Consider the following 144,179-nt stretch of genomic DNA (forward strand, 5'->3'; position numbering starts at 1 on the left):
TGGACCCACACTGGTAGGAGACATGGCCACATATTGCGAGTTTAGTCAGCAACATTAATTTCTTCATCTCACTGGAACCCGGCCTCTAATGTCTCAATGTGCAGAAGATTTCATCCAAAAGTGGGAGCAGTACAGGAAATTTTTCTGTAATGCCTGGCACATCAGTGACATAATTACAGATCATGATATTGCTTCTCACTGGTCTGGAAGTTTTACTTCTATTTCTATTTTTCAGGCACATATCATAGCTATGGAACACATTTTTGTGAAAACTAAAGAAATCAGTATTTTTAACCTGTAAAAGGGTCCACTCTTAGCAGGCTTATGCAAAGTAGGACAAGGTGCTCTTTCAAAGCTGATACAGCCCTGGACAATTTGGCTCAGCAGTTAGAGTGTTGATGTGCGGTCCAGAGAGACCCAGGTTCGGTTCCCACTAAGGACGAGTTGCAGTGTGTCCCCAACCCTGATTGGTCATGTGGGTGGCAGCTACTCAATGTGTCCCATTCACGTCGATGTTTCTCTCTCTCTCTCTCTCTCTCTCTCTCTCTCTCTCTTCCTCTCTCTCTCTCCCACTCTATGTGAACAAAAAATGGAAAAAAAAAATGTCCTCAGGTGAGGATAAACAAACAAACAACAAAAGCAGAGACAGCCCTGATCTTACCCATGTGTGAAGAGAAATGTTCCCTTTCCTTCCCAGTACTCACAGCCCTGTTCCTTCCAGTACTCAGAGCCCTGCACCTGACACAGGGTTTAACCAGTGGATGGTATGTTGGCCCTTTTGTCCTCCTCTGCCTTTGTTTGGTGCAGTGCACAAACCATATGACTGTCCCCAGAAGTCTGCCCTCATCATGAACAACTCCAAGACCTTAGGAATCTTCAACCAGTGTTTCTGTCCTCTTAAACCACTGTGCTCCAGGAGTGAATTTTCTGTGGTCCAACCCAAGAACAAACATTTATTTTTGTCTTAAATGTCAGTGTTTGAAAGCCCAGGCCTGGATAGCTTCACAGGGGAGTTTTACCGAACATTCAAAGTAGATATAACACCCATTCTCCTCAAACTATACCTAAAAATCCAAGAAGACAGAAGACTTCCAAACTTATTTTAAGAGGCCAGCATAATCCTAATTTGAAAACCAGATAAAGACACTATAAAGAAAGAAAACCCTGGCCGGTTTGGCGCAGCGGTTGGAGCGTCGGCCTGCGGTCCGGAGAGACCCGGGTTCGGTTCCCGCTAAGGGCATGTACCTCAGTTGCAGTTTGTCCCCGGCCCTGGTTGGTCGTGCGGGTGGCAGCCACTCGATGTGTCCCTTCACATTGATGTTTCTCTCTCTCTCTCTCTTCCTCTCTCTCCCTTCCACTCTATCTGAACAAAAAAATGGAAAAATGTCCTCGGGTGAGGATAAAAAAAGAAAAAAAGAAAAAAAAGAAAGAAAACTACAGGCCAATATCCCTGGTGAACACAGTTGCCAAAATCTTTAACAAAATATTAGCAAATTGAATCCAGCAATGCATCAAAAAAATTATTCACCATGATCAAGTGGGATTTATTCCAGGGATACAAGGATGGTACCATAATTGCAAATCAATAAATGTGATATGCCACATAAATAAAATGATAGATAAAACCATATGATCATATCAATAGAAGCTGAAAAAGCATTCGACAAAATCCAGCACCTATTTCTGATAAAAACGCTAACCAATGTGGGAATAGAATAATCATATCTCAACAACATAAAGACCACATAGAAAAAACCCACAGTCAACATCATACTGAATGGGCAAAAACTAAAATATTTTCCTTAAAAAGAGGAACAAGATAGGAATGCCCCCTTTCAACACTGTTATTTAACATAGTACTGGAAGCCTTAGCCACAGAAATCAGACATGAAGAAAAAATAAAAGGGATCCAAACTGGAAAGGAGGAAATGAAACTGTCAATATTTTCTGATGACATATTGTCAATAGAAAACCTTAAATACTCCATCAGAATCTATCAGCCATAATAAGTAAATTTGGAAAAGTACCATGATACAATATTAAAGTAAGAAATCAAGGGAATTCCTATACACCAACGATGAACTCACAGAAACAGAAACTAAAAAAACATTCCCATTACCGTCACAGTAAAAAAAAATTTAAATCCCTAGGAATAAACTTAACCAAAGAAGTAAAGAACCTTTCACAGAAAACTACAGGTCATTGAAAAAAGAAATAGAGAGACCAGAAAAATGGCGGCGGAGTGAACGGAAGCTACACAGACCGTCTCCCAGAACCAAACTGGAATTACAACTATAACACAGACAAATCGACGGAAAAAACCAACAGAAAAGCAGCTTGCGAGGACCATACAACGAGGGACACTGACTCCATCCCGGTAGGCTTGGGAAGGCGCGAGGCGGGGGCTGGGAGCCCACGGTCTCGGTCGGCAGCTCAGCAGCGGCCTCAACTGGGAGCGGCGCCCTCGGGTTACACTCCCAGGCGGCTCCATAGCGCAGCTGGGACAGAGGCTGAAACAGCCACAGCCACTCACCTTGGGCTCCGGCAGAGGAAGGGCAGACTGGACTGGAACTGTGTCGGTATACTCGGGATTTGGAGGGCGCTCGGAGCTTTTGCTGAGTTGTTGCCACGCAGGACAGTGTCCATATTGCTCCTTCCCAGGGCTCTGGGAAGAGGCAGCAGCCCCTCCCTTGGAGATCCAACCCCACCCTGTGGGACATTGAAGTGCTAATTGAGGCTCATTAAAAACCAGCATCTGCCCCACCCTCGTGAAATACCTTGTGCTGAGCACCTGAGGGAGTTTTTCAATCAACGGACAACCCAAAACTCATCAAGTAACCTCGACTGCTAGCTTCCAAGCAAAAAGCTAAAGGATAACAGTACCTTTCCTGGGCTAGCAACTTTAACTAGGAAAGTAAGACTTGACAGTGGTGTTTAACGTGGGTCCTCCCTCGCTCATCTAAACACAGGAGAGGGGGCCACAAACAACAGAACACCAACACCCAAGGCAAAACTTGACAGGCTCCAAAGCCCACAGTGATAGCCAAATTGGTGAAACACAGAAACAAAAGCCAAATGAAAGAGCAAGAGACCTCCACCGAAGATGAGATCAATGTAGAGCAATTAGGCATGTTAACAGAGCTAGAATTCAGAGCCATGATCTTGAGGAAGCTGAACAGCATGAGTAAGGACATAGAGACACTGAAAATAAGCCAATTGGAAATTAAGAACCATCAAGAAGAGATAAAAAATGACATATCAGAAATGAAAAACACATTGGAAGGTTTAAAAAGCAGAGTAGAGGAAGCAGAGGACTGGATCAGTGAATTAGAAGACAGAGTAGAAAAAATCAACCAATCAGAAAAACAAAAGGAAAAAACTATTAAAAAACAGGAAGACAGCTTAAGAGAACTGTGGGACAACTGGAAATGTAATAATATTCGCATCATAGGAGTCCCCGAAGAAGAAGAAAATGAGCAAAGGATAGAGAATATATTCAAAAAAATAGTGACAGAAAACTTCCCTAATTTGGTGAAGGAAGAAGGCATTCAAGTTCAAGAAGCACAGAAGTCCCAAGTAAGAAGAACCTAAACAGGCCCACACCAAGACACATAGTAATTAAAATGCCACAAATTAAAGACAAAGAGAGAATCCTAAAAGCAGCAAGAGATAAGCAACAGGTTACCTACAAAGGAAACCCCATAAGGCTCTCAGCTGACTTCTCACAAGAAACACTACAGGCCAGAAGGGAATGGCATGAAGTAATCAAAGTCATGAAAAACAAGGATCTGAATCCAAGACTACTCTACCCAGCAAGGCTATCATTAAAAATAGAAAGTCAAATAAAGAGCTTCCCAGACAAAAAAAAGGCCAAGGGAATACATTAGCACCAAACCAGCACTGCAAGAAATGTTAAAAGGACTGCTGTAATTAGCAGTAGAAATGGGAAGAAAAATAGAACCACACTAAACAAAAATGGCAATAAATAAGTATGTATCAATAATCACCTTAAATGTAAATGGACTGAATGCTCCCATAAAAAGACACAGAGTAGCTGATTGGATAAGAAAGCATGACTCATCTATATGTTGTTTACAAGAGACCCACCTCTCAACAAAAGACTCACATAGGTTGAAAGTGAAGGGATGGAAAAAAATTTTCCAAGCAAATGGAAAGCAAAAAAGAGCTGGGGTAGCAATTCTCATATCTGATAAAATAGATTTCAAAATGAAGACCATAACTAGAGACAAAGAAGCCCACTACATAATATTGAAAGGATCTATCCAACAGGAAGATATAACCTTGGTAAACATATATGCACCCAATATAGGAGCACCAAAATATATTAAAAATCTTCTGGAGGACTTCCAAGGAGAAATCGACAACAATACAATCATAGCAGGGGACTTCAACACCCCGTTGACAGCACTGGATAGATCCTCTAGGCAAAAAATTAGCAAGGAAACAGAGACTCTAAATGAAGCACTAGACCAAATGGATTTAATAGATATCTACAGAAAATTACTCCCCAAAACTACAGAATACACATTCTTCTCAAGTGCACATGGGACATTCTCAAAGATAGACCACATGATAGGACACAAACTAAATCTCTACAAGTTCAAGAAGATTGAAATCATATCAAGCATCTTCTCAGATCACAATGGCATGAAACTAGAAATCAATTGCAACAAGAACATGAAAAGACATTTCAACACATGGAAGCTAAATAGCATGTTATTAAACAATGAATGGGTCACCGAGGAGATCAAGGAAGAAATTAAAAACTTCCTGGAAATCAATGAAAATGAACACACAACAACACAAAATCTATGGGATGCAGCGAAAGCAGTTCTGAGAGGGAAGTTCATAGCACTACAGGCCTACCTCAAGAAATAAGAAAAATTTCTAATTGACTGTCTAACCTCACAACTTAAAGAATTAGAAAGTAAACAAAAAGAAAACCCCAGAGCAAGTAGAAGGAAGTAAATAGTAAAGATCAGAGCAGTAATAAATGACATAGAGACCAAAAAAACAATTCAAAGGATCAATGAAACAAAGAGCTGGTTTTTCGAAAAGATAAACAAGATTGATGGACCCTTAGCTAGACTCACCAAGAAACAAAGAGAGAGAACCCAAATACACAAAATCAGAAATGAAAGAGGAGAAGTAACAACCAACACCACGGAAATACAAATGATCGTTAACAACTACTATGAACAACTATATGGCAACAAATTGGACAATCTAAGCAAAATGGACAAATTTCTAGAAACACACAGTCTCCCAAAACTATTCCCGGAAGAGACAGAAAACTTGAACAGACCAATAACAACTAAGGAAATTGAAGAGGTAATCAAGACTCTCCCAGCAAACAAAAGCCCAGGCCCAGATGGCTTCATGGGGGAGTTTTACCGAACATTCAAAAAAGAACTAACACCCATTCTCCTCAAACTATTTCAAAAAATTCAAGAAGAAGGAACACTTCCGAACACATTCTATGAGGCCAGCATAATTCTAATTCCAAAACCAGAAAAAGACACAACAAAGAAAGAAAACTACAGGCCAATATCCCTGATGAATATAGACGCCAAAATCCTGAACAAAATATTAGCAAATTGGATCCATAAATACATCACAAAAATTATTCACTATGACCAAGTGGGATTCATTCCAGGGATGCAAGGCTGGTACAATATTCGCAAATCAATAAACGTGATACACCACATAAGCAAAATGAAGAATAAAAACCACATGATCATATCAATAGATGCTGAAAAAGCATTCGACAAAATCCAGCATCCATTTCTGATAAAAACGCTCAGCAATGTGGGAATAGAAGGATCATATCTCGATATAATAAAGGCCACATATGAAAGACCTACAGCCAACATCATACTCAATGGACAGAAACTAAAAACATTTCCCTTGAGGACAGGAACAAGACAGGGATGTCCACTTTCACCACTCTTATTTAACATTGTACTGGAAGTCTTAGCCACAGCAATCAGACATGAAGAAAAAATAAAAGGGATCCAAATTGGAAAGGAGGAAGTGAAACTGTCATTATTTGCAGATGATATGATATTATACATAGAAAACCCTAAACACTCCATCAAAACCTACTAGACTGCCCTGGCCTGTTTGGCTCAGCGGTTAGAGCGTCAGCCTGTGGACCGGAGAGTCCTGGGTTGGGTTCCCGCTACGGGCACATTCCAAAAAAAAAAAAAAAAACTACTAGACTTAATAAATGAATTTGGCAAAGTAACAGGATACAAAATTAACGTCAAGAAATCGACGGCATTCTTGTACATCAATGATGAACTCACAGAAAGAGAAACTGAAAAAACAATCCCATTTACCATCGCACCAAAAAAATTAAGATACCTAGGAATAAACTTAACCAAAGAAGTAAAGGACCTATTTGCAGAAAACTACAGGTCATTGAAAAAAAAATAGAGGAAGATATAAAAAAGTGGAAGCACATACCCTTTTCATGGATTGGAAGAATTAACATCATTAAAATGTCCATACTACACAAAGCAATCTATAGATTCAATGCAATCCCCATCAAAATACCAACGACATATATCATAGAACTAGAACAAATACTTCAAAAGTTCATATGGAACCAAAAAAGACCCCGAATAGCCACAGCAATCTTGAAAAAGAAGGACAAAGTAGGTGGGATCACAATACCAGATATCAGGTTATACTACAAAGCGACTGTAACCAAAACAGCCTGGTACTGGCAAGAGAACAGGCATATAGACCAGTGGAGCAGAACTGAAAACCCAGAAATGGACCCAAGGCAATACACTCAATTAATATTTGACAAAGGTGGCAAGAGCATACAGTGGAGTAAAGACAGCCTCTTTAATAAATGGTGTTGGGATAATTGGACAGCTACATGCAAAAAAATGAAACTAGACCATCAACTTACACCATACACAAAAATAAACTCGAAATGGATAAAAGACTTAAATGTGACCCGTGAATCCATAAAAATTCTAGAAGAAAATGTAGGCAACAAAATTTCGGACATCATACGGAGCAGAATTTTCACTGATACATCACCTAAGGCAACAGAAACAAAGGAAAAAATGAACACATGGGACTACATCAAACTCAAAAGCTTCTGCACAGCAAAAGAAACAATCATCAAAATGGAAAGGCAACCCATTGTATGGGAGAACATCATTGCCAACGATGTATCAGATAAGGGGTTAATTTCCAATATATATAGAGTGCTCATACAACTCCACAAAAGGAAGACAAAGAACCCAATTAAAAAATGGGCAGAGGAGCTGAATAGACACCTCTCCAAACAGGACATACAAATGGCCAAGAGACATATGAAGAAATGCTCAACATCACTAATCATCAGAGAGATGCAAATTAAAACAACAATGAGGTATCACCTCACACCTGTCAGAATGGCTGCCATCAACAAATCATCAAACAAGTGTTGGCAAGGGTATGGAGAAAAGGGGACTCTAGTACACTGCTGGTGGGAATGCAGACTGGTGCAGCCACTATGGAAAACAATATGGTGTTTCCTCAAAAAATTAAAAATTGAACTTCCATTTGACCCAGTGATCCCACTGCTGGGAATATACCCTAAGAAGCCTGAAATACCAATCAGGAAGAATATATGTACCCCCATGTTCATAGCAGCACTATTTACAATAGCTAAGATCTGGAAACAGCCCAAGTGTCCATCAATAGATGAATGGATAAAAAAGCAGTGGTACATATACACAATGGAGTACTATGCAGCGGTAAGAAAGAAAGATCTCTTATCCTTTGAGACGACATGGAGGGACCTGGAAAGTATTATCCTAAGTGAAAGAAGCCAAGCAGAAAAAGACAAATACCACATGATCTCACTTATATATGGAATATAATGAACATATCAGTCTTAGGAATACAGTAGACCCAGAAACATGGAAGTAGGGCACAGACTGATATCCCTCAGAAGAGGGGGGGGGGGATGGGAAGAGATAAACCACAGAACTTATATGCATGTATGCATGACCAATGGACATGGACAACTAAGCCAGGGACGGGCGGGGGTGGGGTGGGGAGGGGGGTGCCAATGGGGTAAAAAAGGTGAAATATCTGTAACAAAAAAATAAATAAAAAATTTTTAAAAATAAATAAATAAAAGAAAGAAAAAAGAAATAGCGGAATATATAAAAAAGTGAAAGTGTATACCCTGTTCATGGATTGGAAGAATTAACATCATTAAAATGTCCATATAACTCAAAGCAATCTATAGATTCAATGCAATCCCCATCAAAATACCAATGACATAGTTCACAGGACTAGAACAATTACTCCAAAAGTTTATATGGAACCAAAAAAGACCACAAATAACCACAGCAATTTTGAAAAGAACAAAATACGATGGATCACAATACCAGATATCAGGTTAAACTACAAAGCCGCTGTAATCAATGCAGCCCCGTACTGGCACAAGAACAAGCATATAGATCAATAGAACAGAACAGAAAATCCAGGAATTGACCCAAGATGATATGCTCAATTAATATTTGACAGAGGTGGCAAGAGCATACACTGGAGTCAAGACAGTCTCTTCAATAAATGGTTTGAGGAAAATTAGACAGCTACATGCAAAAAAATGAAACCAGACCACCAACTTAAACCGTACACAATAAACTCAAAATGGATTAAAGAAATGTGACTTGTGAATCCATAAAAATTCTAGAGGAAAATGGAGGTAACAAAATTTCAGACATTGTACCCAGCAGAATTTTAGTGATACAACACCTAAGGCAAGAAAAACAAAGGAAAAATTGAACACATGGGACTACACCTACTCAAAAACTGCACAGCAAAAGAAACCACCATCAAAATGGAAAGGGAACCCACTATATGGGAGAGCATAATTGCAAATGATGCATCAGATAAAGGGTTAATTTCCAAAATATATAGAATACTCATACAACTCAACAAAAGAAAGTCAAGGAACCCAATTAATAAATGGGCAGAGCACCTAAGGAGACACCTCTCTAAAAAGGACATACAAGTAGCCAAGAGACATATGAAGAAATGCTCAACATCACTAATCATCAGAGAGATGCAAATTGAAACAACTATGAGGTATCACCTCACACCTGCCAGAATGGCTGCCATCAACAAATCATCAAACATAAAATGCTGGCAAGGATGTGGAGAAAAGAGAACTCTAGTACACTGCTGGTGGGAATGCAGACTGGTGTAGCCGCTATGGAAATCACTATGGTGTTACCTCAAAAAATTAAAAATTGAACTGCAATTTGACCTAGTGATCCCACTTCTAGGACTATATCCTAAGAAGCCTGAAACACCAATCAGAAAGAATATATGTACCCCTATGTTCATAGCAGCACTATTTGCAGTAGCTAAGATCTGGAAACAGCCCAAGTGTCCATCAGTAGACAAGTGGATAAAAAAGCTGTGGTGAAAAAGATGACGGTGGGCAGGATGGGAGGGAGGGTGAGTGTGTGAGAGAGTGTGAGTGGACGTGAAGGTGGACGACCAAACCCAAGCAGTGCAGAGACGCAGAGCAGAAGGTTCCTGTGCTGTGGACGGTGCAGCCGGCTGCCCCAGTAAGCGGCCCTTCAGGGTGCTTCTCCCTGGGCTGTGGGAGGTCCCACCATTTTGGAAGATCCCGGGTCTTCCCTGGGAGGAGGCGATGGGAGTGGCTAGGGCCCAGCAACCTGAGCCCTCCAGCGCACCTGGCACCATCGGACCAGTGGACACTCTGTGTCAACACAGACCAGTGCACAGTAGTGGAGCTGCCAAGGTGCCGGCTGCAGAAGTCACAGACAGCCCAGAGCCCAGCAACATCCCCCATTGTAGCAGCCTGATCAGAGTCCAGATATATCCCCAGCAACAGAGGCTGGGGAGCAGCATCCATCCCCAGGCAACAGAAGCACAGGCCAGCAAATGAATCCCATCCCCAAAATCTACAGCAAAAGCTGAGAAGGAGTTGAAGCCCACAGGGCAGCAGCAGTCCCCAGCCGCCAGGGGCCTGATCTGCGGCTCCACCGAGGCCTGTGTGGTCCAGTAGCTTACAAGAACAGTGGGAAGCCCGAGCCCAAGAGAGACTGGTGTGATCCAGCTGCCCACCCACGGGAACTGCAGGGTGCAGGGGCACCAGAGACTCCTGTGCCACCCAGCAGGGACTGCACGATCTAGTTACCCACGGGGCCTGTAGGGTGCTGAAGCACCAGAGAGGACTGTACAACCCAGCAGGGACTGTGCCATCCAGTTTCCCGTGGGACCTGCGGGGTGCTGAAATACCAGAGAGGTCTGTTGGACCCAGCAGGACATAACATTGACATACGGCCGGGTCCCCAAAGGGACTGTGCCATCTAGTTACCCATGGGACCTGCAAGGTGCGGGGGCACCAGAAAGGCCTGTGCGACCCAGGTGTGCACAAGATAGGCACAGAGGATGTAAAAAAGGAGGCAGAGTGAATAAAAGCCACTCAGATGATCTCCCAGGACCAAAGAGGAATTACAACTAAAATAAAGACAAATCCCGGAAAACAGCAACAGAAAAGCAGCAGGACAGGACCATATAACCAGGGACACTGGTAGGATCCGAGGAGGTGCGAGAGGGTGGCGGGCTGGGAGCCCACTGACAGCAGCAGTCTTAGCTGTGAACAACGCTCTTGGGGAATAAAGACAAAGCCCGCTTCACATCCCAGAGATCCAGGACAGAGCACTAAAACAGCCACAACCACACACCTGGGGGCTACGGCAGAGGGAGGGCAGACTGGGCTGGAACTCTGTGGGGACACCTGGGATTTGGAGAGCACTCAATGTTTTTGTAGAGTTGCAGTCACAAAGGACAGTGGCCAGTGTGCTCCTTCCCCAAGATGTGGGGAAAAGCAGCAGCCTCCCCCCCACCCCATCCTCAGAGATTCAGCCTTTCCCAGGTGAGGCAAAGAAATAAAAATTGAGGCTCATTAATAACCAGCATTTATCCCACCCTCTGGAAATCCTCTTAGGTAGAATACCAGGGCTACATTCCAAGGCATTGAGTAACTGAGACTACTAGCCACCAGGAAAAAGCTAGAGGATAAAGGAACCTTTCCTGGGCTTGCAAACCTACCCAGGAAAGTAAGACTTGACAGTGGTGTTTAACGTGGGCCCACCCAGGCTCATCCAAACCCAATAGAGGGAGCCACAAACAGCAGAACACCAACAGCCACAGGGAAAATTTGGCAGGCTCCAAAGCCCACTGTGATAGCCAAAATGGTGAAACACAGAAACAAAACCCAAATGAAAGAACAAGAGACCTCTACCGAAGATGAGATAAATGAGGTGCAGTTAAGCAAGTTAACAGAACTAGAATTCAGAGCCATGATCTTGAGGAAGCTCAACAGCATGTGTAAGGACATGAGCACCATGAGTAAAGACAAAGAAATGTTGAAAATCAACCAGTTGGAAATTAAAAACCACCAAGAAGAAATGAAGAATGACATAGCAGAAATAAAGAACACATTGGAAGGATTAAACAGCAGAATAGAGGAAGCAGAGGACCAGATCAGTGAATTAGAAGACAGGGTAAAAAAAATCAACCAATCAGAAAACCAAAAGAAAAAAATGACTAAAAAACAGGAAAATAGCTTAAGAGAACTGTGGGACAACTGGAAACATAATAACATTCGCATCATAGGGGTCCTCGAAGAAGAAGAAAATGGGCAAGGGTTAGAGAATATATATGAAGAAATAATGACAGAAAACTTTCCTAACTTGGTGAAGGAAGAAGGCATTCAAGTTCAAGAAGCACAGAGAGCCCCAGGTAAGAAGAACCCAAACAGGCCCACACCAAGACACATAGTAATTAAAATGCCAAAAGTTAAAGACAAAAATAGAATCCTAAAGGCAGCAAGAGATAAGCAACAGGTGACCTACAAAGGAAACCCCATAAGGCTAAGCTGACTTCTCACAAGAAACACTACAGGCCAGAAGGGAGTGGCATGAAGTAATCAAGGTCATGAAAAACAAGGATCTGAATCCAAGACTACTCTACCCAGCAAGGCTATCATTCAGAATAGAAGGTCAAATAAAGAGCTTTTCAGGCAAAAAAAAAAAAGGCTAAGGGAATATATTAACACCAAACCAGCACTGCAAGATATGCTAAAATGACTGCTGTAATTAGTAAAAGAAATAGGAAGAAAAATAGGACCTAGTTGGCCCAGGGTGTGTCTCCCACAGTCTAACCTACCAGCACCCACACCTTCCCTGAGGGAGGTCCATGTGTCTGGACTCTCTCTGATGGGAGCCATAACTCCTTGCATGTCTCACACCCAGATACAGTTGTGAGCTGTGGACTAAGATGGAGAAAACACAACTGCCCTTAAAGAAGATAGTTCTGATCTGACTCTTACCTGAGCTCCATCTCCTAGTGGAAGGTGGTGAGGAGAAGAAGAAGAGCTCTCCAGGGAGTGTGAATGGCAGAGAATACTTTTCTACCCTGTGGATGGGAGGGGGCTGCTGGAGCAGGAGTGACATCTGATGAGCAGGAGCAGTTTTTCAAGAAGCTGGGCAGCCCCTGTGATTTCCTGCACAGGAGGCCCTGGCAAATGAGATTCTGGAGATGCAAGACAAGGACCTCACGAGATGTTTCTCCTTTGCCCTGACTCAAGTGACTTATCTCTTCCTCTCTTCCTCTTAACCCAATGCGATCCCCTCCCTGTGAGGAATGGCTGGGCTGGAGCCCCAGTGCAGGAAGCCCACCCACCAGGCAAGCTGAGCGTGCATAGCTAAGAAGGGTTTGCTTGGCATTCAGGGCCCTGCATGACCTGGCTCATATGATCTGTTTCCATTTATTCTCACAAGTGATGCATGTACATTCATTTATTTCAGAGAGCTCCAGGGTATATCTAATGAAGTACGAAGACTGGCTTAATCTCTATTCCCAATAGCAACTGATGTTTGTAGTACACTTTAACTCTTTTACCAGTTATTTTATAGCTTTGCATAATGAAACGTCATTTCTACTTTTCATCTGTCAAGAACTACAAGTGTGTATGTTGTGTTCCCTTTCACAAGATAAGAAGTTTAGCATTTCATATAGACTACATGTCACATTTCTCTCTCTACTGGCATTTGTTAGCTAGATTATTTTCACATGATGTGGTGACAACCGCTATTATCAGCCTCAGGTCCTATGACTTCCTTTCACATGCCGAGGCCATAGTCAAATTGAGTTACATGGTATTTCCTTAAAAAACTGAACTATGAAGCATTTAAAACAATCAGAAAAACGTTTCCCCTCATTTCTGCTTTTACACACCTCCGCTGTGTGCCTACGCTGTGCCAGGCCCAGTTCCAGGCAGGGAAGGTGCTGTGATGAATGACAGGACGATGCCCGCACCTTGTAGACGAGCTGGTGAACTCACCCTTGGGTGGGTGTTGATGGAGAAGAGTTTTGAGACTCAGCATTGGGGCCACACCCTCCAGACCCTGAGAGAGAGGAGGGCCCAGACAACACAGTAGGAAGAACAGCTACTGAAGGAGGGGAAAGGCGGGGAGCGCAGTACCCTGAGTTTGAGATGAGAAACTGATTTGAGAAGATGGGAGTGAGCGCTAGCCTCAATCCGACTTAGAGACAGAATAAGATGAAGACTAGGTATCACAGTTGGGAAATGTAATATCGTGTTATTGCAGATCCTGAGAGGCCTGGTTCCAGTGGACAGTGAGGCTGGAAGACTGAAGGAGTGGGTGTAGGAGAGAATGGCAGGACATGTGATAGTCCATCTGGAAAACTCCAGGGAACCAACTGACCATCACCACAGTGAGAGACAGCTCGGAGTGAGGGCTGGCAACAGAATTTCTCTGCAGATTTCAATTGCTTTCGTAGATATTGAAAAAAATGAGAACATAATAAAATGAAACATCAAATACTTCTGGAGCAAATAGAAAGCAATGAGAACCGAGCAGCTCTAACAGGTATTAGAGGCAACAGAGAAGCAGCAGTGAGCACAACAATGTTGTGTTAACACACAAACAGGCAGAGGGAAACTGAGCATGCAGGAATGAAGGGTTGGGCATCTGGTTCTTTGATATCAATAGTATGGGAGCAAGAGGGAAAAAATGAGGGAGATTAGTCTTTCTGACTCTGGAGAAAGAAATCCTGGATTTGAGCCAGGGATACCTGTTAGGAGCAGGGTTCTATTAGCAACATGGATTAGTTATTCTCATGTTTCTAAATACCTCTATACACATTGTGAAGCTGGTTAGGAGAATATTCTAATGCATTTTCAAATCTTTTGTATTCTAATAGATGTTCGCGAATAGGTAGAAGGTCCCTGACCGTGGACCCAACCCTCTGGACTCCCCAACCACTATGACCCTGTAATGAGGACCATGTCTGATAATTTACCAGAAGGCCAGAGCCTGAATTTTGCTGACTCAGCTCATTGCCCTCTGTGGGCAGGTCGCAAATGGAGTGGGCTTCTCCATCTCCATTCTCCACTGACGGCATCCCCTTTTCCTGTATTATGTTCTCCATTTAACCATGAACTCTTGGATGGAAACTATTCTCATGGTGCCACATTTTATCCATACCGCCTTCTCCTTCACTCTGGACCTGAGCAGCCTGCTGTCTATCTGCCGCAAGTGCTGCCTTTCTGTCATCTTCCTGCTCTGGTAGCCACGTCACTCACCCCAGAACTCATTGGCTGCTGAGTGTTATCCCTGCTGGTGACTCTCTTCAGAGGGGCAGCTGAAATCTACACATCTCCTTTGCTTCTGGGCACCCAAAGCCAGAGCATTCTGTGTGCATATGTTTAGGGTATGTGTGTGTGTGTGTGTGTGTCCAGTCTCAGTCTGATCATTGGGGTGTAGCACAGCTCCCAGCGGTGGCCACCGGCCAGCTCTCTATGGTTATCTTGCTCTTTCCTCATTTTATCCCTCTGTGGCCCACCCCTCAGCATGATTAGGCTCCTCATGTGATGGATGGGTATTTAGTCTAGTGAGAACTAGATCCTCTGTCTCAGCACCTTCTGTCCTGTGTGAACAGCAATGCTCCCCTTTCATACTTCCTCACTGGCTCTCTTAGGCCATCAGTCAATCTATTGGGATCCAACTATAGACTATTTGTGAGATATTAATTTAAAACATAAAGATACAAAGAGATTAAAAGTACAGGAATGGTTTTTATATGCTATACACCTGAAAGTAATACAAATGTAATTTCTAATTGAAAAATAAAATTTTAAAAGTTAAATAAAAAGTACAGAAATGGGAAAAGATTCACCATGTACACACTAACCAAAAGAGAGATTAAGTAGTTATATTAAATTATTATGAGAGATGAATATAGAAGTTATTTTTATTATTATAAAACATTAATTATATTTATATATTAGTAGAAAAATATTTAAAACATTACTTAAAAAGCAATTCATTTATAATATTAGAAATGTAATTAAGAATAAATCTATAAAAAAATATATTGAGCCCTGGCCGGTTTGGCTCAGCAGTTGGAGTGTCAGCCCACAGATGAGAGAGTCCTGGGTTCGGTTCCCACTAAGGGCACGTGCCTCAGTTGCAGTTTGTCCCCAGTTGGGATTGTGTGGGTGGGGACCACTCAATGTGTCTCTCTCATGTCGATTTTCTCTCTCTCTCTTTCCCACTCTATCTGAAGATAATAAATTCAGAAAAAAGAAAACATATGTAGAACCCTATGTGTAGATACTTAACAACTTTTTTGAATGACATTGAAGATCCCTAAGTAAATGAAGGGATAGCACATGCATAAGAACTTTTAACATTGCAAAGATATGAATTCTTTTACATTTCTCCATTGTATATTCAATGCAACTCCAATAAAAATCTCAACAGGATTATTTACATCTTTAATAAGCTGATATTCAAATTTTAAAAGAAATGTCAACAACAGATATGTTTTTGGAAAAGAAGCATGTGGAGGAAGGACCTGCACTTTATTATGAGCCTGTAGTATTTAAGACTATATGGTACAGACCTAGGGACAGACAAATAGACCAGTAAATTAGAAAAGATAGCTCAGAAACAGATTGACTTGAATACCAAATTTTGAAATATGGTAGAGCTAGCATGGGAGATAAATGGGTAAAAGAGGAGCATTTTATTAAGTCAAGCCAAGAAAAAATTAGTATTGTGGCAGACTATTTGTCCACTAAAAACTAAAATGTCTAGTCAAGGTCACAGTTTCAGCATATAATGCTCAAGATCCCCACTCTTAATTTCTATGCAGTGTGATATTCAAGAAGCTGCTTAACTCCCCTGGGTCTCCATTGTGTCATTCATATAACAGGAATAGCATTTGCCTGTAGTTATTCATAGGGACACTGAAGCAAAGAGCAAGCTTTTAATGTTTTGGCCTCTGATTATTGAAAAAGATGAAGAAGGGATTAAAAAATGTGACATTCCACATAGTACCACTAGATGGCAGTCAATGATTATTGTGGTGTTCGTGAAACCCTTGACTAGGGAGAAGGGCTCACAACAATGAAGTTTGGGAAGAGGTCCAATTTATAGTAGGGTAGTGAAGGGAACCCATGTTTTTTTTTCTAGACGGTTATTCATGGATGGCAGTGAGGACTATTCCTGCCAGTGTAGGAGCAGAAGAGCGAGACTCTCTGCCAGGTAGGTCCCAGTAGACAGCAGCTCCTCTCTGCATCTTTGTGCCTTCAGGGAGCCCCAGCAACCTCCATGTCACCCTCTTCTCCTGGGTTCCTTAAAGCCTGGCTGATACCTGGTGAGGCTCAACAGTCTGGTTTCCTCCAGCTTCCTCTGCTAGTGTTTGGCCAGGGCGGGGTGGGGAGGGTGTGTGTGAACACCATGGTGGTGGGTCGGACAGCCAAGGAGGAGAGCAGAGGTCCAGAACCAGACCTGGGTTCAGCTCAAACCTGCAGCTTCCTGAGGGCTGGTTGGACTCAGGCCTTGATGTGGTTGCTGGATGGAGGAGACCTGTGGGGTCCAGGAGCTGACAGGTCTCTGTACTAAACCAGCTCCTTGGATGGGGCTGGACTTTAGAAAACCAGTGTTGGAGGGTTGGGCTCATGCCCAATTTACAGGTAACTGTACAGTGTGGAGTTGTGCCTTGGGAGAATGAAGGGCTTACTGGAGCAGAATATGTTCCAGAATGGAAGGACCTGTATGGTGTCAAACTGTCTTCTCCAATGCCTCTCAGATGCTAAACCATCCCCACCTCCAATTCTGTGTGCACTCAGGCTGCATCCTGTGTTCTTCCCTCTTCTCTACCTCTTGGAATCCCCTTTGTCCTTCAGGCCCAGCTGAATTCTCCTTGGAATACAGGCCGGTTACAGGGGTTCTTTCCTCCGTTGTAGCCCCTGTGCTCTGCCCCGTAGGTTTGACACAGCACATGCTGCTCTATCCTGATATTTATGGGTCTGTCTTCCAGGTTGGAAACTCCCTGAGAGCAGGGACCATGTTGTTCATTCATCGGTTCATTCATTCACTTGTTAAACAAACATTCCTTGAGACCCATAGCCTGGCAGGCCCTGTTTTGGGTGCTGGAATTTGTGCAGAGAGCCAGGCCTGAAATCCATCTCCTGACTCCTGGCCCAGTGCTCTTTGTAACAGACCTACTACCTCCTGCGCACCTCACCCAGAGCCCGGCCCCCTGGCTGTATGTCAGGGAATCAGTGCCTGGGGTCCACCTTTTCTCACAGCCCTGACAGATGACACCCTGCACTGTTTGTGGGCAGGTCCGGGGGGGGCGCTGGGAGGCACCTCTCGGCCACCTCTCTTCTCCTAGACAATATCAGGGACACAGACAGTAACAATAGGGACACAAGCTTTCCTCTCCCGCCTCGGCGGCCTCCCATGGGGCTGAAGGGACCAGGCTCACTGGGCCTGGCTGGAGCCCTGGTCAGCCATTCCTGGCCATGTGACCTTGGGCAAGTCTCAAAAGCTGTTTATGCCTTCATATTCTCATTTCTAAAAAGCAGATAGCAAGAGCATCTTCTCCCTAAGGTGTGATGAGAATCCTTTGTGATGCTGCACCTTCGATAAGTTCACCCTGCCCCCACCTCACAGGCCCGGGGGCTGAAGTCAACTCCCATCCATGGCAAGTCAGGCTCCAACTCAGCAGACTCGAAGCTAGGAAGCCTGATTTCCCTCCTCTAGTACCAAGTCCCAGCTAGAGTAATAACGATAATAACAGTATTAATACTGATAATAATAATAGCACCGTCTATCTTTTTTATAGTACTTACTCTGTGCCAGGTACTGTTTGTTATAATTACTTTACATTTATTAAATCATATGATCTTCACTATAACCATGTGAACTAGGTACCATCATCATCCCCCTTTTCTATGTGATGAAATTAAGACACAGAGAGTTTAAGAAATTTGTCCAAACCCGGCCACTGTGGCTTAGTGGATTGAGCGTTGTCCCATGGACTGAGAGGTCCCAATTCGATTCCCGGTCAGGGCACATGCCCAGGTTGTGGGATCAATCCTCAGTGGGGGGCAAGCAGGAGGCAGTGGATCAATGTTTTTCTCTCACATCAGTGTTTCTATCTCTCTCTCCCTCTCCCTTCCTCTCTCTAAAAAATAAAATAAAAAAGAAATTTGTCCGAGGTCACACAACGAATGAGTAGCTGTCAGAAAGCAAGAGATACTCTGTGCAGCTGTCGTGTAGCTGGTTGCCACAGCACGTGGTCAAATGAAATGGTGAGCCGAGGATACAGTGGGACATAAAAGATGTCCAACTCATCTTGGAACCTTCTTCCAGGGCACCCAGACACCCTGTGAGCCAGGCTTCTGCTGACTCACCCTCCTACTAGGGCCCCTAGGCTGTGCTGCCTGGCGTCAGAGGGGACACATCAATGTTCCAGAGGAGGAAAAGGGGGGTGGTCCATGCCCCCTGCTCAGGACACACAGGGCTTCCAGGAATTCTCCCAAATGTCCGGAGCCCATGTGGCACGATCACTCACTGCGCTTTGAAGTGAAAAACACAGAGCTCACACATGGCCCTGCAGTGTATCATCAGGTGTTCGTTTCCTCGTGAGAATTTTCTCCAATGCACTGAACTCAAACCAATTCTTAAAGAGCTTATGACAATTCAAAATGTCATTTTCCATTTTGCCTCTGTTCTGAGGACCAGAGCGGGCCAGCCAGAGAAATGCCAGCAGAGGGGCCCAGCCCAGAGGGCCCTGAGAATCCAGATGGCGGCTGAAGAGTCTACACTGTGAGGGAGAGTGCCCGTCACTGCGGGTGCTAGGTGGCTGTCTCTCAGGGGCCAAAGGCTGGCAGAGGGTGCCTTGTGGGTTTCCTTTGGCTCTGATAGTCTGAGGCACTGTCCTTCTCTTGATCAACCTTGGAAATCTCTGGAGAGGATGACTCAGAGTCAACCATTCTCAGCAGGGTAGTCAGAAGAATACGGTCCTGGTTATCCTAGTTTCTAGGAGGTATTTGGAAAAGCCTGGATTGATGAGCAAATTGATGAGTGGTTCATGACTCGCAGAGAAGCTTCTTTCCTCCTTTCAGTCTTCACCCAGTGGCCAGTCCCAGGGGCTTGGTTTCTTCTACACACACAGAAGAGGAGCACGTGACCCAGAAGGTTCTGATCTTGGGTCTCAGCTGAGAAAAAATTAAAACCTGAAATAAATGGAACCCGTTATGTTTACAATTGAATTTCAAAGGGCCGGTCCTGTACGATGCCCTTTTCCAACCAACTGATCTGAGCTCAGAGGTTTGTACTCGGAGCTATCCTCCGAAGACCAGGAATGCGTATTGTCCTCTGCCAGTCAAGTGTGTCGAGTTAGTCTTGCTGAAGTCCGCCAGCCTGGGACTCCAGCCACCCCCTTGATCACACTGAAAACTTTTCTAAGCAGTAACAGTAACAGTGAGGATTTACATTTGTATAAAAGATTGCAATTGACAAAGTACTTCCGTGGTCATTCCATTTGATCCCCAGAAGACCCCCCATGAGAGGGTAAGTGGGACGTGTCATCCTGTTATACAGACCAGGCACATGAAACTCTGAAGACAGAGAATTTAAGGGACTTGGTTTCTAAGGAGCAGATCCAGGACCTGAATCCAAATTTCTTGATTCCAAATTCAGCTACAGCTACCGACTGCCCTTCTTGGAGGAGATCACTTGACTTCTTGCATCATGTAGCCCCTCAGAGTAAATAGACCTTATAAAAGGAGAAGAGTTTCATTTTCATAACCTTGAAAGCAAAAATGCTTCAGTGGATTGTCTTAGGCTACAACTGGTCTCCGCCCTCCATGACTCCTCTCCTGTGTCATAGCAGGAAATCCTTAGGCAGCTTCGTTGTGGTTACATCAAAGTTCGTGTCTGTTTTCATGAAGGAAGGCAGCCCGCATAGTGGCTGAGAGCATGGGTTCCAGTCTTGCCTCCTTTAAGCTGTGTGGCCTTGGACAAGTTAGCTAACCTTCGTGAACCTAAATTTTGCACGGCTGACCTCAAGGGGATGGGATGCCGAGTAAATGAGCTCAGATACAGGAGAGATTAGCACAGTGTGGGGTACATAATAGGTGCTCATTAAATACAGATCGAATATATCTATATAAAGCAAAGACTGTAGGTCAAGCCCTAGACTGCCAAGACTCATTCAAGCAGTATTGACAGCACATGTGCCCCACGGCAGATGCTCCTGTGTGCATTGCTCACTGGCTCCACCCAGCAACCCTACAAAGCAGGTATTATTGTGTCCATTTTACACACAAGGAATTAAGACTAACTTGCCAGCTACTGTCTTTCATATGTGTCAGAGCTGGGATTTGAATTCAGCTGTCTGACTCTTATTTCAATGTTCTACTGCACCATAGATGGTCACCAATACGTTGAGATTGGAAAAGGTGTGTTATTGATTAGGAGTGGTTATAGGAGTCCCCATATTGAGATGTTCAGGGACTAGATCTCCAGAGTTGTGGTTCTCTCATACTTGCTGTGCGACTTTGAGCCAATCACATCACCTCTCTGGGCCTCACTGGCTTTATCTGCAAACCAAGGAGGTTGGGCAGATCTTCTCAAAAATCGTTTCCCCCTATGGCTTGACGCGATGCTCCTCAGATTTCAGAAGAGACTCCGGTACATGATCTTTGAATGGAAGAAGCATTAACAGTGGCCCGTGAAATCTCAGATCAGCTTTGCTGTTTGAACCCTTGTGTTTCTGCACAAATTCAGAATCTGCCAGAGGAAAACTCTCTAATTATCCTACAGGGACTAGCCCAGCCAGTAATTACCCTATTATTTTTAATTGTATTTTATAAGGTGCCTTTCATCCAAGATCTCAAAGGGTTTCTCAAACATTCATTACTGGAGCCCCGCCCCCTCCTGTGTGGATATGAAAGACAGAGACTGATGTTGATGTCAGAAAGAAGAGGTGGGGAGAGAGGGTAGGGGACTGAGGTCCCGGGAGTAATTTCACCTGTGTTCAAAGGCGAGCCGAGCAGACATATGCAGGGGGAAATGCTTACCTTCAGAAGGAGTTCACATGTAGAGCAGGTGGATCAGGAAACATTCCTCATTTTTAAAAAATCAACTTCTGTCTGTAAGTGCGTAGGAGAGGGCCATTCAGTTTGGCTTCTTTCATTTCACTTTAGACATATTTATATTGTCCTCTGAGCTGGTGTCCAGCACACAGGACTGTGTGAGGGGACGTGAAGGATGTAAGGAAAGCAAGGGTTTCCGCGTACACCCACTGCAGCCTTCGGCCCTCCCAGGAGGGCCCTGATGGGTGCCTTAAACAAATGGCTGAAGCCAAAGCTAAGATGCTCCAGCTTGTGGCCTGTGGCTTCCCCTACCCCTCCCTGGCAGTAGGTGGACAGTGAGTGTTTGGGTCCATATGCTAAGTCCAGGGACATGATTGACAAATGACACAGAAGGAGCATTTTGAGTTGCTATTCATGAGGGCCACTCCTCTCCTGCCCCCCCCCCCACTCCCTTGCACCATAACCAAGCCTCTTGGGGTGCTTGTACCAGGTTCTTTTCATCTCTGCTCCAATGAATGAATAAAAGGGATCACTATGGAACATGAGAAGATTCTCTCCCAGGGCTGGGTAAGGGGCCAGCATCTTTCCTGCTGGTCTGGGAGTGCTTGAAGGACAGGACTCTGCCTGCCTCTTCACCGCTTTCCCCAGCACCTGTTCTGGGTACAGTGCTGAGTGCTCAAAAGATATTCATGGATTAAAGGAGCATATCCCGAAGCCGCTGCTCTGCTTCTGGCCTTGCAAGATGGTTTGATACAAGCCAGAGAAGGATCCTCTTCCTCCTCAGCTTAGAAATGACTAGATCCAAAGGACAGCCAGGGCCCCACAGCTCCCATGACTTTAGAAACCAAAGATGAAAGTCACTGTTAAGCCCGGGGTGAGGGTACTGATGTGGTGGTGATTGGGGGCCTCAGGATGAAATGGTGTGAAAAGCAAGGTGCATGCTGTGAGGCAGCAGAGAAGAGGACTGCTGCAGGGAGCATGGTGGTCCTTTAAGGAGGAAGGTTGGGACTTATGGGGTAAGGCTTCCAACCACTTCTGTGATGGAGCCTCCAAGGGCCCTTGACTGGCACTCTACACACTTGATCTTAGCCAAAAGGCCAAGAAGGGATGAACTGATCCCTCAAGATGAGAGTAGGCTGAGGCATGGCCTTGCCCACAGGGAACAGGTAGTTTGTTTTGGAGATGAGACTTACACACAAAGCAATTAGAGAGGACAACTGAGGTTTTTGCCTGCCCAGAATCCAGTCCCGTGTCTTTGGGAAATGCCTCCCTGTCTTCACTCTCAGTCCATAGGGTTCATTAGCACTGACATCACCTCTGGACTTTGTGGAAGGGCCCAGCCAATCAGACCGCTGCACCCTCCTGGCCACAGATTTGTCCAGCAATGTGTACATGAGCCCAGCTGGGCCAGTGAGAACCCTCTTGAGGATTTTTTCTAGAAATCCTGGGTAAAAGGCACTTTTTCCTTTGGGGTTGCAAAGCTAGATGAATGTAAGCCTGCAGTTGCTGGTTGTGAACCTGGCCACTGGGTAGGGGAAACACTGTCTAAGGATGAAGCTAACACAGAAGAAATCAGAGGTGCAAGATAAGAAGGGACTTTTGTAAGCTCCTGGTAATTTTTAAATATATAAGTCAATACATTTTTTTTATTTCCTCTTAAGCCACTTAGATTTAGATTTTGTCACTTGCAACTGAAAATAACCTGGCTCAGATGTCTATCTGGTAAGTGATATTGGGTCTCCTCATCCATCATCCATCCATATATCCATCCATCCGTCCATCCATTAATTCACCCGTCCAATACACATACACTTAATGTAGATAGCAGTTGCTCAATGCACATTTTTAAATGCATTAATGAATGGCTAATTTGTCATGATGTATTTAATGACAAAAGTACATCCACCTCTCTTTAATCCTACTGGAGATTAGTCAACAAAGGGCAAACAAAGTTCTAAACTCAGAACTTGAAACTCAGTCAAAAACTGAGTCCCCCAAGGTAATGTTGGGTTTCATCAGTGTCATCAGCCCACAGCCAAACATGATCCATCCTTTGCCAAATAAGATTCAGTCCTGCTGGTGCCACAGCCTTAATGGGAGGGTTTAGAATGCCATTGACAAGCATGTGGCTTTTCCTGTTGGGGCAGATGCCAGTATTGTGAGCTCTGCAGTGACATGAGTGTGAATTGCCAAGGCAGACTTACTTGCTTTACCCTTATAGGAACTGTTTTGCCCCTTGTACCACGGTAACCACATTAGTGCAGACCTGCCTAAGAACCACAGAGGCAAGTAACACACAAGAGTCAGAACACGTAGAAGTAAACCAATCACCTACCTCAAAATTGTGTTTGTCCAATGAAAACTGTGACTCCCAGAGCAGAAGGATGTGTGTGTCGTAGGGCACATAGAGATTTACAAGGAGACTAGACCCAGACTCCTGACTCCCAATCTGGTACTTTTCCTACTATGCCACTCTCCTCCGTGGGCCACATTCCAGAACAGGTGGAGTTTGGCTCATTTCCTCTTTCATCAGTTACTGGTGTTGGTAGGTGATGGAATGCTGTGGGCACTAGACTGTATTTCAAAGATGTTCTTTGCATTGTTTGCCATCATTTGTTTGTGGACCACATGGCACAACAAAGATGGATGGACACAGTGGTCATAGACTCAGGGGGAGAGGACCTTAGAAGTTACCTTGCTCAACCCCCTTATGCTGTTCGGATTCCCTCTACAGCACATTGTGGTACAGCTGTCAGATTTGCAGTGGCAGAGTGGAGAAAAGAGAGCTGGGCTCTTGGTGCCCTCTGTCTCTCCTTACTCCTCCAGGACATAAACCCATCAACTCCCTCTTCTCTCGCTCTCTAAAATCACCTGTCTCTTCCTCACTCACTCCTTCCTCTTAGGTAATAAATATTTTGTGTATCCTTCTCTTAAAGCAAACAAACTGATTAACAAACAATGATTTTTCTTTCAATTTTGCCACACAGCTAGTGACCATTTTTTTTTCCAGTTCAAAACTGTTTAATTTATTTTTGTTGTTGAAAGTATTGCAGATGTTCCCCTTTCCCCGCCATTGATCCCCTCTACTCAACTCCCCCGCCCCATGCCTTCACTGAACCATTGTCTGTGTCCATGGGTTATGCATATATGCATATAAGTTCTTTGGTTAATCTCTTCACAACCCCCACCCCTTCCCTCTACTCTCTGAGATTTATCAGTCTGTGCCATGCTTCCATGTCTCTGGATCTATTTTATTTATCAGTTTGCTTTGTTCATTAGATTCTACCTATAAGTGAGATCATGTGATACTTGTACTTCTCTGACTGGCTTATTTTGCCTAGCATGATACTCTTGAGGTCCCTCCATGTCATCTCAAAGGATAAGAGATCTTTCTTTCTTACAGCTGCATAGTATTCCATTGTGTATACGTACCACAGCTTTTTTATCCACTCATCTACTGATGGACACTTGGGCTGCTTCCAGGTCTTAGCAATTATAAACAGTGCTGCTATGAACATAGGGGTGCATATATTCTTTCTGATTAGCATTTCAGACTTCTTAGGGTATATTCCTAGAAGTGGGATCATTGGGTCAAATGGCAGTTGCATTTTTAATTTTTTGAGGAAACTCCATAATGTTTTCTATAGTGGCTGCACCAGTCTGCATTCCCATCAGCAGTGTACAAGGGTTCCCTTTTCTTCACACCCTCGCCAACACTTGTTTGAAGATTTGTTAATAGTAGCCTTTCTGGCAGGTGTGAGGTGATATATCATTGTTGTTTTAATGTGCATCTCTCTGATGCTTAGCGACATTGAGCTTTTTTTTTTTTGTACGTCTCTTGACGATTTGTCTGACCTGTTTGAAGAAGTGTCTATTCAGATCTTTTGCCCATTTTTTAATTGGATTGTTTGTCTTCCTTTTGTTGAGTTGTATGAGTACTCTATATATTATTGAGATTAACCTCTTATCAGACGTATCATTTTGATGCTGGTTTCTTTTGCTGTGAAAAAGATTTGTAGTTTAATGTAGTCCCATTTATTAATTTTTTTCTTTGTTTCTCTTGCCCTAGGTGATGTATTGGTGAATATTCTGCTATATGTGATGTCTGAGATTTTGCTGTCTACATTTTCTTCTAGGGTTTTTATGGTTTTACAACTTACATTTAAGTCTTTTATCTGTTTTGAGTTTATTCTTGTGTATGGTGTAAATTGGTGGTCTAATTTCTTTTTTTTTTTTGCATGTACCTGTTCAATTTTCCCAACACCATTTATTGAAGAGACTGTCTTTACTCCATTATAGTTTTTAGTGACTTTCTTATCTTTCTCTTTTCTTCCACTAAATGTTTTGACCCACTTATGCCTGCTGGCCATATTCCTTCATGATCCACTTTGGTAGCCTGACTCTCCCCACAGGTCACTAATGAGCTCCTAGGAAATCTTTTTTTTAAAAGCCTTCGATTTTCTTGTTTCCTTTGTATTAGTTGAGATGCTGAGCATCCAGTACTCCATCTCCCTTGATATAATGTTTCCCTGGTTCTCTTTCTTCTCCGTGGGATTTCCCTTCTAATTATAGCTCTGTTTTCACTTCCTTGGCTCATTTGTTTTAAGTATCTTCCCCAGACACCTGGTTCATCCATTGATGGCTCTGTCCATCTATCACTTAATTGAGTGCAAGGTGCTGTACTAGGAACTGGAGATTCAGAGATGGATCACATCATTCTTAGTATCAGTGAGCATACTCTCCATTGATAGAACCAAATAAATTCATCTCAATGCCATGTGATGACAAATGCCAGACAAGTTACTTTATATATTCAAGAAAATGCAGAACTGGGAGTTGACAAGGAGCTTGGTGATCACCTTGTCCATGTCTCACAATTTATAGAAGAGGAAACTGAGGCATAGGAAGAGGAAGTCAGGTGCCTACAGAGTGTTGGCAGAATAGCTAAGAGCAGACCTGAAGTCTCTTCAAATACATCCTTGTTAGAGGATAGCCAGAGAGGACTTCTCTAGTGAAGTATAAAGGTTTTAGGATGCAACAGAGTATTTGGAGTTTGCTCTGACATACAAGTGCATTTCACAGGTTCTTTCTGCAACCAAAGACCCATCTTTGGAAGCTGTGTTTTCCTTCAAATACACCATCAAAAGGCTATATAGTAGAGAGTCTAGAATTGGGGCTTTTTAAAATATATATATAGAAAGGAAGAGAGACAATATTTACTGAACATGTAGTATGAGCCATAAAATAAGACCCAGAAGTTAAGTGATTCATATCATTTTTGAAGTAAAACAGGAGAGGAACTCAGACTTCCTGTCCTTAGTTTATTGGTCTTTCCGTGAGGCCAAAGCCATCAGCTGACGGCCTGAGCTGGAATGCTGGGCTGTCACCTGCCGGGGCAGAGAGGGAGTGACTGACTGCCAGCTGCTGCGTGTGGGAGCCCCCTGCAGAACCACTGTGTGCCCTCTCTTCACCCCAAGACAGAGCCAGCCTCATGGATACAGGACTCTGTGCTTGGAAAGGCCCCATGTTTGGTTTAATGTTGCCATGTTGACATTCTTAGTAATATGTGAACAAGGGACCCAAAAAGTATGTAGTCAGTTCTGCTCCCAGATTACAAGTTTTTTTTTTATTAATTAATTTTTGTTACAGTTGTTTCTCCTTTTTCCCCCACTGATTCCTCCCTCCCCCTCCCTCCCTGCCCTTTCCCCAGTTTGTTGTCCATGTCCACTGTTCATGCATACATGCATATAAGCTCTGTGGTTTATCTTTTATTGTTGCTACTCAAAGCACTTTCCAGGCCACTCATTTGAATAGTTTACTCTTCTCCCTGTTCTTATCTCCCTAGGAAGAGATATTGGAAAGATCACCTAAAGGTAAGCTGGAACTAGGCCAGCTGGGTGCTTGTCTAGATTCCCTGGACCACTTCTTCGAAGGGCTTCATCCTCCCTGGACATCATGGATCTCTGTTCTCCTGGGTCACAACAGAGTGTAGGATTCATCTTTCTAGCTTCATTAGACCCAGAAACCAAGCCACTCACCACTTGAATCATCTTCTTCTCTGGTTCAAAAGCCCTTGGGCTTCCTGCCTGGAGCAGAGTCCAGCCTCTATGGCTGGCATCCTAGTATGTTCCACCTCCCTCTGCAGCATGTTCTCTGAATGTTCACATATCAGAGTCTCTGCTCTGACCACAGTATCTTCTTTTCATTTCCTTTGCTGTGCCCACCTTAGATATTCTGACTTCTTCCATCCCAGGGCACCGCCTTATTCTTTTCACCTCTGATATCCCCCACCCTTCAGGCCTCGCTGCAACCCCATCTGCTCTGACCTCCCATTCTCTATCCTCTCTTCTAAAAAGGCTGAATGGTTCCTGAAGATGGAGCTGATGTCCCACCTCTGTTTTCCTCACAAAACTTCCCACCCCACACCGGTCAGTGAACAGTCGCTGGTGTCTTCATTCTCGGCAGGAAATCCATTTCCAGCTGAGGCTGGGCCATGTGCTCCCAGACCCAGTTTGCCTACTGTTGGAGGTGAGTCAGTGGAGACCTTGTCGAACCTGTTTCCCCAGCTGAGGTGCTGGGCCCAGTTCTGTCCCCAGTGCCTAGGGTGACCACAGATCTTACTGGGGGATGTTGGCCCAAATAATCAGGAAAGGAGACAATTTCCCTGACATGGGCAGAAGCCTGGCGGGTACTAGAGGTAGAATGTCCAGGCTCCAGAAAGGGAGGCTCGCTGTTCTCTGGCTGAACAGACTCTCTCCAGGGTTCAGGCACCAGGTGATTAAATTGAAGACAGAAGGTAGAGCACTACCGGAAGAGGAGAGGCTGGGAACCAGGCCAAATGGGAAGTGAGTGTAGGAACTAAGTGTAAGCTGGAGAAAAGAAAGCTTGAGAGAACTTGACCTATGTCTTTAAAATGGTCAAAGGGCTACTGTGAACTAGCAGGGGTGGACTAGTTCTGCATGGTCCCTCAGGGCCAAAGTTGGACCAAGGTAAGGAAGTTACAGGGAAGCAGAGTTCTGCTCAAGCAAGACTGTCAAACATAGAAAGGTCACAAGGGGGAGGAATAAGTTAGCTCCTCCTCAGTAGGAGTGTCCATGTAACTGTTCCAACCGCAACTGATCCCTGAACTCACTTCTGTTTCTCTGCACTCTGTCCCCCATTTCTCAAAGTGATCTTAAAACCTTATCTTCTCCCCTTAAGCCTCAAATCCTACTCCAATGTAAATGCAACAACTATTCTCCACTGTCCCCATTCGGGTCCCATCATCTCTTGCAACAATCTCCTAACGAACACCCTGACCAGTCACCTAGATTCCCATCAATCTGCAGATTTCTAAACTACAAATGTGGGTCTGTTACACTCCTGATCGGAGCCCTCCAGTGGATTCCTGGCATCCTCATGAAATGGCTGAATTCCTTGGCCATGACATCCTTTTGGCCATAAATTCCACAGTGACTTTCAAGGCCCTTCATGGTCTGACCTGGGCAGCCTCACCCATTGCTCTTTTCCCTTGGCCATTACACACCAGCAACACTGGAGGCTTTAGCTCCACACCCTACTACATGCATTTCCACTTCCGGGCCTTTGCACATGCTCTTCCTCCTCTGGAAGACACTTCTTTCTTATTATCCTTCCCACCCACTCCACTCCACCTGGCTCTCTGTTAGTCATTTGCTAGGTCTCAAGTTCTGTGTCACTTCTTCCAGGAAGTATTGCTGGGCTCCCCAAATCTGGGTTATATGTCCTTGCCATATCCTCCTTTAGCATCCTATCACTAGCTTTTGGCAAACAGTATTGTGTGTCCATATTGTTACCTGTACTCCACCCCTCTCCCTCCACCAGAGGGCAGGGACATCTGTTTGTTCACTGCATCTTTCACTGCCTAGCTCCTGACACATAGTAACTACTCAATATATGTTTGTTGAATGACAACAAACAAAAAGGCTGTAGAAGGGTTTCCTGATTTGGACTCTTGTCACCTCTGAAACCATGTTTCTATAAGACAAACCCTTCCTACCCTTAAATGATACATCATGTGCAACAGGAATTTCCGATGTTCACTTCCTGCTCAAACAGAAATTCACTCTAGGCTGTGAAGCAAGGGGCAGCAGGAGTCTCCTCGGTGATCCAGTGTGAACAGTATTTAGTTGCACAATATGATCGCAGAAGGAAGACTCACTGATGAAATGTTTGGTTTTCATGATATCAAGCTTATTCTAGATACACATGTAAGGGTGATTACTTTTCTGCAAGGGACTCTTCAGATATCCTACCTCCCTGAGTATTATCTTACCTCTGTGACTCCTATAGAACCTGGTGCTCTTCTCCTACTTGGCATAAACAAATGGACATCAATAGCCAATAAAAGGAACCTTGACCTATACACCTCACACCTTATACAAAAATAAACTCAAAATGGATCAGAGATCTAAATGTAAAATGAAGGACCATAAAGCTTTTTGAAGAGAACACAGGAGAAAATCTTCATGATCTAAAAGTAGAAGTGCTCTCAGACATGGCCCCAAAGGCACAATCCATACAAGAAAAAATTAACTAATTTGACTTTATTAAATGGCGCAGGAAGGGGAGGAGGGGTATGACACTAAAGGGGCAGCACTAGACAGCTGCTTTGTGATGATGGACAGCTCTGCATCTTGATTGTGGTGGTGGTTATGCACCTCCATACAACTGAAGACATGCAGAAAAAGGGAGTGCATGTGCAGAAACAGACAAAGCTGCGTTGGGCCAATCAATCGGTAATGTATTATAGGCATGTAAAATGTCACCATTGCAGGTAGCTGGGTGATGGGTACAGGGGACTTCTCCATACTATTTTTGTAACTTCTTGTGAGTCTATTCATTATTTCAGAACAAAAAGTTAAAAAAAGAACAGACTAGTTTGTACTAGGTGCCATTAGTTTGCTCATTAATTCAATGCATTTATTGAATGCCTTCTGTATACCAAGCACTGTGCCTGAGAATAGAAAAATAAACAAATGGTTACAGCCTTTGTGATGCTTACAGTTTAGCTCAAAAGGTTACATGACTTGCCCAAGATCGCACACTGGTAAGTGATGAGATTGGATTCAAACCTGGGGCCCCTGACCTCAAAGAAATTGTTCCTCTAGAATTGTTTAAGTGCCATGTAGCCATCCTATGTTTATGCTATTGGTTTGGTCACTTAAAAACAAAACTATCTTCAAAGCAATTATACTGGGAGGTGATTATTAGTTAAATCCCTGGAGGCTGTTTTCCTCTGCTGGAGGACTTGCTACAGGGTTTCTTTTTTTAAAAGGAATTGAGTTATTGAGAAATGAATCAGTGCCTCGTCCTTTTTGTTGTTATGCACTCCATAACAAACAGAGAGAGGAAGAAATAAAGTAAAAACAGGAGAAAATAAAGGTCAATTTTTTTCTTTCTCCCCCCAGAAAGTTCATTCAGGTGTTCAGTTATAAGTTCTGGGCTCCCCTTGACCTGGATGGTTGTGGGGAGGTGACGGCTTCTCTGTTTTAGCTCCATGATGGGGGAGTAAGTTAGATGGGTCCATAAGAGAGCAGTTAGAGGCTTTAGGGGTACAAAAGCCTAGTCTGGGGGCGCTGGGATGACAGGACTGGGATAATGGAGGTTTGAGAAGCCCTGGCACCCACCTCTTTCCACTCCCCTGGAGGTAGCAGGAATTCTGAAAGGGGAGGAGGACTATGGGGCTATATGGTGGACCAAGCACAAAGCACCATGGTTTTGGAGGCACATGAAGGTCCAGCAGCCAAGTATACCTGAGGTGTTATGATCACCACCAGTGGAACCGCCACTGAAATGGATGACATACTGGCTTGGCCATCAGCATCTGCATAGCTATCTGAGGATCTAGGTTTCTTCTCAGAACTTCTGGACTGTGCAAGGTCCAAATTCACATATAATCACAAGGGATGGCAGCCACCCTTAAAATGACCAAGATGGTATCTCCCAACTCTGCCACCAGAGTTGGCAGGTGAGGGCTGAGCAGGATTTGTGTTGGTTTAGAAAAACGATGTGCTTCTTCTATTTGGTTCTAATGGATTACACTGATGTGTGTGTGTGTGTGTGTGTGTGTGTGTGTGTGTGTGTGTAGAGAGAGAGAGAGAGAGAGAGAGAGAGAGAGAATGTGCTATTCATGTATTTAACTTGCACTTGCTTTACATGTCACCTTGCAGTAACTTGTTGACGAATTTTAGCACAAATGCCCTCCAGCATGCCCTCTATTATAAATTGGTTTAAAACTCTGTGTCAAAGAACTCATACATGGTAGAGCGAGGATGTGAATCCAAGTCTAGATGACTCCAAAGCCCATCACTTGGCATTAGAGTGAAGTTAATTCACCAAATACTGCTCAGAATGGGATTGATGGCCCTCGGGGTTCTAATCTCAGAGTGATGCCTGCCATTGATTTCAACAGCAAACTTGAAAGGATGGTGGAATCCAGCCTCATCTCTGCTCCTTTGCAGGTAGGTCCCCATGCTCCAGCCTGACCAATGACGCTGTTCCTTAAGCGGAGTCCCTGTGCCAGTCACACCTAGACTGTGTGTGGTGATGACCACCATTTGCTTTCATAAGTGACCCACACACACACCTTGACTACTCATTCCAGGAAGAGCTCCAAGTCTTTTCTACTTGAACTGCTGCAAATTCCATCTCCCCAGAACATCCTTGCAAATTAATAATCCTATTTCCAGAGTCAGGACTTCAACCTGTCAGGTTTTTTGGTTTTTTTATTTATGTCTGATTGCCCCAGTCTTTCTAGCACTACAGCAGAGTATTGTAGAAAGGTATCGGAATAAGAACAGATTTTTGTTTTCTTTTTTTTTTCACATATGACTTTGAACAACTTTATTATACTTTTAGATTAGTTATTATGGTCAAAAGTTAATTTTCAACAGATATTGCTGTAAGTCAAGAATTATACTTATAAGAAATAAAGAGTGTGGCTGTATTTATACAAGGAAGTTGAGCCCCGTCTTCCTGCAAGGCGACCTTTGTTAGCATGTGACTCTAGCAACTCCTTGTAAACTCTGAATGAAAGTAATCTGAGGAGCTCAGAACTGATCCCCTCCAATTTGCATCCTAATTCTGATCTGGTTTACTCATGGTCCCCTCTGCTTGTATCACCTGGGAATGCCCATCTCTCCTCTCCAAGACCTTCTCTGCCCGAATCCCTGCCTCCCTTCCCATGGTAATTATGTGTGTTGAGATGTCTGGGTGCTGACATTCACCTGACCCTTAGGATGGGGCGGAAGCAAGGAGCAAGACTCGTCATCACTATTAGGATTTATAAAAACATAATCCAAACAGTTCTAGTCGTCATGGGAAGGCAGACAGGATTGTCCCAGGACACCCCACAATTATCAGCCTGTCATTTCCTTAATTCTGAAGTTTCTCTTTCTGTTTTCCTTTCCAAAAACGATGATGACTTTGCAGCATTTTCTGGTTATAAAAGTAACAGACACTCTTATTTTTAAAAGTGTGGAAAGGTAGGAAGAAGAGAATAAAAATGAACCAGAATCTCACCACATCTTTCCAGATATCCTTTCTTTTTCTAGACATGTGTAGCAGAAGTTTTTTTAATGTGATAGTATTAGGGCCAATATTTAGTGGGTTAAGCAAAAAAAAAATTAGTTGAAATAGGAATAATAATAATAAATATGTATTTTAAATCTCAATTTTAATTTAAAATATATGTATGTTTTGACAGTCTTTTCTGTCACTGCATCCGCTGAAGGGAGCTAGTTCTCCTTTGTCTTTTTTACAGAGACACTATCATGTTGTATCTCCAAGTTCTTGTTTTGGCTTCTTTGAAGAAGAAAGAAAACTAAAAAATGTTTGTGAAGCAGTCTCAGAGCAGAATCTTAGGTTTTTTATGAACCTATGTAACCTAGTCCCAATACAATAAAGAGCACTTCAAAGAAACTTAAGAATTTCGCTTAGATTTTTAAGTAGCTTTTTTCTCTTTCGTTAATTTATTTTCAATTTATACAATATTTAACCACAAAATTACAGTAACAAGTAAATTAGAATAGAGGTTAGAGAACTACATAACTGAATCCTGCCAAGCTCATGAGCTATCTGGTGGGAGGAGAAGTGGATGGGTGTGAAGGCCCCAGCCCTCCATCCAGAACCTTCAGTGGGCCTGAGCATCGCCCGGAGGGTATTCCAGGTGGAGGGGAGGACTGCTCAACTGGTGAGTCAGTTAAGTGGGTGGATGTCAATTAGGAGAGTTCACACGGTATAGAAATACACACACACACACACACACAATATGCTATACTTATAAAAAATGAGATCATACTATACATTCTATACATATGGTCTATTTTTTGGTTTATCATGTTTATTTACATCATCACTTTGATTGCAGGGTGTTGCATTGCATGGATATCTTATCTTTACCTAATCTCGTACTAAAACATTTTAGACTTTTTTTGTTTTTTTTGCACTTGGTTGTATTTTTATACATTTGTTTGATTACTACATCAGGATAAGTTTGTTGTAGGAATTGTTGAATCAAAGCATACCCCTTTTAAGACTTTTGCTACACATTGCAACCAACTCTCCAGAAAATGTGTGCCAATTTATATGTCTCCAGAAATGTAACCCCCAAATTTTCCTATTGGCCCCATAGCTGCTCCCTTCTCCCCAGGCTCCTGGTGAGCAATAAGGACTCTCGGGAGGAAAAGGGTGAGATGTGGCTTCCCCACAGAGATGCCAAGTAAGCTGAACAGTGGTACCAAAGTGGTAAGTCCATTAGAGACAGCAGATGCTGGAGGAAGGGCAGAGGGGAATGGGACCACCTCTTCCTTTCTGAAGTCCAGGGCAGCAGTGTGGTGAGAGAGCCAAGGATGACCTGGACACGACAGACAGCTCTGTCACTTACAGGCTCTGTGACCTCTAGGCAAGTCATTCCACCTCTCTGAGGCTCAGTTTTGTCATCTATAAAATAGCATTACTATTCAGTCTGCTCTGCATTACAATCAGCTAGACATGTTGCAGCCTGACTTTCAGCAGGAATTGCTGCCTCCGCAGGGAAGGAGCTGATCTTAAACTACCGGGCTTATAACCTGGGTCTTGTTAATGTCTACGAACAAGCTCTTGTTTCTACACAGTTGGGGTACTTGATAACCACATTGCTCATATTCTCAATTCCTATCAGGCTGGGTCCAGAGGCAGCTGGAGTCTAGAGTGGAGGGTGAAGGGAACAGGAAGAGAGATAGATGCTCCCTGAATACAAAGGCACTGATTTGACATAATGGTTGTTTAAAATGTGATGGGAAGGCATTGAAGGAAACCATGTGACACTGTGCAGAGGGTGGAGCCTTTTAAAATGGGTTTTTCTGTCACAAACTATAACATCTTTGACAGTGCAGCCTCAATTTACACTCATGCCTTGGATGCAAGCTGACTCTTTGCTGCATCAGTGATGGTCTCTAATGAGCCTGAACCCCAATCCCACCTATCCTCTTTGGACCCTGACCCCGAGGCCCTGGGAATGTGTGGGAGTCATTTTCTTCATCTCTCAATAATCCAGAAGTCCAGGGAGCAGTCCCTACCGCCTTTCTGCCTGCCCAGCTATCTACAGTGTCCTTCTGTCCAAATTTGATGGCACTGGGGTAGGCAAGCAAGACTGGGACCTGGCAAGTGTCCAGTCAGGGAATGGAACGTGAGCATCCCCTTTTTGTAGACACCAAAGTTGCTATTAATTCTCTTGAGGTGGAGCAGACACTCTCCATTGCCTGCCCAGTAGCCTTTCCACCTCCCTTTTACTTCCCACAGGTAGTGGACAGAGAGCCCATGTTATCAGGAGGGTAGACCCTAACCCCAACTCTAAGAGATGAATTTTGATTCATCAAAGCCAGTCATAGTACTCTCTTGCCCCTTGGCAAATGATGGATTTTAGAGCAAGCACATGACCAAGTTCTGGCCAATGAAGGATACAATATATGTGTAGGGAGCAAGGGCAGAAGGCCAAGCCTGCAAGGAGAGTGTCCTTTGCCCTTCCCCCTTCTTCCAGCCTTTGACACTAGAAAGCCTGAAAGTGAGAAAACTATGAAGTGACAGGCTAGAGGATGAAAGCCAACACATGAGTGGTAGAACAAAACGAGACAGCCTGTGTCCTCGATGGAATGGTTGAGCATGTCCAGCATGAACTAATACAGCAACCACCAGCTCAAGCACTTCAGGTCATATTTTCTGTTACTTGCACCCAAATGCATTCCCAGCCAACACATGGGGCCTCTGCTGCAGAGAGAAAACTCAGTCAGAAGTCCTGTCCACTTCTCCAGGAGAGGTGAGCAAAGGGGATAACCTCTATTTTCAAATACTGTGTTCTCCAAAAGCCAACCCTATTCTATTCCCAAGCTTCCTCTTATCTTGCTCAAGCTAGGGGACAATGATGGCAGGGTAGGGGATGAAGCTGGTTCTGCTTGCCTGGTCCCTCTCAATCAACCCAGGTGGGAAAGGGTTGGCTTTAAACTTAAAATATGGAACACTTGGAGGTTTTTATTCTCAGTAAGGGTTTTTAAATGTAGCTAATTCCAGTCAAATTCGAATGGCTTCACTTTGTATTTCCCCTCTTGCTCAAAGATAGTCAAAGGATCATACTTTCAAAATGTTCACTTCTGTCCATCCTGGGAAACATCCATCTCCCCAGGGTTCTCCTCCTGAGGCGAGTACGCAGCTTTGCTCAGGGTGGTACCAGCAATGCCCTTGCTCTTCCCCCAAGGACAGAGAAGTAATGTGTCAAACTCCTGTTGTGTGCTCAGCACGGCACTAGGCATCTTACACATGCCATTTTTACCTTGCAGTTAAGAGCAAAAGCTATGACAACACATGGACCTGGGTTTGAAGCTCTGATCTTTTATGTGACCTTGGCAAGTCCTTGACATCTTTGAGCCTCTTTTTCCTCATCTATGAAAGGAAGATAATAGTACCTTACCGATAGAATTGCTTAGGAGTTAAATAATTTTGCTGTGGACAATTCCATTGTGTCTGTTGATTATTATTGTTAGGATTATTTCAACACAACCTGCCTGATCTTGAACTTCAAGACCACCCTTCCTGGTCATGCCTACTCCTGGGCTCCCTGTCTGGTCCCAGCTGCCTCTGTCCTGCCTAACTGTACCTCCCCTAGTGTGACAATTCCATTTCTTTCAACTAAAGCTCTTCCTTTAGAATAACAACTCATGCTAACATGTATTGAGCACTTATTAGATATCAGGCTTCTGTGCTAAGCAATGTACACATATTACTCCTATTGACAGTCCTAGAAGGTCAACATTAGTATTCTTATTTTACAGGTGAAAATACTGGTTGAGCAAGGTTTAGCAGTTTTCCCAAGGTCACACAGCTAGAATGTGAATGAGCTGGGGATTGAACCAGTCTATACACAATAAAATCTGTCTTTTTAGTCATTGCCAACCACCCTGAGAGGCAGGGAGCGCAGGTGTTCAATTCCCTTCCCATTTTATAGAGGAATAGCTGAGTCACAGAGATGTCAAGGTCACACAGCTGGTCTGTAGCAGAACCAAGCCTAGAACCAGATCCCAGTAAAAGCAGCCCAGCTGGAGTTGTCACCCAAAGAAGCACTGCAATGTTGAGGATACCCCCAGTAAGTATTAATTTTCTCTCTCTTCACAATCTTTCTGAGCTCTGGAAAATGTATATATACATTTGCACATGTATATGTAACAAATAATATATATTTCCATATATATTACATAATTGCCAATAAGAAAGCCCTCCATCATGAATAGAAGTGTTTAAAGCAGAATCTACTGCCTATTAAGACCACGTTTAGATGTTGACTATACAAAGATGTTTATTCTACACGGTAGCTAATTAAGAGTTAATCAGTCTGCTCCATTTTCTACCAGAGCAGTTATTTGTCCGACATTTTCTTCAGTCCATCTTCAGTATCCCATGGATGGGATAACAGCATTTTGAACAAATGTGACCCTTTTATTCTAAGGAAATGTTTGCCTCTACATTCTGGGTTTTGTTTGTTTGTTTTTTGGTTGGTTGGTTGGTTTTGAAGGTGTTAGGGTTGCAGATTTTCCTCCTTTGGGAAGAAGCTGATAAAGGAGCAGAAGTTCAGCCTTCCATGAAATTAGTATACAGGTAGAATTAGTATCCAAACCCAGCTACCTGGAAGCAATAAATCATGTCATCTCAGCACATTGCTCATGGAGCCTAAATTAGAAAAAAACATCCATTATGAGAAATGAAATTCTTAATAATGAAATCTTATTCATGGATGGATGTGTGTTGGGGCGCTTATGAAATATGACTTGGGAGAGGTTTGGAATGTTAACATCTGAGGATTCAGAAGACTGCTATCGTAGATCATCACAATGCAAATATTAAATTGTGAGTCTCCGTGCCACTTTAAAAAAATTCTGTGCACACCACACTCAGGAGAAGACACCTGCTGCAAGAAGATCTAGAAAACATGGAGCAATCGGAAACATCATTGGCAAAAGATTTTCACAGGGCTGGACATTGCTGGTGGCTGGCCACTAGTTCTGGGTGCTCTACTTGGGCTGAAGGCATTGAACTCAGCCCCTCCCCATTCCATTTCACGGATGAGGAGCCTGAGGCCTGGAGAACCTAAGTTCAGAGGTCTATAGCCAGTAAATGCGTGGTAGAAACCTTACTCCTAGGCCTCTGCCCCTTCCCATTGACCATACTGCCTCCCTGGACACCTACTGTTACCTTGTCGTAGCCAGGGCCTCGCCTCCAGCCTTCCAAAGCGCTTGCTGAGTCAAGGTAATCTTTAACAAGCATTTATTGAGAGGGATTAAGAACCAGGCCGTTTCATACTTGGCTGGGTAAGAAAAAAAAAGTACTGTTTAGAGTGTGTTGATCTGGCTTTTCAGGCCCTACACCAGTTATGTTGGGGACTTCAGTCTGGGAGGACTTGCTCAGTATGGCCAGTTATTTTCTTCCTCTTCCTCCTCCTAACTTCCCCAGCCTCTTTTTCCTCCTTCCTTTCTCTCTCCCTTTCTCACTAAAATCTCCTGAGTACCTATTATACACCAGACACTGCCTTAGGTGTTATGGGGAGTTGGGTCTGGAGGCCGGTGACCCCTCTTTCACTGGGTCCTGGGCTATGGTTTGTGAAATAAGAAGTCTATCTTTTCTCATTTCCTGACGCTTTCTTTTCCCAACCACCCGGTAACACAGTTCCCTTCACTGTCTCCTGATTGTTCAGAGATCCTCATTATCCTACCCTACCCTAGCCTCTCCCTCCAGGAAGTACCTGTAGTCTCAGAATTATCTCAAGTTCATGTCTGCCTACTCCCAAATCGAGACTGTCTTCTCAGGACCCGTCAGAGAGATGCACTGGGATTAAACTAGTTCTCATTCTCCTTACACTCTTCTGTGGGTTGAATTGTGTGTCCCAAAAAGATATGTTGAAGTCTTAACCCCAGGCACCTGTGAAAATGACCTTATTTGGAAATAAGTTATTTGAAGATGTAATCAACTTAATATGAGAGCATTTTGGATCAGGGTGGGCTGTAATTCAATGACTGTCTTTATAAAAAGAGGAAGATTGGACGTGGAGAGAGACGCACAGGGAGAATGCCATGAAGGAGGCAGAGGTTGGAGTGATGTGCTCACAAACCAAGGAACAAGGATTGCCCTCAACCACCAGAAACTAGGAGGCAAGGAAGATCCTCCCCAAGAGCATTCAGAGAGAGCACGGCCCTGCCAACACCTCGATTTTGGACCTGATCTGCAGAACTGCAAGAGAATAAGGTTCTGTTTTTTTAAGTCACCTGGCTTGGTATTTTATTACAGCAGTCCTAGAAAACTAACACCTCCTGCTGAATGTGTTTACATGAATCTCTGATTCATGGCATTTCAGGGTGGTGTAGGTCCCCTTCTCTGTGAATTGTCCCCACCTATTCAGTTCTTGCTAAATCTCTTGGTGATCACGGCAAAATCAAGCTACTCCATCACAAATAACTGGTCAGGGTAGATAAGTGACTGAGGGCCTTCTAAGCCATTAATTAATAACAACCAAGTGGATTCTCTCTTGCCATAGTCGGAATGGAGAGGCACAGAAACAGCGACAAGTAGGTAGTGAGTGCTGGGCCTGTAAGACCTTACGGAGTCAAGGCTGGAGTCAATGCCATGTGGAGGCAGAACTTGTGGGGAAGCAGAAGGCCCCACATTACAGAGAGAACAGGACAGATGGCAAGAGGCACAGAGACAAGAGAGGGAAAATAGAGACCACACTACCTTGGCTTGTGAAGGTGTTTTAGCACTCAGCTCCAGTCCCACAAAGGACTTTACAGCAGGCAATAGGGAGCCACAGAAGGTTCAAAGGAGTGGCAAAACCTCACTCTATCATTTTATTCAGTGTTCTGCCACTCCTGCCACCTCACCTACTGCCATTGCTGACAATCCACACCTCCAGGGGTCAGATTCATTAGAAACTCAGTGGCCTTGGGAATGACCTCAAGGCCTTCAGCTTGGGAAATCCAGATGTTGTCTGTTTTCACCATCTACCCAAAGTGCAGTGTGAGTTTCTTTCATTTAGAAACTGAGATGACAGTTAACCAGTCTGGCCTCCCATGGTCCTTTCGTCTAAATTCTTGAACAACTTGCACCACAGCAAGCCAGCTTGGCCGGTTACCATGGACACCACTCTCTTGCTATCACTTGAGCCTGACAGGCAGTAGATAATGGCAGATTTAACTGGTGTCCTGCCCTCTGGTGATGGCAGCTTTCCTCGTCAACACAGATAGTTTCGTGTGCAGGGCAGGGTGGTGGTACAGAGAGAACAGTAATTCCTATTAAATGTCACAAACCAATGTTCTTGTTGAAACTTGGAATAACTTTTGGCTAGAAGAACCTTGGTTATTCTATTTTCTATAAAGTCATGAATATTCCAGAGTTGGGTCCTGATCAACATTAAGGCCAAGTTTCTCCTAATATTTCAGTTTTTCCCAGTTGCCTTTGTACCTAACAGCCGACATTTATACGGCACTTATTATATGAACATTACATGCGTTTTTTTCATTTTACTCCTTATAACTCCTTTATGAAGTAGGTTCTATTACTAACCCCATTTTACAGATAAGAGCCTGGAGGCTCAAAGTGGTAAGGTCTCTTGCTAAAAGTACACAGAAAGTAAGCTTCTAAAACTCATGTTCCACCTTGAATCCCTCAAGTAGGTAGGAATCTGAAAACACCTTTGAAAAAATACCACTATGAAGTTTTGAAAGGCCCTGACCTAGGCCCTGAATTTAATTCTTGTCAGTGACTGAACTGGTAGGCCACAGTCCTGTCACATAGGAGACAGTCCTGCCCTTGTCATTAGCTACTCTGGGCCGGAGCTTTTCCACTCTCTAGCCTGATGCCCCAGGGCAACTTCGGAAGCTTCCCTGAACCACAGACTATAAAGTGAGATGCCAATCCATGCTCTGCGTACTCCACAGGGATGGTATGCGTCTCAATCTGAAGCGAGAGTGTTTTGAAAACTGTGTACAACCATAAACGGGATTCTTTAACTCAAGTTGACCTTTCTTGAGCAATTACCCTTGGCTGGGAAATGTGCTAGACACTAGGGATATAAATAAAAATTAATAACATAGGCTTTTTTATTCATTCAACAAATGAATATTGAGTGGCTCCTTGGGCCAGGTACTGGCTATGCATTGGGAATTAATCTGTGTCTGAGACAGGGCCAGGTTCATGCTCACAGAACTGCTTATGATATAGAGAAAAGATAGATATTCAAAATGTGAATTCAGTGATGCTTTATGGTGCTGTTAGAATTACAGGCGCCAGGGGGACACTTACTAGGGGGCCCTAACCTGGTCTAGGAGTCTAGGAAGGCTTTCCTGAGGAAATGATATTTGTGTCTATGGGAGCACAGACGCCAGGGGAGATGAGTATGTAAAGCAAAAAATACAGAGCTGTGAGAGATGGATACAGAAGACAGAGAGAAGAGTCTTTCGACACTTATATTAGAATCAAGGTAGATTTATTATCTAGTCTGGAGAGTTGCTGTCGCAATTGGGACACATTCAGAAAATTTTCCGTAGGAGTTGGTATTTAAATGTGTGACTGCAAGCAGGTGACTAAGACTCAAAATAGCAACCAGCAAAATATAGTAGGAATACTTCCTGCTTTTCCATCCTTCTCCCTCTGCCTCTCCCTTCTCACACCACACACACCCATATGAATCTGGCTAATCTGGCAGATAAAATATAAAATAAAATATAGGAGGTGCACACCATGATCTCCACACCCAGACCACATGAACTGTAGTTCTTAGAGTATCTCATTACCAGATCTTGGTAATTTATGTATAAAATGAAGGGAATGACTCACTTTTCCTTTTTAACTGTGAAGCTTTATTTTGCAGATAGAAGATAAGAGAGGGCGCAAGACTTCTAAGCAATGTCTGACCTGTCCTGCAACCCCCAGCCATGAGAGTCTGTGAGGTTGGTTATAGTTAGAGATCTGAGGCTACTTGAGGGCTGGTGATAGCCACAGAGCAGGTCAGAAGAATTGTCCTAATCTTATCTTCACCACTAACTTGCAGGGTGATCTTGGACAAGTCACTTCCCTCCTCAAGTCTGTTTTCCCCATTTATAAACAGAGGGAATTGGAAAATCCTTTTATGCTAGTGTTATGAATTATGAAAAGGTCCCTCTACCCTATAGTATCCCCCCAGGCTAATGTGGGTCCTTGTGTTATATTCTTGGTACTTTTCCTTGTTAGCACTTATCATCATCTCTACTTCTTCTTCTTCTTCTTTTTAAATCTATCTCTATCAGTATTTGCCTTCTCCAAAAGACTTGAGCTGCAGAAAATGCACAAGAACAGACTATATATATGTTTTAGCCTGTGCCTGACACACAGTAGGAGCTCAATAAATATTTGTTGCCTGAAGTGTTCCCAGTGAGCATGCGTCCCCACCCCAGCCATGCAGGCCGGGTACCAGGGAACAGAGGGGTTTCCTAACTGGTGTCTGTGAGAAGCTCTGTGCTGACAGATGTGTGGGTTTTTCTTTTTCTTTTTTTACATTTCAAATGGTCGTTTTGGTGCCAATGTTGAAATAATTATAACCAAAGCCTGTTTTTTTGTTTTGTTTTTTTAAAAAAACGCCCCTGTCCTTTCCAGGGCCATGGATGAAACAAGACCAGAATCAAAAGTTCTGTCAAAATGAAGTCAGTTGCTACCATAGTATGATAATTAGGATCAGCAAACCCTAAAGTGGAATTTTTTTCAAAGCCAAGGATTGTTAAACATTGTGAAGTCAGTACTTCTTAGAGTAATTTACAGAGCTGAACCGCCTTTGATGTCCTTTTGTAAACCATTACTTTAACTGTATTCATTCATTTGTTCATTTGTTTGGACAGCACTTCTTTTAGGCTTTAGCACATGCCAGATCCTGTGCAAAGCATGGTGAGGGACCTCCAGATGGATGTGCACCATGAGCCCATGACCAAGTAGAGGAAAGAGGGTCTACCCAAGAATGGCAAGACTGACTTGAAGGGGTCAGTATTTGTGGGCCTGTAGTCTGTCCCCTGCTGCTAGACAGTAACCCCCAAGAAGGCAGGGAATAGATGTTTTTGTCTTGCTCAGTACTGAATCCTCAGTGTTGAATGGTGCTTGGTACACAGTAGATACTCAGTACTATACATTTGTAGAATGAGGGAAATAGTGTCATTGAAAGGAGATTTTTAAAAAATAGTGCTACGGGGATTGGAGAGGTAGAGCTTAGTCTCAGCTGGGGAAATTACATGATCGAAGCTGAGAGGGACCATCCACATTAGTATTTTTACTGCTACTCTCAGCCCCATTTTACAAATGAGGAAACTGTCACAGAGAGGGAAAGTGATTTGCTCAGGGTCACACAATGTTATGGGCTGAATTTTATACCCCCAAAGTCATATATTGAAACCTTGACACCCAGTACCTCAGAATATGACTATATTTGGAAGTAGGCTCTTGAAAGAGGTAAGTTAAAATGAGGTCATCTGGGAGGGCACTAATCCATTATGACTTGTGTTCTTGCAAGAAGAGGAGTTAGGACATAGATACATACATGCATAGAGGGAAGACCATGTGAAGACACCGGGAAAAGATGGACATCTACAAGCTGAGGAGAGAGGCCTCAGAAGAAACCACCCTGTGGAACACCATGATCTTAGACTTTTAGATTCCAGAATTGTGAGAAAATAAATTTCTTCTGTAAGCCACCCACTCTGTGGTACTTGGTTATGGCAGCCCTAGCAGACTAATATATACAGTAAGTGAAGGCAAAGTTAGGACAAGAAGCCAGGTCTGCTGAATCTCTATCCTAAGCTCTTTGCATGACACCACTCAGCTGGTCCATTCAGTGTTCTCTCCAACATCCACTCCTGATGGGGATGATGGCGATGATTATAAGAGCTAACCTGTATATAGTGCCTATCATATACCAGGCACTCTTCTAAGCACTGATGAGGAAAATAAAGCACAAAGAGACTGAGCAACTTGCCCAAGAGCATGCAGCTACTCAGTGCTGGAGCGGGATTCAGGCCTACACAGTCTTCTCCAGGAGCATGCTCCCACGTATCATGCTATTTTACTGTGGTATGTCTACAAGCCAGAGAGAGGCATTTTCAAAGATGAGAGGTAATGATGGCACTTCAGGCCTCACTGGGTTTGCTTTCATACAGCCATTAGATATGTACATACTTACCATAAGCTCAGTGGAGGTATAAAACCAGCAGAGGGAAGTGTTAGGACTTATTTGTTCCAGATCTTCTCATGTGTTAGGATATCAATTCAGAAACATTGAAATAGCAGATTTCAAGCCTCCCCCAAGTTAAAAAAAAAATCTAATTCTGTCCTTGAAAGTGAAATAACCAAACCACTTCAGTCAAACCACTTTGCAGTAAGAGAACTGGGTTTGAGTCATCTCTCCACCACTTACCAGCTGAGTGACTCAGGGTTTATGATATCAATCTGAACCTCAGTTTTTTTGTTGTTGTTGTTGTTTTTCCTTCTGGGAGATGGGAAAAACGATACTCATCTTACAGATTTGACGTAATGTATGTAAAAACACTGTCACTGGTGTCAATGCATAAAAAATGATTAATAAACAGTGTTCTTATTAGCTAAGCAAACTGGCCATACCCAAAGGCTCTCTCCTCTGTGAAGCCTTGCCCTATGTCTCATCCTAGCCTGTCCAAATTAATTGATTCCTCCTCTGGCTCCCCCAGAAAGTTGCTTGCACTTCCAGTTGTCACGCAATTTGTCCTTTCTTGTATCACAGAAGTTGATGACACACTACCCATGCACCTATCCACTCAGTACAATTGTACTGAGCATTTTCCATGTCCCTGTGCTGCGATGGGCACTAGAAATTCAGAGATGAATACCACATGGTTCCCCCTCTCAAAGGGCATAATGATGGGCTTTTGGGGCAACTCATGGCTGGTGTGCCCAAAAGGCAGGGGTGCTATAATAATAATAATAATAATAATAATAATAAATTTTAACAATTTTATCGTATTATAGTATATATTATGGGGAAAACGCACTTTGTTAGATTTCTAGACACTTATATTATTATTTAGTATTACTTTTATAGAATAAGGGAGTCATAATATTTTCAGTTCTTTTCCAATTTAACTTCTTAAAGTCTTAATCTGGTTCAGCTTGGCAACAGATACATTAAGGAATTACAGAGACTGTATTAGTGCTGGGCTAGAAAAGCTCCCGTTTTCTGGGGACTATGTAGGGGAGCCCCACTACACCACTGGAGCTCCCCAGGGCCAGGGACCAAGGCTTAGCCTATCATAGCTATCCTTTGAGTTTAACATACTTTAGATACCAATTCCTTCAGTGTAGAATTTAAGGGAGCGTGGGGAGTGCAAGTGGGTTCTCTTGCCCAATCCTCCTCTAGCCTGAACTGTGGAACTCATCTATTTTACGTTTTGTATGAAGAAAACAGAACCCCAGATAGTGGAAGTGACTTGCAGAAGATGGCAAAAATGGAGAGCGGCAAACGTTTTAATAGTTCACATTTGTTGATTCTTTAGTAGACGTCAAACATTGACTGAGGGGATGGGGATGGTGCTTATAGCATGGGGCAGGAAGGTGACGGGGACGCCTACCTGGGCGAGCCTTGCAGAGCCTACCCAGGACTGGAACTTCAACGCGGCGGAGGACTGGGGGCGGGGCCTCCGATTCATGGTTCCCTGTTAGCCTCCCTGGTGGCAAGAAAGTCCCGCCCCCTAGCCGAGGGGAGAGCAGGGATTGGTTTCCCCGAGACCGATGGACGATGTAGGCGAGAGCGTGGGATGCGGTGGAGGCGGGGCCGCAAGCAGGAAGTGGATACGAGAGGCTCGAGGCTGGCTGGCGAGCGGGTTGCACCCGCCACTTTGCTGAGTCGCTCCAGCCACCGGGGAGATGGAGGGGCCGGGTCTGGGTTCGCAGGTGAGTGCGGCCGGCGCTGGCTGTCTTGGGTGCCTGGATAGACGCGGCGACTGTGGGGAGACGAGGGCGTGGGTTGAGGGAGCTCCCGGGGGCGGAGGGGCCTGGGCCAGGTCGGGGGAAGCCTGGATACACCGAGAATGATGCTGGGAATTCTCTCTGTGGAGACCGGGAAGAGGCCTGGATGGAGGATGGCGTGCTCTCGCCCTCCCTGCAGCCTCCTTCCGCGGGCCAGGGCACCCCAGGGACCGTACCCCTGTGCCTGGCAGGGACCGCTGTGGGGGTCTGGCAGGGGTGGATGGCCGTTCCTGGGAGAGGTGTCAGGTGACACACCTGAGTTGCACCAGCCGGTCTTGACCTTGGGCTGGAGGTTCTGTTGATTTCTTTTCTGACAGAGGCCGCTGGGGGAACTCGCCTTCGCCCCACCCAGCCCTGTTTTAGCTCTTGTTTCCACATCCTTGCTTGCTCCTTGAAAGAATTAAGGCTGTTTGTTTAGCCTGGAGAAAGGGGGGTGGGAAGGGAGGTGCCGTGATAACTATCTGCACAATACCGAAGGACTATTCTGTGGAGGAGGTGTTACCGGAAGCCAGATGTGGTTCCAGAGAACAGAATGGGCTAATGGGGGAAGTTACAGGAGGTACATGTTAGCTCCAAGAGAACAAGGTTTTTGTCCTTTTTTTTTTTTTTTAACGGCCTTTTCCCAATGCCTAGAGTGGCACATTGTAGCTGTTCACTTAATATTTGTTGAATAAGTGAAGAATATCCAGATTCAGCCAACTTTTAGTGTTTAGCATGTGCCAGATGCTTTTATATACATTATTTTATTCCAGAATTAACACATCTTTAAGAAGATGACATTATCTCTATATAAAGTGAGAAAACTGAATCTGTCTCCAGTTGGAGTGAGCTAGGTAGTGGATTTTCTGTTGCTAGCAGGATTGAAGCAGTTTGAGATGATTGAATTAATTGGCCTCTAAAAAAAGTCTTTCCAATCTTGAGAGTGTTTCTCATGCGCCTTTCCCTGCCTTCTTTCAACAGTCTGATGTAGCTTTAAGTGAGGAACAAGACATGTGGGGTGTTATCAAGGCATTCTTATTAGGTCTTCTTGGATTTTGACAGAAAAATAAAGGTCTGCAAGCATACTGGATTTTACAAAAGGGTGTAGAATCTTCACATGGGAACTATATCTCATTTTTTTCCCCCTCAGTTTCAAGGAAAAGTTGGTGGGAATAACTATCATATCTTAATTACTGCCACTCATTTACAAAAAGCCTTTAAGTGCTAAAAGTTCACTCCCTCGTGCTGAAGAGAATGATTCAGAGGTTGAAATTAGCGGGGCAAGGTAGAGACATCATTGTTGTTAATAATAATTGCTACTAAGATGATCAATAATCGTGTAAAGATCTTACCTACATGTGGTGCTCTACAGTTTGCAAAATATTCCCACATTCTTTTTGTTTATTTTTTATTGATTTTTTAGAGAGAGAGGAAGGGAGAGGGAGAGAGAGATAGAAACAACCAATGAAAGAGAAGCATCAATATTGATGGGCTGCCTCCTGCACACCCCCTACCAGTGACTGAGCCTAAAACCTGGGCATGTACTCTGGGAATTGAATCAGCAACCTCTGTGGTGCATAGGTTGATGCTCAGCCACTGAGCCACACCAGCTGGGCTATTCCCCTATTCTTGATTCTCACTGTGACCCTGTGAGGTGGGGAGGGATATTATTCTAGTTTTAGAGATTAGGCCTGAGGCTCAAAAAACTGAAATCATTTGTGAAAAGTCTAATAGCTTCTAAGTAACCAAGCCAAGACTTCATTCCTTCTACTAGGTGTTAGGCACTGTTACAGGTGCTGGAGATAAATCAGTGAACAAAACAGACAAAACATTCCTGTTTTGGTTGAATTTGGCTCTCCCGGGTCCAACTTGAGAGCTGATTTGTTTTTGCCAGAATTTGCCAATACAGGGATACCTTGTTTTATTGCACTTTGCTTTATTGTGCTTCGCAGATATTGCGTTTTTACAAATGGAAAGTAAGGCCCTACACCAGCAAAAAGGTCATGACTCACTGAAGGCTCAGATGATGGTTAGCATTTGTTAGCAATAAAGAATTTTTAAGTTAAGGTATGTACATTGTAAGTTAAGGTATGTATTTTTTAGACATAATTCTATTTCACACTTAATAGAATACAGTATAGTGTAAATATTACTTTTATATGCACTGGGAAACCAAAAAATTTGTGTGACTTGCTTTGTTGAGGTACCCACTTTATTGTGGTGGTCTGAAACGGAATCCCCAGTATCTCCAAGGTATGCCTGAACCACCTGGCCCCTAGTTTCCTCTCTGCCCTCATTTTTTAATTACTTTTTGCTTGTTCAATCAACCCCAGCCATACTGGCCTCAAGACCTTGGCGCTTACTATTTGCTCTGTCTGGAATACTCTTTCCTCATATACCCACATAGCTTATTTCCCCATCTCTTTAAGGTCTTGACACAAATGTCACCTCAGTGTAGCAAGCCCTCCTCATTAGAGTCACTGCTGTGTGCCTAGCACTGATGGATACTCTGTAATTAATTGTCCAATGAATAAACTTGGAAAGTGAACTCTGGTGCTTCTGTTAATGTCTTAAGAAATTTTAAAGGTTATCTGTCAGATTTCTCTTTTTGTTTTACTTGATAACCTTGCAGAACAGTGACCCTTATCAGAGTTTGAATATGGTTTTGTAGATTTTAGTGTGTTTTTTATCCTCACCCGAGGACATTTTTCCATATTTTGTTCAAATAGAGTGGGAGGGAGAGAGAGAGAGAGAAACATCGACGTGAAAGGGACACATAGAGTGGTTGCCACCCGCACGACCCAACCAGGGCTGGGGACAGACTGCAACCGAGGTACGTGCCCTTAGCAGAAACCGAACCCAGGTCTCTCTGGGCCGCAGGCCGGTGCTCTAACCACTGAGCCAAGCCGGCCAGGGCAGATTTTAGTTTTTCTTTTAAATATATTTTTATTAATTTTTTTTTTTTTTTTTAGAGAGAGGGGGAAGGGAGAGGGAGAGATAGAAACATCAGTGCAAGAACATTGATTGGCTGCCTCCTGCATGTCCCCTACTAGGGGGTCAAGTTCATAACTGGGGCATGTGCCCTGACTGGGAATCTAACCTGTGACCTCTTGGTGCATGGGACAATGCTCAATCCACTGAACCACACCAGCTGGGCAGATTTTTCTTTTCTCTTTAATGCCCATTGTAACTTTAAAAGTATTTGCTTACTATTTAATAAAATAATTTGGTATTATAAGATCCCTTATGTCTTAAAGATGTTCCTGTTATCTGTTGCTGTGTAACAAGTCACCCTAAAACATAGTGGTGTAAACCCATTACTGCCATGTTCATGAACTCTGTGTGTCAGAAATCTGGACAGGGCATAACAGAAATGGTTTATCTGGTACCTCTGCTAGAAAGACTTGTAAACTGGGATGACTCAGTACCTGGGGCTGGTATCCTCTGGTGTTGTCTTTATTCACATGTCTGGCAGTTGATGCTGACTTTCAGCAAAGTCACCTACATGTGGCCTGTGCCTCTGCACAGCATGGTGGCTGGGTTCCAAGAGTGTGCATCTCTAGATAGAAAAAAGAAGCTGCCAGTTTCTAAAGCCTGGGCCTGCAAATTATCAGAGCATCACTTCTGCAGTATTTAGTAATGAAGCACCATGTAGCTCAGATTTGAGAGGGATCTTGATGGAGATTCTCTTAATGGACAAGTATCAAAGAAGTTGGGGCTTTGTTATAAAAAACACCACGGATGTGTTTATAGCTCTCTTATGTACTTTTTATAATATCTTGTTATCCTCTCTGGAGGAGAGTATTCAGCTAGCTACATGTCTCTTTCTTGGTCCCCCTTAAAATTTTTTTTAATCTTGTCTGTTATATTCTGTGTCTAAAACAGTAAATACCTGATGAATGAATAAATGGATTGTATTAGAAATTGTGTGTTACTCCTCTTTTATCCCTAGTTACCTAGGAGTGTGATTGGTACGTAGTAGGTGTTCTTTACATTTCCCTGAACGAATGATTAATGAAAACTCAGGAGTTTGCTGGCATCCTGAGAATTTGCTTGGTCTACTTTGTTGCCTTAACATTGTAAGCAGCCATGTAGCAGTTAAGCTTCCACTGCCAAAAGAGGTGTTCATTAGTGTGGTGACGTCTTCACCAGTGCACATGTCATTAATGACTCTTGTAACAGTTCCTTTTAGAACCATACAACATGGAGTTGGAATGAACTTTATAGCTACATTGAACTGCTCCTTCCATTTTATAAATGTAGAAACCGAAGCCAAAAATAGGGTAGATAGTTAACCACCATCACACAGCCAACATGAAAGCTGAGACTTTGGCCTTGTTCTCGAGTCTACATTTCAGTGTGGTAAAAAGGAAACAACTAGAGAATTCCATAAAAATAATATTTTGATAACTAGGGAGTAATTTCTAAGAAGGATTTCATATCATGACATTAACTTTGCTGTAATCTTTGTGATGGGAGTGTATGTTGTTTTCCTTAAACATCTTTATGGGTCTGTCTCCAGTCGGAGTTAACCTCCCTGAAAGCAGGTCCTCTCCTTTCTCACCTGTAGCTCTTGTGGAAGAGTCTTTGAAGGAGCTAGAGCAAAGGACATAATTTAGAGCTGTGGTTTCTAAACTGTTTTGATTATGCATTCCTATCAGTAAAACAATTTTGAATTTGTACTCCTAGAGTAAAACCCTACTAGAATGTGGAAAGTAGGGTCCAAAACTTTTATTTTTTGTAAAATATCATGTATGAGGAGCTGAATGGAGTGATGAATGGAGCCTGCACTGCAAGCTGGCGGGGAGCCCAGGGCTCCAGCTGCACAGTCCAAATCATCCAGGTAAAGACTGCAGTTTTTCGTCACTTGTTGGCAGGTGATAAATCTAACCTACACATTGATGGGGATGATTGTCTGTCATGTGATTGGCTGGCACTTAAAAAGTTTAGCATCCCTCTGTGTGATGTACCTGTGAGCTGGGGCACGGGGCATTGTCAATCACCAAATTTATATTGTCACGGGGCATGTTATTATAAGATTTGACAATATTAATAGCTCAATTATAATTAATAGCTCAATATATACTCATGGAAAGGTTTTAGCTTAAAGGGGCATGTTATTATAAGATTTGACAATATTAATAGCTCAATTTAATTAATAGCTCAATATATACTCATGGTAAGGTTTTAGCTTAAAGATGGTAAATATAAATTTGCTTCACATCAGCCTTTTTGATAATTTTGAATATTTTTGGAGAGAAGCTGGCTTTTGGTTAGATCAGATTAGATTGTTTTTTCTTTGTGTGGCTGATGAAGAGTACTTGCTATGAAGAGAAGTGTCAGCTCTGCCACATTCTTGTTTGCATGTACTTACACTATTATTATCTCAATTCGTGGCCTCTTTGTAGTTTGACTCACTTGCTCATTTTGGGAGCGCAACTGAGTTAAAATTAGATGATATAGCTTGAAAATTTCTTAAGCGGATGTATACTGCAATATACTGAAGGTCCGTCCCACTGCCAACCCCGCTGGGTTGTGGAACGTTTGCTTTACCCCAGGTAACCTTGTACACAGACTGCTTGATATATAGATCAAGGGAGACTGCCAGCACTAAAATTAGTAAAGCTTAAAGAAGCCAAATTTATAAATTTTTATGGCTTTCCCTTAAGAAAAGAGAAGAAAAGAAAAGAAAAGAAAAGAAAAGAAAAGAAAAGAAAAGAAAAGAAAAGAAAAGAAAAGATCAAGGGCATTGTAACAGAATAGAAGCTTTACCATTTTTTCTTATTACCTAGTGAGTCACTGCATATACATCCTGAGTACACATGCCTCACTTTGGAGACCACTGACTCTGAAAGCAGTCTTTGATTTTATATAATCATTTTTAGGTTTTACTCTGACTGGATTTAGGCCTCCCAAAAAAATGACGACATGAACAGAAGGTACCTCCTGTTCGCTAGTCTTTACCACCCATTTTTGCCATTTAATCATGGATTGCCTTCCACTATTACTTTACTCTGTCTCTGACCTACCTGCACTAAAGACTGAAACTCCTGCAGGATAGATACCCATCTGTGCTGCTAGCATAATGCTTTGTACATCATAAGAACACAGTAATTAATTGCTGAATAAATAAATGCTCTTAATTTAGCATGTTCTTTACATTGACATGTGTAATCCTAACTTCCTACATGAAAAATGAAGCTGATGTCCTTAATGCCTTAAGGCATTATTAGAGGCAACAAGTTTGTATCTGTAGAGTGTGTCGATTTTCTTTGATGAAAAATTTGTATATAAACGAAGGGTTAATCTTCCTAACATACAAATGGAAAAAGATATACAATCCACTAGAAAATGTAGACTGTGAAAAGGCAGTCCACCAAAGAGAAAATATGAGAGCGAGTCAACATAACAGACAAGCTGACAAACTCCAATTTAGCAAGTAGGGGCATGCAAATGAAAAACAAGATGCCATTTTTTAGCCATCAGTTGGCAAAATTGTAAAAAGACTGATACTATTCAATATGGGAAGGTTTGTAGGGAAAAAGACACATATATTGGCTGTTGGGAGCATGAATTGGGAGAGGTAATTGGTCAGTATCTACTTATATTTAAAATGCACATATTTTTTGACCCAACAGTCCTACTTTGGGGAATCAATCCTATAGAATGTACTGGATTTTAATTATAGGATTATTTGTAGAGGTGAAGACTGAATCAACCTACATCTCCAACAGAAGGGAAATGGTTCAATAAATTATGCTAGATCTGTACAATGGAATAATATTTAGCTATTCCTGACCAGCAGAGCTGTACATGATACATTGTTAGGTGAGACAAGCAAGTTGATGAATGTGATCCCATTGTTTTAAAAAAATAAATATAAGAAGAAAATGTTAAAAAAAAACACGTATATGTATATATACTGCATAATGTTATATATGTTAGAGTATATACACAATGATGAAGGATACCCCAAACTGTTAATATCTCTGGTTATGTAAGATTGGAGTATTTGAAAATCACATATCTAACAGAGGACTTTTGTCTGGAATATATAATATAAAAAACTCAAAACTTTTAGAAAACAAGCTTTTAGAAAAGCCCAATTAAAAAAATGGGTAAAAATCTTAAAATTCACCAAAGATATACAGATGGCAAATAAGCACATGCAAAGATGCTCAACCTCATTAGCCATTGGAGATATGCAAATTAAGACCGACCATACCAAGTGCCAGAGAGAATGCAGAGCAGGTGGAGCTCTCATGTTGCTAGTGACGCAAAGTGGTACTGCCACTATGGAAAATAGTTTGGCAGTTTCTTATAAATTTAACATACACTTACCACATGGCCAAGCAATCTCCCTTTTAGAGTAACAAAAACATATGTTCACACAAAAGCATGTACATGAATATTTATTGCAGCTCTATTTATGATTGCCAAAAGCTGGACACAACCCACCTGGGTTGTTTGAATGGATAAACTGTGATATAATCATGTGATGGAATACTATACAGCAGGGAAGGAACTATTAATAACATGCAACAATTTGGATGAGTCTCAAAAGCATTATGCTGAGTGAAAGAAGCCAGTCTTAGAAGATTATGTATTGTATAATTCCATTAGATGACATTCTAGGAAAAATAAAACTAGTGAAGAAGAATATATCAGTGGTTGCCAGGAGGTATGGAGAGGATGTGGCTACAAAGGATTATCCCAAGAAAGTTTTTTGAGGTATTGGAACTGGTCTGTATCCTGATTGTGGTGGTGGTTACACAACCCTATACATGTGTTAAAATTCATAGAACTATATAACTTATATACTGTAAGTTAACTTTTTTAAAAAAGCATTTGCCTCTTCAGAGTAACCTGTTGAGAGGTAATGGACTTATTTCATCAAACTACCATTTCTTAAACCTTTTTTGGAACTCCTGCAGAATTGACTTAAGCACATTACACCAAATATCTTCAGTTTTCTATTCTTAATGTGTATTTATCCTTTGGGATTTTTTTTTCCTTCTTTTAGTTAAACAGTGAAAGTTGTTCAGAGAGACAGGTTTGGTGCATGAGATCGAAAACTAGGTAATAACTTTACGGTAAAGAACAAGAGGGGATTATAAAATAAGCCAGTTTTGATTTCTAAGAATGGTTTGCTAGATATTTGATATGAACCTCCCCCTGGATATAACTAAAAAAAGTGAGATACAGTATAAAATAATTTTAATATTTAAAATAAACCTCAGAGTAGGGGGGGTGGGAGGAATGGATGAGATGAACCAAAGAACTTACATGCATGTGTGCATAACCAATGGACATAGACAACAGTGCTCAGGGGTGGGAGGGGCAGGGTGGGGAGGAGGGGGGCGGGGGAGGGGAGAAACATCTATAACAAAAATAAATTAATAAAAATTGAAAAAAAATACTTGATGCCATTGTAAATTTTTTGAAAAGATTTCTTAGGCTCTATGTATATGGTTATTTGTTAGCAGGTGAAGATTGATTTGCTTATTTTCTAATCTGTGTGCATTTCATTTCTTTTGTTTACTACTCTAAGACTTCAGTACATTGTTGGCTAGAAGTGGTGATAGGGGGCATCATTGCTTTGTTTTCCGTCTTTAGAGTTAAACCATACAGTCTTTTACCATTAAGTGTGTGGTAGCTGTAGATGCCTTATAAATGCTCTTTCTTTATCAGGTTGAGCAAGTTCCCTTCTTTTCCTAGGGTGCCAAGAGTTATAGATGATGTTGAATTTTGTCAAATGCTTTATTCTACTGAAATGAGTATTTCCCCCCTTTATTCTGTCAATATGGTAAATTGCATTGATTTATTTAAAAATATTACTAGGTTATAATGTATATTATCCTTTTATATATTACTGGATATAATTTGCTATTATTTTGTTTAGGTTCTTTGCATATGCTCATGAGGGATATTGGGTCTATAGTTTTCTTTACCAGTAATATGTGTTGGTTTTAGGGTTGGGATAAAGCTGCTTCCTAAAACGAGCTTCAAAGTATTATTCCATATATTTTCTGAAGGAGTTGGTATCATTTTTTTCCTTAAGTATTGTGATAGAGTTTGCCAGTTAAAAGTTATGTGGGCCTGGAGGTTTTTTTGTTTTGTTTTGTTTTTTCCAAATGGGGAGTTTTAAAATTAAGAATTCAATTTCTTTAATAGACAGGGTGCTACTCATTTCTTTTAAAGTCCTTTAAGATAATGTGTGTCGCCCTGGCCAGTTTGGCTCAGCGGTTAGAGCATCGGCCTGCGGTCCGGAGAGACCCGGGTTCAGTTCCCGCTAAGGGCACGTACTTCGGTTGCAGTTTGTCCCTGGCCCTGGTTGGTCGTGCGGGTGGCAGCCACTCGATGTGTCCCTTCATGTCGATGTTTCTCTCTCTCTCTCCCTTCCTCTCTCTCCCTCCCACTCTATCTGTACAAAAAATGGAAAAATGTCCTCGGGTGAGGATAAAAAAAAAAAAGATAATGTGTGTCTTCTGAGATATTTGTGCATTTCATCTAGGTTGTTGAATTTATTGACATAAAGATATTTACAGCATTCCTTTATTACTCTTTTAATGTTTGTGGAATCTTGTAGTGATATTCCCTTTTTAAAACCTGGCATTTGTCATTAAGATCTTCTTTTTTCTTGATTGTTCTGACTATAGATTTACCAATTTTATTGATTCTTTCTAAAAAACCAGCTTTTGATTTCAGTGATTTTCTGCATTGTTTTTCTTTTTATATTTCATAGATTTCGTCTGTCTTTATTGTTTCCTTTATTCTATCTACTTTGGGTTTATTTTTCTTTCTCTAGATTTCTAAGGTGAAAGCTTAGGTCATTTATTTTAGTCTCTTTTTCCCCCCTATTATAAGCTAAAAATTTACTCCAAACACTGCATAGGTAGCATCCTGCACATTTTGTTATGTTTTCATTTCCATTCAATTTAAAATATTTTCTAATTTTTCTTTGTTTTCTTCTATGACCTATGTGTTAGTAATGTGTCACTTGGTTTCCAAATATTTGAGAATTTTTCATATATCCTTTGATTATTGCTTTCTATTTTAATAACATTGTAGTCAAAGAACATACTCTGAATTCAATTCATTTAGGTTTGTTTTATGGCCCAATGTGTCGTTTATTTTGGTGTGAATTCGATGTGTACTTGAAAAAAGTATCTACTGCTGTTGGTGGAGTTTTATGAAATTGTTAATTAGATCAAGTTGGTAGATAGTGTCCTTTTTTAAAAAATATGTTTTTATTAATTTTTTAGAAAGAGAGGAAGGGAGAGGGAGAGAGAGATAGAAACATGTAATGTATGTCAATCAGCTGCCTCCTGCATGTCACATACTGGGGATTGAGCCTGTCCTGACCGTGAATTGAACTGGTGACCTCCTGGTACATGGGATGATGCTCAGCCACTGAGCCACAATGGCCAGGTGGTAGATGGTGTTCTCTAAGTCTTCTTTATCCTTTTCTGATTCCTATCCTTTTCTCTATACAATATGTTTTCGGCTTACTTGTTCTGTCAGTTACTGAAATAAGTATTGAAGTATCCAACTATAATTGTGAGTCTTTCTGTTTTTCTCAGTTCTATCAGTTTTTGCTTCAGGACTTTTAAAGTTCCTTTGGTGTACACACACATTTATTATGTCTTGACAGATTGACCTCCTTAATATTATAAAATGTCCCGCTTCATCTCTGGTAATATTTATTGTGCTGATATCTATTTTGTCTCATATAATTATAGCTACTGTATTCCTTATGCTTAATGTTTTTGCATCGCATATCTTTTTCTATCCTTTCACTTTTAACATATATATTTATATTTAAAGTGGATTTATTGTAGATAGCATATAGTTGTAGGTTGTTTTTAATCCAATCTAACAATCTCTGTCTTTTTTTTTAAAGATCATTTGCAGGTGTAAAGATATTATCTTGTATGTTTTTCATTTTTGTCTATGGTCTTTGTTAATTTTTTTCTACTTTTCCTACCCCTCTCCTCTTTTTTTGTTTTGAGTGTCTTTTAAGTATTTTATTTTATCTTTGCTATATTTATTTAGAGGTTGCTCTTGGGTTAACACTATACACTGTAACTTATCACTGGCAACCTGCAAATACTATTATAGCATCTCTTACAACAGTATACTTCTGTTTCTCTATAATCAGAAAATCTGAAAATGAGAAAAAGTCTGTTATGTTTACCCATATAATTACACATATTTATCCAGGTAGTCCTGGCACTCTATTCCTGTGTATTGGTTCAGATTTCCATCCGGTATTGTTTTCCTTAAGCTTGAAGGACTGACTTCCTTCATCATTTCTTCTAGTATAAGTTTGCCTGCAGTTTTCTGAACTTTTATTTGTCTGAAAAAGAGTATATTTCACCCCTGTTTTTGCAGAATATTTTTGCTTATGTTTTCAGGTTTATGGTATTTTCCTTTAGCTTTTTAAAACTAATCTGCTTTTGTTTTCTGGCTTGTACTTACTGATGAGAAGTCTGAATTTATTCTTATCTTTGTTTTTTGAACATAATGTGTCTTTTTCCTTGACTGCTCTTAAGATTATCTCTTTATTTATTTATTTTTTAGTGATTTGATTATGATATGCCTTGGGATAAGAGGTTGAGGTTTATCCTGCTTAGTTTTTTGAGCTTCTAGGAGCTGTGGGTTTATTTATAATTTTCACCAAATTTGGAAGATTTTTGTCTATTGCTTAGTCAAATACTTAAAAAATGTCTCTACCTGCTCTCCCGGGACTCAAGTTACACATATTCAAGAACATAATTCATTGGAGGATGTCTTTAGGGTATGTCTACCACAACTCCAAAGCAAAGGCACGGTGACCTTCCTACTTGTAATGTTAAAAACCATGACTTTCCACCTACTACAGATATCAAGATCTAGCTGTGCCTTTGCAGATGACCTTTGTTGTATGACAAAACATACATATAATTTGGAATTTTCTAGTATTAAGCATCTAATCCTAGTGAAGAGAATTAAGACGAAAAGCTTCCCTTAGATACAACTCTAAGACTCAAATATTTTTAATTTAATAACATAGATATTGTTGATAGTAGCAAATTCTTCATTATGTAATTGAATGTGACATTAATTCTCTTACTGTGCTTTGTCAAATTACTCCTACTCTCCAGTGCAGGAATCACAGCCATGGCCCCCACCCTTCAGGATTTGGTCGGCATGGAGTCTGTGCACATGAAAACAAAGAACTTGCCAAGGCGAGAGAAGCTCTTCCTCTTATAGAGGACTCTAGTAACTGTGACATTGTGAAAGCTACTCAGTAAGTCTCCTCCGTTCTTTGTTTTATCCTTATGTTCTGTTGAATTATAATGTATGTGCAGTTTGTGGCATCCTGTGCATACCCAGCTCACTTCCTATTCCAGTGCTAGTATATGTGTCATGCCTGCATCAAGTACTTCACACAGTGCACCTTAGCTGTTTATTACCAGTCTCTCCATTAGATTGTGGGCAGCTGTTTAACAAAAGCATCTTTCTCAGCTTCGTAGCCCCCATGCTTTTGCACAGTTTCTGTCTTGTATTAGGTGCCCAGTAAAATGTTTGGTGAGTCAATGAATGATTTTAAGTGACACTTAAACTAGACTCAGAGTTTGAAACGCACATCTGAGTCTTTAAGATGGAAAATATCAGTTATGACATTTATGGATATTTTAAACATTTATTTATTGATTACTTTCTGTTTACCTATTGTGCTGGGTACTCTAGAAGAAAGTCATTAAAGTAGAAATAGGTTTTCTGACCATTTGAAACATATAGTGGGTTGTTTGGTGGGTTGCACCAAAAATGAAAGTATGTTTTGAAAGTTTCCCCTTAAGGTCTCCAGATGTGGATATTTGTATTAAGTCACTTCCAACATTTTTATCCTCGGGAAGCTCATTGATTATTAACACCTACCCACCTCTTGCCATTGAATATATTTTGAAATACTTTGTCTATCAAGCTACATTGATTTTTAATTCATTTTCTTAATAAGCAAATATAAATTGGACCATAAGAGCTTCTAATCTTTTAAAAGATGAAAAATATAAATATATGTATCATTATCAACAGTTTACTCTTATTAATATTTTCATTTAGCATTGCCAGATAGTTATCTCTATCTTTAAAATTCCAGAAAGACAGACAGACAGATAGGGACACACTCACATTTTGGTGAGGTAAAAGAGATTTAATTTTACTGCAAGAGAAACATATTTCTACAGTTTGGTTTGAATTTTGGTCAGGTAAAGGAGATTTAATTTTACTGCGAGGGAAACATATGTCTACAGTTTGGTTTGATTTTTACCCTTGAGGGCCTATTGAAACTTTTAGGTCTCTAAATAAGTTTCAAAGAAAGTTCTAAATGACTTATTGGGACTTATTGTTTTTATTGAAAAGAGAGATTGCTAATGATTTATTTTTAAAGTTATTATAGCATTAAAAAGAGATATTTCTCTCATGTTTCTCATTCTGATAGTCAATTAAATAACTCTGTTAAATATTCCTCAAGTCCAACTCTCCTTTTCCCTTTCCTATTGCCTCTCTCACTCTAGGCTCTCATTGCCTCTCACCTGTATTTATCTGGTCTCTCAGTCTCTGCTTCATCCTCTTCAAATGAATTTCCATACTGCCACTAATGTGATTATTTCCTAAAACTCAGAGTCTTAGTTAGTACTGTCCTCTTAAAACTTTCAGTGCTTTCCCTTTGATGAGGTATAAACTTCAAAGCATGACATAGAAGACCCATGCAGTCTTTGACTATTCTAGCCTCATCTTTTGCCATTGTCTGTCTTATGCTTTATCCTGCCTCGTTGTTTAATTGCTTATATATCTCTGAACAGCTGTGATTTTTATACATGCTATTCCCTCTGCCTGAAATGCCCTCCCTTCAGCCTACAAAACATAGCTCACATACCATGTTTCAGCCCCTCCAGGACATTTAATCATTTCTTCCTTTGCCTTACCTTATCCTTTGTTTATATTATTTTATTGTTGAATTTATCCCATTCCAAGTTTTAGTCTCTTTCACTAATTGTGCAGTCATTGCATGAGCCGGTTTGATTCAGGATAAGACTATAGCCAGGGATCAGCACCATACATTCCTAGCACATAGTGGAGGATCAAATGAAATTTATTGAAAGAAGGCAAATGTGAATGTTGAAGTGTATTTAAGAAAAGTGAGCTTAACTCCAAATGGATTAATCTGGTCAGTTAGTAAACCAGGTTTGCTTTTGTTGTTTGGCTTTATTATATGACCTCTTTGTTAATGTATTTCTGTGTTGACTGAAAGACTGGATAAACACATGGTAAAGGAAGAAATTTTGGTATTTGAAATTATTTCAATGGTATAAATTATGTCCCCCCCTTTTTTTTTTATTTGAGATACGGGATTTTTGAACGATGTAAAGAGTTGGTAGAAGCAGGATACGATGTCAGGCAACCAGACAAAGAAAATGTGTCTCTTCTTCATTGGGCTGCTATTAACAACAGGCTGGATCTTGTAAAGTAAGATGGGATATATGTGTATTAATTGTGTATTTATAATTCTAGGCCTTTCCTTGTTGTCTTTTTCTTGAAGTGCAGCTATGAATGTTGAACCACCCATAGTCCTTTATCGTAAATGAATACCTGAAACTGTGCCACACACATCAATTATCAAAGGACCTTGGAGATCATCCAGTTCAGGACTATCATTGGCCCAAAAAGGAAAATTTAAGATAAAGCCACAGGGCCCATCATAAAGATCAAGTTCAGGCAATGAAATTGAACACTTTTTTTGAAAAGAAAAAGCATAAGATAAACTTTCATAGGATAGAACAGAAAGTTTCATGTAGTTTAGAAGAAATATTGAAATATTTTACATTGTCATAATGCTAGTAGGAATGAATGGGTAGGGGAATAATTTAACCTTATTTTAAACTATATATGGTGTACATTTTTAAGTAGGCATGTATTGGATTAACGGAAATAGTTTCATAAAGCAGTACTGCCTACCGTTTTATAAAAAATGTTTCATTGATTTTAGAGAGAGAGGAAGGGAAAGATAGAAACATTAAGGAGTGAAAACATCAATTGGCTGGCTCTTGCTCGCCCCCTACTGGGGATCAGGTCTGATCTGGAACAGAACTGGTGACCTCCTGTTGACCTCTTGGTGCATGGGACTGTGCTCAACCAGCTGAGCCACACAAGCTACACCTTCTTTGTTTTATACCTTAGAATGTAAAATATATCTGTATGTGAATGTATATATAATTTGTATTATACATATTTTAAGTCCTTAAGGTTTAAAAAGATAAAGATATACTAAAGTTTAAAGTAAACACATACTCACAAACTTCTTTTCTGTGAAAATAAACTGGTGTGTTGTTTTGATAATATGATATATGAAGTACAACTTTGATAATATGATAATGAGACTAATTCCTGTAAACCACAGAAGAAAATAAATCTCTTTACCATATAGATTTATTTATATAATTTATCATGTCTGTGTCCCCAAATATGGAGCAAAACACTCAAAATGTCTAACTTTTCTGAAAGAATTTCAAATTAATTCTTTACTACTTTTAGAATGCATTCCCATATAATATTAATTTTAAACTGTTTAAAGTGACATAATTTACCTTTTTCCTTGCAAGTTTATATCTGTGTGATCCTAAACCTTTTTAATATAAACCATTTCAAGAGTATTGTGGTAATTAGAATATGCAGAGTGTTTATCAAGTGCTTGGTCTGTAAGTTCTAATGGAATACTTATGACAGCAGGAGTAATTACTTATATGCTATGAATATTTCACTAGGGATCTGTTTGATGCTATTGTGTCAATCTTTCAGACTTCTGTAGATCTGAGTGTCTTTAGGGAGGATTCTTATTATAATGTCTGTTTTCCAATACATTTATTACTAAGAAAATTTAATGTTTTATTTCTCAGTATGAATTTTAAGTTTTAAGTCTTACTTTTATCTATGTCTATTTTTGCAGGTTTTATATTTCAAAAGGTGCTGTGGTAGATCAGTTGGGTGGAGATTTAAATTCAACTCCTCTTCACTGGGCCATCAGGTAAACGTTTCTTGTACACTGACGTTACTATTCAAAGTCAAGTGACATAAGTTTATTTTTTGAACATTAATGATCAGCATTTTCTAATAGAATTTTCTGTGATGATGAAAATGTTCTCTTCTGTGCTATCCAGTATGGTAGACGCCAGCCATATGTGAAATGTGAAATGGGGCTAAAGTAACTAAGGAACTGAATTTTAAATTTCATTTAATTTTGACTAATTTGAATATAAATAGCCACATGCGGCTAGTAGCCACCATATTGGAAACTGCAGTTAGAAACCATTTGAAAGGCTTTCTTTCCCTTCCCCCTTCATTAAATAAACAAACAAACAAATGCAGCTTTAAAGAGTTTCCAAACACAGATGGTTTTTTGTGTTTAAATTAGGGCTCCACTGTGATGCTCAAACTCAAATGTGTGTCTTACACTTTATTTTTTATAATCAAAATAAACATTTTGCCCTGGCCAATTTGGCTTAGCAGTTAGAGCATCGGCCTGCAGTCCAGAGGGACCTGGGTTCGGTTCCCACTAAGGGCATGTACCTTGTTTGCAGTTTGTCCCCGGCCCCACTTGGGGTCTGGGTCGTGTGGGTAGCAACCACACGACCTGTCTTGATACTTAATAGTTTCTTAATTTTTCATTTTACCTCCATTCTCTGTGGTTGGTGGGATTGACCTGAACCTGAAACTAAAGTGGATAATTGTTCATTTATGGCAAGGAATTGAATCTTTTCTCCATAGCCAAGAATTTTGAAGAATCTAGGCTTAACTCATCCCTTTTAAGCTACTGAGGTATAGTGCTTCATGTGGAAAATGAGCCATATTCAAATGTAAAAACATCTAGTTTCTAAGAAAAATATTATTAAAGTACACCTGCAGTCTGAATGTTATATTGCAGTTTACCTGGCTCATGATTATTTTAAAGTAGCAACAGTGACATCTAAGTGGTATTAAAGTTTACATTTTTAGCCTTAGTCATATATTATTATTTATACATGGTAGCAAGATAAGGTTTAAGGTAGATTGGGAAGTTATTAAGATTATTCTTTGCACTCAAGAAAGACTGTCCAGATAGTTCTAAGTTTGGAGTATCTAACTAAAAGACATTTAAAGAATCTCCAGAGTTTGAAAATTCTTACTGTTAGGAAGTACTTTTTATATCTAACTAAAATTTCTCATGTCTTAGGGATATCAATTTCTCCCTGAATTTTTTATTTTTCTACATGCTACAGAGTACAGTATAATTTTTATTCTCTATTTACAGACAAGGGCACTTACCTATGGTCATATTATTACTACAGTATGGTGCAGACCCCACTCTCATCGATGGAGAAGGATTCAGCAGCATCCACCTGGCAGTATTATTTCAACACATGTCCATCATAGCTTATCTCATCTCAAAGGGACAGGTATATTTTGAAATGTATCTTATTATATAGCTACTACAAATTTGAAGAGATTGGGAAGGTGATTAGTAGTCTATTCTCATTTTTAAAGTAGAAGTTATAGATATCCAGATATTTAGATATTAACCTCAGTAAGTCTAGCTATTGAATACTCCTTTCTAACTTCATTGGAGCATAGAGGACAGGTCATTTAGCTCAGTAACATATAATAGCTGTTTCTGAAACTTGTAAGCCATTAATAGTTTTCCCTATGACCCTTACAAAGATTTTCAAAAACATGATTTCAAAGCCTGTATTTTTCTTCTGGTTGAATGTAGAAATGGTAGTGAGATCACTGAATTAACCCATCATTGCTTTCATTGTTTGAGTCTAAATGGGAGACCAATTTGAATGTATGCTTGTTATTGTTCTCTAAAGTGAAATCATGGAAACTGATTTGCCTTAAGAGGCATCCATTTATGGCATAGGTTCAATTATAAGTTATTGGCAGTGGGAGTTTCACTGTCAGCTATATTTGTCTGGGATATACTTTCTCTTAGCAAAGTAGTTTATATATTAGCAGACTCACCTATAACACGCATGGAAACACGTTTGCACAGATGCTGTTGGAATGAGTTGTTCTCTCTAAATAAGTACTTTCTCTCAGACTTAGCCAGTTGAAGTACAATAATTATAACCTCCTTGGGCTCACTTTGGAAAGATGTTTGAGGAGGAGTTCTTCCTGCTTCTCTTTGGGTTCCTTCCCACACTGTGTTCCTCCAAGGCCCATAAGAATCTTCAATAATTGAAACTCTTTGTTTGGCTTGGTTGGAACCATTATTGTTTACCTTGAATCTGGGCCCATTTTATTAAAAGGATATATGATTTTTTTTTATTCTAGAAAAATAGAAAAGAATTTTTTATGTTACCTTTTAAAACATAATATGATAAATCCAAAAAATACCAGTGAGTTACCTCAGAAGATAGAGTGTTCACTATTAATGGAAGTGTTTAAGTAGATACTAATTTGAATATATAACTTTGTGTAAGAGATGATAGTATAAATTAATGTGTCAATTAAGGTCTAAAATAGATGACTTCTAAGGTCTTTACTTCTAAAGTCTCTTATATTTGATGTGATTATCATTATTTTCTTTCTCTTAGTTCTTTTCCATTCACATTATACAACACTTTGAATCATATAGTCAGATATTCCCTTTAAAAACATATGTATGCGTGTGCGTGCGCGCACACACACACACACACACACAATCTTCAGAATGAGTTTGCGGGAGAGAAACATCCATGTGGGAGAGACACATCGATTGGTTGCCTCCTGCACGACCCCGACCAGGGCTAGGCACCGAATCACAACTGAGGCACATACCCTTGAACAGAATCGAACCTGAGACTCTGGTCTGCGGGCCAACACTCGAATCACTGAGCAAAACCAGCCAGGGCTTAAAAGTACTTTATATAAATCAATGGATTTTTATCCTATGGCTTGAAGCAGAACATTCTTTTATTCAAACGATATTTGAAACCTTCTTGTAGACACAATGGTAGTGTTAATATATTAAAGAGATACTTCTATTAAGAGAAGAAAGAGACTTTTGACTGTGTCTACAGTTAAGCTGATTGATTTCTTTTTGAACAGAGTGTGAACATGACAGATTTAAATGGGCAGACACCTCTCATGTTATCAGCTCACAAAGTACTTGGGTAAGTGGGTTTAATTGAATTACTTCATTCTGATTCTTGGTTCTGACCATTTCTTTTTTGTGTATATAATTTTAAGTATCTTGATCTATCTAAAATGATACTACATTCTGAAGAGTAAAATAAGATTTTCCACCCTGAGACTATGATATGGACTTTTTATGTAGTTGTATTTAGAAAAGCACCATTGAAATAAATTTTCTCTGTTCTGATACCCTAGGGGAAAAGTTTGAAAGCCACTATAAGAAAATAATCTCTTTATAAAACAGGTTGAGATTCCATAGCATATACCACTTATTAACATGACTTACATTTCTTAGTTTGTATTTTTAAAAAATGGCGACAAGTTTAAATGCCCTCATAATTTGAAATCTAGATGATAGATTTCCGGAAAACAGTAAATGTTGAGGTTCTCTGACATTGTTGATTGCTCTGAAAATATTAATTGTAACTGATCAATGAAAATAGTGTTTATGTTCTCATCAAGTACTTACATATTTTAATATTTCTGTATATTTCTTTAATAACACACGTGATTAATAACTACCATATAGTCCAACTTCTGTTTTTCTTCTCTCAAATATATGCTATAGTTGTCCCTTTGTCAGTTTGTTTCTAGTGTTATGCTCAGTTTCTGATTCTGATTTTACTTTGGACTTCTCCCCTAGGAACTGAGTTAGTTCTGATGCCATTTCCTTTTCATTCATGGGGTGGTGGGACTCAGGGTAGAATTTTATTAGAAAGCATTTTGTTGTCTTTGCCGATAACTCTGAAGTCAGGTATAGTGTTTAAAGATCTTGATAGAATAAGTAAAGTAGAATATTATTTTATTAAAAGAATCTCAAGTAGTCATGAAGGAGGGGAATGTATTAATGATAAAGCAAAAATATTTTATTGGATTCTGCCTTCTAGTCCATAAGTTTCTAAGATAAACACATATTTTAGGACATTATTTATACCTGCTTTATTTAATAATAGGTTAGAAGGAGAATGCAAAGTTAGCTTTTAGTTTATCTCTTCAAATATAATATTGTACATTTAGTTTTTAATTAGGTAAATAACATAGGATTTAGTATTGGCCAAAGTTAAATGTACACTTTAATTTTTTTTTTTTTTAATCCTCACCCGAGGACATTTTTCCATTTTTTGTTCAGGTAGAGTGGGAGGGAGAGAGAGGAAGGGAGAGAGAGAGAGAAACATCGACGTGAAGAGACACATCGAGTGGCTGCCACCCGCACGACCGACCAGGGCCGGGGACAAACTGCAACCGAGGTACATGCCCTTAGCGGGAACTGAACCCGGGTCTCTCTGGACCGCAGGCCGACACTCTAACCGCTGAGCCAAACCGGCCAGGGCTAAATGTACACTTTAAAAGAAAAACATTAGCCAGTAGAACAACAACATGAAAGGAAAAGTTTGAAAAACAAAAGCAGTTATTTCACTGCCCTGATGTGAAAATTAAATTATCTATATAGTAGACTGTCACCTAATAGAGATCTTTTTGGGGCAAGTGTGCATCCGTCCTGTTAGCATCTACAGTAGAAATGTGCACAAAGTTCCTCAGTTTTCAGAATGCTGATTTGTTAATTGATATATTTGCTTAAAAGATTGGTTATTTGCATTTACTCAAGTCATTCATCTCTCTATCGCTTGTTATTTTATTGTTTTGAAACAGGCCAGAACCAACTGGATTTCTTTTAAAGTTTAATCCTTCTCTCAATGTGGTTGATAAAATACACCAAAACACCCCACTTCACTGGGCAGTGGCAGCAGGAAATGTGACTGCAGTTGATAAACTTTTAGAAGCTGGTTCTAGCCTGGATATCCGAAATGTTAAGGTATGACCAGGTATTTATCTTCCTTAGTTTCTTATATCTTCAGTAAGAGGATTGATACATTAACATAAAAGTAAGCTATACATATGACCAGTTACCACAGGATATAAGTAAACAATAATAGCTGGCTACCCTCAGGATAAATATGTTCAGTGTATGATTCTGGTGAGTTTAAAAAAAAAATACTCAGCGTCACTAATTATCAGAGATGCAAATTAAAACTACAATGAGATATCACCTCACACCTGCCAGAATGGCTATCATCAATAAATCAACAAACAAGGGCTGGTAAGGATGTGGAGAAAAGGGAACCCTCATGCACTGTTGATGAGAATACAGACTGTTTCAGCCACTGTGGAAAACAGTATGGAGTTTCCTTAAAAAATTAAAAATGGAACTACTTTTTGACCCAGCAGTCCCACTTCTGGGAATATATCCTAAGAACGCAAAACACTAATTTGAAGGAATATATGCACCCCTATGCTCATTGCAGCGTTATTTACAATAGCCAAGATCTGGAAACAGCCCAAGTGTTCATCAGTAGATGTGTGGAAAAAAGCTGTGGTGCATTTATACAATGGAATACTATGTGCCCATAAAAAAGATGGAACACTTATCTTTTGCAACAGCATGGATGGACCTGGAGTTGATTATGCTAAGCGAAGTAAGCTAGTCAGAGAAAGACAAATACCATATGATTTCACTTATATGTGGAATCTAAAGAACAAAATACACTGACAAACAAAATAGAAACAAAGGCATAGATATGCATGGAACATACTGACAGCTGTTAGATGGATAGCCAGAGAGGAAAGGGTGTTGGGGTGGGGGTGAAGGGGCCAGGTAGAGATGGGCAAAGAGGATGAAAATGGGGACAGAAAGAGATTTTGCTTGGGGTGATAGGCACACAATGCAGTGTGCTGATGATGTTTTATTGAGTTGTACACTTGAAACCTATATGGTTTTGTGAACCGATGTCACCCCAATAAGTTCAATTTTTAAAAAATGGAATCAGCCCTGGCCGGTTTGGCTCAGCGGTTAGAGCATCGGCCTGCGGTCCGGAGAGACCTGGGTTCCCGCTAAGGGCATGTACCTCGGTTGCAGTTTGTCCCCGGCCCTGGCTGGTCGTGAGGGTGGCAGCCACTCAATTGTCCCTTTCACGTCGATGTTTCTCTCTCTCTCTCTCTTCCTCTCTCTCCCTCCTACTCTATCTGTGCAAAAAATGGAAAAATGTCCTCGGGTGAGGATTAAAAAAAAAAAAAGGAATCATACAATAAAAAAATGTCGAATACCCATACTTGATCAAAAACGTGATTGAGTTTTTTCTCTTTTTCTCTTTTTAGGGAGAAACACCTCTTGAGATGGCTCTACAAAATAAAAATCGGCTCATTATTCACATGCTAAAAACAGAAGCCAAAATGAGAGCCAACAAAAAGTTCAGGCTTTGGAGGTGGCTGCAGAAATGCGAGGTAACTATACTTCCAGAATGATTCTAGATTAACAGACACCAGATTTCTATGGAGAGGGTCATCATGCATACTACACCTCTTTTGCATTTAGGTATTTAGAGGGAGAGAGAAAGAAATAATGCTTACTCCTCAGGCTTCTTTGCCAAAGCCTTTGCTTCTCCCCCGCCCCGTATGATAGGGTGCCCCAGGACTTTGTCCTTGGACTTCTTTTGCATGTACTCATTCATTCCCTTAGTGATTTCATACACTTCCATGGCTTTAAATGCTATATATGTATTGATAACTCCCAAAGTTTTCACCAGTTCAGACCTTTCCAGATTTGTATCTATCTCCCAGTAACCTGCATGACTTATCCAGCTCAGTGTCTGAAAGGCATCTCCAATATAACATATCCAAAACTGAACTCCCGATCTTCTCCCCACCCTCCCTAACTCTTTCATCCACAGCCTTCCACATCTAAGTACATGGCAACCTCAGCTTTCAAGTCATCCGTGTCTTTTCTCAGTCATACCGTGTATCTAGGCCATTAGAAAAACATATTGGCTAGTTTTGCCCTTAGTATATATCCAGTACTAGCCCCTATTCACCACTCCACCAATGGCTTTTTGGTCCAGCAACCATCATCTTTCATGTGAATTACTGCGGTTGTCCGACATCTTCCTGTCCCCACTCACCTCTAGTCTATTCTCAACAGAGCAGCCAGATGAATCTTTTAAAATGTAGGTCAGATTCTGTCATTCATTTGCACAGAATCCTATATTTCCCCCATTCTCTCAGAATATAAGCCAAAGTCCTTACAATGGCTAACAAGGCCCCATGTGGTCCAGCTTTTTATATACTATAAAATTTACTTAGTACATATTTGTTTGTCTTCCCCTGCTGGAATTTAAGCTTCATGACAGAAAGACCTTCAATTTATTGATGTGTTCCAGGTGCCTAGAATAGTGTCTGCATAATACAGGGTAGGGCAAAAGTAGGTTTACAGTTATGAGTACAAAAAACAGAGTTTATTCTTGTATTATTATTTATTAATTATTGTATGTTCCATACGAACACTTTAAACCTCCTTTTGCCCAACCTGTAAATGCACTGGCATAATTGTTGAATGAATGAGTAAATGGTGTGGCTCATCTATGAGTGTTATATCTGGGGTTAAAATTATGAGATCTATATTTAATTCTTATTTCTGTTCTGAAAGTACATTGCTTGTAGATTCTGTATACCTTTTTTAAAAAAAACTAAACTTGCTCATTTTGTGTTATGCAATCTAATTTGAAATCATTTTAAAGATTTGATATTTGAAATTATCCATTCTTAGAATATGGCTCAGGGAAGTAAAATTGAGGAAGATAGAGCAGAATGTGTTCTCCCTTTGCTTCCAAGGGCGCGTATGTTGCAGTTAAGGAGCTGCACTGTAAAAATGTGGTGCCCAGCTTCAGTGCCGATAGTCACACTTTTGATTCAGAGACTCATTCTTTTAACTTTGCCAGGATGTGTTTAAGTCTTTGGCCTCTATGATACTGACGCTGAGAATGACTCCCGTCTTGAATCTCCTCCCTAGCTTCTGTGGAACCCTACTTTTTCCTGGTTCTCATCCTGCCTTTCTGGTCACACTGGTCACTCTTTCTTAGTTACCTCTGAAGACTTAGCTTTTTCTCCTTAAATGTTTATACTGGCCAAGATTCTGCCCCTTTGCACCTGCATGCAGTCCTTGGGATGTTGTCCATTCATGGCTTTACCACTTATATGCTGGTGAATTCCAGGTGTTCACCTGCTTTTCTGACTGCCTCCTGGATACATATCCTCTAGATATCCACAGGCATCTAAAGTTCTACATGTGCTAAACTAAACTCATCTTTCCTGAAAATTTATTCTTTTTAACCCTCTTTATTAGGGAATGGTACCATCTGGTGCCCAGGTTGGAATTCTCATGCTCTCCTCATTAAATCTTGGGTGTATTGATTTTTGTGTGGCCTGTTTGTCTTGCTTTATGCTTTATGGTATCTAATACTTTTTGAAAGAAATTATTATTTTTTTAAATGTCAGCTATCATTAACTCTTTTCTAAACAACCATCATTTCTTGGAGGGGAGGAAAGCAAAACAAAGTATGTGTAAGCAACATTTTACAAAATGTAAGGCTTTTTACAAGATTGTCTTCAAGATTTGTCATTTGTCAAACTTCAAATTTATCAATCAGCATTTTGAAGGAAAACTCTGTGTTCTGCTGTTGTGTTACTTGTTATTATATCTAATTATTATTAGATACTTAGGAATTAAAACCCATAAAGTTCTAAAATTCTGAATCTCTTAATAGCTCTTCCTGCTGCTGATGCTTTCTGTGATTACCATGTGGGCTGTTGGATACATACTGGACTTCAATTCAGATTCTTGGCTATTAAAAGGATGTCTTCTAATAACATTGTTTTTTCTGACATCTTTGTTTCCAAGGTGTGTATATTAGTCTTTGCAAGGCTGATTATTGCATTCTGATTTGATTGCTTATTTCTATTGTTGATTAGCTGGACTCACAGATTTTTATTGAGCTGTGTTACTTATCACATAGAAACATTCTCAGTTGCTGGGAGGAAAGGGCTTTGGTAGCATATGATTGGACTGAAGGCTAATTGGTTAACCCAATAATTTAATTGAATTGACAACTGGTTGAAAATGAATATCCTAGCTCACTTTTTGAAATGTTAATTTTGCTGAATAATGGGGAGATTTTTGTAACTAATTTGCATCTTGAAGCATTTTTGTGCATTTTTTCAGAAATTTTGCTTTTTTTTTTTTCTAAATCTAAATTCATTTTAAGCTAGTTATTTTTGTTCTTACTGTTATTTAGTTGAAACAACCTAATTAAATCATGGGAGGTTATAAAATAGTAACTATGGTGTGGTTCTGTTTTAGGAAAATATTTATACATGATTATAGTCATTAAGAGTTATAGTGCCTGGATTCATATAGCAGGCCAACGTTGAACAAATTGCTTTTCCTTTCTGTGCCTCATTTTCTTCGTGTATAAAATGAGGATAATAATTCTGACAATGCCTACCTCAAGGCCAATACACATACAATGGTTAGAACCATGGCTGACACACAATATTCAATAATTTTGTCACACCCTCATCTCTCTTTCCTTTCCAGTTTCTCACATGATAATGGGTGTCATCCTCGACTTTTCCCTTCTCTTTGCTTCCTACATCCAGCTCATTACCAGGTCCTTCTTGGTCAGCCTCCAGTGGGTCTGCTCTCTCCATCTCCACATCTGGCACCCTGGACCAAACCTCCTAACTGGCCTCCTGACTTCAATGCTTATCCCCCTGTAATTCATCCCCACTTAGTAATCACTGTGGTCTTTTAAAACAGCAAATCAGTTTCTGTCTTTTTCTCTGCTTAAAGCCCTCCAGTAGATTTTCCTTGTACTCAGAATAAAATCCAAACTCCTTGCCTAGGAGGTGTTATGTGATTCATTTCCTCCCCTCTGACTTTATCTCCTTCCTTCATTGTTCTCCAGTCTTCTTTCTGTTTTTAGAACACACAAAGCTCATTCTACCCAGGGCCTTGGCTTTTGCTGTGTCTTTGACATATTCTGATTGTTGAATAGCTGGAGATGTCTCATTCAGGCCTGAGTTCCAATACCACTTCCTTAGAGAGGCCTTCCCTGACACCCCACTTCGTTTTCTTTGTAGCACTCACTGCTTCCTGGAATGTAAGGCCTGCACAAACAGGAAACCTCTCTCCTGAATTAAAGAAAACTGTAATGATGATCCATGGAAAAAGACCTAAAGGGAGATTGTGTTGCTCTCTTCAGAGTGTGATTATGAGACTCCTGTGCCCTTATACTTGCTAGCATTTTTCAGAAGAAGCATGTGCTCCTTTTGTCATAAGGAAAAATGAAGTATTAGAGGAATCTTACCATTTGGTCACTCAAGAGCAAGGCAGTTGGCTGGAAATGAATTAGAATTTAAATATAAAGTAAAGCTCAAATTTCTGGAAAATAGCAAAGTGCCTAAATTGTCTGCTATTCAGAAAACTTGTAACTTAGAGATATTCATTTTCCACTAATTGAATTGACTCAGTCTCCAAATAAATTTTAAGCCAAATCACAATCATCACTTTTTTTTTTTCCAGAGAGAAAGTAAGAGCAGTATTGATTGACCTCGGATAGGGGCATTTGAGATTTTGTTTATTTTCGTGAAAACCCACCTTATAAAAAATGTGTATGAAAGCTTGTTTTTGATGACAGTGAGTCGAGGGCTTCATATGCAAGGCTTGGCATATGGACACAAGTCAAATGCGTACGGCAACTTTATCCATACTACTTTTGTTTCTCCCACACTCCTCTGTAGAGTCCCAGTTTTGTGGAGGTAAGCAGCTGCCAACTTCTAGTATTATTAGGCTCCAGGGGCAGTTGTGTATTGATCCAGGCTGCTATGTGACACCTGTCAGAAGTAACATTCTCTTACAAATGAGCTAGTTTACTGTACTCCTTAATTAGTTCAAACATATTTTTGCTGCAAACTCGCAGACAGGTCATACCCTGGAGGTTACATGGGCTCCATATGACCTATTCTGACAGCATATTAAGTTTGGGATTTTAGTTCTCAAATATTTTATTATACTATGCTAATGATCTTGATAGCTTTTTGTTGTTGTTTAATCCTTACCCGAGGATATTTTTCCATTGATTTTTAGAGAGAGTGGATCGGAGGGAGGGAAGAAGAGAGAGAAAAACATTGATATGAGAGAGACATATTGATTGGTTGCCTCCCACAAGACCCCAACTGGGGCTGGGGATCAAACTTGCAACCCAGGTACATGCCCTTGATCAGGAATCGAACCCACAACTCTTCAGTCCACTAACCACTAAGCAAAATCAGCCAGGGTTTGATAGCTTTGTATTTTAATTTTATTTTTTTTATCCTCACCCAAGGACATTTTTGAATTTATCTTGAGATTGAGCAGGAGGGACAGAGGGAGGAAGAGAGAGAGAGAGAGAGAAACATCTATGTGAGAGAGACACGTCAAGTGGTCACCACCCACATGACCCCAACCAGGGCCGGGGACAAACTGCAACTGAGGTACGTGCCCTTAGCGGAAACTGAACCCGGGCCTCTCTGGTCTGCAGACCGATGCTCCAACCACTGAGCCAAACCGGCCAGGGCTTGATAGCTTTTTACAAACCCTTTTCATGCCCATCATCAACTCATGCTTTTCCTGGTATAAATTTAAAAACAGATCCAAGTAAACTATATTCATGCATATAGATTTACTATATTGAGTATTTAATATGAAAGACAGAATATTTTTTCTTTTGAAACTACAATATTAATATTTGAATAAGTTATATGTGGACTTTCAAGCTTCTTGTTACCTAAGTGAGATGGCTGGTATTCTAATGACTAGTGCCACTTTTAATCGTTATGTATCTTTTTATGTCCAATGGCGGCTTCTCATGCTGGTTGTGGAATGAATGGCTTACAGTTACGTGCCTCTGTGTTTCAAAAACGTCCTGCTAGTCTCTAGAAGAACGTTTGTTAGATGTGAAGGTGAATCTCCAAGTATTTAAAATTTTGCACTTTGGAATGTTTGAGCATATGATATGTCCCCCCAAAAGAAATACAAATTTGATGTATCTCAATAGAAATAAAAAAGATTCATTGGAAATATAAAGTGATTGAGCAAGAAGTAAAGTATAAGTCAGCTGTAAGAGCCAGAACATTCACTTCTTGGAAGTCCTTGTGCTTCAGTTTCCTCGTGTGTAGAACAGAGTGATGGTGATGCATAACTCATGGCCAGGTGGCAGGTGGCACATAGGAAGCAGTAAGCGAAAGTGTTGTTGGTGTTTAAGGGAATCATTATTATTACTAATTATTATTGAATGAAATTTAGAACTAAAATGAATATGAATCATACTTGTTTGCACTAACACCTTGTATTTATCCTTTTTTCTTTTAGGTTCTTGTTCGGGTATAAGAGCCTTGTATACTTACCAACAGTCTTTCTGCTAAGCTCCATTTTTTGGATGTTGGTGACGTGGTTCATCTTATTCTTTCCTCATATCCTTCAAGCTTACATTTAAATGCCTATCTCTTTTTGTTTTTAAAAAATAGTAATGCCGTTGTTAGAAATTTAGGTATTAGAAGATATTCAGGCAGTGCAACTCCTATTTGTATTCACTTAATGATTTTTGTTAAAGATGTTTAATGTTGAAAATCTACTCAACTTTGGAAGTAATCTCAGAGCACAGGATGGAAACAGGTGTCTAGAATTTATTACTCATTAGAGGGAAACAATAGAGTGAAATAGTGATACCTCGGTTCTCGAACGCCTCGGTTTTCGACCAAATCGGGATTCGAGAAACTTTTGTCTCGGAATCCGAACAAATATTTGGAACTCGAACTTCCGAGATGAGCCGAGTTGAGCCGAATGGCGTTCATTCGGCCCAGCGCGCCTTGCTTGCGTCATCAGTGTGAGTGCAGAGAGAGAGTCACGCTTTGTGGAGTCCGCTTTCCTATTGGGTTTCATTGCTTCGGTTCTCGAACAATTCGGTTCTCGACCGTCCTCCTGGAACGAATTATGTTCGAGAACCGAGGTATCACTGTATTATTTTACTTGGACCCATAAAAATTTCTTGTATTGGCTTGAGTTTCTCTTCAAAGTCAGATGATTCTTTTAACTTGGTCAGCAGTTAGAGTTGATTAATGCATCTTCTGGGTACCAAGGGAGCCTACATGGGAGGGACTTGGGGGAAACATGCCCTCCTCAGCAATGGTCAGTGCAGTGTTATTATCCTAGGTGGTGATTCTCAGTCTATCGTAAAAATACATTTACACCCTGCCGGTGTGGCTCAGTGGTTGAGAGTCAACCCATGCACCAAGAGGTCACTGGTTCAGTTCCCAGTCAGGGCACATGCCCAAGTTGTGGGTCAGATCCCTGGTGGGGGGCATGCAGGAGGCAGCCAGTCGATGTTCTCTCTCATCGGTATTTCTATCTCTCTCTTTAAAAGTCAATAAAGAAAAAAACAAACAAAAAACTATTTACATTGCCACCCAAAACATAGGTGAAGCAAAAAGTTCAGAACATAATTTTTGTAATGTGTGCTTTTCTCTGAAGTTTTATTTTATCCTAATGTATTTCTTTTTTTAAAAAAAATGCTGGTCATAGCCCACTTAATTCTTTCAGGGCCTACTTACTAAGCCCATGGTTTAAAAAAATACAACTCACCTAAGTAATAAGGTTTATCACTTGAGCAGGGCTCAAGCCAAGTCCATCGTAAGGGTGTTCTGTGCTTTTAGGGTTGACCAAATCTAGTCACCTAGAAGTGGGAATTGGGGTCACTTCTTAGTTTATAGCTATTTATAGCTCCCAGTAGGAGGGAGGCATTTTCTCCAATTTTTCCATCTTTCCACCTCTTTCCAGGATTCTTTTTCCCCTTCCAAGGACTCTAGAAAGCCGTTATAAATTTGTTTTTCTTACAGGAAGGAGAGAAGGAATGTGGTGGACAGAAGTGTACCTTTAAGCATATTCCTTTAACTTCTGTGTTATTTCTATTTGTGGTAATGGTGTTTTGTTTTGTTTTTTTCCTCACCCGAGGACATTTTTCCATTTTTTGTTCAGGTAGAGTGGGAGGGAGAGAGAGGAACAGAGAGAGAGAGAAACATTGATGTGAAAGGAACACATCGAGTGGCTGCCGCCCGCACAACCGACCAGGGCCGGGGACAAACTGCAACCGAGGTACGCGCCCTTAGCGGGAACCGAACCCGGGTCTCTCAGGACCGCAGGCCAACGCTCTAACCGCTGAGCCAAACCAGCCAGGGCTATTTCTGGTAATGGTGTTTTTAAAAGAAAAAATAGTGTTTATGGGAGAGATTCACATACTCAATTCAAAAACATTTTCTTTCTCGTGGGAGTAAATATAAAGTGAGAGGCATATGGGTTCTTTGAATGCATACATCTGCTTTCATGACAGCATGTTTCTACTTTAATGACGCTTTTGATTTCTGAGCATTATCGCTAATAATTTTCAGATTCCTTTAATCTAAATGAATGGCACAGCATACCATGGAGTTCATTTTTCAAAAGATTTTATTACATTTGACTATTGTCTCATAATTACTGATTTGGGGGCAGCTTTTTAAGCACTAGCCTTATTACCAGCATGTAATGAAAGCTTGGATGATACCATTATGTGATATAAAAGTAATTACATTTATGCGTAACTATGAGTGCATAAAATAACGGCACAAGACACATCAAAATTATCTGTGGAGGTCCCAAGCCTGGTAAATTCTAGTGTAACTGACATGATACTGAGAAGGAATGGATGATTTTTTTGTTTGTTTGTTTACCAACCCATGTGGCCATGGAGTAAACATCATAAAATTATGTTTCTTGGTGAATTTTTAAAATGTGAGCAGCTCACAGTATTTCAAGTTTTGCACAAAAATGACATAGTTATTATATTGCATTATGTCAGATTTATAGAATCAATATTAGCAACAATGTAACTCCACTGCAGTTTGAAAGCCTGAACTGCAGAATTTAGTATTCAGCTGAGTTTAATTGCAAACTGTTCATTGTGACAATGCCATTACAGCAGAATAACTGATTTCCTTAGCTAGACAGAATTTTAAGATGTTGACGTTGATGAGATGGGATATTTTACTCTCATGTACAGCATAAAGCCATTTGATCTGGGCGCTGATATGAGCCTGTTACTGATGAGGGATTGTTGGTCAGTAGGTGGCACACTTCGCCAAAGGATCAGTGTTTTTCAGGCAGAATGTTAAAGGGTATCTGAACTGCCCTGGGTATGAACTGAAGTGCTACCCTGTAAAGACCCTTCCTGTGGGAGCTTCTGCTCCTACAGCCGCCTTATGGGAAGAGGGTCTGGGCACTGGAATGAGTACCATCTTTGGAATCATGAGTTTGAATTTGGGCCCTTTTTCTTATTAGTTGTGTACGATTGGGCAAGTTACTTAATTTCACTGAGACTCGGTTTTTCTGTAAATTGGAGATAATTGTACTAGGTTTATGGGGTGGCTGTAAGAATTACTGTGCTGTGATGTATATAAATTGCTGTCCACAGTCCCCATTGCATAATTGGAATTCTATAAATAATGCCTATTACTATTAAATACTCATATGAATAAAATCTATGTAGAAGGCTGCATGTTGAAATTAATTTAAAGAGCAGCTCTAGGTTAACTCCTCAGATGATTACTTTCTTTTGGTGCCTTTTATGTGTTCAGCATATAATGGCTTTTATGAGATGGGATCAAGTGAAAGAGGTAAGATCATACTGATGAGTTTGGAAGTAAGATTAAGACATAGGAAAGAAACAGTGAACCACTGAACATTATATTTGTGATTCTGGCTGTAGCTGAGTTAAGATTAAGAGGGATACACTTATGTGAAGTCCTGTACTGGGTTTCAGAGAATCATCATGTACACGTACATGATGTGGATAAAGTGACATAGCTTCAGGTCTAGTGAAAAAGAACCAGGAGCTTTGACTAAAAGCCTGGTGTGGGTAGTGATGCGGCTGTCAAGGAGGCCAGCGTATTCTTCAGTAGTGTTACAAGGCTTTGAGTGTCCAAGCAAAGGACAGCAGTGATCTCACTGTCCTCTGCACTGGTCAGCACACACCTGAAGTGTGTTTGCTGTGTTTTGAATTCTGTTCTTTTAAAAGAGACAATGACAGGCAGGTGCACAGAGGAACTTGACCAGGAACAATGTTGTTTAGGGAACAGTGTTGTATAAGGAACAATGTTGCTGCTTACCCTGGAGGTGTGAGCACTGCCTTCCAATTTCAAGTGTTTGGAAGTGGGTCATTTGCAAGCCAGTGCATTGTGTAGAATGGGCACTCAGTAAAGATTTATTGAACAAATGAGGAATAAGCTTCTACTAAGGATAGCCATAGTGTCGATCTGTAGTGTAAAGCTGAAGTATCCAAAGAATACCTCGGTAAATAGAGACCAGTTAGTCCAGGTTATAGAAAGGCAAATTTAACTCCATATTAAGAAACTTTTTAACTGCAGGAGTCACCTGCTAACTGCAAAGCCTGAGATCTATAAATAACTATAATTTGATGTCCAAGTCAAATTGAATAAGCATTTTTAGATTCTGATAAGAGAGAGGAGCCTCTGTAGGGAATGACCTACAAAGGGAGGCAGGATATAAGTTAGGTCTTGAAGGTATTTGGAACTTGGATGTGCTAAAATTTTGGTTTTAGAATTAGATGAGGGTGGTTGGGTGGGTGGTGGAGATGGGGGCATTTGAAGTCAGTGAACGACGCAAAGCATGGGCATGGAAGCAAGGAATGTTTGGCTTTTATGTGAGGGGATAGAGTGCAATTCACTTTACTAGGAGGGAGAGGACCCAGGATTCTCCCAGGATTTATTTTGTAAGTTATTCAGAACAGAAATTCAGTCAGCTCAATATGTGGGATCATGATATGATTCATTTGGTGTATTTTTGAGAATGTGTCATATATATTAATCAGGATTTTATGGCAGGTGGGGAAGGATGTGATTCTTTAATAAAAGGTCTGCCCTATGTACTCTTTTTTTTAAATCCTCACCTGAGGATATTTTTTCCATTTATCTTCAGATAGGGAGGGAAGGGGAGAGAGAAACAGAGACAGAGAGATTGACATGAGACAGAGACATTGACTGGCTGTCTCCTGCAGGACCCTGACCAGTACTGGGGACAAACCGCAACTGAAGTACATGCCTTTGATTGGAATCGAACCCGCGACTCATTGGTTCACAGGCCGACACTCTAACTGCTGAGCCAAACCAGCCAGGGCTGTCCTATGTACTCTTTAATAGTGTTTTCAATTAATTCTAAGTTGGCATTATTATTTGTTATTATTTGTTAAAATTCAACTTCATACCACTTTTCTGGACCCTATCTCTTGCCAGGCCCATTTGCAGATTAACTAGTAAACAAAACCAATAAGATTCGGGTGTGCTGGCTTTTGTGGGTTAAAGCAGAGTCTGATTCTGCAGGTCTGGGGTGAGGCCTGGGGTTCTTGCCTCTAACAAGCTCCCAAGTGAAGCCATTGTTGTGGGTCCATTGACCACAATTGGAACAGGAAGGATTTAGGGTCATATTTCATGGCCACCTTTTCTGCCCTGAAGTTTGGCACCAGACATCTTGGCGACATCCTGGAAGGCAAAAAAGAACAAAAAAACACTGTGTCAATAATTATTTAAATTAGACAAGGAAATTGATTTATTGCTGGTATATTGGTTTATTATTGCACACGATTTTACTGGAGCAAATTTTACTTTTTTTTTTTTTTTTTTTTTAATTTTCACCCGAGGACATTTTTCCATTTTTTGTTCAGGTAGAGTGGGGGGGAGAGAGAGGAACAGAGAGAGAGAGAGAAACATCAACGTGAAAGGGACACATCGAGTGGCTGCCACCCGCACGACTGACCAGGGCCGGGGACAAACTGCAACCAAGGTACATGCCCTTAGCGGGAACCGAACCCCGGTCTCTCAGGACCGCAGGCCGACACTCTGACCGCTGAGCCAAACCGGCCAGGGCCAAATTTTACTTTTTATGCAACGAATTTGTACTAGTTCCAAAACATTTCAAAATGGGGACGGTTTATCTTTGAAATACTTTTTTATCTCAATTTATAACATCTGCCTTTCCCAAATAGTATTTGATTTATAATCACTTTGCAAAGAGAGCAGTTTCTTTTGTTTGTAAATTAACTCAGCCTAAATCAATTATGACTAGGTACTAAACTTTGCAGTAGGAAATGTTTGCAAGCATTTATCTAATATATGAAAAAATATTTTTAGTTGGAATCTCTGAACCAAGTAGTTTATTTCTTTGAATTATTTTGTTAGAATGATCAAAAAACATTTTTCTGGATGCTCTCAGGAGAGCCACATTATGTCATTAGAGATGAATTTTTTTGGATCTTGAATGTTTTTCGGTCTTTAGGATGTTCTTCATATATTGCAGCTCTTCCTGTCAATATAACATGTGAGTTCCAACTACTGAGGAGGGATTCATTTGTCAGCTATGACCAAATTCCCATAGGATTATAACAACGGATGGGGCTAGGTTTGAGGGCAGGATGTATTATGTTACATAAGAGAAGATGAGGATAGAATGCAGAGAAAAGAGAGTCTTAGGCACCAGTGATGAAATTGGCTTGTGTCATAATTATGCTACTCTTTAGGGAAGTCTGATATGTTCCTTAACTTGGCTTTAACATCTAGCAGGCACTCCTTTCTATTTTGCTTTTATTTTCAGCATAATAGGCTTCCTGTACTTTTTCTATAAGACATGGGCAACAGATCCAGGCTTCACTAAGGCTTCTGAGGAAGAAAGGAAAACGGTGAGCTTTCTTTGTACTGTCAGTGATTTTTTAAAAATAGGAGGGTGTGTAAACTTCAGAAGATGATAGCCATGTTGGCTTCTGTTGTGACTGTGTCTCTAGTGCCTGGCATCTACTAATATTAAGTATGAAATGAATCAATCAGCAAAATGAGATCTGTCCACTCTCATACTTTTTTACTCATTTATATGAAAATGTTTTCTTTTTAAATATGTTTTTATTGATTTTTTTTCTTAGAGAGACAGGAAGGGAGAGAGAGATAGAAACATTGATGTGAGAGAGAACATCGATTGGCTGCCTCCTGCATGCCCCCTACTGGGGATCAAGCCCACAACCCAGATGTGTACCCCGACAGAGAATCAAACTCGGACCTCTCAGTCCATGGGATGATGCTCAATCCACTGAGCCACACCACCCTGCCTATATGAAAGCTTTAAATATTTTTAATTTCTTTAAAGTAATACCTCACCAAGACTTTTTTAGATGTATTTTCTGTTAGCAGATATGGTCTTCTGCTTTTATATAGGAACATTTAGATAATGGTCATATATCTTAAAATCCCTCATTTATTACATGGAGTAGGCAGGAGCTGGGGGGGGGGCTCCTCTTTGTTGACTGAGATGTGAAGTTGTCAGATGATATGGTGTGTCTTCCATTGCTCATGAATGTTTAGAAATTGGGGAGAGTGTCATCTGCTCTGTTACCTAAAGCCAGTGTTCCTCCAAGACTGAGCCCTTGCTGTTTATAATCAGTTCTGTTGTGTATTGGTAGTTTATGTTCCTTTTCAGGAGTGTCTGTGTTTATTTTTCTCCAGCAGATTATAACTGGGAGATCATTGCCATTGATGGAGAGAAGGGGGTATAATTTTTGTGCATTCTAATTTATTGGCTATGGTTGAAAACGTAGCCTTGAAAAGTCACATTATTTCAGGCACAGAGTGATTTGTTGGCAAGTCTTCCAGATTGCTTTTCTAGCTACCTCAGTTTGGAGAGAGAGCTGTGATTATGGTATATGACCATGCATTATGCATTCCCCAGTAAAACGCAAACATAAGGTTAAATTCCGTGTCTTTCAGAATATCATCACCCTCGCAGAGACTGGCTGTCTGGACTTCAGGACATTTTGTACATCGTGTCTTGTGAGTGAGTCTTTTCTTTATAATTTTTTCCCATAGTAAAAGCAAATTCTTGGTTACATTGCTCATGTTAGCATTTATCAAATCTTCATGGTGTATTTATACAACCTTTGTTTCTACCAGGTTCTAATTATGCATTACTGTCAGGACAATTTTCTGCCTTGAACATATGGGAGAATGATGTTTATGATCTCTTGACATTGCCTATGATTAAAAATCTCTTTGTATGTTTTGTTTGCTTTTTCCTGCCACGAAGCATGTGTTAGAACTAACATGGAGTCAGAGGCTCATAATGACCCTAGAAGCACTTAGTGAAACATCTCATTTTGCAGTTCAGAAATTATGGCCTAAAGGGAGGACATAATTTTCCCCAAATTATTGGCAGAGCCAGAAATATAACTCAGGTTTCCTTCTCAGTCCAGTGCTCACTCTGCTGTACGGTAGGTACTGCCTCATTCCCATGAGTCAGTGTCAGTGGGCTTTGGAATTCAGATCCCCTTTGGCGATGGCTTCAACGAAATAGATATAGAGAAGCAAATACTAATAAGGCACTCCAGAGCCTCTCTGTGAATGGATGATCTAGTATTTAGGCTTATTTGTGTCAGTGTCTTTATGATTTAGGAATAAGATTTTGCTTATGATTTACTACCACGTTGAGGCACTGATTTTTGCTTGGGCCTCTTTTAATTGCCCACTTAGGTAAGGAAACCATTAAGGTCACTCCATTGCCCTGTGTGCAACTCCTGTGTGGCTCGATATGATCAACACTGCCTGTGGACTGCACGGTGCATAGGTGAGAGATCGAATTTTTCAATTACCCCTGGGAAGTTAAGCCTATATTTAGTTATGTGTGTGACTCATAGAAAAAGTGGAAGGGAACCCATTTTGTAGCTCTTCCATGTCAGAGAATCATCTCTATGGTATAATACTTTTGGAAAAGTGATGTTTGATGTTGATAATGGTAATATCATTTTAGCGCTTATAATACACTTTCATATACCATATCCTATTTGATCATCAGATACCGCTCCAATGAGGTTGGTATTATCTCCATATTAGAGCTGAAAAAATGTCAAAAATAAAAAATTATTTGCTTCAAGTCACTTTAGTGTAGTATAAGTCTTCTCCAAACACCATCATTTGTATCTTGTCTCTCTCTCTTGTTCACCTTCTCCACTTGTCTTCTTCAAGGCTCAGGTAGGAGCTAGGACCAGAGATGGCAGTGATCTGGGGATTGCCTTCCAACCAGGGAATATTCCTTGTCCTGTTCTGCAACCCTGGATTTCCTCTGAACCATCACAGTACAAGCCAGGGGTTGTTATGCGGGACTATAGCCATGGGCCTTTAGGAGAAGATATGCTTTCCATGAACTTGATGAATGAAAGGCCGCCTCAGCTCAGTGAGGTTACCATGGTGTATTTTGATATTCTTTACTTTTCTTAGAGAACAGGCAAGGAGAGCATTTCTGGGGTCCCAAGCTTCATGGACCCCATTCCTCCTTAAAGATGCGATGATTGGCATTATAACAGGCAGCGTTGAATGACAGTGGAAAAACAATAGTCCCTAGTCCATATATTTTTGTCACACTGCACTTAACATGGTGTTTTCACATACATCATCCTCTTTGGTTGCCACGGGGCTGTGAAGCAGAAGAGATATTATCCCCATATTACAAGTAAGAACACTGGATCAGGGAAGTTAAATGATATACCTATGGTCACACAACTGGTCATTCATAAACCTAAGTCTCCTAATTTCAGTGGATGTTGCTCCTTTTGCTGGGCTCTGCTGCCCTGGAGAAGGTGGGAATGTGATGCTACCTGAGGAGCTATTGTGTCATTAGCATCCAAATGCTCCCACCTCCAACATCAAGAGGGCAGCACGCAGAAGAGTGAGGCTTGGTTGCCTGGCAGCCTCACCCCTTCTTTGCTTCTGTTAGCCTTTCCCGGGCTGCAGGTTGCTCCTCTTTTGCTGTGTCCAGTCTCCTGTAACATATCTCTTCAGTGCTGCTCCTCAGATTCTTTTCTCTGATCCCTGGTCAAGTCAATCTTTGACATCCGGAAGTTGTCCCTTTATAAACTTATCACATGGAAGGAAGGCCAGACAGGGTATGGCTTTTCCCACATCCTGCCTGCTTTTCTCCCTCCAACACAGTATAGGCCATCCTAGAACTACATATGTTTAGTAAAGTTTGTTCTATTAACAAAACAAAACAAAACGCCTCTATTAAGTAAGTATTGAATAAATATTAGTTCAGTTAACATGGACAATTGACCGTGACATATCAGAGCTTAGTTTTGGTTTAATGGTATTTAAAAGTAAAGCAACAGCTTATTTCTTTACTTTGGTGAAGGTTTTGACAGGAAAGTGGTTAATAAGGTCTTGATCTGTAAAATCATTGTAAGAAAGTATTTATGTTGATTTTCTTTTTGATACAGGTTTCGGCAACCATCGCTATTACATATCCTTCTTATTTTTTCTTTCCGTCGTGTGTAACTGGATTATATATGAATCTTTCATATGTAAGTATACATTTTTCTTACAGCAAGCTCATGCACCCACTTCCACACACACTTTTCCTTATGAACTCTTGTAAAGCACGTTATGACTGGATGACTATAAACTATACCCTTAATAAAAAAGAAACAGATGCCTGTAAGACTCTCAGTTTTAGGAAGCTGCAGGAAATGTTAGAAGAGGTTTGTTGTCAATATCTTTGAAGAGATTTTACTCTAACATGACCTTGATAAATTAGAAAAATGGTTAAAAGTACAAATTTATTTAAGGCAAGTACAGATTTATCCCCCAGTGAGAAGAAGGAAAATCAGCTGCTCAGGTACTAAGCAAGTGAAATGATAAATAAATAAAAGTGTGTGTGTTGGGGTGGGGGACTAGGGTAGAGAGGTTGGGTGACTTGGGAGGGTGTCACAGTAATTAAGGAACAACACTGAAAGCACGTGTCCTTTATTAAACTCAGGTCACAACTTATAACTGATCTGTAACATCATTGAAAGGTTGGAAATAACTTGGAAGAAATATTAGGTCACTTATTCTGCATCCCTGAGAAGGGAAAGTAACTTTTTAGTAGTAGTGTAAAGGCCAACTCTGGGGCTTATATAGGGAGTGACATCCAGCTGTTCCAAGGTGATCAACTAAGAACAGGTTTAAATTGAAGCAAGGATTTTGGTAGCTCCTAAGAATTGCATAACTGTGTTTTTCAAACCTTGGGATAGGTTACCTAACTGGGAAAACCTATAATGCTTGTAGTTTACTGTGATTTTGTTTAACTGTTCATTACTTATTTTGAAAGCTTTGGGAGAATTTGGCTCCAGAGGCAGAGAGGCCTCACTGCTGATATGTTTCTATCCACCTTCCTGTTATATTTATGCTCAAGTCTTGTATTTTGCCAGTAAAATGGTAATTTGTTGCTTGAGCTAAACTCTGGAATGATTCAGGAAGATGCTAAGAAAGTTTTTTTCCTACTTTTTTTCTTTTTCCTTTATCATTCCAAGCTCTATCCCTCTGCCCCTTCCTGTTTAAATTTTGTCTATTGCCCTGGCCAGTGTTGCTCAGTGGTTAGAATTTCGACCCATACCAAAGGGTCACGGGTTTGATCCTGGTCAAGGGCACATACCTGGGTTTCAGGTTCAGTCCCCAGCCCCGTTGGAGCCCGTGCAGGAGGCAACCAATTGGTGTGTCTCTCTCACATCGATGTTTCTCTCTCTTCCCTCCCTTGCACTCTCTCTAAAAAAGCAGTGGAAAAAAATCCTCAAGTGAGGAGTAACAGCAACAACAAAAAATTTGTTTGGTTTTTGGAAGCTAGTTCCTTCTACACTGTCCACCAGCCTCCTAGCTCCCCTCCCCAGAAACATCTAGTATTACAAGTTTTGTTTTGTTTGGGTTTTTATTCTTAGAGATTGTTAATATCTTTGTGAAATGGTTTCCTTTTTGCCCTCCTATAGGCATGGGGAGGACGTCAGTTACCTGGCCAGCCCCTTTCCCACCTGACACCTTGGGTGTCTGATCACTAGGGAATGCTTCTGTGTCTCAGTGTCACTGTCACCATCTCAAATGAACCTGATAGTCAGAAAGTTGTGATCCCTGATCTCAGTTCTTATCAAAGGCAATCAGCAATCCTGAGCATTGGAATTTAAAACCTCTTAGATTATGTCCTGTGGTGTAAGAATAAAAGATTTTTTTCGACAGTGCTTCTTTCTGTTGAAAGAGCTGCCCTTTGAAGGCCTGACATTAAAGCATATTCCTGGAAAACCTTTTTAAGCTGGCCCATGGAGCAACTTGTGCCTTGGACATGATCCTAGGGAAAGGGAGCCAGATTTTACACCGCTCTTGTCTCTCCCCCTCCTCTCTCGCCACTAAAAATAGTTCCCTTTGTTTGGTGTCTATGTCCAGCATAAGACTGTATTGATAAGGACAGAAGTGATTTTCCATCACATTCATTCTTTCCAAGTTGCTTTCTTATGACATGCATCGGTTCTTCCCTCCTCTTTGTCTTTATTCTTTGGCTCTGAACCAATTTTTATACTATGTTTTGTTTCTTAGGAACAGTCCCACCTTTACATTCACTTACGACTGTGTAGACTAGTGAACGTGTTTGTTACTTTTATCCCATTTTTATTTTGACAACATTATTTTTTACACTGATTGAGGACATTGTGTCTTTTATCATTATTTCACAGACAGGAAAAATGAACTTAAAAAAAAAAAGTGCTCCATTTTTCTAATGCATCCTCACTGTCCTCCCACTTCCTTGGTTTTCCGTTACCACTCCTGTGGCTAGAGCCCTGCCGTGCCCCCTCCCTGCCGTGCCCCCTCCCTGCCGTGCCCCCTCCCTCTCGTGCCCCCTCTCTCTCGTGCCACCCCGTTGCAGCGACCTCTGGCTCTGTACAGCTACCACCCACTTCATCTTGTGAGGTCTGTTTTCAGGGTGGGCAATAAGTAACCGAGAGTGTCCGCATCGCACGAGTTGACTTGGAACAATAATACAAGTTCCCTATCGTTAGCCAGTGACCACCTGATAAGAATGTAGTACATATTAAATTGCATGTAAGATAATGTACGTGGTCATTTACAGCCATATCTTTGATGTTAAATCTGAAATCAGTTCTATGGAAACTGTCATGCTGTGTTATCAAAAAAAAAAAAAAATTCCCAGAGGAGAGCAGTAGAAACCCATAAGCTGACAGAAAGTAGATATTCTTCCCACTCAGCTGTTTTCTCTGCCTGCTGGTAGAAATTATATTCTTTTATGTCATACCAGGTGCACGGGATGCGGCTCTCTGCGCTGTCCCAGTGAGCAGCTCTGCGGAGTGCAGTGTGCCTTGTTACCTTTATTGTTGCTGTCTGATGATTGCTGTTAGAATGCTTCTGGCATTTATTCATGAAAGATAGCTGGAAATTAAATGATACTAAAAAAAATAGATGTTTGGGACAAAAATGGACAGTTGATAATAAAGTCATGGACTCCTTCCTGTCCCAGGAGCTCTTAAGTGTTGTTTTGGGAAACCGTCTGAAACCACTTACCAAATCATCAGAGGCATTTATGAAACCTCAAGGTACAAATCTGCAGAATTCTCATTTCAAAAATAGTTTGCCCTTTATTAACAGTCACGGTGCCTGTAAAAGTCATTGGCTTTAATGAGCTTGAAAATCTGTTCCCTTGTTTTTCCTGCTTCCAACCTACATTCCCCTACCGCTGCTCCTAGCTACAGGGGTTAGAGGTCAGTCTCATGAAGGCCATAGTGAAGTCTTCTCTTTTTTAAAACAAAAAATTTTTTTCTTTATTGATTTTAGAGAGAGAGGAAGTGAGAGAAACATCGATGAGAGAGAACATCAATTAGATGCTTCCTGCATGCCCCCCACTGGGGATTGTACACACAACCTGGGCATGTGTCCTAACCGGGAATCAAACCTGTGACCTCTTGGTGCATGGGTTGACATTCAACCATTGAGCCACACCGACCTGGTGAAGTCTTCTCTTTTAATTGGCATAGAAATAGGTTCTCCTTGGGAGAAACTGAGCTGTGATCATATGAATCTTGCTCTCTCCTTTTCCTGGGGGCATCTTTCTCAAGAATTCCCTCACCTGGCCTCTCTCCCTGTGCAGGATGCATTATGGTGCAAATGCAGAAGTACCCCCGGTAGCTGCAGGCTCTTAGCTATCTAGGTGCTTAACGGGTTTCTTGTGCCCACAGCAATGGCCTGTTGATCGGAACCTTAGTAATAGTTTATATTTAGTTTTATGATGGCCCATTTCTTTCTGTAACGTGGATATGATAGAGAATTTTCTAGGACAAATATTTATTAAATATAATCATTCTCAGTTGTCAAGTCCTTGAATAGTTAACTTCTCTGGCCAGCACATTTTATGCTGAATATGCTGATTTTAGTGATGGTGATATAGACATTTTTTGCTTTTTTTCTTTCACTATCAGCTACCAACACCATGTTATCATAGCTTTAATTAACAGTAAGGTACTGTTTTTTTCTTCTTTGTTAGGGAAGCTGGGATTTGGAAGATAAAATCTTAAAGTTGGGTTCTGGTCTGTGCCATCATGTCTTCTTTTGCCTTTTCCCTAAATGGAACTGTAGTGGGTTTATCTTCTTACATAATAATCACTGGTGTGTTGCCTTTTTAAGTAATGGGTGTCTTTTTATGAATTCACAGATTGGTCACATCATTGCACCACAACATTCAGAGAAGACGGACTGTGGACCTACCTCAATCAGATTGTGGCTTGTTCCCCTTGGGTTTTATATATCTTCATGCTGGCAACTTTCCATGTATCATGGTCAACATTTTTATTATTCAATCAACTCTTTCAGGTATTTATTTCTCTTCTTATAATACCTTTGGGTAGAATTTTCAGTAATCTGTACTAAGGTAGTAAGACTATAATTTCAAACCAGAAGACTTCGTTTCTAGTTCCATCTCTGTCACTTTCTCTGTGGGTGTAGGCATGTCATTGGACTCTTGAATTTTAGTTTCCTTGTCTGTAAAGTGAGGATAATAATGCCTATCTACTCTCACAGGAGGGTTTAAAGGTTAGAACAGTAAACGGTTAATGTTGACCCTAGGAGTTATCTAATCTAATCTCTATTTCACCGAGGTACAGAAGTGAATTGAATTATTCAAGGTCATCCAATGAGTGGGAAAATCAGAACATGAAACTTAGATCTTCTGACAGTCCCATTTAAGGTCTTTTTCCATCATGCAATTAAAATACATGGTGTGTGAAAGCATGGTATAAATTGTAAAGCATTATGCAAGTGTGAGGTGATTATTCTCCCTCACTTTTTTCAATCCGTTTGTTATCCTTATTATTGTGCAGTACTCAAGTGGATAGAAGTGGGGAAGAACTGAGACACACACCACTAACCAATGGACATGGTAATAGCACTTCCAGAGAAGGTCAGGACCACTGGAAAGTTCAGGCTCCAGGACCAGTAGTCACCTTCAGCTTTCTGTGACATTTCTATCCCTTCTCTGCTCCCTGCCTTCCCTGTGAGCAGAACCTAACTCACTGTTGCTGTGGCCTGTCATATGGAATGGACAGCCATGCTCCGTCTGTGCCTTTACTGCAAGACTTGAGATAATTAGAGCATTATTCAACAAAAGCAAAATGCATTCCACTTTTATGGGGAAGTAACCAATTCTACAGTAATAATCATAAATTTTAAAATAGGAAAACTGCTAAGGAAAGGAATTAAGGTAATAATACTGACTGAACTGAAGTTTCTGAACATTCATCCTAAATTCCTATCCCTCTGATGTCTACAGACTCAGGCAGCAAGAATGGATATTAGCATCAGTGATTATTAATAGTAATTACTATCCTTTATAATATCTAATATTTACATATGCTTTACATATTCCAAGGCACTTTCCTATCTGTTTCTTCACAAACATTTGAGATGTAGACTGTGCCAAAGTAGTATCTCCTCCATTGTATGGATGAGCAAACTAAGCCTAAGAGATGCTGAGTGCTTTGCTTATGGCCATAGAGCGAGTAAGAGGAGTTAGATGGAGAACCTAAGACTTGAGACATCAGTTCTAATTATCTTCTCCTTTTCTAGACTCTTAGAACAAGTACAAGTATGTGAGGTTATCATATTCTTAATTTTTAAAAGAAAGGTTAATATATTTGTTTATATATTATAAGGCAGGAAAATGGACTCAGTGTTTTAAAGAGCTTTCAAATATAGAAATTCAGAGCAGGATTATTTTCTTTTTTTTTTTATCCTCACCCAAGGACATTTTTGCATTTATCTTCAGATAGACTGGGAGGGAGAGAGGGGGGAAGCGAGAGAGAGAAACATTGATGTGAGAGAGACACATCAACTGGTTGCCACCCACATGACCCCTACCGGGGCCGGGGACAAACCGCAACCGAGGTACGTGCCCCTGACGGGAACCGAACTGGGACTCTGTGGTCCCAAGGCCGATGCTCTAACCACTGGGGCAAACTGGCCAGGGCAAGGTTGTTTTCTTAATAAACAAAACAGCTCAGTTATTTGAAGCCTTTCATTTCTTGAGTGCTCAGATGAGTCGTGGTTTTGACTACGGCCAGTCTAACTGAGTGTGTGGACTATTAGTCAGGACCATGGGCTGTATGTGTCCTCATACCGACTGAGGGGTCCCAGTTCTGCCACTTCTAAGCTGTGTGGCCTTGGACCAGTTACTTCACCTCTGCAAATCTCTGCACTAGGTATTTTAGATATATTATCCCAAATCCTTAAACAAGTGAATGAAGATGATAATGTCTGTTTTAAAGATAAGGAACTTGAAGTTTGAGTTGTTTTGGGGATTAAATGAGATAACTCAGTAAATAGTAGTGTTTTTAATGACATAGGAGTTTTTAAGTTACCTTAATTCTTTCCTTTCCCCAAATATATGGATTTAAGTATTCTTCAGATTATTAACTGTTTCATTTGGCTATTTTCAAAGAGATACTAAGAAGAATACATAAGTTGAGATAATTGCACTGATACTGACCTACTATTGTTTTATTTACCTAAAAGTTGCATGCTGAATTTATTGAGAATCTAAACATGGCCATAAGCCGTGGCTTGAATAACTAAAGCAATTATTTTACGACTCTTATTAAGTCAATGCACTGTGCTTTCTTGAAGGTTAATAAAATAAGACAATTAAAAAAATGCCCAGCTACTAGATTTACATAGGAGAGTCTACTTAAAGCTGCTGACTCTTTGCCTTCACCTTGACCCTTGGCTAGGTGATACTGTTTTGGGGGGAGTATTACATTCCAGTATCCCATGATGCACTGCCAAGAGTTATGGAGCCTTGGTGTGGTATTTTTCATGTACCTGCCAACCTTTTTCAGATTGCTTTTCTGGGCCTGACCTCCCATGAGAGAACCAGCCTGCTGAAGCAGAGCAGGCGTATGAAACAGCCGCTGTCCCTCAGGAGGACACCATACAAGTAAGTGAGATCTGTTCTTTCCACTAAGTCCTATGGAAGGTGCAAGCCTAGCCGGCTGCTGCCCAATCCCGTGCCACCACCCGTGGCCGTGCTCCTGTCCTCTGACTTTGCAATCTGGTAGAGTTGACCCTCTTTTTTCTTGGAGGCCTCAGTGACAGGAGATGAGTGGTAAGGTCATGAGCCCCAAGGTGGTAAGAATTTGGGATTTAGTCTACTGGACTCAGCACAAATAATAAGTGACTTTGAAGTTTTGCCAAGATGGGGAATCTCTCCAGTCAAGCCACATGGTCACAAGGTTGCATATTGCTGGCATGAAGTCAGTGTGAGATAATGAAGCACGTGGCTGAGAAAGCCAGCCACAAGGCTGTCTGTAGAAAGCGTTAGGTTGTTAGTTTTGCCAAGATTTCCAACCTGTTTTTCTGTCACCAGTAATTATTTTAGCTCTGTTTCATGTGCCCACCTGTGTCAGGGAAAAACTAGTTTTTCAGGTTTGGGATGTTCTTCCTAGAGCATTGGTTGTATAAACCTTTCCTTAGTTGACAATGAGTGTTTGTAGGAAAGTCATCATCTTAAGATAGAACCATCAGGCTTTGAAGCTTATCTCCCTGTCATATATATGGGGTCTTGGAGGCTGCGGAGGTGACCCAGAGTCCTCCAGGGAGTTGTGCTCACTGCATATCTCATGAGCAGTCTATTTTAAAGCACATTTGTGGTACGAGATGAAACTGTTAGGCTGTTAGATAAGGAAATCAGAGCCCAGGATGTGACTCTGATGTGTGTTTAGAGAGGAAAGAAAGGGACTTAATTGGGAAGAGGTGGCTAAAGTGATGGAGAGCGGAGAGTAGTGTTAAACTTGTGATGTTGTTTCAGACTGACAGTGATAACAGCCAAGTCCCTTTCTCGGTGGTTTAACCAGAGGAATAAATATTTACTTCACTAAAGTAGGGGCGCCTTTGTGGTGGAGGTGAATTTTAAGCTGAGCCTTGAGAGTTGTGGGGCAGGCATGATGGCGATGGGAGGAAGGGCATGCCACACCCTGGAGCAGAGTCTCACAGAGGGACAGAGGTGAGAGCTGGGTGTGTTTGGGAATTGCTGAGTAACGGCAGCATAAACTGGAGGAGCTAACAGTAAGGCCTTGAAGCCGCTTTGGATCTAGCTTCCAAATCCTGCCCAAACCAGAGGTTTGTCTTGTTTGTCCTCCCCTAAGTGCCTTTACTCACTAACTGGTCCCTCGGAAGTCCCAGCCCGTCTCTTCACGACCACCCCGTCATTCCATGTAGTCAGCCGTCCTCCTGAGAAGCTGCCTGCTGAGTAGCGAAGGTGCTTTCCTGACCACGGTCACTAAACAGCAGCAGCAGCCCAAGCATCTGCACGTACAGATGTGTTTCGATGTGTGTGGGGGTTGGGTTAGGCTTGAAAGATAGGGCATCTGCATAAAGTCAGTTCCTCACAACTGGAGTGGATGGTATTCAGGACTGATGGAGGGAAAGTGATGCTGAAGACTGTTGCAGTCAGCAAGGCTCCAAAGGGGAACTGGCAGGACGTCAGAGGGTGAGGCTCACCTGTGGGAAAGGTGGAGCATGCACGTTCCCAGGTAAAAGAATGGCCCGTGCAGTTATGATCATGGGAAAAATTGAGCCAGAGTAGCTGCAGCAGAAGAGTTATAAAGAGAGTTTGGGAGCTAACACCTGAGGAACCTGGGACTTTACTGTGTGGGGCCTGCAATACACAGATGAGGAATTGGGTTTGAGCTTCTGGGCAGAGGAGTGTCTTTAGAGGGTTTTGATTGGGAGGTGAAGGGCTATGAATTTCTCAGAGTTTTGGGGGACTGGACAATCTCCAGTGTGTAAAATGAATTGGAAGGTATTGAGACAGACATTCTTTAGAGAGCTACACAGAGGGTTTAGAAAAAAACCATCTTGTCGACTGTATTTTTTTCTGGTCTATCTGGCCTTTGACATAATCAAGGTCTGGATTAGGACAGTGGGAATGGAAAGAAACTTATTGATGGCAGTGACCATTCCAGTGAGTGGGAGACCCAAAATGAAGGTTTTCATTGCTGGGCAGAGGCCAGGGACTCTCAAAATTAGGGATTCGGTTCCGGAACTGGAACTGGGCTTCTGTTTTAAGGTCTCATAAGCCCAATAACTGACTTATCTCTAGATTTCTGTAGGATCTTCAAAGGACATTGCATGTTGTAGACTTTCAGTGAATGTTTATGGTATGAATCAATGCTTGTCAAGAGCTACACAGGAAATGTAGTAAGACATGTTCTCTTCCTTTCTTGGCAGCCTTGGGTTCACACAGAACCTCGCAGATTTCTTTCAGTGTGGCTGCTTTGGCTTGGTGAAGCCCTATGCAGTAGATTGGACGTCACAGTACACCATGGTCTTTCACCCAGCTAAGGAGAAAGTTCTTCGCTCAGTCTGAAGCAAAGCAACCCAAAGCTCACTCTGGTTTGTTTGTATTTATGTTCACGCCCTGTGATGTAAAAGTGAAGATGCTGGTTTGTGTTTATGTTCACACCTTATGATGTAAAAGTGAAGATGCAGAGTTCACCTAAGTCCAGAGGAAAACACAGGTGGTTTTAAAAGCCATTTGGTGAAAAGAGAAGTTTCTGATAAAGGCATTATACTTTTTTAGATTTAGAAAGAGCAGTCTTGACAGACATCTGGGAAAAAAAAAAAAACTTTTATATTTTTTACAAATGCAAGTTACTTTTTGGGGGGATAGTATTCACTAATTATGGATAAAATTTGGTATTTTCAGATACTTTATTGGCTGTTTCAAAATAGTCTGTTCTTTAAACTTGTAATTTTTGATAAATTATTTGTCTTTGTTTTATCTATAAATATGTAAAAATATATTTAAATAGATATACTGGTTTGCTTTCACACTTAATAAAAAATTTTTTTGTAGTAGTTTTGTAGTTTCTGGCACAATACTGCTCAAATCTTAAATTGAGAAAAGGTGTGTATGAGACAAACTGATCCATGATTCCAGCCATGAGTTGAGGTCTGTTAACACCAATAAGCAAGATTTAATTTAGTCTTCTGTTTTACTTAGAAAATTGAACATAAAAAGTCTTAAAGATTACTTATGATTTTTACTTAGTACCCTGAAAATGTTAGACTCATGTGATTATAACTGCTAATCTCCCTCGGTCTGGACTTGAGTCTTGGTATTGTATGTATATGCCCTTGGGCATGCCACCACCTTGCTGAAAACCCTTGCATGGGTTCCCATTTGCTCTCCGGGTAAAAGCTAAGCTTCCCAGTAACCTACCAGGCCCTGAATAACAGAACCTTGTTTTGTTTACCAGTTTCACTCTGAACCAAGCCTTGCACTCTAACCAGATTCATTACTTCTTATACAGAGCCTTTGCAGATAAATTAAAATCTAAAGAAGTTTGTATCTTCTCCAAGGTCACGTAGCTGGTAAGTGGGGTAGCCACTCCAGAGCCCCAGTCACCTGGAATACTGCCTGACATGCGTGTGTTCAATAAATATTTGAACATGGATCAATACAGGATGTGATCTGATCAGAACTGAGTTTGAAGACTAATTCTCAGTTGGGGGACAGGATTCTTTCAAGCTATATCCTTTCTCCCTTCCTTTCTCATTTAGATATCTAATATATATCTTAAACTTAACAAGTCCACAATTGAAGCTAGCATCCTGGGTATCCTACCCTCACCCACACAGATAAAAAAGATAGATAAAAATTGAATAAAACATACTATAAATTTAAAAATAAAAGTGAACAACCCTGTTCCCTACCCTTAGTCTTCCCCCTATCAATTGATCGGAAACTCCACCCTTTCAATTACTCAGGCCAAAACCTTAGAATCTTTTCTCATAATGTCCCAGATCCATTTCTTTAAGAAATCCTGTTGGCTCTGTCTCGGCTACGTCCAGCACTGAACACCGTCGGCCGCCATTGCTGCTGTAGGTGCGCACCACCATCACCCCTGGTGTATGCTCCTGCACTTCTCTTATTGGTGTCCTTCCACCCTCACTGGCTCCGAGGAGCCGGAGTGACCCTTGTAAAGGACAAGGTGGCTCATGTCGCTCCTCTGCACAGAACCTGCCAACGGCTCCTCGTTCTACCCGAGGGCGAGCCAAAGCCCTGGCAGTGGCCTGCAGCAGCCTCTGGGATCTGGCTGCTTCTCCTGTGTTCCCCCTTGCTCAGTCCACTCCCCAGGCCTTTGCCAGCCTGTTCTCTCTGCCTGGCATCCTCTTCCCCCTGATTTCCACAGGGCGAGGTGCCTTTCTTTTCAGCTGTATTCAGATATCAGCTTCTCGATGAGGCCTGTGCTCACCAACGTTTTGTAAGTTGTCATGGCCTTCTCTTGCACTCTACCCCTCTTCACCCTACTCTACGTTTGTTTTCTGTAGCACTTACCACCTGCTGACATATAATTTAGTGTGTCTACTGTACACTGTCTCCCTCTCCAATCCGCAGACTATACGGTCCACAGGGAGCTTCGTTTCTTTCACTGATGTATCCTGAGACCTAGAATACTGCATAGCACACAGTATGTGTTCAATAAATATTTTATTTAATCTGTGGAATAAGTCTGTTGAATGAATTGAAGGATTTTTAAGCAGGACATGATGTGATCAAGAGTTGCATTTGAGCCCAGCTGGTGTGGCTCAGTGGACTGAGCAACATCCCAGGGACTGAGAGGTCCTGGTTTGATTCCCAGTCAGGGCACATGACCGGGTTGTGGACTCGATCCCCAGTAGGGGGCGTGCAGGAGGCAGCCAATCGATGTTTCTCTTACATTGATCTTTCTCTCTCTCCCTTTCTTTCCCTCTAAAAAAAAAAAAATATATATATATATATACACATATATTTTTAAAAAGAGTTGTATTTGAAGATTGATTCTCAACTTGAAGAGGACTTCAAATTATATCTTCTCTCCTCTCACCAACCGCCGCCAAGGAGGTCTTCTCAACTCATGGTCCATAGACAGTTTCCATCAGAATCACAGGCTGGGGTGGGGGTGACATCTGGAATCGTGTGTTCAGTTTAAATTCTTCACCTCAGACCTTCCAAATCAGTGTCTGAGAAGCGAGTTCTCCAGGTTCCCCCCGCGATTCCGTGCCCATTCACACTTTGAGAGACATGTCACGTCCTTGCAGGCTATCCAGTGGAAACGTCCAGAAGGCAGCAGCCAGGAGGCCAGAGTCCTCTGCACAAGTGGGTGAGATTGTCACATGAGAGAGGTAGAAAAATGAGATGAAAATGAAAAGGGGAGTTGCCCTCCTAAAATAAGAATATCAATTTGAAAAAGATCCCAAAGGTGACAGTCATTACAAACTATGAAAAGTGTGAGCGAGGAGAAGGGCAGGAACACAACCTTACGGGAGCGGGAGAGGACTGGGAGGGGTCTGGCTAGGAGGATAATCGAGAGTGCTGTCACGGGATTCAAGGAGAAGAATTAATTTCAGAGAGGAATCAGCCAGTGGTCAGGAGCAAAGGAGAGGTGAAAATAACAACTGAAGAAAGACAAGAGAGTTTATGGTTAGGTGGTGGGGTGGAGTGGGGGTGAGGGGGGGCTGGGAAGCCAGGTGTTGAGATACCAAGGACTAAGTGGACTTAGCTTCACCGTTTGACTCTGAGAGACACAGTGAGAAGTGGAGTATCTCACATGGGACACATCCAGTGTTTCAGGTGGGTGTTAGTCAAGAGAGTTAATGCTATAACACACCTACCCTAAATCTCAAGGGCTTAACACAGCATAAGGTGTATTTCTCGCTTGTATGTCAGTCTATTCAGTTGTTAGCAGGTATTCCTCCATGCGGGGACCCAGGCTCCTTCCCAACCTGGGGGCTCCACCATTTCCTAAGGCCTCAGGGTCCACTGGGCCTTCTACATTCACAGGTGTGGAGAGAATGGAGACTTTCCTGGGGGTCTTGGGGGCCAGGCCTCCACCGGCCAATTGAGTCCCGTGTCCCAGTTCCTGGCTGGGGAGCACAGGAGGCGTAGTAGAACAGTTCTCCTGAAGCAGGAGGAACGAAGACCGCTGAACCACAGTCAGGGTCTTTCTTTGTTTTGTTTGTTCTTTTCCAGGGTCCTTCACTCCAGTAGATATAAACTCTTTTTTGAAATTCTCTCAGAACTTGCACTTACTGCTACCTACACTCTCTTCCACTTCACTCACTCAAAGGTTTGTGAGGCGCCTGCTCTGTCGAGCTCGGAAGGCGAGCGCCCCTTTCCCACAGGGGGCAGGTGGGCATTCAACATTTCGATGCAGTGAGACGGTGCAGTCATTAGACGCGGGCTGTGGAAACAGGCGGTTCAGCAGAGATTGCACAGAGGGGATGGCATTTGACCTGTGACGAGCTTGCCCGGCTAAGGAGTTGGGTGAGAGGGTAAAGGTGGAGGGACTTCCATTGCCCTGACACTCCAGGCCAAAGGAGCAGCACTAGCTAAAGCATGGTGGCGTGAGGACTTGGCACCTTTGGAAAGCCTCGGGCCTTTGAGGGTGGGGGGAGCTTACGTGGAAGAGATTGTCTAAAGCTAAGTTGGAGGGGTAAATCCAAGGCCAGTTCATGAAAGTCCTTATATGGCATGCTGTGATGAGCCAAATTGTATCCCTTCCCCCAAATTTGTATGTTGAAGTCCTAACTCCTAGGGCCTCAGAATGGGACTGTGTTTGGGAATAGGGTCTTTACAGAGGTAATTAATTAATGATGTCATTCCAGTGCTCCCTGATGCAACATGATGGGTGTCCTTAGAAAAAGCAACTATTAGGATAAACACACACACACACACACAAGACTATGGGAAGACACAGGGAGAAGGTGGTCATCCACAAGCTAAGAAGAGACCTCAGAAGAAATCAACTGTGCCAACACCTTGACCTCAGACTTCTAGCTGCTGGAACTGTGAAAATGTCATTCCTGTTGTGTAAGTCACTCAATCCATGGTACTTTGTTATGAAAGCCTAGCAGACTGACACACATACCAAAGAGTAGGAATGGAGGGGATGTGTTCTAGAAACATCAGAATCAGAGGCTTGGAATGTGAGGCAAGGGAGCAAGGCTAAGGATGACCAGAGTTTTTAGCTTCAGCCTGAAGTCTCCAGTGTGGGGGCCTTCCTTCCAAAAGGCCAGGGTAGTAGATTGCTTTTAAAGTTGGTTCACGGCCCTGGCGTGAACGCGAGCGTTGGCCTGCGGTCCAGAGAGACCCGGGTTCGGTTCCCGCTAAGGACACGTACCTCGCCTGCAGTTTGTCCCTGGCCTTGGTTGGGACGTGCACGTGGCAACCACTCAATGTGTCCCTTTCACATAGATGTTTCTCTCTCTTTCTCTGTCTCCCACTCTATCTGAACAAAAAATGGAAAAATGTCCTCGGGTGAGGATAAAAAAAATTTTTTTTAATTAAAACAAAAAAAGTCAGTTTACGTTAAAGGGGACTTGGTTTAGTTAGTTCAGTTGATCACTGGTGTTATTAATTATTTGACTGACAATGATGGAATCTCTTATGAAGCTCTGGCAAAAAAATTAACAAATTAAAAATATGGTCCTGTGCTTCCTTCCACAGAGAATGTAAAATATATATCCTCAGGCTGTTTGGGTGGAACTCAGTGGCTGAATTACCCCAGTGAGAGTCTCTGGACGAGTAAAGCATGCATTGCTGTGAGGGAGACACATCGATTGCTCATCTCCCATGCATGACCCAGCCAGGGATGGGATTGAACCCGAAACCTGGGTATGTGCCCTGACCTGGAATCGAACCCATGACCTTTTGGTTTGCAGGATGATGCTCCAACCAACTGAGCCACACCAGCCAGAGCCGCATTTTCTCTTTGAAAGTGGAATGAGCCACAACTTATGCTAGCTCATTTTTCTTTCTGAACCATTCTGTTAATGCCAGTCAAATGTAGAAAGTGATCAGGTGTAATTGCATTTTAAGAATCAAAAAATAAATAGATGAATAAGTAATAAAGTCAGTGCAGGGCTTTGACCATGACAGCATGTAAACATCCCTGAATAAATGCTCATTTTAAAGAAAGCATTCTTTGAACTTGAGCATAGAAAAACCCATGGTTTGCTAGAGTGCTTCATGATTTTTATCATTAGATTTTTTTAACTTACCTTTATTGTTAAATGTATTACAGATGTCTCCCTCCTTTCCCCCCATTGACCACCTCCTCCCCAATCCTGCCCCCTACTGTCTTCCCCACACTATTGTCTGTGTCCATTGGTTATGCCTATATGCACAGAAGTTTTTGGTTTATCTCTTCCCGCCCTCCCTCCCCACTTCCCTTTGAGGTTCATCAGTCTGAGAACCAATTTGTACTTCGAGGGGGCTGGGGGAATGGGTGAAAAAGATGAAGGTATCCATAGATATTTTTTTTCCTTTGGTATGTGCCCCTAGTAGGAACCGAACCCAGGACTCTCTGGTCCGGAGGCCGACGCTCCAACCGCTGAGCCAAACTGGCCAGGGCTCAATAGATTTTTAAAAATATGTTTTTATTGATTTTTAGAGAGAGAAAGGGAGAAGGCAGAGAGAGATAGAAAGGTCAGTGTGAGAGAGGAACATCGATTGGCCGCCTCCTGCACGCCCCCACTGGGGACCTAGTCCACAACCTGGGCATGTGCCCTGACCGGGAATCGAACAGCAACCTCTTGGTTCATGGGACGATGCCCAACCAGTGAGCCACAGTGGCCAGGGCTATCCACAGATTTTGATGTGCTTTCATTTACTCCAAATGGTTCAGAATTGGGTGGTGGTGGGAGAGAAGCTGTGGTGATTAAAAACGGGGGCCGGAGAAAATACACACACACGAGCCATGGAGAACTTGCTGAGGAGGCAGAGAGATGCGTTTAATTGGGTGCGTTTCATTTGCGAGGCTGGCAACTTGATGGAAGGGAAATTCTAAGAAAATTGCTAAACCCTCAGGAATTGTGCCAGAATAAAAGACAATCACCCTCATCTCGTTTATGACACAGAAGACAATGCCACATTCCCTTCCTTTTCTGAGTTTTCACAACATGTGTAACATTGCAACTCCTGTGGTAGGACAAAGGGATCTGCTCCTCAGCAGTTTCGTTCGTTTTGATTTTCCTTTTCAAATCTGCTGCCGAGTTGTCTGTTTCCACGGGGACCCTGTTTTCTTCTCCGTTAGCTGTGACTAGGAGGAAGCTCAGCTGACAGATTCGGGAAGACTGCCTTCCTTTGGCCTTGGGTCCTCGTGCCTTCCCCAGCTGACACCAAAATTTATTTATTTATTTATATTTATTTTTTATCCTCACCCAAGGACATTTTTGCATTTATCTTCAGATAGAGCGGGGGAGGGGGGGAGCGGCGGGGGGGAGGAAGACACGTCGACTGGCTGCCACCCACACGACTCCAACCAGGGCTGGGGACAAACTGCAACCGAGGTAGGTGCCCTTAGCGGGAACTGATCCTGGGACTCTCCAGTCCACGGGCCAACGCTCTAACCACTGAGCAAAACCGGCCAGGGCTGACACCAAAATTTGTTATAACCTAGTTTTGTTTGTTTGTTTTCCAGTCCTCACCGGAGGATAGTTTTCCATTGACTTTTAGAGAGAGTGAAAGGGAGGAAGGGAGGGAGAGAGAGAATCATTGATGTGAGAGACACACACCAACTGGTTGTCTCCTGTATGACCCTGACCAGGGATGGGGATCAAACCTGCAACCCAGGTACATGCCCTTGATGGGAATCGAACCCTAGACCCTTTGGTCCGAGGGCCAACACTCTAACCGCTGAGCCAAACTGGCCAGGGCTATATCCTAATGTTTTGAACTACCTCTCTGTTTTTAAAAATGTCCCTACATTTAAAAGAAAAGATCCAAGACGTACAAGGTGCCGATAAAGCATTTATTACATTACCTCTCCCATCCCAGGTACCGTAAATGATAGAACACTTGTGACAGATTGAACTCTTAATAATTTTCTTCCAAAGGTCTCTCCTAACTCTGGGTAAAGACTGGTCACTCCTGAAGAGAAGCACTGTCCGACGACCGACGAGAGGGTGTTTGGGGAAGGGTGTCCTGGACAGGATCACTTGGGAAATGTTTCAGGCTGCCGGAAGATCTGAGAATGGGGACACTTTTCACTCTTTCTTTTCCACTTGCTGTGTGAGGCCTCCAAACCCAATACCTGTAGGGCCAAAATTTTTGGCATAGCAAACTGTGGAGGCAAACAGGACGGGGAGAGAGAACGGGTTGGTTAGCGCTGTTATTTCAGTTCCTTCTGTTTGGATACAGCCCTTGCACCTGTGAGAAGCATCCTTTTGACAAACATATTTATAAGATAATTTGTAAGTAAATCGAACACTTTACTTTAGGTCTTCTGATAAACATTGTTCCTTGCACTTCACTGTGTTCAGAGAATTTTCTCATTTGAGTTGACAGTCTGGCTCCTGCCTGCCTGCCCAGCCCTGTCCCCGCTGCCTCTTGCCTCTCCAGGCGATAGAAAGACGCCCTGTCTTGGGGGCCTCACACTCTCGGCTCCCTGTTCCTGGACACCCCTTGCCGAACCCACATCCACCCTTCAAGACCCAGAGGAAGCTTGAGCTCTGAGAAGCCTTCCCTACACCCCAGGCTGATCTCTTGCCTCTTCCTATGTGGCTGCATAGTGTACTGTCTGCTCCTAGAACTCTCTCCCCTTGCAAATGCAGTTATGTGTCTACATGTTGACCTCCCTGCTGCTCACAGCAACATTTTAGGGTTCTATGGCTTTCGAATGCTGAGGACACTTTTGTGTCCTCTGCTGCCAGCAGGCAACCATTGTGTCTCATCATGGAAAAAGCTTTGGCAACACACAGCGCTGAGCAGTAATGTCCTCCCTCTGGCCCCCCTCTCAGGGTTCCCCTCGCCCAACTCCAATACACACGCCTAGAGACCTTAGGACACCATCACTAAGTGAAAGAGCAGGAGGACCCCACTGAGAAGGAGCAGGCCTAGGAGAGGCCCTGAGGTTGAGGATGTAGTGCCTTGGCCCTAATGCATCCCTTCCCTTTCGTAGCATCAGCAAAGAGCTCAGCCGCACTACCTCTGCAAGAGACTGGGGCATCAGGGGGGCTGCTAGGGCAAGCCTCAAGGACCAGAAGGAAAACCCGCTGGTCGGTTCTATCTGTTAGTAAAGTGATGTGCAACAGTATGCCAGGAGGGAGGGAGGGAGGGAGGGAGGGAGGGAGGAGATATATGTATTTCTTAATGAACTGAAGAGAATCTAAACTGAGTTCATCCTCCCCAGTCACCCCTCAGGTGCTCGGAGGGCTTTAGGGTTTTCAGAAGAGAATGTGATGCTGTTTGTCCAGGCCTGTGGTCTCTTGCAGAAGCAGAAGCAGGACGCTGCTTCCTCCTCAGGCACCCAGCTTCCCTGAACACTGAGCGTTTGCAAGCATCACCCCCCACGGGCTCTGGTGAAGAGGACCAGAGCTGGCTCAGGCAGGAGACTGCTTTCCCTTCGCTGGTTTTGCTTCCCGTCCTGGCAGACCCTGCTCAGGCTAAGCGCCGTGCCTCCCAGCAGACGCAAGCCTCTAGGTGTGGATACAACTTCTAAGGACCCTCCTCAGGAAAACATCTCAAGAGAGTCTCTGGAACCACTTACCTTTGCAATAAAGTTCCCCGTCTTTGTCAGTGACATTCGTGGACTCTAGACTCTTCCCACAGATGGCGCAGCGAAAACAGGTCTTGTGCCAGGGCTGAGGGGCACAGGAAGGTTACATATTTACTGTGGTGGGTGTCATATTCTGCTGCCATGTTCTCCCCCCCGGCAGCCGCACACAGAGGACTGCCACTGCCCTAGCCATCCCTGCACCCAGTCGGCCCCCAGAATCATTTTCCAGGGGTTCGAAGAAAATGAGATGCTATGGACTTGGCCAGCAATTCTCAGAACCCTTAAAAATCAACACAGCAATGTGATTTCCATATGTATTCCTTCAGAACAGACTAGAAGACCCATGATTAAACTGAAGACGGAAACTGGACTTGGGACAGTAGGTAACATGTACGTGGAATATAAAGTTAAAGGAGAAGACAAGAGAGTAAGGCAGTTGTCCAGGTAGCTCGGCCGTCTTTAACTCTGTGTTTCTGGGAGAAAGCGTGCATGGCTGGGGTCATCCAGAAGACCTCCTGCCCTCTGCACGTCTACACGTCCACCTGGCCCAGCCAGGGGTTCTCAGGTGTCTTCAAATGGCCAGCCTTGGGGTGGACACTGCCCTGGTATTTGAGGTCAATCACCACTCTCCATGGCCCTTCCACCCCTCGTTTAGTGTAAGCAGGATTTTTTTCTCCCATCAGGCCCAAATCTTTTGGTGAACAGCCTGGCTTCAGGCCCAAAATGAGGGAGTGTAGCACGAGTGTGCGTTACTGTGTCAGACATCTGATGCGGAGTTTGCTGTATGCATCAGCGGTGAAGCCAGCAGCAGACGGAGTTACGTCGTGCTGACACCTTTCTGGAAGGACTGCAGACACCGAAGGGCAGGGAGGCTTATGCATCTTTATCTTCAGAGCTTTCCCTGGGTGCCTTACAGCGAGTGGGCTGATGCTTGTTGCATTTAATTCACCAGTCCCAGCTCCCAAGGGCACTGCAGGCGACCGTCAGAGCCGGGACAGTGGGTAGGATGGCTGGCTCCTATAGTGGTCCCTCGGAGCTAACGAGAATGAAGGGTCTGGTTCCCACTCACGGTTCCTAGTTTCTTCTCTCATCCCTCCCAGCTGACCCAGTGCAGAGAACAACTCCCATCTGACTTCCATAGAAGTCCTCACCTTGCCACCTGCCATCACCTTCTCAGCAGCATAGACGGACTTTCCACATCGAGGGCACTTCTCTGACTCTCCGAACTTCGCAGTGAACTTGGAAGGGTTGCTGGTGGTCGCTGGACGTGCTGGCTTTGGGGACCTGAAGGACACAGACAAATGAACAAAACCTATTGACCTCCCTTGGCAGACAGTATGTGCTGTGTGACCTTGAGCAAGTTACTTAACTTCTCTGTGCCTTAGATGCCTCGTCTGGGAAATGGGGATACTCATGGTGCCTTCCTCACAGAGTTGTTGAGGAGGTTAAAGGAGGTGACATGAGAAAAGCATTTAGAACAGTGCCTGCCTGGTGCATAGTAGGAGCTAACACATGTCAGCTATGGTTGGCTTAAACCTTTCCTTTCCACGGCAAAGCACTCGGGACGTGTTCCGTGCATGTTAGCGTGTCTGCTATTATTGTCGTTACTGTGTTGTTATTACTGCTGTGAGTGTTTGGGTTTTTCTGTACCGTCTTGAGGCCCAGTGGTCTGCCTTCCAAAACAAGTTGTGAAAATGTTCTAGGGCAAGATGGGATCTTGGCAGTTGATGCTAAACAAACTATAGTCCAATGAGCTGATGTAGTCCTTGCCCAAGATAGAGGCATATAACAACCCCTCTGCTTCCATATCTTTTGGTGTTTTCTTGTCCATTTATTGCTTGAGTCTCACCATAACCTCCAAAGTAGGCAGGTCTACTTGGAGGAAAGTGAGGGTTGGAGGGGCAACTGCCTGAGGTCAAGCAGCTCATAAGCAGTGGAGCTGGGAGGAAACCGGGGTCTCCAGACCCTTGTCCCTCTGACAGCATCATGAGAAAGCCCTAACACAGAAGACTGAGCCTCGGGTAATGCATGGCAGAGAATGCAGTGGGTATCATCTTCTTTAAACAGAGCATCCAGTTGGGATTGGTATTGGTTACTGGAAAACATTTAAGCGACTAATCACTCATCCTTGCACTTTTCCAGGCTCTCCTGTGGGCTCTTCTCTTTGGAAGGGACCAGGTGACTCTCACTGCTCTGTGGGGCAGGCCCTGCTCCCTGAGACACTGCCTCAGTTGGGCTGGGCCTTTCTGCCCGGGCCCACCACAGAGCTGAGCCCAGCCCCCAGCTGGCCGGCAGCAGCTGCAGGTGCGTGGCTGTCAGTCTATGCTCAGTTCTGGGCTGGAGACTGGCCTGATCATCAAGACTGGTAGAACAGACTGGCAGATGGAGGAGGCGTAGTATGATGTCCCAGCTCCCCTAGGATAACATTGGGAGAAACCTCAGCACTGTGTTGGCAACAGGCAGCCGGGGAGACCCACAGACAGTTATAATTGATTGTTTACTCCTGAGGCACACGGCCCAACCCCACGGAACCACTCCCCCTGTGACATTAGTCATCTTACAACCCAAGGGAATTAATCTTTTAGTGACAAACACAGCAAACAGCCATTGCCTCCCTGCCATATTTATGTGATTTACACAGAAAAGCTCAAAGGGAAGAAAGGAGACTCCATGCAGTTTTGCAAAAGTCAAACAATGGAACATCTGTACTTTCTGGGGTTTCCCTTGACATGCAAACCAAGGGCCATGGTGTAAAAGTAATTGCCCTTTAAAAAGGCAGATCATTTAAAGAGAGTCTTCGGAAAGATGGCACATTGTTAAAACTTGGTCAGACTGAGGATTCCTATTGTTGGCAAGTCGACAATAGAGTTCATTCTCTCATGTCCAGAAAGCGTTGCTATGGGAACAGAATGAACTGTCCTGATAACTGGGGCTGTACGGACCTGGGAGAAGCGGGGCAGTAACTCACTGTTGCAACTGGAGGCCCAGGTGCTCGCCCGTGTCTGTGCTGAGGCAGCCGGCACCTTGTCCGTACCCGATCCCTTTCGGGCCGTACTTGCGCCCATAGCAGACCTTACAGTAGATCTCCGACTCGTGCGCTGCGACCGTGGTGCTGTCCAGAGCCTTCCTGCAGGCCACTGCTCAAGAAAGGAAGGTCAGGGTTGGGGTTAGATTTCTCCCCACTTCCTTGCACCTCTGCTCGGGGCCAAGACACTAAGCAGAGGGGCCCCTGGCCAAGAACACAGCTTTGATTCCTGACCAGGGCATCTGTCCTAAGCTGTAGACTTTTGAGGAAATTGGGGCACAGACAGGGAAATGATGTGCTCAGTGGTACCTACCTGGAAAGACGTGGAATTGGAACCAGGTGTGTGGTCTTGGACCGGCAAAGAATATTGTCCCTGAATTGGAAGCACCTGAGTTCCAGAGTGACTCCCTAAATGACATCAGGGAAGTGTGTGTGTGTGTGTGTGTGTGTGTGTGTGTGTGTATGAATGAGGGGAAGGGGCTGAGACGGGAGAACTTATTTTTTTAATCATATCAGAATCAGGACTGAACAATTTCTCTACTTATCATGGCCTTTGAAGGGCTGTGATATTCAAGGAGATGGTTACCACCCAGGCTGCTTTTGATCCAGTTCTGGAAGCTGGGAGGTGATGAGTGGGTGACCTGCCTCAGAGGCCCTTGGGCTCATATTGGCTCAACCCCCTGATCGCCGTATGTTTCCTAATATAAAGTGTCCCCCATAATGTAAAGTGTGTGAGACAAGACCCCGTTTTACCAAAGAGAAAATGTATAGAAAGATTTCTTCTGCCAGTTTGAAAGAACAAATTTTAAGGATGTAAATGAAAGTGTCCAATCCCTACTTACAGTATTTAATTAACTACTATAAATCCATCCCACATTGATTTGGAGATGTTATTTTTTTCTAATCTCACACAAATTCAGGAAGCAATTGTGTCTGCATTCTTTCCCTGTGCCCTCCGGGTCTGCGGGGGTGGGGGTGGGGGTGGGGGTGGGGGGTTGAGACAGTGGGCCCAGCGCTCGGGCAGCTGTCTCCCTCCCTCTCTGCAGCCCTGTTGGCACCTGATGGGAGGCTGTCACTTGGAAATGTACCTCAACCAGAAGCTCCTATTAACATAACATTAGGGCGGCTTTTTAAAAATACGTAGGATTTCCGCAACTTAATAACTTGCCGACTTGCTTTGTAACAGTGATCCTGCAGGGTTGTTCACAGTGATGTGTGGTGCTTATTCCAGTGAGGTCGTAGCCCCAGGAATAAGAATACATGTGCTTTCAATTTATTTGCCTCCTTTTTTATTTTTTTTTAAAACCAGTTCTATTAGTGACCTCTATAAGCAATTCAGCATTGAATGAGGTGGCTTCGGGCTCATACGCCTTCCTCAAATGGTATTTTATTGAAAAAAATAATTAAATACAAGAGTGTGAGTAGAAGATAAGGATGTAGATGAGGCAGGACTGGCCAGAGGCTGGTGGCTGTGTGTCTGGGGAAACAGGCGTATGGAAGTTCATGTAAAGTCATTGAGAGACTGTCTTATAGCATGGGGGACTTCATAAGGCTTTGAAAACAAGGGAACCTCTTTTTATGAGTAATTTGGGGGGAAAACGCTTTATATTTGGGCACATAAGGTATTCACCTATCTCTGCCCTCCTTGTTGCTCTCAGTTACCCATCTTCAGAACAATTTCTCAAATGTGTATTGATGTTCTTGATTCTGAGTTCCTTAAGGGCAAGACTTTTATCTTAATACCCCCAGAACATAGAATGGAGTCTGGCCCAGAATTAGTCCTTTGTGAACGAGTGGATGGATGGATGGATGGATGGATGGATGGATGGATGGATGGATAAATGAATAAGTGGGTGAATGCATACAGCATGTATGGGTGAAAATCACAATTGTCCATGATTACACAACAGTAAGTGGCAGAGCCATGGCTGGCCTCAGAGCCATTGACTCCTCCAGTGCTCATTCCCATCACGCCAGGACTGCTGTGCCCTGCTGTGCCCTGCCGTGCCCTGGCCACCTCGATAGCCACTCCCGGGCTTCTGACCAGCTCTCATACACAGGCACGGTGGAGCTCACTGCTCAATACCGCAGACACTGGCCTGCCACATGAAGAGCTCTGAATGCAAAATGTGCACCGGATTTCAAACAAAACAAGAATATAAAAACATTTTGTGAATAGTTTGTGTATAGATTACACATTGAAATGATCATTATTAATATGTTAGGTTAAGTAATTGTGAACGAGTGGATGGATAGATGGATGGATGGATGGATGGAGGGAAGAATGAATAAGTGGGTAAATGCATATGTTTTAAAATTAATTTCACCTGTTTCTTTGTACTTTTTAAAAATATGATTATTAGAAAATTTAAATTTGCACCCTGGCTGGTTTAGCTTCATGGTTAGAGCATCGGCCTGTGGACCAAAGGGTCTCAGTTTTGATTCCTGGTCAAGGGTACGTACCTGGGATGCAGGTTTGATCTCTGATCCTGGCAACCAATCAATGTGTTTCCCTCACTCTCACATTGAAGTTTCTCTCTCTCTCTCTCTCTCTCTCTCTCTCTCTCTCTCTCTCTCTCTCTCTTTCTCCCATTCTCTCCCCTCCACTCTATCTAGAAATCAATGGAACAATATCCTTGGGTGAGGATTAACAAAAAAGGAAAATTTAAATTTGCTTATGTGGCTCACATTATATTTCTTTTGGACAGTGCTGGTAAGGCTGGGTTAGGATATGTCTAGAAGTCAGGCAACACTGATGGGTATGAGCTGAGGTAGACTGTGCCCCATTTCTGGCAATTATAGGGTTGCCTGTGGACAGGCAAGTCTTGCGGTGATAATATTAAAAAGTGTGCTTCTCTCTCAGATCTTTCTGTCTACCATTTAGAAACTTATACGACTCAGATCCCCATCCCACCTACGAGTCCTAAGGAAAACATCAAAGGGTGAAGAGGAATATACCACTACCTGCTCACATCCCTTCTACCATGGCCCCACGGAACAGCACCCTCCTGCTGCCTGGGGGAGAAGAGCCCTTTCCATGAAGAACTCCACTGCCATTCTGTTCCTACTCGGGTGTCCAAGTTGATCAACGGAGAATAAAGGCAGAGAAGATCGGATTTCCATATCAAGAACTTCAGTTTTCTTTCTGTAACCACCTGTATGGTAGTATAACCATCTCCATTTTATAGATGGGGAAATTGAGGATCGATGGAGAAATGACTTACCCAGGGTCTCACGACATATGGCAGAACCCAGACTCAAACCCTGTCATGTTTTATTCCAATCCCAGTGTTCTCTCCAAGATTCTTCACTCCCACTCTTTAGAAAGAACAAGAGCTGTTTTGGGACAAAAGCCCAAGGGTTATGGGATAAACTGTCTTGAGCAATGACTTCTGGATAACTGTAATGATAATAATGAATCTGATGGATGTATCCAGTGACTTAAAAATAATTGCCCATTATTAAAACCCAAAGCATTTGTAAGTCTGCTAACCCAGTCACTCAGAACAGCATCTTCCCCTGTTCTTGGATGATATTCATGTTTGCTGTGGGAGGTGAGGGATGATGGAAACGCCTGCAGCCGATGAAACGCTCCTGCTTCTGGCAGCTTAGGGATGGAGTGTCTCCTGCCCTAACAGATGGAGCCCAACCCTTGAAGTTTTGTTTGAAACAGTGTGATGCCTCGTGGTCACTGGGCTGATGCAGGGAGGTGGGGTGGGGCCTGTGGTGGAGGGGATCTGCCAAATGTCCAGTAAAGCTGCCCCTTAAGCCAGATCTACTGGAGGGAAGCAAAGAAGGTAAATGGCCAAAACAGACTGTTTTCCCCAAGCAGGGCTGGCTACTAGGAAATTCCACAATGCACGTGTGTCAAAGAGACCAGAGGGAGTCTGAAGATGCAGGTTCTACTCCTGGCTCTCTGGTGGATGCTTGCGACCCAGGCCCAAAGGTGAGAAATGACTTGTCTAAAGTCCCATGAGTTGGACAAAGCCAGACCACCAGGTGAGCCACAGAGTCTTAAAATTGCCCCAGCTTGAACCTTTGTGTGTGGCAGGTGACGCTGAAGCTTCCCTTCGTCAAGTGACTGGTGCCCAGGCCCTGACCCCTTCCTGTCTGACTCTCAAACAGAACGCACGTGTTTGCTTGTCTGACACAGGTCCTTCTTGGGAAAAGCCAGTTGCAGCTGACTTCAATGACAGCTGACCAGTGGGGAGGACACCTAGAGCAAAGCCACCTCTGCCAAGTCACACTTTGTAAATGTCGCCACCGGGTTCAAGTTTCACCACTGAGAGCGACGGCAGGCCAGCTTGTTCTGACTTTGAGCTGCAGGGAAACGGCTTCTGAGCCAGGCCAGTGGCTGGAGAGCACCATCCCTTTCTAAGGCAGGACCCACAAGTTCCCAGGGGATGCTGATGCAGCTGGTCCTGGGACCATACTCTGAGAACCACTGATATATAAGTATCTGTGGCTAAATGTGAACTTTGAAATGCCCCTTGGATGCTGGGGCGCCCTTGTGGTGTTCACCCAACTCACTGCAGAGGAAACAGGTCTTGTGGAAACTCCTTCCATTGCACTGGATTTCTTCCGCGTGGTAGACTGTCTTTTCGCAGGCTCCGCACTTCGCTCCTCCACCCCAGTTGGGCATCTTGAAGACTTTCTGACCAAGGTCAAGTCTAACAGGATATAAAGCAAATACTCCAAATTTAGATGGCCTCTGGAATAAACCAGTCATTGGTAGTGCAGTGGCCCAAATATCGTGATTCTCTCCCAGTTTGTTTGGTGGGTCGGTTGTTTGTTCATTCATTCATTTGTTCATTCATTCGTTCGTTCATTCCTTCATTCCTTCATTTATGCATTTATTCATTCAGCAAATAGTTACTATGTACAAGTCATTGAATAAGGCTCTGAGCAAGTCACTTTACTACTTTGAGACTGAGTTTCCTCTTCTGTTAAATTTCAAAAGCACCTGCCTCTGTGGACCTCACAGTGTCTTTGGAAGGCATGGATGAGCTAATTTTGCACACATACAATTATATACAAATATTAAGTATTATTATTTTTCCATCCAGAGTTTTAAAAATTATTCCACCAGAAGTGGCAATAGCCTATTAAAATGGTATCATCTCCTTATCTAGTTCAGTGCTTCTCAATTCACCTCGGATGTTGCTAATAACATGCAGGTTCTGGTTTGGTAGATCTGGGAAGAGGCAGAAAATTCTGCCTTTCTAACAGACTCCAGGCGGTGCTGATGCTGCTGGTGGTGGACAACCCCATGAATTACAAAGCCTTAGCCAATCTTGCTGATAAAAGTATATAATATATAAAATACCCTGTTCAGATTTTTTCCTCCTATTCATTAACTCCTTTTTAAAGAAATATCACTGCCCAGGCAATAAGCTATATTGACACTATGCTAGATCAGTGGTCTGGAAACCTTCCTTCTGCTTTCGGGGCTACCCACAACTCGCTGTGTGCATCAAGAGGAACGGCATAGCTTCTCTACATCTGTCTTCCTGGCTATACTGTACAGAGAGTCATTCTTTTCCTTGCTGCTTCACAGTGTTGTTTAGAGGACCAAATGACGTGATGTGCAGGAGGTACTTCCCAGACTCACAGTGCCAGGTGTGGGCGCAGGAGCCAGGTGATGCTGCTGGGTGTCTCTCACACCCTTCGAGCGCACTCTGCCGCAAGCGGCCCGCAGCCACGGGCTATCATTGTCTCCTCACCAGAGAGTTAAGTTTAAGAGATACGAGGCCAGGAGGAGCATTAAAAAAATGTTTTTCTTTCTGTTTCTGTGTGTAAGTGTGAATCCACTTTTCAGTTTCCCCAGAGTAAAACAAAAATAAGTCAACAATACTCAGTGAAATTTCTGAAGTCCTGCCAGCCTCACGGGGGCTAAATTTTCGATGGGATTCTTTGGTTTCTAAGACCTGGTGTGTCATCTTGTCATTGACACCAAACACTGTCCAGTCATTCCAAGTGGCTGCTTCTGACCTTCTCTTTTTCTTCTGGGAAGCTGTTCACCGTCTCATAATAGTTGGTGATTGCCACTAAGCTCTCCTGGTCACTGGTCAGGAATGTGTCTCCCTGCCTCATAACAAAGACAGATTGTACTAAGAAGCAGAAGGTAAATAGCAAACAGACCACTGAACCCGATCCTCCGACCAAAGGGAACATCCCCGCCTAAATGTCCCTGCAAAGAGCTTTTCCCGTGTACGAAAACAGTATGAGGTTGACCAGGAACACCCTACCCTTCCTCTCAGAGAAGCAGGCTATTTTAATTCAGTACGATTTTAGAAAATAACATTTCTCAAAAGGAAACATTTAATGCTCCTATTTCTATAGTTCAAGTTGTTGGGTATAATGGAAAGAGCAATGGTGCTTGAGTCGAAAGGCTTGTGATCAAGCCTGTATTCATTCATTCATCACGCATTTACTACCTATCATGTGTCAAGCACTGCACCGGGTACTGGTAAGGGATCGTGGGAAAGAAACCATAAAAATGAGTGATTTGTGTTCTCCAGAATTGAGAAGCCTACATTCTACTGAGGGAGATAGGCAGGAACAGAATACTCTGCATCAGAGAAGAGTCTTGAGAGAAGTGCAGGCAAACTCAAAGGAGAAAGTGGCTACCCGTGTTCAGATTGGAGATGAAAGCAATGAGTTGCTGGAGGATCACAGCAGGTGGCACATCTGAATGGGGTTTAGAAGGGTGACTAAGAGTTCATCAGATAGAGAAAAGGGGAAGAACACTTCAGGCAGAGAAAAGATCACACAGAAAGGCATAGAGGTCTGAATATCCCCTAAAAGAACCCAAATTATTTATTTTTTTTACTCCACTAAAATTTTTAGGATTTATAGGATTGGAAGAGAGATTTTTAAGATTGACCAACCCCTTTATTTACAAACAAGGTAAGAAATTTGGGAATATTTTATTAGCTAACTCTCTTTTCTAAGAGCCATCTTTCATAGAGATGATATATTCTCTGGAAAAGAACAGAATCACATACTTTTGCTCATGTTCATTTTGATCCAGAGTTTCGGTGTAATATAAAATAGAAGAAAAATGTAATATCCAGGATTGTGACAGTGACACTTGTGAAATTAATGATGTGGAAATTTTCAATGAAAACAACCCTAGGTCAGATTTCTCATTTCAGATCTCCAGTGGAGATTTTATTGGCATGTCCTGCAAGTTAATGGGAGAGAAATATGCCTCTCGGATGTGTGTGTGTGTGTGTGTGTGTGTGTGTGTATTCAGCAATTGCCTACATTATTTTTCAAAGTGAGGACAGGATTATAGATAATAACCTCTTCACAAAGTAATGTATCCTAGCACAGCTTTTTAAAAAGTGATCATAAATATCTGACATACGTATGTCAGGACTTGAAACCCAAAATAGAAATCCATAAGCATTCTACTAAACAGGTGCTCAGTTCCATTTCTAAACATGGAATTGTAGCTATGGAGGCCAAACACCGAAGACAGCTCTGATTTTTTTCTTCCAGTGCTTAAAGGCCAAAAGGCAGAGGGTGTTGTAAAGCATCCTGCATTGGAAGACACGGGTTCTGATCTTGACCTTGTGACCTTGAACTTGGGTGAAAATGGCAATAATGCTCTCTCCTGCACTTTCCTCACAGGACCACTGTGAAGGTCATGGAAATACGATTGGATTTAAAGCAGTACAGTAGCCCTTCCCCCCACTTATCTGCTGGGGATATGTTCTAAGACCCCTCCCCCAGGGGATACTTGAAAGCAGGCATGGTAGTGACCCTATAAATACAGTTTCACTTACAGGAAACACTTCACAGCTTCTCTGTGGCATATCTGAATTGCCAGCATTGCTACTGTTGCACTTTGGGGTCGTTATTAAGTGAAGCAAGGGTGACTTGAACACAGTACTGGGATAGGTCAACAGTTGATCTGAAAACCAACATGGTTACTAAGTGACTGGCGGGGGCGGGCGGGAAGTGGATACAGCGTGAATCCAAGATTCACGTCCTGGGTGACACGTCAAGAGATTTCCAACACACTACTCAGAGCAGCGCACAATTTAAAACGTATGAACTGTTTACTTGTGGAATTTTCCATTTAATAGTTTTGGACCAAGGTTGATTGCTGGCAAACAGAACCATGGTAAGGGGGACTTTATCGAGAAGCAATTCAAAGGCAAGGCATTGTTCTACCCTTTGTGTCGGTATTCAGATAGCGCCAGTCTGCTCAGTAAGTCACTATGATTTGGAAGCAGTGAGGTCCTGGCTTACACACGTAACCTTTTAGCCTCCTGCATTGCTTTGGAATTCCTGTGTCTCAACACTCCCTTAGCCAGGCCCACAGTGTGAGTTTACGCTGGCAAGATACCAAGGGATGGGCCATTTGTTTATCAGTGTTGCCTGGCACAGGCAAGGGTCATTGAAGGTGGGACACCAAATATAGGTTTGCCTGTCACTTAGCCCCATTTGTCCCCTGGGTCACAATCTCCATCACATCTCCTGGGTCAGTCCAGGAGATGCCTGCATGGTCTCAGACCAAGCTGCTCGGAATTGAAATGGAGGACCGTCTGAGATTTACAAGGAGAGTCAGAATGCAGGACACTGCTATGTCAGTTAGGGAGAGGGTGACTCCAGGCTTTTGGATATCCAGGTCCCAGTGAGGGGCGACTTTATAGACTTCTTAACGAATAAAACTGTGGAAGAGAGTATTCTGGGAATGTGCTCTAGTAGGGGCTAGGGAAGCACTTGATGAAATGCAGGAGACCAGAGTCCTAGTCTTGCCTCTTCAAAGCCATGTGATCTGGGAAAACCCTTCAAACTCTCTGAACTTCAACATTCTTCCTAAAACAGGCGTAATAGTCCTGTCTGTTTCACTATTGCTGGTAGGCTAGTAGCAGTTCAAGTACGTCAAATCACTTTGCAAGCTGTAGAGTATTATACAATGTAAGAGCTCATTCGTCTTGCAATAACCCTAAGTGATCATGCATCAGTGTGAACTTTGAAAACAAAAACCAAATGGCCCTGGCCAGTTTTGCTCAGTGGTTAGAGCGTCCACCTGCGGATGGGAGAGTCCCAGGTTTGGTTCCTGCTAAGGGCACGTACCTCGGTTGCAGTTTGTCCCCGGCCCCAGATGGGGTTGTGTGGGTGGCAACTAGTCGATGTATCTCTCTCACATCGATATTTCTCTCTCTCTTCCTCCCTCTTTCACTCCTGCTCTATCTGAAGATGAACACAAATATGTCCTCGGGTAAGGATTAAAAAAACCAAAATTATAAACGAAAAACCAACTGTGTATTTTAGGCACATTCTTCTTAATCCAACACTTTGTTTCTTTTGTTTTTAAACTACCAACTAGGGAGCTGAAAGGTGATACCTTAGGGCAAAGGTGGATGGGCACTGAGTGATTCTGTTTCTTCTTTGTCCATTAAGGATAAAAGCCCTGACCAAGCAGAGACCTCCATTGAAAAAGCCATTTTTAGCTCAGTATTGGTTCATTTAGTCATCCTATCAGATGCCTGATCATCCAAGAGTGACTTAAATTGTCTACACTGGCTGAGACAAAGATTTTGGATCATAGAAACTTTTATCTGAAATCTAAGTGATAATCACAATTTTTGCTAATATACTAATGTTATTATTGAAGCTAATGTGTACCTGGAGACAAGCCCTTGGGCCAGACACTTTGTCATATTTCACTTAATCTTCACTGCAACCCTTCAAGGGTAGGTAATGTTACAAAAGTACTTGAGAGTTGGGGAAGTAGAGTCTGAGGGAAATTACATTGCCCAAGGTCACATGGCACAGACCTCAGAAGGAAGGGCGGTGGGAGTGAGGAGGGAAGAGATAAACCGAAGAACTTATATGCATATATGCACAACCAATGGACACGGACATTAAGTAGGGGAAAGCAGGAGGAGAGTGGGAGCTGGGAGGAGGGGGTTCAATGGGGGGAAAAGGAGGGGGAACATCTGGAATACTTTGAACAACAACCACAAAGCTGTGTTCTTACATTAACATTAACTACCACTTATTGTTAACCATGCACCCATTGCTTTATTTAAACTATCTTTAGTACAACAGCTCTGCAGAGCTAATTTTGTTATCCCCATTTTGCAGATAAGTAAAACTGGGACTCAGAGCTTAAGTGACTTGTCTGCGGTCACACGGCCAGTAAGTGACAGAGCTGCCGTCCAAACCCCAGTCACGCTGGTTCTGTATCCCATGTCCCTGCTCACAACACCCAGGAGAAGGGACAGTTCAGCTTCTCCACTAACTAAACATCCCAGATGATGAGAATTGGGATCTGATGAACCCATTGTCTCTCCATGGGACAGAGCACTACTCATGGGTGGCAGTAACAGGGAGACTGAATTTGATTCAGTAAAATAAAGGACTTTCTAAGAGTCAGTGCTAGATAAACACGGAAAGGGCTCCTTTGGGGCTGAAGAGTTCTCTCACTATTGATTTTACTTCAACTAGGGATGGATGTTCAAGTGCTGCAGTGTTGTGAAGCCCCTTGAAGGATCCTTCAAGCCCTGAGACAGATTTAGGGAGGTGAACAGCAAATGAAGCCTCACCTTACAGAAATACTGAATTGCATCCCCTCTCCAACACTGCCTCTTTTCCATTCTCTTCATCCAGGTAAGGGAGATGAGGTAGCATAGTGGAAAAGCACGGGCTTTGAGAAGAATCAGGCTAGTTTAAAAAACACTATCTGTTTGCTCTGGCCAGTTTGGCTCAGCAGTTAGAGCGTTGGCCTGTGGACCAGAGAGTCCTGGGTTCGGTTCCTGCTAAGGGCACGAACCTCGGTTCCAGTTTTCCCCGGCTTCCTCTTTCTCTCCCTCCCACTCTATCTGAAGATAAATGCAAAAAAAAACCCCACTATCTGTTTGCGTTGGGCAAATTCCTCAAACTCTCTGAGCCCAGGATCCTCGTGAATGTAAAGATAGAATGAGAAGGCTTGTCTTAGAAGGTTGTTTTTAGGTTGAATAAAATAATAATAATAGCCAAGATACTATATATATATAAATCCTTAATGTATAATAGGTATTTAATAATTTGTGCTGCTTTTATTATTATTATTATTATTATTTTAAATCTATTTTATTTTTTAAATATTTATTTATTGATTTGAGAGGGGAGGGAAAAGAGAGAGAGAGAAACATTGATTTGTTGTTCCACTTATTTTGCATTCATTGGTTGTGTCTTGTATGTGTCCTGACTGGGCATCAACCTGCAACCTTGGTGTATCGGGACGACGCTCTAACCAACTGAGCTACCTGGCCGGGCCCTAAATCCATTTTCTTAAAACAAGCAAATTTCTCCTTGCTTCTACTCTGTGGCCCTCCTGGTTTGGACTGGGAGACAGTTCTGTTTCTCAGCCTTCAGAGTGTGCTGCACCCAGGAACAGACGCAGCCAGGCCAGAGAGTCAGCCCCCTTGGGGGGGTCAGGGTGCCTGGTGCCAGGGTGGCATGGCAGGTAAGCTCCTACGCCCGTGTCCCGAGACAGCCACTTCTTTGCTTTGGCAGTTCTGGTGCCTAACACCAGCTGATCTCTTTGGTGACCTGTGCTTTGAAGGGAAGCAGGGAACCCAACTGTCCCTCCCCATGGCTCAGGGGGACAGTGCCCTTCAGCTTCTGCATGTAGGACACTCAAGGTCAATAGCTTCCTCCTAAGCTTCTGAACAGATACATGACGCACCCTGTGAAAAGGCCCTTTGACGAAGCCTGGGAAGCACAGGTCACTTTTTCCCAGCACAGAAATAAACCCAAGTGTTGGCTGTCATCCCTTTAGAAGTCAGACACGGTCGACACGCCTGCCCGTTACAGAGACTAGAACATGTGAGTCACGTTACATCTTTTCTGAAATGATCTCTGAAGTCAGGCCAACCTTCACTCTCAGAAACTCACTTTGTTGTGTTTGTTTGTTTTTTTTGACCTTTGTCATTTGTTTTTAAAGACCACGTTGCACTGTCTCTGCCCCTCTCTAGCCGTGTGACCCTGAGTGATTTGGGTCGCTTCCTTAAACTGTTGTTTCTTCCTCTGCGGAATGACTTCTTACAGGACTCTTTGTGACACTAAGTAAGCTAATATTGCAGTAGACAGGGCGGTCAGCAAACAGTAAATCATGGCCAACCCTCTCCCGTGATGAGGACCTTGTCAAGGCCCAGAAAAGTCTTCATCCTCCGTGGCCCTTACTGCTTTTCTCACTGAGCTCAGTACCGTAGTTTTTCACGTTTGAAGGCATCGCATTTCTCTGGCCGTGCAGCCCCGCCCTGGTACAGTATTCCCAGATATCCGAGCAATACGCTTGTAACTGGAAGTCCGCCTGCTTAGGAGCTGTATTTCCTGTGTATTATGTTCCTAGTCTGGGCCCTTCCTCCTGTAAAACAAATTGATTATCTTCTGACTCCCAGTCAGCTGGTCATCCACGCTGACCTCTGGGCGCTCCTCATCACACGTGTACTTAGCAGGAAGTCCTCCTGCAGCCCGCCGACTGTGGCCTTGTGTCCTTTCTCAGAGGCCTTGCATATTTGTACAGCTTTATTAAACTCTGCAAAGTACTTTCCTATACTTTATCTCGTTTGATTCTAACAAATCCCTTTGGGATTGGTGGCCTTACCTTAATTTTCCTGCTCAGAACATGGAAACTCAGAGAAAGGGGAGCCTGCCTCCCCTTTCTCTAGCGAATGGCTTGTGCGTGTGACTGCTGAGCACCTGTCTACCTGGGCTGGAGAGACACCAAGCCCTAGGGGTCAGCTGTCTTCCCTGCCAACAGTCAGGGCTCATTTTAATGACTGAGTTGATCAGAATGGAACCAAAGCCAAACCAGAAGAATCCTTTACATTTCTGGGTCATAAACAATTTTATATACATTGTGATGTACCCAACACTGAAATTCAGCCCCTAAAGTAAACTGAGGACACAGGCTCTCCCTACTTCCCCGCCCTTCCTGTTCTGGCCCGCCCTGCCCTGCATTGGTGCTACCTCCCCAGCCCCAACAGGGAATGTGGTCAATGCAAACTCATTAAATTGCATTGAACTGTACTGCAGAGAAACAAGGTTTCTCCTAACTGGTTCATCAACTTCTCCTTGGGGGAGTCACCACCCCAGCTCAGGGATGGGAACAGAAATTAGAGGTGGTGGCTTTGTTCTTTGGGTAGTATCTCCCCTCAGACCATCACTTAAAACCACTTCACATTCTCAGTCACAGGCATGCCTGTCATTCACTGACATGTAAAAGAAAAAAGAAAGAAAGGAAGAAAACAAAACTTCTTGACTGAAGCCTAAAGGCAACACTGGGACTTGCCCCTCATCCCTGACTAGGAATTATCCTCCTACTAAATAGAGCTCTTAATGGATTTTCAACATAGCAATGTCTCTTTCCTATACCGTTTTGGTTAATTTACAAATGATTAAAAGCAAGGCTGTTGCTAAACATCCTTGAGATATAAAATCTATTTCAAACCAACGAACATCACGGAGTATTTCCCATATGCAAGACAGGGTGTGGTGAAGGATAAAAATCTCATTCACCTAAATGGAATTCCTTGTATTTGGCGCATTGGAAAGCTGGCTTCTACTGTGCTGTATCTATCACACCACTGTATAACTGTGCAGTACTTTACAGTCTACAAAAACGTCACCACATCCGTATTGATCCTTGCAGGGAGACCAAGACCCTGAGGGCAGGAACTTCTCAAAGTCACATATCCAAACATTATGTGGTTCTAGGACTAGAATTCAGGTCTTTTGACTAAGACAATAGGAAACATTATTCCATCATGAAAATAGTTTAGACCAAAAATAATACCTCAATCATTTTTCTGTCTGCTAGTTTGCCTTATGCCCCTCAGTGTTCATTGTCCTTTCTAGGAATTTTCTCAGCAACTGTTAGGTCTACACAGGTGTCGAGCATAACTCAAGTCTCGCACAGACCCAGAGTGGTTGCTAGTATTTGGGATGTGAAACACATCCTTACTCTGTAGGACATTTCAGAGTCCCAACCAGCGCCGAGCCAGCAGCCCACCCCCAGCCCAAACACTTGCTTTGCTCCACTTACCTGCCTGCTGGGTCTCTGTCAGCTCAACTGACTAAGGAGGGGCTATCGTCCTTTTTAAATATCTGGAGGCCAGTCACCAGCCTTGGCCTGCAGAGGGGAGGGCGGCGGGAGGGAGGCTGAGGGGAGGCATGAGTAACACAACTGCTATCAGAGGCTGAAAATAGCCTGTGACCAAAGCCCTGAGTTTTGTTCCCCCCACACCAGCTGTGGGGCCCTTGGAGAACCATATAGCTTGGGTTCTGTTTTCATGGCCAATTGCCTATGGCACCAAGAGATCCATGTGTGGACTGTGCATTTCCTGATTGGGTAGTTGGAATAGGAACAAGAGCAAGGAAGGATTTTATGTCTAAAATCATTTTTCCAGGCTCCTGCTCCTCTGACCTTTCTGGAAATCAATGCAAGGTACCTGCAAATGAATCATGAGCCATATCTGGGAGCCCTCTTGAATGCCACAGCACAGGTCAGTACCCTCGTGAAGAGAACTCAGAGCTAAAAATAAGAGCGATGGGTGTCTGAAACGTTATTTAGACAAGCTCTTCAAAGAAGCCTGGGGAAGAAGGCTCAGAAATTATCAGAGCTCCATGGCTCCATGGCCCACCATTCTACGAAAACAAGTTTTCTCTTGTGGGTCACTTTGCTCATCATCTTTTTCTATTTTAGAATTTAACGTGACAGAGCATCATATTTATGACCGGTGTCCCTAAGTCCCTGTAAGCCCACATTTTCTTTGGAGGCCTAATTTCTTTTTGCCTGGTGTGCACATGTTTTGGCTTTGATCAGGCACCAAGGACTCACATGAATTTGCAAAAACTGATAGTTGACAAGAGGTTGGGGATTTAATAGACTAATTCTTCATATTGTGACAGGGAACTGAGGGACTGAACTTGCCCAAGGCCAGACAATGAGCCATCAGTAGGTTCTAGATGGAAATTTGGGTCATTTGTCTCTGAGGTGAAGACACTTTCCACTAGTGTTGACTTGGACGTCGAGGTTAGATGTAGGTAGTACCCAACTGAGGGGTGTGTAAAATCCAGCCTTTCAGATCAGCCATAGTAGCCCTTTAGTCACACACACACACACACACACACACACACACACACACACACACACACAAATGGGTTGAGTGATAGAATACTTCACTGTAAAAAGGTTATGTTCATTTCACAAATTTGAACACAGCATAACCTATGAAATATCCTTGGTCTATGTTTCCATGCAAGTCTGTTCGTCATAGACATGGAGAAATGGTGAGTACTCTAGAATGTTAAAGTTATGAGGGACTTTAGAAGTCTCCTAGAAGAGCAGCTTTCACATTTTGTGGGTTTCTTAACAATGATAATACTTTTTCCATAGATAATATTAAATGGAACATCAATATATAAAGCAGATAAAAGAAGAACTTTCCTGCTTAAAATAAGTAGATGGTCTAATAGTCCCACTTCATAGCCTTTTCCTGAACTCCCCCAAATGGCTTATAAAATACTTCTTTGGGACAAAATTTAAAAGTCATAAGTGTGTCCTACCACTTTCATTTTATAGATACATATATTAAGGTCCAAAGAAGGGATTTGACTTGCTTAAGGGGAGAGGCGATGTATATAGTAGAATTATTCCTGCAGCCAGAATATCTGGTTTTGACTGTAATGTTTCTGACTCTTTTTTTAAAAAAGTTTTTAGATTATTCAACACAGTAATGCATTTTTGTTGTGAAAGACTAAACGATAAGGATGTATTTAGAGTAAAATGTAAAAGTTTCCACCCATAATCCTCCTATCCTTTCCAGAGCTAATACCTGATAATATTTTGGATTTGACTAACTTGACTTATCTTTTAAAAGGGAATTTTAGCTCATTCACATTTATTGTGATTTTGGATACATATGGAATTATTCCTTTCATCTTATTTTGTTCTATTTTTTAAATGTTTCTTTTTTCTTTTCTGCTCTTTTAATAATAGTTGTCTTGCCATGTTTTTCTCTTAGGAATTAGAAATTATTTTCTTTCTCTAAATTAAAAACAATTGCTACAACAGATATATATTTTTATTGACACCTAGAATAATTGGTAGCTATATTCTGTTTCTTCCATAAGATGAGAAACTTATAAGAACCTCAGAACACTTTCACCATCACTACGTTGCCCTCTTCCTTCACCTTGACCTTGGAATACACACCTGCCCACCTCCCATGTGTAGATCACCTGGGATTTTAGTTCCAGTTTGTAATTTGTTTTGTTCATTATGCATCAGTGGTTAATTGTAAATTGTGCTGCTTTCTTCATTAAACTACTGTTCCTTGTATATATTTTTTTTGTAGCTTACATTTTAAATATATACAAAGAGAGAATGCATTCTTTTTTTATTTTATTAAATTTACTGGGCGACATTGGTATACATTCTTGATGGATTCATTGAAAGAGTCTGCTGTAAATGAACTAAATTCTCACATTATTGAAAAGGTCTTTTTATTAGTTTGTGAGAACTGCTGAAACAAACACCCTAGACTAAGTGACTTAAACAACAAAAATGTATTTTCTCACAATCGTGGGGGCTAGAAGTCCAAGATCAACGTGTCAGCAGGGTTGGTTTCTTCTGAGGTCTGTCTCCCTGGCTTGCAGATGGCCAGATTCTCCACCTTTTCATGAGGGTCTCCCCCATGCGTGTCTGTCTTAATCACCTCTCCTTGTGTGGACACCAGTCATGTTGGATTGCCGCCCACTTATGTCACCTCACTTTACTTTTAAAGGAACTATCTTCGAATTCAGTCACATTCGAAGGGAGTAGGGATTAAGATTTCAACATACAAATTTGGGGGAGACACAATTCAGCCCATAATAGTCTTAATGTTGCCTTTTACTTGAATGTTAGTTTGACCGTCCCTAGAGTTGTTCCATCCAATCCAGCAGCCAGGAGTAGTCACATGTAGCTATTTCCACTGAAATTATTTAAAATTAAATAAAATTAAAAATTTAGTTCCTCAGTCACAGTAGTCATATTCCAAGTGCTTAGCGCCCACACTTGGCTAGTGCCTACCCACTGAACAGCCCACATATAGCATGTTTTCATATTGCAGAAGTTCCCTGGGACACTACTGCTGAACTTCTTCATCTGAAAAACAAAGCAAATCCTTTCAGGACTCTTTGGAGAGTAGATAACATTAAGCATGTGTCCGACACACAGCAAGGTGCTTGGTCAATACTAGCTGAATACTGACTCAGCAGTAAGAGAATAGTAGTATTAGGACGAGAGCGCACTCTTCCTGTCCCAGGATCATCACAAACGCCACTGAGAAATACAGGACACAAAGAAGATCAGGCGAGGGAGTGAGGCAGGACAACGAGGGCAAGCTTGAACGCATGCCGTGAACATCGCTTTGATACCCCACATCAGAAGAACCATTATTCTGTTGATTTTCATAAAACCTTTGTAAAGACAGTATTATTATAGCCACCGCCTGAAAGAGAAAGGAAATACATGCCGCCCAGGAAGGCTCAGTGACATCTCCAAGGCCACACAGCGAGTCAGCAGTGAGTCAGTGGCAATGTCAGGCCTGAGTCCACTGCTTCCTCTTCATTCCCCTAAAATAGCTAAAAATCGGGTAAGTCGTTTGGAGACACAGATCACTAAGGAGACAGAAAAATTTAAACTCAGATTGAACTTCAAATCCCTCCTACAACACTGGGTCTCAAAATTGTTTGATCATGGTCCCCTCAGTAAACATGTTTGAGCAATATACATACATATATGTATGTATATATATTTATAAATTACAAAAAATTGGTGTAATATTATATGCATTATGAAACATACCTAAAACTCTATACTAAAAATATAAAAATAATTATAATAAAAGTTTCAATTCATTTTTTCATCCTCCAGTATTATCTCACATGCTCCCTCAGGTGCTGGTCCCCTTCACCTTCGGAAACCATGCCATACCTAAGAAATGTGCTGTGGAATTCAGAGGCTGAGAAATCTCAGCTTCTGTCTGCTCATCCAAACCACGCTGAAAAAAAAAACAAAAAACACAAAAAACAAATCATGATTGGATCTTAAGATAGGCAATTTTAGCCACATTCTTAGAGTTACCAGGGCTTTTCAGTATTTCTCTGCACAAATAGTATGACTTTTTTCATTGGTTCTTATTTCAAAGACAGAATTAATTCAAAGGTTGCTCCTAGCCATGTGGCCCATCCATGAAAGGCAGAGAAATGGGCAAAGCAACACTTAAATGTATCAGGAGGGTTCTTTCCCCGCAAGAGATCAAAATAAATATTGTCATCTTCACTAAAATGAAGGTGACGGAACAAATAGTTGACTTACTTGCATCATTCAGATTTTAAAAATCCTTCTCTTTGTTTTCATGGCCATTCATCACTTGCTGATTATAGTGATAACAGTGTTCATTACATAATGGGTGTGATCTCTTTCCTCTCTGTCTCGGTCTCTCTATGTCTGTTTTTGTCTTTCTCTTGAGCAGAGGGAGGATATAAGTATTGTTATCCCCTTTTTACAGATAAAGAACCTGACTTGGGAAGTTTGGTCACACAGCTGGTAAATTGTGAAGTCAGGAGTTGAACTAGTTACTCTGTTCCAGAGCCAATGCTCTGAGGGAAATTCTAATAGATCTGGTCGGCATCATGCAGTTGGGAGAGAGGACGCTGTAGATCCCAGAACCACTGCAGGTCTGAGCACCTCCATAACTAACGTACCAACTCCACTTCGTCTTGCACTGAGAGATCAGCAGCTCTTTACATCAGTGGGTTCAGTAGAGACTGTTACATAGTCAGTACAAGCTCCTGACCTGTGCAAGCCAGCAAATTGACAAGTGCAGTTCACTCAACAGAGGTTCAGAAGTGGATCAATGAGATTATTTTCTTAGAAGATATTTCCATGGATTGAGTGGAATCCATGACTGTTCACTTGTATCAGCAACAGATACTTCACCCATTCTTTGAATCCAACCCTTCTCTTTAGCTCTGCTACTCTTAATGCTCCGGTTCAACGCCTAGGTGTTTCCTGCCGCCTCCCATGCAATGCCCCACCCCTCTCCGTGTCTCATGCTGCTATCAGGGTCCTCTTCCGAAACGCAGATCTGATGATGGCACCCTTCAGCTTGAAGAGCACTGTTGGCACCCATTACCGTGGACTATGTTAAAAATCTTTGACATGGACCCTGGCCCATGTCGCCCTGTTGGTTGGAGCATCATCTGGTACACCTAAAGCTGGCGGTTTGATTCCTGCTCCGCGCACATACCCAGGTTTCGAGTTTGATTCTCCCCTACCGGTCCCCAGTCGGGGTGCATACAAGAGGCAACCAATCAATGTTTCTCTCTCGTATCGATGTTTCTCTCTCTCTCTCTCTAAAATCAATAAAAACATATCCTCAGGTGAGGATTAAAAAAAAAATTAGAAACTTGGACCTGGCATTCAAGTTTCTTCATCTTGCCCCAAATTAACTTTCCAACCTTCTCTCCCACCAACCCACTTTCCCTTATCCTATCTTTCCGCCTCTCCAGTCTAATCACTGTTCTCTAAAAATAGCGAGCAATTTCATGCCTCTCTGCTTTGCTCATAATCCATCCTCTGCCTGGAATGTCCTTTGCCTCCTTAACTTGCACCCTCTGGAGGAATCTTCATTCTTCCATGAGCAGCTCAGATGCTGCCTCTTCCGGGCAGACCTCCACCCCCACCAGGCAGGATGTGTCACTCTCTGTGCCAGTCCCCCAAACACCCCCTTACACTTCTCATCACAAGGAACGGTGGCTGGCGGGTCACATGTTCTTTTGGCTCATGAGATGGTGGACGTTTAGGGAACAGAGAGCACCTTGTTTATCTTTGTGTCCTTGGAGTTGACATTTGAAATTTTGGGGTTGAATTTGTTCTTACAACTGAGTGGTTTTGAGAGGTCTTTAAAGGACTTACTTTCCACCAGATCTGAGATAACCAGCAAGAAAGAAAGTACAAATTTATCAAGAAGAAATTATGTAAGCATAGAGTCACTTCACCTAAACTGTTAAAGTAAGAATTGGATGCATTTTTAGAATAGTTGGAAGACTTACTGGCTTTCCCAGAAGTCTGTGCTGTGGCTAACGTGGAAAGAGCACCACTTGGAATGGACAAATATGCCCTTTTTCTTAGCTCTCTTATTAGCTTGGCTGTGAGCCCCTTGACAAGTCAGGTCCCCTTTCTGATTCTTTATAGATGTTCCTTCCGGGTAAAATGACTTTTAGGTTGTCTTCTAATTCTAAAATTTGATGTTTCTTCTTTTCTAGTTAGAAAAACTAACTCTTTATTTTCTTTTTTTTTTTAATCCTCACCCGAGGATATTTTCCATTTTTTGTACAGATGGAGTGGGAGGGAGAGAGAGGAAGGGAGAGACAGATAGAAACATCGACGTGAAGGGACACATCGAGTGGCCGCCACCCGCACGACCAACCAGGGCCGGGGACAAACTGCAACCGAAGTACGTGCCCTTAGCAGGAACCGAACCCGGGTCTTTCCAGACCGCAGGCCGACGCTCTAACCGCTGAGCCAAACTGGCCAGGGCTCTTTATTTTCTTTTGAGTGTGATGATCCCATAATAACAAGAACAGATATTTTATCTTGTCATAAAAACACCTTTGTCCTACTTTGGCCCCATTACATAAAATTTAGGTATTAAAGAGCACAAAATATTTTATGAAGTAAGAGTTCCTGACACAGGGGGAGAAAACTAGCAAAAAACTTCTTACTACCAAAACATCAGGGCCTGTCCCTTTAAAGTTGAAAGGCTACACATTAGGCTAAAAAAAAAAAAAAAAAAAAATAGTTGCTCTGTTGGATTCATAAAGATGAAGGAGAGAACAAAGTTGTCAGGTCATACATGAAGGTAGTTTGGAGAGGAAGGAGAGATGCTTGGATGTTGAGTTTTAAACTCAGGTCTTTAGGGAAGGCATTCATACAATATGTCACAGGTAAAAAGAAAATTGGAAATCCTCAAGATGGTGAATGAGCCTGTGTCACTAGCTCTTGTTGGGTGCTGTGACAATTTTTTTTTTTTTTTTTGTATAACAATGAACCTACACTGATCCAGTATTATCATCCAAATTTCATAGTTTACATTAGGGTTTACTTTTTATTTTATTGTTGACACTATTACAGATGTCCCCCATTTTTCCCCTTTGCCCACCTCCACCCAACCCCACTTCAGTGCTGCCCCCATCCCCCCACCCCCACGCCGGCCTTTACCACACTGTTGTCTGTGTCCATGGGCTATGCATATATTCCATGAGTTTTGACAAATGTATAATGATATGTATCCACAATAATAGTATCATTTTGAATAGTTTCAATGCCCTAAAAATCCCCTATGCTCTGTCTATGTACCACTCTTTCTCCACTAACCTCTGAAAAACTGATTTTTTTATTGTACCCATAGTTTTGCGTTTTTTAGAATGTCATATTTTTAGAATCACACAGTACATAGCCTTTCCAGACTGGGCTTCTTTCACTGAGTAATAAGCATTTGAGGTTCCTCCATTTCTTTTTATAACTTGATAGTTTAGTTCTTTTTAGTGTTGAATAATATTCCATTGTCTGGATGTACCACAGTTTAGTTAGCCATCTAATTAAGTGAGTCATGAAGGACATCTTGGTTGCGTCCAAGCTGTGGCAGTTAGGAATAAACACAGATAAACACCAGTGTACAGGGTTTTGTGTGAATATAAGTTTTCAGCTCCTTTGAGTAGATACCCAGGACTGTGATTGCTGGATTGTATGGGAAAAGTATGTTTAATTTTGTAAAAACTTTCAAAGTGACTGTACCATTTTACATTTCCACCAGCAATGAATAAGAATTCCTGTTGCTCCACATTCTTGACAGCAAAAGGTGTGTAGTGATGACATATGTATTGAACAACTTTTCATGTACTATTTGCTATCTGTTAATCTTCTTTGGTAAGGTGTCTGTTAAGGACTTTTGCCCATTTTTTAATCGAGTTGTTTGTTTTCTTATTGTTGAGTTTAAGGTTTTTTAAAAATATATTTTGGATAACAGTTCTTTATCAGATGCCTTTTACATATAATTTCTCCTAGACTGTGATTTGCCTTCTCATTCTTTTGTTAGCGTCATTTTGCAGAGCTGTTCTTCTTATTTTTAATAGACCATTGAAACAAAATTCTGCTTTTGAATTGCTTTAGTAGAAATTCCACTTATCCAGAAATTCCTTTCTAGCCTGTAGAAATAGCCTTGTTACATTTGTATTTCCTTCAGTTAGGAACAAATAGAAATAGAAGTTAGAAAAATCATCAGTGGTCAAATCTGAGTTGTAATTTGCAATGTGTATTTCAAATATCCATTAAGGGAATGTCTTGGATTGTCAGACTTCAACCCAATTTCTTAAGCCTACTTTTGCTATATTTTAAGTCATAGACCAAGAGATTCCAACTAATGTTCCATAAACCTACAGGAGATAAAATTTATTTCTTACTGAGTATACACACTATGATGACAGTGTCTGTCTACTGGAATGTGAATTAAGTGGATGGTAAGGTGTTTTGTGATTGAAAAACAATTTCCTGAGAGGATTAGCTGGAACCTAAGAAAGGTCTCCTGTTGCTGGAAGATGGGAGGACCTTGCCTCAGAGTGTTTGAGAGAAAGTGGTCACAGTGTAGTAAGGAGCTCTAGTAACAGAATGCCATAGTGCTAAAGGGTGGCCAGATATATGGTATGACAACTACGGATAGTTGTCTAGATGTGGATCCTTTTATAGATGCTAAAGATGGTACTGGTGGTTGCTTTATAGTTATTGTTGACTTGTTTGGTGATATTTCAAGTATATGAATTCCTTCTAGTGAGTTCTCGCTAAATACTAGGATTTGAAAGTATTACACAAACTCTCAGAGACTATATACAGAGCCAGTATAGTTAGACCATAAAAGTTGATTATCATGAGACCCAGTAATATTTTCAGTCTGCAAAAGAAGATTGCATTATGCATTCTCTGCTGTATGTGTGAAGGAAAATATCATGGGACTGCTTTTAATAAACAAAAATTTTCCTTATAGATCCTATGCTAATTGAAAATTAAATATCATGTTTTATTTGGGAGACTGGGAAGAAATATTGACAATGAAGATCATGTTCTGGGAAATTATGACTCTTAAAGACATGCCATGTAAGCATTAGCCCAGGGAACCAGGCACATTTACTCAGAGAAAAATTGGTAATGGTGGGAATATGAAAACATGTAGCAAATCTCCAGATATCTGATGAACTGTCATATATATAAGAAGGAAGGAAATTGGTTCCAAGAAAGGGAAACTCTAGGACGGATGAGGGCAGACACTGTAGATAGACTGATATTGTTTCAGTATAGAAGAAAAGCTTTGAGCTATCTAATAACATAGCGAATCCTTTTTCACTTTGTGGCAGTAATAGAAAATGACAGAGTTTTTAGAGCTCACTGTGGAAAAGAGTAGTCCAATGACTTCTGACTGACTAAGGGCTGAGATGTTTAATATCTTGGTAACCTGTGACCCATTCACAGCATTGGGAAGTTTTGCATTAATAGGATCAGCGGCCTCTGAAAAGATTAATTCCCCATTACAAAAAAAATCTTCAAGCAGAGTTTGGAAACTACTCAGATGGGGTGTTATAATGGCAATTAATTTTTTTAACTTATCTTTATTGTTGACTGTATTACAGATGTCCCCACTTTCTTCCCCGTTGTCCCCCTCCTTCCGGCTCCCACCCCCCTCCTGCCTTCCCCATACTATTGTCTGTGTCCATTGGTTATGCATATAAGTTCTTTGGTTTATCTCTTCCTGCCCTCCTTCCCCCCTTCCCTTTGAGGTTCATCAGTCTAACAACGAATTTGTACTTCTTAATTCCTTTATCCTTTTCACCCATACCCTAGCCCCCTTCATTCTGGCAACCAACAAAAATTTCTCTGTATTTATGAGTCTGTTTCTGTTCTGCTTGCTCATTTTGTTTGTAGATCCAATTGTTAAAAGATATGTATTTATTATGATTTTATTGTTCACATTTTTGTTCTTTTTCTTCTTCAAGAAGACCCATCAACATTTCATGTAATACTGCTTTGGTGGTGATGAACTTCTTTAGCTTTTTATTATCTGGAAAACTCTTCATATGTCTATCCATTCTCAATGATAGCATTGCAGGATAGAGTAATCTTGGTTGTAGGCTGTTGCTTTTCATCACTTTAAATATCTCTTGCTACTGCTTTCTGGCCTGCAGTTTCTTTTGGGAAATCAACTGACAGTCTTATGGGAGTTCCCTTGTAGGTAACTAACTGTTTTTCTCTTGCTGCTTTTAAGATTCTCTCTTTGGCATCGGCCTGTGGTCCAGAGAGACCCGGGTTCGGTTCCCGCTAAGGGCGCGTACCTCAGTTGCAGTTTGTCCCCGGCCCTGGTTGGTTGTGGGGTGGCAACCACTCAATGTGTCCCTTTCACATCGATGTTTCTCTATGTTTCTCTCTCTCTCTCTCTCTTCCTCTCTCTCCCTCCCACTCTATCTGAACAAAAGAATGGAAAAGTGTCCTCGGGGGAGGATAAAAAAAAAATAATTAAAAAAAAAGATTCTCTCTTTGTCTTGAAACTTTTGTGTTTTGATGATGATGCGTCTTGGGGTGGACCTCTTTGGGTTCATCTTGTTTGGGACTCTCTGTGTTTCTTGGACTTGTATGTCTGTTTCCATCTTCAAATTAGGGAAGTTTTCTGTCATTATTTTTTCAAATAGGTTTTCAAGTTCTTATTCTCTCTTTTCTCCTTCTGGCACTTTCATGATGCGAATGTTGGTACACTTGAAGTTGTCCCAGAGGTTCCTTACACTATCCTCATTTTTTTTGGAGTCTTTGTTCTGATTCTGTGTTTTTTGCTTCATTATATTCCAAATTGATGGTTTACTTCTTAGCTTCACCTACTCTACTATTGATTTCCTGTAAATTATTCTTTATTTTAGTTAGTTCATCTTTTATTTATGACTGGTCCTTTTTCATGTTCTTGAGGTTCTCACTAAGTTCCTAGACATTCTCACTAAGTTTCTTGAAATTCTCACTAAGTTTATTGAGCATCCTTATAACCAATGTTTTGAACTCTGCATCTGTTTTATTGCTTATCTCCATTTTGTTTAGTTCTTTTCCTGAAGTTTTGGTCTGTTCCTTCATTTGGGATGTGTTTCTTCATCTCCTTATTTTCGCTGGCTCCCTGTGTTTGTTTTTATGTATTAGGTAGAGTTGCTATTTCTCCTAAGCTTCCTACAATGGCCTACTGTAGGTGTCCTGTAGGGTCCAATGGCACAGCCTCTCAGGTCACCCCAGCTGTGCCCTCAAAGTGTACCCCTTGTGTGGACTGTCCACCCTTTTGTAATTGAGTCTTGATTTCTGTTGGCATGTAAATGGGAGGGATTTACTAAGGCTGATCAGCTGCAAGAACTGGCTGTGCCCACTGACCACTGGCCTCTGACTACCTTGGAGATCAGCTGTGCAGGGCCCACCACACATAGCAAGACTTACTTCAGCAGGGCTTTGGTGCCCACTGGATCTACTCCTTGAGTGTATCACTTATGGAGGTACTTCAGTGTGGTCTAAAGCTGTCCACCAGGTGTGCTGGCTCTGGGGCCAGGTCAACCTCTGCCTGTGTTCTACCCAGGGCCACCTGGCATAAGCTACAAAGTGATCTGCAGATGGTTGCTTCTTGTGCTGGTCTTGGAGGTGCCCAGGCAAAGTCAAGTCTTGAACCAAGGCTAGCTGCTCTTAGTGCCAGGCGTGGGGCCAGTTAGCTAGAGGTATGGGGCTCGCTGAGGCCAGGTGCTGCTTGTTTGAGAGAATTTAGAAAAATCTGAAGCAGGAGCCAAGACAGGCCAATTCTATGGTAAAGCTACTGGAAATAGCTTGGGTGGGCCTGAAAGTTGAGTGGGGCAGGGCCTCCAGGATTCACCAGGGTGGGACAAACTGTGTGACCCAGGTGGCTGGAGTCCCAGATCTAGCGGCTATCTGCCTGCCCTGTGGGGGAAGGGCTCACCAAAGGAACACCGACCTCCATTAGCATGTCTCTCTGGTAGAAAGCTGCCTCCAGCTCTCACCCCAAAGCCAAACTTCTCAGTTTTTCCCAGTATGTCTCTGGTGCTTTTCAAGTTGCCTCCCCCATGCTGGAGCCTGGAGAGAGCGGTTCTGAGTAAGTCCGTGTGCAGGCCCTTTAAGAGGAGCTGCCAGGGAGTCTGGCAGCCTCAGCCTCCCTCAGCTTCAGTTCCTGCCGGTTTTTACAGCCAGAAGCGATGGGGATTTCTCTTCCTGGCACTGGGACCCTGAGCTGGGGGCCTGGTGTGTGACGGGGACCTCTCACTCCTCAGGGAGGACCTTCACAGCCAAGGTAGCCCTCCTGATTTTATCCTCCACACATGGGTGTGGGACCAGCTGTCTGTGCCCCCATCCCTCCTACCAATCTTGATGTGGCTTCTTTAATTTTGTAGTCATAGGACTTCCATTCAGCTCAATTTCAGACAGTTCTGAATGATAGTTGTTCTGTAGTTTATTTGTAATTTTGATGTGGTTGTGGGAGGAGGTGAGTACTGCATCTATCTACACTGGCCATCTTCAATTTTTTTAAAATTTATGTACTTTTTATGTACAGTTTTATGAATTCTGAAAAATGCATGGACTCATATAACCACCACCACAACTAAGGTAGAAAACAATTCTAGCATCTTCTCCAAATGATTTTGTACTTGCTTTTTGTAGTCAAATCCACCCCAATTCCTAACCACTGTTAACCACTCATCTGTACTCTAACCCTATAGTTTTGCCTTTTCCAGAATGTTATATAAATAGAATCACACAGCATCCAGCCTTTTGAACCACATTTCTTTCACTTAGCATTATGTATTTGAGATTCATCCATGTGGTTGACTCATCCATGGTTTGTTCCTTTTTACTGTTGAATTATGTTCCCCTGTATAGATCTATCACAGTGTCCACTCATTCATCACTTGAAGAATATTTGAAGGTCCATTCTGGCATGTAAGGAGCTTGGAAGTCATTGCTCCATTCTAACAAATGAAAAGCTGAACAAATTGAAAATCAACAACTTTTCTTAGATCCATCAGAAAATTGAGATCACAGGACAGACTGCTGCCTCCACCTCCCCCCAAAATTGGAGAGACAAACAGGTGGATACAGAGAATCACAAATTAGGAGTATAAACCTACAAGTATAAACCTCTGTGGGAACAAAACTGGGTTTCTTTACTCATTCCATCATGTCCAGCTATGGCCAGATTTACATACAGCAAGTATGTTAGAATTATCAGTCCAGGGATTTAAAACAACTATGGTTAATACGCTAAGATTTTTAATGGTAAAAGTAGACAATATGCAATAACACGCAGGTAATGTAAGCAAAGAAATAGGAAGTCTAAAAAAGAATCAAGAAGAAATGCTAGAAATCAAAGACACTGTAATAGAAATGAAGGATAAATTTGATGGGTTCCTTAGACTGGACACAACTGAGGAGAGAATTAGTGAGCATAAGGATATGTCAATAGAAATGTCTAAAACTGAAAAGCAAAAAGAAAACAGACTAAAAGAAAAAAAAAAAAAGGAACAGAATATCCAAGAACTGTGGGACAACTACCAAAGGTGTAACATGCATACTGGGAATACTAGAAGAAGATGAAAGAAACAGAAGAAATATTTGAAGCAATATTGACTGAGAATTTCCCAAAATTCATGTCAGACACCAAACCACAGATCTAGGAAGCCCAGAGAACATCAAGAAAAATAGATGCTAAGAATATTTGGGTTGTTTCTAGTTTAAAGTGAATAGGAGCAAATATGCTATAAACATTCATATACAGGTTTTTGTGTGAACATAACTCTTCATTGTTCAAAGTCAATACTCAGAGTGGGATTTCTGGGTCATAGGTAAGCCATGCTTAAATTTACAAGAAACTGTCACATTGCTTTCCACAGCACATGTACCATTTTTCATTCCCATCAGCAGCCAATGAGAGTTCTGGTTGCTCTGCATCCTCTTCAGCATTTGGTATCATCAATTTTTAAAAATTCATTTTGTTCTAACAGCGGTATTTTAATGTGGTTTAAATTCGCATTTCTTCAGTGAACAATAATGTTGAGAAATTTCTGTGTGCCATCCACATGTCTTCTTTAGTATACTGGCTGTTGACATCTTTTGTGGATTTAAAAAATTAGATTTTCTTATTGTTAAGTGTTGAAAGTTCTTCATATATTCTTACAAGTATTTTTCTAGATATGTGATTTGCAAATATTTTTGCCCAGTTTATGACTGGTCTTTTAAATTATAAAACATATTTTAATACTTTCACAAGTATACATTTTTTATTTTGAAGGAAGCCAGTTTGATAATTTGTCTTTCATGAATCATACTTTTGGGATTGTATCCAAGAACTTTTTGCCTAATCAAAGTAACAAAGATGTTCTTCTATGTTTTCTCTTACATGCTTGATAGGTCTACATTTTATATCTAGGCATATTATCCATGTAGAGCTGAGTTTTGTATAGATGTGAGGTGCACATTGAGGTCACTCTGTGTGTGTATGGATGCCCTACTGTTGCAACGCTTCTTGATGAGACGGCTATTCTTTCTCCATTGAAGTCCTTCCGCACTGTTGTCGAGGTTAATTGTCTAAATTTGCATGGGTTTATTTCTGGATTCTCTTTTGATCCTGGGTTCTACTAAAATCTCTGGAGAATGTTAATTTTTATTTGTGCTATTAAGCCCATCCAATGAATTTCTTTTTATTTCAGAAATTGTATTGTTAAGGTCTAAAATTTCCACTTTGTTCTTTTTTATAGTTTCTGTCTCCTGGTGAGAACATTGTTATTTCCATTTATTTAAAGAGTGCTTATCTTTACTTCATGGAGCATGGTCATAATAGTCACTTTAAAATCTTTATACTAATTCCAACACCTGAATAATCTTGGGTTTGGCATCTGTTGATGGTCTTTTCCTTTGAGAATTGGGCCGCTTTTCTCTCTCTCTCTCTTTTTTTGTTTGTTTGATTTTTGCATAAGTAAAGTAATTTTGAATTGTATTCTGGAATTTCAAATATCATGTTGTGAGATTCTGGGTCCTTTTAAAATCCTCTGGAGAACACTAATTTTTATTTGTTTGTTTGTTTTAGCAGGCGATGTAGCTGGTTAGGCTCCTATCTCAAGTTGTGTCTTGACTTCTGAGAGTGGTTGTTCCAATGTCAGTTCCGTTTTCAAAGCTGCTGTGCTGTGTGTCTGCCCAGCACACGCACCCTTCAGGGGTTAATCTGTTACTTGGGAAGTGAGTTATATCCTAACGTAGTTCTCAAAGGCTTTTCTATTCTTCCTTGGGTCTGCTTTGTGCATGCCTAACTCAGGGTGAGTCTGAGACTGTTCATACAGAATGCAGGCTTTCCTCCTGCAGCTTCTCGTCCTTGAAATCGCCCTGACACTTTCTGGCTCGCTGGGGTCTTTTTCCTGGCCTTTTGTCTAGAAAGCTTGTCTTTCAAAACTTTAGCTCGTGCACCTTCACACAACTCTGAGTACCTGGGGTGCCTTTAGGGCAACTCAAAACATAGAGAGTGAGCGAGAGAGTGAGAAAAAGAGAGAGATAGAGAAAAAAAAAAAGAGAAAGAGAGAGAGAGAGAAATATTTCTCACACTCTTCAAACCATTGAGGCTCCTTTTATGAATTTCTGTAAACTGATGGTTTGTTTTAGGGCTTTAGTTATCTACTGTTGCTGCCACTATAAGATTGAAGTTTCAGGACTAGGGCTGGCATTAAGGAGAAAAATAAAAATAAAAATAGAAAACTTCAAGGTATTCCTTGTGCTCTTCAGCTTCAGGGGCCTATGTTCCTGATCCCATAGCTAGAAAAGGGGGTTTCTTTCAGATACTTTGCTGTCTAAACCTGTATGTAGTGCAGTTCTAGGCCTCAGCCCACCCTTAGATTAAAAGAAAAGAAAAGAAAAGAAAAGAAGAGACGAGACGAAGAGACGAGACGAGACGAGACGAGACGAGACGAGACGAGACGAGACGAGACGACAAGACGAGAAGAGATGAGACGAGAGAAAACAGAAAAGGATAAACCAAATGAGCTCGCTGCCATACCAGTTGTTCACGTTTGAACTTCCCTTCTCAATCTATTTGCTCCTGTTTACTTTCAGAGTCCTTGATTAGTTGCTTTTGCATTCTGTCCAGAGGTTTTAGTTATAATTAATGGGAGAGATGGGCTGTGACGGGCTTGCGGTCTTGATTAGCACCAGAAGTTTTCTAATGACAATTTAAATACTAGATGATGATTCTTTCAGATCATTATTCTCAAACCTGGCAACAAATTTGAATTAAATGCGAAATTCTGGGGCCCCACCCCAGGCTCATCTCTGAGGATGGTAACCCAAGAATCTGTTGGAGATGCTTCTGGGTTTTGGATATAGCCAACCAGGCTGACTGAGTGGCTCAAAGTTAGGGTCCAAGCTGGTTGAGATGATCTCTAAGGTGATTTGCAATCCTGAGATCCTCAGTCTCTGTATTATTCAGAATATTCCATTCATAAAGCTGCTTGGTAAGTGAGATGCCAGTCTATTCACCTATTCACTTCCTTCAGATTTCTGCCTGAAGCACATAGGTCATCTCAAATAATGTAACAGAGCAGACCAGTACGTGTACACACACACACACCACATATATATGGTAGGAAAAACCAAGATATTAAAACCGACAGGAGAATGAGCGGACTCACAACGTGTAAGATTAGTTTTGCGGCAATTACAACTTTTTGCAATAATAACAGCAGTAGAGTCTAAATCTGCTTTCCGCGGTGTTAGCCAGGAGGAATGCCGTGGATGCACAAGCCTGAGGATTAGTGGTTTCATTAAGAGCCTCCTTTACTCCCTAGGATTAGCCCTTTCTATATATTTGACAAAATTCTTTTGGTTGAGTGCAGTTTCTGCTTATGTGCTAAGAATTACTAAGTGAGCTTAAATGTACTTTTCATAAAAATTTATTTCCAGGGGACCACAGAAATCATTTGAGTTCACTTCTATAATGATAGAAGAAGAATCCAGCCCTGAGAGGTTAAGTGCCTTATTTAGGGGGTCAGAGCAAAAATGAGCAGCCAGACTTTGACTCCTAATGTATGCATTTTCTAGCTGAGCCAGGTGGGACCTTGGATGCAGGGTCTTCTGGCGTAGTAACTGAGCTGGGTCAGATAGCTGTAGTGGGTAGTGTCTGAGTTCCATGTAATGCATTTCTAAAGGGCACTTTGACTTAAAAATGTTTTAGCTCCTGGATTTGCAGCTATAAAAATGTTGGCAACCAAAATGGCCCACAGTTTATAAAGTGCCAAAATGTTGGCACATACTATTCTCTGGGCACTGGGCAGTAGATAGCCCCTGACCACGTCTGGAATCCCCCACCCTTCACCATTTCTTCTCAAAAGTGCCCCAATGGTATTGCATAATCAGGGTTTAATCAGAGAAGCAGACCACGATGAGTTATGGAAAAGGGATTTCTTATAGGAATTAGGCCTCGTGTGATGGTAGGAGGAGCTGGGAGAGTGACAATTTGAAAGGCTGAGCTGGAGAATCAGCGCTATTACCACCCAGTCAATCTGAAAGGCCAAGCATTCATTCCTCTTTCGGCTAACTCAAAAGCACAGCCACACACCGAGGGGTTGTTTTTTTGTGAACGTTTGTTTTGGCTTAAACAAGTTGACAGTGTAAATCACTATAGGTAGCGAGCCAGAAATAGAAATAGCTGTCACGCCTTGGGAGTAATACTGCAGAAACTCTGTTCTCATTTGTCATGAGTAGTCTGGATCAGCCTGTTTGACCCCAGTCTGAAAACACGTGACTGCTGTAGTATGATGAAGCTCTTGAGTGTGGTGTTCTGGAATCAGCATGTGCTTTGCCACCAGACATACCTGCAAGTACATGCTGGCTTTGCACACATACTGTGTGATGGGGACACGCTCCTCATGCTCCTTGTTAAACAGGGCCAATAGTAACCACATCATAATATTGTGTTGCAGTAGCCATAATTGTAGATGCTCAATAAAATTTATTCTTTTCATATCTCAAGTCTCACCCTTTCCTCTAGTATATCTAGGACATGTCCTGCCTCTCAGACTATCTCCGTGTAGAAATGCCCTTGCTGTCTAAGTGTTGGGTTTTGATAACGAATGCAGGCATATAATTTGTATCCAGCGTTCCTGGCATTTCCTCGGGTCCCAGATTTCCAGGATCAACAAGTTTGGATTTGTGTGGACCGTGAGAAAGGCCACTGCTTGGCAAAGGAAGCACCTGGGAAGAAGCGCGTTGCTTGGACCCCGCAGGAGAGAAACGGAGCACTCCTTAGGTGGATGCAACTCTGATGTGTGCAGAGTGAGGGTGGTGACAGCAGTTCCCCTGAAATCCTGCAGTTTTCCCGGGTCAGGAGACAGACATTCATCATGAGAGTGGAGGGAAGAGGGAAGTTGAAGCTGATATCAAAAGTTGGAGACAGAGAACCAGAAAGTCAGAACTTGGAAAGTATATTTGGGAGCCATCCATTTCAGGTGGATATAGACCTGTACATTTAACAGCCTCAAGGGCACGGCTGTGGCATAGATGGCTGAAACTGATTGAGTTTGAATTGAATAACATAGTAGTGTGCATGAGTTTCTTAAACATGAAAAAAAAGTTAAATTATATTCAAAGAACTCTGCTCAGGAATCTGGGGAGCTATGTTATCATTTTTAGAGAGATTTAAAAAAAATATGTTTTATTGATTTTTTAGAGAGGAAGGGAGAAGGAGAGATATAAACATTGATCTATTGGCTGCCTCCCACATGCCCCCCACTGGGGATCAAGTCCGCAACCTGGGCGTGTGCCCAACCTCAGAATCGAACTGGTGACCTCCTGGTCCATGGGTCGATGCTCAACTACAGAGCCACACCAGCTGGGTCATTTTTAAAAAGATTTTAAACAATGGTAACATAAAAATGTTTCCAGGATAAACTTCTAGAAGATTCATACACAGAGGATCTTTTATTATCCAAAGTAGGATAATAGGCATTATTTTGCATAACACAGGGCTGAGCATATGGTAATAATTGAATAAATATTTAAAAAATAGAATTCAGTGTATCAGGGCAAATCAGACTCAGCCTAATTCATGGAATATGGAAGATTCTCTTGTAGCCTTTCAAAAAAACAAAAACCAAAAAACATGCAGTTAATTACTTGACTGTTGGAGGACACTGGTAATATATTCCCTACCTATATTTTTCTACAAAATGTTGACAATCATGGCAAATCCACATTTAGTTATTAATCGTAATTGACCTGAATGCACTCACATAAGAAACTGGGATGTAAAACCACTTCTTTAAAAGTTAAATGAAATGTTATACTCTTAAAAAAACACACACTCAATTTATCTTTATTGTTAACATACAATAAGGACACTTTTCTTTCCAGCTTATCCCTTATTTAAGGCCCTGAAGATTTGAAAACTACCAGGTGGTGATAAATACTGTAAAGAATCTACAGTCCACCCGTAGATGTCTGTATTATTAATAGGATTGCTCAGACAGCTTATCTGCTTAAGTTCTGGAAATCTCTTTATCCTTTATCTGCAGGAACACTGATCACTTGAAAAGGACAAGGCTGAGGAAACGCGTTTAAAAAAATTTTTTTTCCCCCTCAAATTCTATTGCTCTCGTTTCTTGGATTTCTTGTGTATTTCCCTTCCAGGTATTTTATTTTTATAATTTATTTATTTATTTATTTTTGTTACAGATGTTTCTCCTTTTCCCCCCATTGACACCCTCCTTCCCCTCCCTCCCCGCCCTGTCCCCAGCTTTGTTGTCCATGTCCATTGGTCATGCATACATGTATATAAGTTCTGTGGTTTATCCCCCCCCCCCCCATCTCCTCTTCTGGGGATTGTCAGTCTGTACCCAACTTTCACATCTCTGGGACTACCCTGTTCTTCAGACTGTTATGTTCATTATATTCCACAAATAAGTGAGATCATATGATACTTGTCTTTCTCTGTTTGGCTTATTTCACTTAGGATAATACTCTCCAGGTCCCTCCATGTCGTCTCAAAGGATAAGAGATCTTTCTTTCTTATAGCTGCATAGTACTCCGTTGTGTATATGTACCACTGCTTTTTTATCCATTTGTCTACTGATGGATATTTGGGCTGTTTCCAGAGCTTAGCTATTGTAAATAGTGCTGCTATGAACATAGGGGTACATATATTCTTTCTGATTGGTGTTTCAGGCTTCTTAGGGTATATTCCTAGAAGTGGGATCACTGGGTCAAATGGCAATTCAATTTTTAATTTTTTGAGGTAACACCATATTGTTTTCCATAGCGGCTGCACCAGTCTGCATTCCCACCAGCAGTGTATTAGAGTCCCCTTTTCTCCACAGTATTTTAAACAGCACTTTACATTCATTTGAACATAGGTGAGTTGCTTGTATTTTCTGGTGAGATAAGCATTTCTGAAGGCCTTTTCTATTTACTCTCTGGCTGGATTTCACCAGGACCAGGGACAGAACTAACTGGTCTGGGGACTGGGAAGCCTTGGCTCTGGGTTTCCCTCTGTGATTTGTAAGAGTCCCTTGATTACTAGGTTCACAGATGATTGGTAACTTCAAGCAAAGTAAACTTCCTGGAAGGATAGCAAAGGCCTACATAATGGGTGGAGGGCCGAAAATCAGGTTTGAACACGGGCAGGTGCCAAGACCTTTCCAGAGGCTGGAAAGCAGGAACTCCAGCAACAAACTTGCAGCGGGACTGAAATGGTGAGGCCACTGCTAGGATGAAATGACAGATTCCACAGAGGCTGGCCTAGTCTGGGTGACAAGCCCACTCTAGCTATAGACATGGGTGGAACCTCTAATTACAGCCCACTGGGTTCCATGCAGTAATTCCTTAAGAGGAAATCAGAAGGCTGTTTGAAAACAGAAATTGCATGCTGGGCAGATAACTTTGTCCACTATTGTGCTATTTGGCATCTTTAAAGTTGCTTCCAGCTTTAAAAATAGGCAGTGCTTCTGCCATGAAAGCCTTTGGGGTTACCACGTCCCCATGAGGTTTGCATCTGTGAATACCTATAATACCAATGAACAATAATAAGACAGACTGTCTTATGAGCACTGATGTGTTATCCGTTGTCCTGCTGGTGATAACTGTGTCACTGTTTAATAGTGGTTGTATTAGGTCTCTATTGCTGCATAACAGTATTACCACAAACTCAGCATCTTAAAACAATACAAAATTTATTAAATCACAGTTCCTATGGGTCAGGCGTCTGGGGACAGCTTAGAAGGGTTCTCTGCTCAGGATCCCATCAGGCTGCAACAAAGGTATCAGATAGGGTTGTGGCCTCATCTGAGGCTCGACTGGAGAAAGGACCACTTGCAAGCTCACTCAGGCTGTTGGTACAATTCAGCCAGGACTGAGGATTTGTTTTGTGCTGGATGTTGGCTACAGGCCACCCTTAGCTCCAAGAGACTGCATATAGTTCCTTGCTGTGTTGGGTTCCCCATCACGGCCACTTGGATTCCTCAAAGCCAGCAAGGGAGAGACTCTGACAAGACAGGCACTACAATCTTATGTAAGCTCATAATTGTGTACATGTAATCACACACATCCCATCACCTTTACTGTATCATGTTGGTTAGAAGAGATTCATAGGCCCCACATATACTCAAGGGGAGGGTGTCACACAAGGGCATGGATATCAGGATTTGGGGGTTAAGGGCAAACCCACGAATCTGTCAGAGTGACAGAACTGAGTGGGACAATCCTCAGAGCTGCCTTCAAAGTCTAACATACCTCTTTCTGTGCATCTGATTTCCCTAAACCTAGTCCTAGGGAAATTATGTCATGTGGGGAGCTAGTGAGGGGGGCAGAACAGAACCTCTACCTCCAATCTCTCTAGCTCAGCTGTAGGAGAGGGGGAGGGGAAATAAGGAACTTCACCTCCTGAGCTACCTCGACTTTCTAGTTGGTGTTTCTCTCAAAGTTGTCTGTGTGCAGTTGAATCTAATAGTCTCTGCTGAACTGTATCTTTTGTCTGCACTTACCATTTGGTAAATTTGTTTTTATTGCATGAAAATTCCTTCATTTACTCATATGTATATATTGTCCTCAACTATACAGGGGTGGGCAAAAGTAGGTTTATAGTTGTGTGTGCTAAAGTTTATTCATATATTTTTAATAGTTATTTTATTATAACCATAAACCTACTTTTGCCACCCCCTGTATTTTATAAATAAGCACCTAATGGCAGGAGCCATTTCTTATCTCAGGAACCATTCACATTGCCTTCAAGTAGTGTAAAAGGAAGAGGTATTTTGGAATTGCTCATATTGATTCTCTAGTGGTATGAAGAAAGAGGGGATCTTTAGGATAATGTGAAAATCTTTCCTCTCTTAGCTGTACTTGATTATGCAAACAAAACATGTATACTTGAGAGAGATGACTTTACAAATGCTCAGATTACCCTGTTCCAATGTGCTTGGTTCTACCAGAGCTGCTAGGCTTGTATCTGGAGGCAGGTGTATAGTGGATTAAGGCCAATAGACATGGTGGAGTCCTTGCGTACACTAGCAGTGTGACTCTGGACTTACTGCTTTACTTTCTGAGAGCCTGTGACCTCATAGTCCTGGCTCACAGACGTAATAGCTTTAAAATGAATAGCACTGTGCCTGGCATACAGTAAATGTGTAGGAAATAGATATGATAATGATCCTTTAAGACCCTAACCAGGGAGAGCACCTGTCAATTCTCAAGGTGCAATTTATCCCATAACAAAGGAGGGTCAAGGAGATGCACACTGAATACATTGTAGCTCATGGGGTCTGGGGTAGTTTCTTGAGTTTGGAGGAAATGAGCAACTGCTGCTGCCCCATCCTTGGAGCTGGGCCCTTGCGAAGTGGAAGAGGACTGTAGTCCCTCCTCTGTAGACAGCAGGAGGCCTGGGGTGGCTGCTGGTGGTGCCAGGGCAGGGTAGGGAACACCCCAGATCCTTCTTGCATTTCTGATCTCCCAGGGAATGAGAGAAAGCACACAGGACTTAGCTGGGTGACCCTCGCCAAGCAACAGTGTCTCCAAAGTCATTTTCACTTCTGTAAACACAGAACCAGTGGAAGATCAAAAGAGAGGCAGAAGGTAGGAACATTTTGTAAACTTTGCATATCTAAGGGAACCCAGGACGTATTTTCCATACCAAGAATTTGCCCTTGGGGTTAGATAAATTTTCATTTTCTCCCAACAGCGCCCTAACTGGCCAAATGAAAATGTTAAATACATTTTAGAAAAGTTTTAATTTCAACAATTTATGATTAAAAATACATTTTATAAATAATTTTTCCATAGACTTGATTAAGGATTGCTGCAAACTTTACAAAAAGACATACTGCAACAAAAACAGATTAAAATTATAAAAAATATAGCTATAATCCTATTTAATACATTATACATCACAGCTTTTTCTTTGTGCAAAGTTTAAGAGAATGCTGTGTTAGGCATGTCACATTCACTCAAAGGGACGTCAACTTTAACAGTTCCTTTGCATAATGGTACAGACACAGGTGAAATAATTCACTTTCCTCCTAGAAGTTATATACCTTAGTTCAACATTTTACTTTTATTTCTTAGGACTGATGGATGGATTTAGTTTAAAACAATATATATATATATACACATACTCATATATATACACACATATGTGTGTGTGTATATATATATATATATCTCCACATATATATATGAGAAAACAAGTATTTATTTTGAAATTAAGTAAACCCCCAAAGTATTTACAGTATTTTCAGAGAATGTGTTCTCCAAACTAGTCTGAGTACATCTTCTCTATTAAACAACTCTTTAGAAATTGAAGCGATGACAGATTCGTCCATCAATGGACATCCTCCGTTGAGACTTCCAGTTTTCGCTGTGGGAGGAAGAGAGTTCCCATGGAGGTTTTATTAGCACCGTTAAAATCCATGCAGGATGAGCCCA

The 144,179-nt window shown here is 41.9% G+C and overlaps 3 protein-coding genes across 7 annotated transcripts in view; 1 reads left to right on the plus strand and 2 right to left on the minus strand.

Annotated features, from left to right (window-relative positions):
• Positions 1-45,884: 45,884 nt before the first annotated feature.
• On the plus strand, positions 45,885-94,211 carry ZDHHC13 (zinc finger DHHC-type palmitoyltransferase 13). 4 transcript variants are annotated; one of them, XM_036259943.1, is made up of 17 exons: positions 45,885-45,976; positions 58,177-58,322; positions 60,422-60,544; positions 62,022-62,099; positions 63,363-63,507; positions 65,141-65,205; positions 66,878-67,040; positions 68,381-68,506; positions 70,822-70,955; positions 74,466-74,566; positions 80,750-80,874; positions 81,950-82,012; positions 82,709-82,802; positions 84,448-84,531; positions 88,695-88,852; positions 91,372-91,469; positions 93,761-94,211. In XM_036259943.1, the coding sequence occupies exons 1-17, from the start codon at positions 45,950-45,952 to the stop codon at positions 93,897-93,899; spliced, it is 1,869 nt and encodes a 622-aa protein (XP_036115836.1). In that variant the 5' UTR covers positions 45,885-45,949; the 3' UTR covers positions 93,900-94,211. The 4 variants fall into 4 exon arrangements, 3 of the variants coding, with proteins under 3 accessions (XP_036115836.1, XP_036115837.1, XP_036115838.1); XM_036259945.1 differs by having other exon boundaries at positions 45,896-45,976; positions 58,182-58,322; XR_004959322.1 differs by lacking the exon at positions 82,709-82,802 and having other exon boundaries at positions 93,761-93,786.
• A 7,096-nt stretch (positions 94,212-101,307) lies between these two features.
• CSRP3 (cysteine and glycine rich protein 3) lies at positions 101,308-120,242 on the minus strand. The gene is made up of 6 exons (XM_036258960.1): positions 120,153-120,242; positions 110,630-110,769; positions 106,043-106,211; positions 104,226-104,358; positions 103,066-103,159; positions 101,308-101,640 (listed from the first exon to the last, which is right to left on the minus strand). Exons 2-6 carry the CDS (start codon positions 110,739-110,741, stop codon positions 101,564-101,566), a joined length of 585 nt encoding a protein of 194 aa, XP_036114853.1. The 5' UTR covers positions 110,742-110,769; positions 120,153-120,242; the 3' UTR covers positions 101,308-101,563.
• A 23,741-nt stretch (positions 120,243-143,983) lies between these two features.
• E2F8 (E2F transcription factor 8) overlaps positions 143,984-144,179 on the minus strand; it is a 14,705-nt gene continuing 14,509 nt past the window's right edge. For both annotated transcript variants that reach the window (XM_036258416.1, XM_036258415.1), the window contains one exon: positions 143,984-144,179. This exon is cut by the window's right edge and continues 79 nt beyond it. In XM_036258416.1, the coding sequence (XP_036114309.1) occupies positions 144,076-144,179 (104 nt within the window). In that variant the 3' untranslated portion in view covers positions 143,984-144,075.

The sequence above is a fragment of the Molossus molossus genome, unplaced genomic scaffold, assembly GCF_014108415.1.
Source record: "Molossus molossus isolate mMolMol1 unplaced genomic scaffold, mMolMol1.p scaffold_m16_p_13, whole genome shotgun sequence".
Lineage (NCBI taxonomy): Eukaryota > Metazoa > Chordata > Mammalia > Chiroptera > Molossidae > Molossus > Molossus molossus.

Coding starts and splice junctions, on each gene's coding strand:
- ZDHHC13 (XM_036259943.1), top strand. CDS start 45,950: ATGGAGGGGCCGGGTCTGGGTTCGCAG. Junction 62,100..63,362: donor CCTCTTCACTGGGCCATCAG/GTAAACGTTTCT, acceptor CTCTATTTACAG/ACAAGGGCACTTACCTATGG. Junction 82,803..84,447: donor GTGGACTGCACGGTGCATAG/GTGAGAGATCGA, acceptor TTTTTGATACAG/GTTTCGGCAACCATCGCTAT.
- CSRP3 (XM_036258960.1), bottom strand. CDS start 110,741: ATGCCCAACTGGGGTGGAGGAGCGAAGTGCGGAGCCTGCGAAAAGACA. Junction 103,160..104,225: donor AGGTGATGGCAGGTGGCAAG/GTGAGGACTTCT, acceptor TGTGCCCCTCAG/CCCTGGCACAAGACCTGTTT. Junction 101,641..103,065: donor CGGGGAACTTTATTGCAAAG/GTAAGTGGTTCC, acceptor TTGCCTCCACAG/TTTGCTATGCCAAAAATTTT.